Source organism: Gossypium arboreum, chromosome 11 (genome assembly GCF_025698485.1).
Source record: "Gossypium arboreum isolate Shixiya-1 chromosome 11, ASM2569848v2, whole genome shotgun sequence".
NCBI classification, from domain to species: domain Eukaryota; kingdom Viridiplantae; phylum Streptophyta; class Magnoliopsida; order Malvales; family Malvaceae; genus Gossypium; species Gossypium arboreum.
The window spans coordinates 3432102-3563687 of NC_069080.1; the positions used below are offsets into that span (position 1 = coordinate 3432102).

At 32.1% G+C, this 131586-nt stretch overlaps 18 protein-coding genes and 2 long non-coding RNA genes across 23 annotated transcripts; 8 read left to right on the forward strand and 12 right to left on the reverse strand.

The window, feature by feature from the left end:
• Window positions 1–11028: 11028 nt before the first annotated feature.
• On the forward strand, window positions 11029–14040 carry LOC108478827 (protein SIEVE ELEMENT OCCLUSION B-like). Its single transcript, XM_017781284.2, has 7 exons — window positions 11029–11281; window positions 11372–11476; window positions 11766–12214; window positions 12311–12420; window positions 12485–12627; window positions 12707–13186; window positions 13267–14040. Exons 1-7 carry the CDS (start codon window positions 11078–11080, stop codon window positions 13876–13878), a joined length of 2103 nt encoding a protein of 700 aa, XP_017636773.1. The 5' UTR covers window positions 11029–11077; the 3' UTR covers window positions 13879–14040.
• A 1066-nt stretch (window positions 14041–15106) lies between these two features.
• On the forward strand, window positions 15107–19699 carry LOC108479911 (zinc finger CCCH domain-containing protein 67-like). The gene is made up of 6 exons (XM_017782760.2): window positions 15107–15790; window positions 16054–16119; window positions 16405–16524; window positions 16691–16972; window positions 18267–18539; window positions 19058–19699. The coding sequence occupies exons 1-6, from the start codon at window positions 15284–15286 to the stop codon at window positions 19262–19264; spliced, it is 1455 nt and encodes a 484-aa protein (XP_017638249.1). The 5' UTR covers window positions 15107–15283; the 3' UTR covers window positions 19265–19699.
• A 1319-nt stretch (window positions 19700–21018) lies between these two features.
• Window positions 21019–22022, reverse strand: LOC108478975 (dehydrodolichyl diphosphate synthase CPT3-like). Its single transcript, XM_017781422.2, has one exon. It carries the CDS (start codon window positions 21985–21987, stop codon window positions 21139–21141), a length of 849 nt encoding a protein of 282 aa, XP_017636911.2. The 5' UTR covers window positions 21988–22022; the 3' UTR covers window positions 21019–21138.
• Window positions 22023–22977: 955 nt separating this feature from the next.
• On the reverse strand, window positions 22978–27484 carry LOC108476749 (elongator complex protein 3-like). The gene is made up of 9 exons (XM_017779053.2): window positions 26801–27484; window positions 25913–25982; window positions 25620–25792; window positions 25012–25186; window positions 24503–24669; window positions 24166–24385; window positions 23965–24069; window positions 23545–23697; window positions 22978–23418 (listed from the first exon to the last, which is right to left on the reverse strand). Exons 1-9 carry the CDS (start codon window positions 27379–27381, stop codon window positions 23260–23262), a joined length of 1803 nt encoding a protein of 600 aa, XP_017634542.2. The 5' UTR covers window positions 27382–27484; the 3' UTR covers window positions 22978–23259.
• Window positions 27485–31895: 4411 nt separating this feature from the next.
• Window positions 31896–35056, forward strand: LOC108479997 (glyceraldehyde-3-phosphate dehydrogenase, cytosolic-like). Its single transcript, XM_017782884.2, has 12 exons — window positions 31896–32043; window positions 32147–32170; window positions 32275–32375; window positions 32507–32622; window positions 32736–32835; window positions 33011–33157; window positions 33238–33298; window positions 33374–33471; window positions 33754–33896; window positions 34131–34214; window positions 34537–34626; window positions 34733–35056. Exons 1-12 carry the CDS (start codon window positions 32040–32042, stop codon window positions 34785–34787), a joined length of 1023 nt encoding a protein of 340 aa, XP_017638373.1. The 5' UTR covers window positions 31896–32039; the 3' UTR covers window positions 34788–35056.
• A 405-nt stretch (window positions 35057–35461) lies between these two features.
• Window positions 35462–40721, forward strand: LOC108479899 (uncharacterized). Its single transcript, XM_017782749.2, has 8 exons — window positions 35462–36768; window positions 37750–37914; window positions 38110–38208; window positions 38302–38406; window positions 38504–38623; window positions 39354–39488; window positions 39608–39898; window positions 40237–40721. Exons 1-8 carry the CDS (start codon window positions 36283–36285, stop codon window positions 40534–40536), a joined length of 1701 nt encoding a protein of 566 aa, XP_017638238.1. The 5' UTR covers window positions 35462–36282; the 3' UTR covers window positions 40537–40721.
• A 1527-nt stretch (window positions 40722–42248) lies between these two features.
• Window positions 42249–45510, forward strand: LOC108479901 (lysine histidine transporter 2-like). The gene is made up of 7 exons (XM_017782751.2): window positions 42249–42743; window positions 43408–43791; window positions 43990–44383; window positions 44470–44575; window positions 44679–44770; window positions 44880–44948; window positions 45043–45510. Exons 1-7 carry the CDS (start codon window positions 42565–42567, stop codon window positions 45139–45141), a joined length of 1323 nt encoding a protein of 440 aa, XP_017638240.1. The 5' UTR covers window positions 42249–42564; the 3' UTR covers window positions 45142–45510.
• Window positions 45511–46095: 585 nt separating this feature from the next.
• On the reverse strand, window positions 46096–49471 carry LOC108479900 (4-coumarate--CoA ligase-like 9). The gene is made up of 6 exons (XM_017782750.2): window positions 48313–49471; window positions 47345–47534; window positions 46991–47136; window positions 46834–46901; window positions 46553–46655; window positions 46096–46469 (listed from the first exon to the last, which is right to left on the reverse strand). Exons 1-6 carry the CDS (start codon window positions 49336–49338, stop codon window positions 46350–46352), a joined length of 1653 nt encoding a protein of 550 aa, XP_017638239.1. The 5' UTR covers window positions 49339–49471; the 3' UTR covers window positions 46096–46349.
• A 1095-nt stretch (window positions 49472–50566) lies between these two features.
• Window positions 50567–53601, reverse strand: LOC108479833 (nucleolar protein 56-like). Its single transcript, XM_017782648.2, has 8 exons — window positions 53182–53601; window positions 52632–52846; window positions 52383–52540; window positions 52097–52284; window positions 51758–52010; window positions 51415–51563; window positions 51207–51341; window positions 50567–51078 (listed from the first exon to the last, which is right to left on the reverse strand). The coding sequence occupies exons 1-8, from the start codon at window positions 53384–53386 to the stop codon at window positions 50774–50776; spliced, it is 1608 nt and encodes a 535-aa protein (XP_017638137.1). The 5' UTR covers window positions 53387–53601; the 3' UTR covers window positions 50567–50773.
• Window positions 53602–55466: 1865 nt separating this feature from the next.
• LOC128283614 (uncharacterized) lies at window positions 55467–58642 on the reverse strand. Its single transcript, XR_008274002.1, has 2 exons — window positions 58511–58642; window positions 55467–55717 (listed from the first exon to the last, which is right to left on the reverse strand). It is a non-coding gene; the product is annotated as an uncharacterized LOC128283614 (long non-coding RNA).
• A 1767-nt stretch (window positions 58643–60409) lies between these two features.
• LOC108478958 (putative calcium-binding protein CML19) lies at window positions 60410–61230 on the forward strand. The gene has a single exon (XM_017781408.2). It carries the CDS (start codon window positions 60691–60693, stop codon window positions 61111–61113), a length of 423 nt encoding a protein of 140 aa, XP_017636897.1. The 5' UTR covers window positions 60410–60690; the 3' UTR covers window positions 61114–61230.
• Window positions 61231–64355: 3125 nt separating this feature from the next.
• On the reverse strand, window positions 64356–66101 carry LOC108477615 (cytochrome P450 94B3). Its single transcript, XM_017780135.2, has one exon. The coding sequence runs from the start codon at window positions 66051–66053 to the stop codon at window positions 64506–64508; it is 1548 nt and encodes a 515-aa protein (XP_017635624.1). The 5' UTR covers window positions 66054–66101; the 3' UTR covers window positions 64356–64505.
• Window positions 66102–76395: 10294 nt separating this feature from the next.
• On the reverse strand, window positions 76396–81082 carry LOC108476752 (uncharacterized). Of its 2 annotated transcripts, XM_053022348.1 has the most exons (7): window positions 80797–81082; window positions 79285–79330; window positions 78208–78328; window positions 77669–77724; window positions 77227–77322; window positions 76889–76989; window positions 76396–76771 (listed from the first exon to the last, which is right to left on the reverse strand). In XM_053022348.1, the coding sequence occupies exons 1-7, from the start codon at window positions 80914–80916 to the stop codon at window positions 76715–76717; spliced, it is 597 nt and encodes a 198-aa protein (XP_052878308.1). In that variant the 5' UTR covers window positions 80917–81082; the 3' UTR covers window positions 76396–76714. The 2 variants fall into 2 exon arrangements, with proteins under 2 accessions (XP_052878308.1, XP_017634545.1); XM_017779056.2 differs by lacking the exon at window positions 77227–77322 and having other exon boundaries at window positions 80797–81077.
• A 2966-nt stretch (window positions 81083–84048) lies between these two features.
• LOC108479548 (SNF1-related protein kinase regulatory subunit gamma-1-like) lies at window positions 84049–86826 on the forward strand. 2 transcript variants are annotated; one of them, XM_017782223.2, is made up of 7 exons: window positions 84049–84334; window positions 84480–84680; window positions 84884–85056; window positions 85233–85409; window positions 85507–85782; window positions 86075–86238; window positions 86322–86826. In XM_017782223.2, exons 2-7 carry the CDS (start codon window positions 84491–84493, stop codon window positions 86617–86619), a joined length of 1278 nt encoding a protein of 425 aa, XP_017637712.1. In that variant the 5' UTR covers window positions 84049–84334; window positions 84480–84490; the 3' UTR covers window positions 86620–86826. The 2 variants fall into 2 exon arrangements, with proteins under 2 accessions (XP_017637712.1, XP_017637713.1); XM_017782224.2 differs by having other exon boundaries at window positions 84049–84291.
• Window positions 86827–87063: 237 nt separating this feature from the next.
• Window positions 87064–88050, reverse strand: LOC108479550 (glucuronoxylan 4-O-methyltransferase 1-like). The gene has a single exon (XM_017782226.2). The coding sequence runs from the start codon at window positions 88048–88050 to the stop codon at window positions 87064–87066; it is 987 nt and encodes a 328-aa protein (XP_017637715.1).
• Window positions 88051–88367: 317 nt separating this feature from the next.
• On the reverse strand, window positions 88368–89630 carry LOC108479551 (thylakoid lumenal 17.9 kDa protein, chloroplastic). Its single transcript, XM_053021731.1, has 4 exons — window positions 89230–89630; window positions 88978–89092; window positions 88824–88893; window positions 88368–88731 (listed from the first exon to the last, which is right to left on the reverse strand). Exons 1-4 carry the CDS (start codon window positions 89514–89516, stop codon window positions 88511–88513), a joined length of 693 nt encoding a protein of 230 aa, XP_052877691.1. The 5' UTR covers window positions 89517–89630; the 3' UTR covers window positions 88368–88510.
• Window positions 89631–105096: 15466 nt separating this feature from the next.
• On the reverse strand, window positions 105097–106347 carry LOC108477616 (uncharacterized). The gene is made up of 2 exons (XM_017780136.1): window positions 105630–106347; window positions 105097–105542 (listed from the first exon to the last, which is right to left on the reverse strand). Exons 1-2 carry the CDS (start codon window positions 106345–106347, stop codon window positions 105097–105099), a joined length of 1164 nt encoding a protein of 387 aa, XP_017635625.1.
• Window positions 106348–109283: 2936 nt separating this feature from the next.
• LOC108479829 (uncharacterized) lies at window positions 109284–111691 on the forward strand. Its single transcript, XR_001870502.2, has 3 exons — window positions 109284–109642; window positions 109767–109879; window positions 110520–111691. It is a non-coding gene; the product is annotated as an uncharacterized LOC108479829 (long non-coding RNA).
• LOC108479828 (non-specific phospholipase C6-like) lies at window positions 111159–113539 on the reverse strand. Its single transcript, XM_017782641.2, has 3 exons — window positions 112095–113539; window positions 111849–112025; window positions 111159–111727 (listed from the first exon to the last, which is right to left on the reverse strand). The coding sequence occupies exons 1-3, from the start codon at window positions 113182–113184 to the stop codon at window positions 111426–111428; spliced, it is 1569 nt and encodes a 522-aa protein (XP_017638130.1). The 5' UTR covers window positions 113185–113539; the 3' UTR covers window positions 111159–111425.
• A 2227-nt stretch (window positions 113540–115766) lies between these two features.
• LOC108477399 (CBS domain-containing protein CBSCBSPB5-like) lies at window positions 115767–121207 on the reverse strand. 2 transcript variants are annotated; one of them, XM_053021877.1, is made up of 15 exons: window positions 120752–121207; window positions 120519–120655; window positions 119326–119494; window positions 118993–119122; window positions 118736–118906; window positions 118512–118590; window positions 118271–118384; window positions 118054–118120; window positions 117812–117917; window positions 117668–117726; window positions 117352–117461; window positions 117141–117265; window positions 116629–116714; window positions 116440–116529; window positions 115767–116290 (listed from the first exon to the last, which is right to left on the reverse strand). In XM_053021877.1, the coding sequence occupies exons 2-15, from the start codon at window positions 120644–120646 to the stop codon at window positions 116111–116113; spliced, it is 1614 nt and encodes a 537-aa protein (XP_052877837.1). In that variant the 5' UTR covers window positions 120647–120655; window positions 120752–121207; the 3' UTR covers window positions 115767–116110. The 2 variants fall into 2 exon arrangements, with proteins under 2 accessions (XP_052877837.1, XP_052877838.1); XM_053021878.1 differs by lacking the exon at window positions 120752–121207 and having other exon boundaries at window positions 120519–120741.
• Between the last annotated feature and the right edge of the window lie 10379 nt (window positions 121208–131586).

Here is a 131586-nt window from a genome sequence, read left to right on the forward strand (position 1 = left end):
TTTTTAATGGCAGCTTACAATCATGTACGAGTTTAAGACAAAACATTGACAGAAGCATGGCCTAATCTATGATGCGACTCTTGAGTGGACGCTTGAATACAATGTATACATTTTTTAGTATGAACAATAGAAGTAAGAGAAGAGTCAACAGCAATAGTACTAGCATCATAAGCTACTCTAGTATTAATCGAAGCATCTCTAGAAACATCAACAGTATCGCAAACTTATACATTGTCTCTGGATTACAATTAACGACGAATTCGTCTATTGCCTGGACAATCTTCTCCACCATTTCCTGCCCTCTCTGATAGTACCCGGTTGCCCAACTTATTAAATAAATCGAACCGGGTCGATCCAACTTATAAACTGTGTCGCCATTGCTGGAGAAGAACTGAGAATGTGAGGTCTGGCATTTGTCGTACTCCACCAATACCGAGTCTTTCTTGTACCTAAAATCAGAACACCAGTTCGAGAATCGTGTGAATATCAGGCAAGTACATGTTATATCCCGATACTTGCATATGAATATGTATTGATGGAAAACAACGAAAAATCGAAGCAAGTAAATTACAACTATATGGATGATCAAATCTACTTACGGAGAGTGTCATTAACGAAGCACATGTTGGTGGATGCCCAGTTGTTGTAGGTTTGATAGTCATGCTTTGGTACAATCCAGCCATTATCACAAATAACAGTGTAAAAGTGGGTGATGAGGAAAGAGAAAAAAGAAAATATTGATGAAAGGGGACGCCATTGTTAATTTAGCAATTATGGGGATTGTTTCAGAAACTATGGCTGAAGAAGGGTTGTAGTGGCAAGGCTAAAATGGAAGTGAATTTTTTTTTAATTTATAGTAGTGGATTTTGGGAGATAAGCTTTGACCTGGTAAGCACAATTACTCAATAACCATTTTTCAAGTAAAAACTTAAAAAATCTTTGTTTTAGATATAGTATTCTTATTTGGTAATTATAATTATCGAAATGGGTTGTAATTTATTTTGTTTTTGTTTTCTTTTCAGACTTTTTTTATATATTTAATTACTTAAGCCCACATTATTGCTCATTTAATTTTAGAAATATTAATATATATTGTAATTAAAATTAAATAAAATTATTTTTGAATTATTAAATAGCCTTTGGACGAGGTGCGTAAATTTGTTGAGATAATTTCTTAAATTGAATTCATTGGATAGTGAATTTTTAATAAGAGAAATTAAAACAAATAATTAGTATGTTTCAATTTTTTTAAAGTTATATAGTTATAAATACTGGTTCAGAGAATTATAAAGTAAAATTTGTTATTCAACTAATATAAATTATAATGAATAAAGAATTGAAAGAATCCATCCATAACATGCAGATATTAACACTAATGATTCACACATTATAATTACGTACGGTAAGTTTCTAACATTGACCCGATTCTATTATTGAAACTTCAAATATGATAGTTCAATATGGGCAAATTAGGTTTAACTTCATTTTTTCATATAACCTTCTTAGGTCAATTTCTTTTTAATGCTTTATTAGTAGGGACGAAGTCTGAAATTTTTTTGGGGCGAAATTAAATTATATATTTTACTACCATAAAAATATAATTTCATCATTTTAATAGCTTACATCTTTATGATTGTTAGAGAATTAAATAAAATTTTACCATTTTAAGAATCAAAATATAATTTTACCATTACTAATTAAAAATTTTATAAATTATAAACTCGCTTTCCATTTTAAAATGCTGAGGCACACCTGCCACCTCGGCTCTCCACTGTGTTTATATTTTGTAAATATATATATTTTCATTTATAAAATTTAAAGTCTTTCCAAAAATATTTAGATACTTAATTTATTTTTCAATTTTTTTCTTCATTTATATGCAACCAAGTAGTAACATTAGGCCTGAATAAAGGCCAGATATGAGCAATTTATCTACCCATAAGACAAATGTTAAAAAGAATGGAATGGAATTGGAATAAGTTGATTGAATTATTTAAACCGGTTGAATAGGTTTATTTAATTATATTTTTATTTTTTTATATCTAAAAATTAATTTAATGTAAAATAAATTATTAAATATAATTGACAATTAATAAAGTTAGCCACCCTCTTTTTCTTTTTCTTCGAAATTAGCCGCCTTCTTATAATTTTAGTTCTCTAAGTAATTTTCAGTAAATATCAATCAAGTCAAATACACATGCAGTAATGCTTTCTAAACCAGTTTGGTAGTCAAATCACTAATTTGTGAATCTAATTGGTAAATTTTAATTAAAAATTTATTAAAAATTCAGTTTTACGAGTTTAATAGATTTTTAACTGATTCAAGTAGTTCATATCAATTCTTGATTAACTGATTCAAAATTACTCTTCAACCCAATACATCTATCAATTTCTAACCTTATACTATTCAAACAACATTTATATGCAGCAGAGGAAATTGTGCAACATCTATCAATTTCTAACCTTATACTATTCAAACAACATTTATATGCAGCAGAGGAAATTGTGCAACATCTAAAATCACAAATTGTCTTTTTTTTTAATGAATTTTTTATGCAGTGTGATAGAATCTGAGTTAAGCCTGGAGTGCACAGGCGAGATAACAAGCTTTTTTTATGTTGATTGAATAATATTGTGAGGAATTTGTGCAACATTTTTCTTGTATTTTGTTGTTTCTTGGACATCTTCTTTTGATATTTGTTGTTTCGAGCTCGTTACTTGCTGATTTCTTGATTGATCTGTTGATTGTATTTCTACAAAGAACGGAATAGTTCTTGTAATTACAATGATGCAGTGAATGGTAGGATATGGGTTTTGTGGAAGAAAAATGTTTCTTTGGAGCCTCTTGTCAACACAGAACAAAGCCTTACTTGCAAATTTGTTTTTAATAGAATATCTGGTTTTTTTTTACTGCTGTTTATGGTAGAAATGATGGTGCCGAAAGGAAGAATTTATGGAAGCATTCGATGGAAATTCAGAAAATTGTTATTGCGGGGCCATGACTTATTGCAGGAGACTTCAATGTTTTGTTTGACTCTTCAGAACGTTCAGATTTTACTGGAGATAAGAGTTTATCCAATGATATTAAAGACTTCAGAAACTGTGTTGGGGAGTTGGATGTGCATGATCACTCTTATAATGGTTCATTTTTCACATGGTATAATCATCAAGCGGATAATCCATTGGCAAGGAAGCTTGATCCAGCATTGGCATGTAGCACTTGGCATTTGTTTTTTTTCCACATTCTATGGTGGAGTTTGTCTCTCCACATGTTTCAGATCACTGTCCAATACCGATTAACTTAGGCTTGAATTTTCACCTCCAAAGCCTTTAAAGTTTTTCATTTCTTGGGCAAAACATCCTAACTTCTTGACTATTGTGGAGGACTCATGGAATGAAGATGTAGGGTTGATCCTATGATTATTCTGTTTCAGAAATTGAAAAGAGTTAAGAAGGTACTTGGAAAGATGAATTTGGAGTGTTATAGTGCTATCTCGCGAAGAGGGTCCAAGTAAAAAAAAAAGGAACTTGAAAGAGTTCAGCTAGAAACTCTTAACGCTCCTAATGATATTGATTAGTTGGAAAAAGAAGGATATTGTACAAGGAGTATAGAAGTTTGCTTGAAGCTGAAGAATGTCATTTCAGACAGAAATCTAGAGTTCTTTGGTTAAAAGAAGCGGATTCAAGCACTATGTTTTTCATAGAGTAGTAAGGATAAAGAATAATAGAAATCCTATAAAGGTTTTGGTTAATGATGCAAGGAGGATTAGAATGTGCAGACTCCTTCAGTTGAGTTTTTAAGGGAGATCTCATTCCCTTGGAGTGCTAATTCTAGGCAGATTACAGCAAATGAAGTTAAGATTGCAATGTTTGCTTAGAATGGGGATAAGGCTCCAGGGCCAGATGGTTTCACTTCAACATTTTTTAAAGTTGCTTGGGATATTGTTGGTGCAGATGTGACAAAGGCCATTCTTAATTTATTTCTTTCGGACAAGGAAACTTCTGCCGGCATTCAATTGCTCTTCTTCCAATGGTAATCAGGTTAAGCATTACAGGCCGATATCTTGCTGCTCTACTGTGTATAAGTGCGTGACTAGGATCATAATGAACAGGCTGACTAGTTACCTTCCGCTTATAATTTCTAAGAATCAATCAGCTTTTGTCCAAATGAGAAACATTTCAGACAATATTCTTTTAGCTCAAGAACTGGTTTGTGTTTATGGTAGGGAATTTTTGTCACTAAGGTGTGCCATAAAAGTGGATCTTCAAAAGGCTTTTGACTCGCTGCATTGGGGTTTTTTGCTTACTGTATTGAAAGGCTACTTCAAAGGAGCAAGAGGTGTTAGGCAAGGGTATAAAAAGAGTAGGATTACCATCCCATACACTATCAATGGGGTAAAAAATTAAGTCTGGATTTACGCGATTTGTTTTTAGAGTATAATAAAATAATAATTAAATATTTGCTAGACTCCAAGGTAAAAGTATAATAAAATATTAAAAATATAAATATTTAAAATGGTAATTTTAAAGTTAATTATGGAATAAAAAATACACTGTAAATGTATTAAATATTAACTCTTATTTTGCATAATTAATTAAAATTATACTTTTATAACGACTTAATATATCATTTGTTACTTCAGTTTAACTTTTTTTTAGTACCTATGTTTTATTTTTCATAAAACATAATGTATCAGAAATAATTACTTTAGATACATTATTATAATTTGTTTGCAATTTTATAAATTATTATTTTCTAAATTATCATAAATTTAATTTTAACAATTAAAAAATATAATATATTAATAGTCATATTATTAATCTATACAGAATTTGTTTGCAATTTAAAAATATAAAATAGTTCTTTTATAAGATTATTTAGAGTTTCGTTAAAATTTAACCCGTTTGTGAAGAAATCTTTTAATTATTTTAAAATTTACTTATAAATCGATTTAATATATGTAATCGATAAAAATTAATTTTAATTAAAAATAGAATATTATTCCAACTTAAAGATTAAGTAAATAATTACTTAGACTAATAAAAATTAATTTAATGTTAATTATTTAATTAAATAAATTGTAAATCTCCTCCGTTAACGCTAGATCTTATAAGAAAAAGAAGACATGGTTTGTTTATAATTTAAAAATAGCATTGAGAAATTTAAGCTCAATTATTCCAAATATTTTCCCATTTTTTAATATTAATATAGTAAATACATGTCACGTGCTAATCTACGAGTATTATTATAAACCGTAGTGCCTTTGTATAATATAACAGATTAATCCGCAAAATACTTTTCTATGGTATTTAGAGCGTACGGAAACGAGCTAGAGGACGAACATGCAGAGGGGACTTCCTATAAACTGCTGTACCTTAGGGTTCAGTCATATCCAAGTTGTCGGCAGTATCACCATCAGCCAACTTCCAATCAAAGCAATAAACAATGTTGGCAATCATATACTCAACTCAAGCAACTCCGAACTGCAAGCCAGGACAGCTTCTTCTTCCCACACCGAATGGGATGAACTGAAAATCTTCGCCATGAAATTAATGGGGTTGTTCTCGAATCTCTCTGGGATGAATTCTTCTGTTTTTTTCCCACCATTTGGGTTCTCTCTGAATTGCCCATGCATTGATCAACACTGTAGTATTGGAAGGAATATTGTAGCCTCCCACTTTAACAGTTGCAGATGTGTGCAGAGGAAGAAGAAGGGAAGCAACTGGATGTAATCTTAAAGTTTCTTTAAATACACATTTTAAGCAACTCATTTTGTTGATATCCTCCATTTCCACCTTTGGTTTATTCCCCACCACATTTCTCACCTCTTCTTGAAGCTTTTTCATGGCTGTTGGATGCTTTAAAATTTCAGCCATTGTCCATTCTACTGTCGATGCTGAGGAATCAATTCCAGCTAGAAACATATCCTGAGGTTTTCAAAATTAAACGCTTGAGATCTATAATTAATGGCACAAAAAAAATTATCGAAATATAAATTTAATAGTGATGATCATAACCAGTAAAATTGCTTTGATGTTGTCTTGAGTGAGGTCCATGTCAAGCATGCCATGCATCCTTTTGGAGTTGGAAAATAATGGAAATGAAGTCCTTTTTATTGCTTTTCAAAGCTCTATGCTCTTCAATTATCTCATCAAGAAATGTATCTATTTCTCTAGATAATGCTTTCAAACTTGGAATCAATCCGGTAATCATATCAAGCCACCCCAAGTAAGGGAACATGTCGCCGAAGCAGAAACTCGTGAAACGAGAACGACCAGAACTTGCTGCACTTGCCGTCGTCGCCTTCTTCACTTTTCTGACTAAGAACACATCGAGAAATTATGCTATTTGAAACCAACGCAAGCGTCTCCGTGAGATTAATGGACCCTCCATTAAGACAAACATTGCGGATTTTGTCAATAACAACTTCAACTTCTTCCCTCTAACGAACTGGAATGATTGCACATGGCTCAAAAGCTCGACAACACTGATTTTCTTAATTTGTTTCCAGTACTCACCGTAGCGTGCAAAGCCGAGATCCTTGCATCCGTAAAGCTAGATATCTGCTACCGTTTTCTTTGATCTGTTGGAGAAAACAACGTCATGGCTTTTGACGATTTCTTTAACCATGTCAGCCGATCAAACCATTCTTTGATCATATCCATTTTTTTGGCTAATATTTGCATCTCATATTATTTACTATAGAACGGATTTCGAGGATATTACATATATTTTTTTAATGTTTTCCTGGGAAGTATTTAATGTGTTATATTTTTTAAATTTATTTTTATATAAAAATTTTATTACAGGTGGGTTGAGTTGAGCTTGAGTAAAATTTTAATCTCATTTTTTGGGCTGGGTCAACTCGTAACGTAAACTTTTCACTTGGCCCAATCCAACCTATGGACAACTCTTGCTAAAGTAGAAGAAAGTAAAAATTAAATAAATTTTTATGTACCTTTTAGTTGAAAGCATAGACGACGAATATGAAATTGAATATTAACGAAAGTATGAGAAATTTAAAAATGAGTAATTAAAACTTTTAGTTGATTTTTTTTAGCTTCAATCAAATATTTATTTATTTATGACTTCCATGGGGAAATCCTTTTCAATTTTCGAAGGTTTTGTAAAATAGGGAAGAAAGGCTTGTAAAAAAGATGACGGTTTTTGGGTTTTAACCCGAACTTTGATAAAAATATTTAAGATTTTTGAATTTTTATTTAGATTTTTACATATATATTTAGAATATTTATTTTTAAAAATATTTTAACAGTTTTTTTATGTTTTTATAGTGTTTTAGAATTATTTTTAAGAATTTAAAAAAATCAAAATGATATTTTAGCTATAGTTTAAGGGTCAAATTAGTAATTAAATATTTAAATTAATATTCCACATCATCATTTAATAGATAAAATTTAATGGAGGAATTAATTTACATGTTTTGAAATGTATAAAAGCTAAATTTTCACTAGATGAATCAAAATGCAATCCGCCCCTAAATATAAGGGGCTTTTTTAGTACTTTTACCTTAATTTCTTGTAGTTACATTTTAGGTTGTACGAATTGAGACAAGCAGGTTATTATTTTTTTTAAGCAAGAATAGTGATGGATCGTCCAAATTTCAGAGTGGTCCATATAGCCCAAATTTGTGAGTACCTTCAATTGAAAGTTCTTGGGTAAATTCATATAATGTCTCTCTTTATTTATAGCATACTTTGTTATTTTTAGATTCTTTGAAATCATGAAAGGTCAACTCTCTTAAGAAAAGTTTTCGAAATGTGTCGTTCGTATTGGTTTCATAATAATTGAAAGTATTATTCTTTGGTGGGAGTTATCTTACATACTCTATTAAAAACTTATATATTATGAGTAAGCTGCATGATAGACTTAATTTACATAGCTCAAATGGTACTATAATTGCAGTTAAGTGGCATATAGGCTTCATGTTGGTATTTCAACTCTTTACATGTCTTGATAAGCTCCATAATTATTACACACCCCATATTAACACATCTGTTTTTGAGTCTTATAATCTTCACCAACTAAAATGCTACTTATTTCGTGAACCAAGCCTATCCACAGCTGCTTATGGTATGCCGACTTTTTATAAAATACAAGACAAATATTTTCATGCATGCTGTGTTGGTTGCTATAATTAGTGATTACGATTCCTACGAAGTTTATGACTTCTGTTATTATGCTACAACCGTTTAATACCCAAAGTTTTACTGCCACTACCATTAACGTTGAGCCTTTCTCTTCTTTTTTTTTTTAAGCATTTCCCCTTTGTGAATATATCTATACAGACTATAGTATACATTATTGGGACTGAAGGTATTCAAAAATCCTAAAACGAAATTTTAATTTTTTAAATTTGTAATTAACAAAGAAAAAATTGGAACCATATAGCAAGCCCAAAAACTAACCATCCTAAAAATCTTAAAACCAAGCCCCCCCACAATATTTATTAACACAAAATAATTTAAATTTCTTGTAATAACATATTAACTCTTCCCCATCACACACATATAAAAGGAGGAACTCAGAATTTTCTTATAAAGACGGAATTAAATTATATATTTTTATGATAATAAAAATATAATTTTATAATTTTAATAGCATTTTATAAATTTTAAAAATTTAATTCAATTTTAAAAGATTAAAATATAATTTTATGTTATTAATTTAAAAATTTTATAAATTATAAAAGGAGTTAAATGAATTTTGGAGAACCGGTCCCTACTAGCTTCATTATATATACTTCCTTCGTGACAAACAAGATTTAATTTAAAGATACATGATTTTTGTAATAAACATATAATACCAACAATAATGCCAAACAAATCTTAGATGTATGAGTCTTTTCAGTGTTTCCCTCTTTAGTAATCTCTTCTTCTTCTTCTTCTTTTAAGATTGAATTTGTTTTTCGCAATTTTTATATGGAAATTTTATATTATTACTGGTATCGGAAATTGCAATGCACAAATTTAAAATTTAAAAAAAAAAAAGTTAAAAGAGAAACCAGAATTAGATGCCATAGTGGGACACTACTATTGACAATATTTTCTTTTAATGGTATTCTTTTGAATAATATAACACCGTTTTAGATCACATGGCATTAATGATGCCAAAAGCTTTAATGTTATTATATATAAATAACAACAATAACTTATATTAGAATGATGCTAAAAATTAAAGATTTTAGGTACTAATAAAATTTTATTATATCATCAAATTTTAAAGACACAAAATTATTATTATACACTTATTCATAGAAAATTTATTTTATGGATCCTTCCCATACACATTATTCATGGTCATTTCAATTATTTAATAACATTTTAATGATTTTTACATGTAATTAACACATAATATTGATATTTTTTTACCTGAACCTTAAACCCGAAATCATGAACCGAACCCTAAATCTAGAATCTCAAACCCTTAACTCAAAACCTTAAACCCAAAATCCTAAACTTGAACACCAAACTTGTAACCTCAAACCCTTAAGCCCTAAACTAAAACATGAACCTTGGCCTATAACCTTAAACCCTTGAACCCTGAACCTGAATTTTGAACCCTGATCCAAAAACTTGAATCTGAACCTTGAACATTAAATCTCGAACCCAAATCTAATTATCAAAATTATGTGTTAATGACGTGAAAAAATTGCACAAAAAAGACTAATTGTTTTTTAAAAATTGGTTGCAAAAAGATACAAAAAAAATTTAACTTATGGAAAGAAAAACAAAATGAATAAAATTTGTAAAAGAAGAAAGCGGTGTTTGTTTATAATTTAAAATTAATTATTTTTAAATAATATAATTAAAGTTAAATTAAGTTAGAGAAGATTTTAATATAGATGAGTGTGTAATATTATTTTATTATCTTTAAAATTTAATGACGTGGTATTATTTTATTGATGTTTAAAATAATCATTTTAATATAATTTATTTCTATAAATAATACTTTCACTTAAAATAAGAAATAAAGTTATCAAATAGTTATCCATAAGAGTATCATATAAAATATATTATTTTCGTTAAAAAATGATGTTAGGATTGTCGTTCATACACGACACCATGCAATTAATTAATGAAATCATCAATCATTCTCCATCAACTTTTTGCTGCAGGGATTATATTAAATTACAAAAGTTTATCTTTAGCTTTAATCCGAAATAAGAAACTGTTTGAGCCTTGAGGATTAAGATTTTGTAGAGTAAGACACATATAGTTGTGGAGGTGTTCATAGGCTAACGAGTAGCTTGGCTTTATGTAAGTTTAAAATATATATATATATATATATATATGGTTAAAATAAATATTATATAATTAAATTTTAATAAAAATATTTTATTATTAAATTTTAATTTGGACAGACTTATAAGAATTGAGTCTATTAAATCATTAAGTAATATCTAACTCGAGAAGAAATTAAATGTTACTCGTTTTACTATTTATATTTAGAGTTCATGAATATTTATGAGAATGTCTAAAATTATTTATAATCTCTACTAAACCCATGGCTACAAAAGGCACTCCAACCTACATTCTCTTGTATAACTCTTAATTGTAATCAAAATTTATTTTAAATTAATATTTAAAACTTTCAATTTATTATACTCGAGAACAAATAATTAAATTTAAAATTCAGCATCCAGCTATCTGTTAATAGAATAAACATATGGAACTCAAATAAATTCCAAATCTCTAATTTCAGTTTTAGCTCAAACCCATCTGGATTTGATTACACTCCTATTATTCACAAACGTTGATGCCTTTTGACTGGAAAGAGCAGGGTAGATCCCCATGCCACTGCCGCCGGTCTCTTTTATCTTTAGGCAGTGTTAGGGAACAATCATGGCTACTATACTGGCTAACATTTTCATTTTAAAAACAGAAGCCCTTTAGCTTTATCTAGAACTCGTCTCGCAAGCAAAGCAAGATACGCCAATTCAATGGGGCCTTTATTCCATTACCCCCATCACTATATAACCCCAGCAAATGCTCCTTAAACAAACCACAAAAACAACTAACAAAATCACATTTAAAAAAAAAACCCATCCCTCCAAAGATGGCAACCCAAAGCTCACACTCACAGCAACTGATGAGAAGTGAGCGACGGATGTTCTCAGCATCGGATGACAGTGCAATGATGAAGCAAATTCAGTCCACTCATTTACCTGATGGTCGTTTTCTCGATGTCAAGCCCATTCTCCAAGTCATTGACAACGTTTTGCGCCATCTCACTCCTACCATCGATCATCATGCCCTAAATGTATAGTCTCAAGTTTTCCCACTTTTATTCGAAGTCATTAAACGTATAGTTTTTAATTGGTATTTCAATCTCTAACATATATATATATAGGGTGGACAAGGGCACATGGATGCCATTGATGATAGCTCCGCAACTATGGATAGCAATGGCATGCTTGAAGCATTGGCTTTTCTTGTTCACAAGATCTCCTGCGAGGTAATTTGGCGTTAAAGATACTTTAAATATATGAAAAAAACTTAAAAAATATTACGCCAACTCTAAATTCTAAAAGTATCGACCTTTATTATATGTTCATTACAGTGCTCTTTTATGCAGTAATAAACATATACCTTCGCTGATTGTGACTTGTATCCTTTTATGGCACTTTCTTTTCTTTTTCAAGGGTGATAAAACTTTCTTTTTTCATTACATCTAAATTCCCGATACCGTCGAATGTTTACCGAGGGATAATATTATATAATTGTATTGTAAATGTGTTTTGCAGATATCATGCAAGTGCTCGGGCGGAGGCGACGCTCATGCGACAACAATGGTGCTTCTCAACACGCTTTCAAGCTATTCATGGGACGCGAAAGTGGTGCTAACGTTAGCCGCTTTCGCCGTGAATTTCGGGGAATGTTGGCTGGTTCTTCAACTCTGCACTACGAACTCACTCGCCAAATCCGTGGCGCTACTTAAACAACTGCCGGACATCTTAGAGTATTCCCACACACTGAAACCCCAGTTCGATGCACTTCACAAACTCATCAAGGCGATGATGGAAGTAACCAAGTGCATCGTCGAGTTCACCGAGTTACCTTCTCAGTACATATCCAGCGACGTGCCGCCGATGTCGATCGCAGTGGCTCATATCCCCACAGCTGCTTACTGGACTATCCGAAGCGTTGTGGCTTGTGCTGCGCAGATTACGAGCCTTGTTGGCACGAGATATGAGTGAGTTACACTCCATCTGGTTGTGTTTTCTCCATGTATATATCAGCCCAAAGCGATGAACTTACCTGTAATTGATTTTTTTCCGGTGACTTTAAGGTTCGTTACATCGACGTCGGAGGCATGGGAACTATCAAGCTTGGCTCATAAAGTCTGCAGCATCCATGAACACCTTCAAAAGATTTTGCAACTTTGTCATCAGCATATTGGTCAGTCCTTTGCTTACTGAACTTACTGTGAGGAATGGTTTACAAAGATCATTTAATATTGCAGATGAGAAGAAGCAAACAGAAGCATATGAAGGCCTAAAGCACAGTTTCGGAACTCCTCAACTCGACAACTCCAAGATTCTCCTCAAAATTTTCTCACTCAGCAAGGAAGATCCTCACTCTCTCTTGGGTCCGGAGAAGACCAAGGTTCGTTTTCAAACACCCCCATTTCATTATTTTCCACCCATCAAATCGGATATTTATATTAACAGTATCAATCAAACAGGTTCATGTCGAGGTACTGAGAAGAAAGCATGTTTTGCTGCTGATTTCAGATCTCGATATCACCCACGAAGAGATTCAGGTTCTCGAATCCCTTTATAAATACGACCGAGTCACTTCTGAGGTTAACTATGAGATCGTATGGCTCCCGATTGTAGACAGATCGGCTTGGAATGATAGCTATCAGCAAAAGTTTTTGAGTCTGCAATCGATGATGCCGTGGTATACTGTGAACCATCCTTCCATTATCGAACCCGCTGTTGTTAAGTACACCAGGGAAGTATGGAATTTCGTCAAGAAGCCGATTGTGGTAACGTTGGATCCACTAGGGAAAATGACATGCCCCAATGCACTCAACATGTTGTGGATATGGGGAAATACCGCCTTCCCTTTCACCACCGACAGAGAAGCAAGTCTTTGGAAAGCTGAGGCTTGGACTGTTGAATTGCTTGTCGATGGGCTTGAACCAAACTTATCTAACTGGGTACACATCCTCACCTATAATTATTATGTAAATGAGTTTATTTTTATAAATGACTAATCTAAACTCATTTGATTTTTCAGGTACGACAAGAGAAAGTGATTTGTTTGTATGGTGGAGAAGAGATGGAATGGATCGAAAGCTTCACTTCTGCAACAAAAAACGTTGCACAGTTTCTCGGCATTGGGTTAGAGATGGTTTATGTCGGAAAGAGCAACGCCAAGGAACGGGTGAAAAAGATTACCGGTTTAATCAACGAAAGGCAGCTTAGTCACGCTTGGCAAGATGCCAATGTTTGGTTCTTCTGGAAACGATTGGAAAGCATGTTGTTCTCGAAAACACAACACGGCAAGACCAACGAAATCGATGTTATAAAGCAAGAAGTGATGACCTTACTTGGATACGACGGCAGCGAACAAGGGTGGGCAGTGTTTTTTTCAGGGGCCGATATGGTGAGAGCCAAAGGAGACAAAGTTTTAAACGCCATTCAAAGCTTCGAGCAATGGGAAGACATGGCTCGAGTATCGGGTTTCGTCTCGGCAATCCGTGGGCACTTGGAAGGGATCGCCGACGAGCATCACTGCACTCGGCTTATCCTTCCGGGAATCAGTGGGGGAATTGCGGAGACAGTGGTGTGTGCTGAGTGTGGACGTACCATGGAGATGTATTTCATGTACCGCTGCTGTGTTGAATGAAAGCCGTTGGATTAAAATTGCGTAGAAAATCAGAATAAACAATTACTTTTGGGTTAATTTTACTTACTTTATGATTGGTATTTGTTGTTGAAGAGTCTTAGATTGCCGGTTTGATGTGTGCTTTTGGTTACTTCCATACATTTGTAACATTTACTTCGCTAAAAATAATGAATATATTCCAAGTTTGTGTTCCCATTAAGTTTTTCGTTTTCCAGGTAACGTTGAAAAGGATTGTATCAAAAAGAAATATCACTTCATCTCGTATTTTTTATTAATTATTTAATTTTTTAAATGTTTTTTTCTATATTATTTTAATATTTTTTTTAAATTAATCCTGCAACCCTTGTATATTTAATCTTAAACTTTAGACTCAATTAATTGTATCGATAATCTCTCATTTTCACCGTCGAGAGACTGAAATAACTATAGCATGCCAGAAACGGGGAGTTGAGATGGTTACCCCGAAATGCTGCTCCCAGCATAGAAGCCTATGGTAATGTTGTTAATCGAATCGATGTAAGAAATTAATTCGATACTAACTCGTAATTAATGACAACACCATGATAAATAATTGTAATACATTTAGTATTGTTAATATGATGTATTTATATATTTTAGTTTTATTTTACTCACAATTTAATTCAATTTTTTATTTTAATATCGTACATAATTTAATTCAATTTTTATTTTAATATCGTATATACTTCATGTGTTATTATGATTAATTAATTTTAAATCATACGTTTCAATATTTATTATCTTTTATTTTTAAATACATATTTATATTTTAAAATCGTAATTTGACACAAATACATGCATGGTAGGATTTCTAGTATTTATAATTATTTTTGTGACTATTATAATTTTAATACTTTTTACTTTTTATTTGAAATTCGTTTCACTTTTATAACACCAACCTCCATTAAAAGGTTTTTGGTGTTAAACAAATAGACTCTCTTTTTGTATTTTTACTCATATTTAAAGGTGTTTTTATTGTATTTATTGCATTTATTTTATATTTATTAAAACATATCATATTAACGGTTTCTTAAAAAAATTGAAAAAGAAGAAGTTAAAAGTAGTCCCTAGGACATAAAAAGTGTGTCGAGTTTCAGACAGAATTACAGTTAAAAAGTACTTTTACAGAAAGGCGAAAAAAGTATACGTTACATACGACGGTCATTTACGTATGTTATAAAAACGTACGAATACGAGAGATAAATAAATTATTATTTTTAATTTTAATTTCTTTATTTTTCTTTCTTCTCTTCTTTGCCTTTTTGTTCACACTCTCTTTTTACTTCCATTTCCCGATAACAAAGCTTTGATCTTTTTAGTTCTTTCTCTCTTTCTTTTTTACTCATTTTCTTCTGCTGAAATTAGGGTTTTGAAATGTGGATTTACAATGTCACAATCTGAAGAAGCTCCGATCTCCGATACGACTGCTCCCGCCGATTCCGCCCTTAACACTTTAGGGCATCGCTCTCCCGATTCGGATCCGACTCCGAATCCCGACGCCTCACCGACACCGTCTGATCTTAATCGCGCGGCTGAGGAAACCGGGCACGACGAAAGCAATCTCGAGCAGCAGTTGCAGGACCTCGATTTGAAGGAGGAGGAAGAGGAGGAGGTGGCGGCGGCGGCTGCAGCTGCTGAGACGAAAGATGATGGGGAGAGAAAAGGCGACAATGATTACAACGAAGCTGATGCTGGCGCTGCCGGGGACAAAGAAGATGAGGAGGAGAAAAACGAGAACGAAAATGATGGTGAAAACGGGAAGAGGTTTGAAGGAGTGAGGTCGCATTATCCGGTGAGACCGGACGCCGAGAATTGCGCCTATTATATGAAAACTGGACTTTGCAAATTTGGATCTAATTGCAAGTTCAATCACCCTGTTCGAAGGAAGAACCAGGTCTTTATTCTTACCTTATTATAACTTTCATTTTATTTTTACATGTTCTAAGAACGTTCTTCCTTTAGCTGGATAGGAGCTTTTTTGGCTTACTGTTGATTTCTTTTTATATTTGTTGCTATATTACTATGATGTTTGTTAAATAAATATATTTATATTTCTTCTTCTCGGTTTAAGATTGGCTTGTTTGCTACAGACGTGTACGTATTGATTTTGTGCTGACTTATTTAATTCTGGGTATTTGGGATTTATGATGTTTGAAGGGCGTTCAGGAAAAATTAAAGGAAAATGATGAATCAACAGAGAAACCAGGCCAGACAGAATGCAAGGTCAGTATTCTTTCGATGACTGAATTTGTGTAATTTTATAATTCTTTCAATGAAGCTTAGTATTCTTCTAGCATTTCAAGTTCTATATTTTGACATCTATTATCGCTGCTTTAATACGTCTTGTTTTTAGGACTGGTTTACTTTTCTATGGCCCATTACATATCAATTAGTGTATTTTCAGTTGCTTCTGAAAATCATCTATATCTATTTTATGTCTATAGGAGATGTGCATGGGCTGATAGTAACATTTCTTTGGTGTTACAATTTTTCTCGAGATTTTTGCAGTACTACCTAAGAACTGGTGGATGTAAGTTTGGTAAGGCCTGTAGATACAACCACTCAAGGGCAAAATCTTCAACAGATCCGATTTTAGAACTTAACTTTCTGGGGCTGCCGATCCGACAGGTACCACTTCGTTAACTGTATTACTTGAGTTTAGCAAGACTCCTTAATTCGTTAACTGGTGGATGCTCATTTGCATTTGTACTACACTCAACCAAACCCTACGAGTTCTTTTCAGTGATTATTTGGAGTAGTCATTCTGGAAAGTTTCAAAGTTTTAATTCTACAGGGAGAGAAAGAGTGCCCCTATTACATGCGTAATGGGTCCTGCAAGTATGGAGCCAACTGCAGGTTTAATCATCCTGATCCTACAACTACTGGAGCTTGTGACCCACCTGCTGCATATGGTAATGGTGGATCTGTTTCATCACAAGCTGCATCACAAGTGAATATGGCATCCTGGTCATCGCCAAGGGCGTTAAATGAGACTGCTACTGCTACTTTTATGCCAATTATGTTTTCACCAACTCCAGGTGTTCCACCTCCAAATCCTGAATGGAATGGGTATCAGGTACTATAATTGCTTGAATGCGATTTATGTTAGTATAATCTATAGCATCTATTAAGTTTATCTTAGGATACTATAGTGCATAGCATCTATCTAGTTTATCTTAGGATTACATGGTCCTCACCTTCCTCATTCCTCAATCCTCCACTTCACATTTTAATATTTTTCCTAGAATTTTCATCTTTCCATACCTTGAAGTTTCCAGGGTGTATATCCACTTGCATATTCTTGAAGATGTAAAGATGCTTGTGGATCTTGAACATTTAATTGCATGTAACAAAATGGATATTTGGTTTATGATGTCATGATTGCGTTGAGAAACAATAATAGTAATTTTCAATTCTTACTGGATACCACTGAAGACAACCACATTCAGATCATTAATGGAATATTTTCAATTCTTAAGATCAGATGGTTAAAACGTAGTTTCCTTAGTATACTAACTTTTTTTTGAAAGCTACGGGTTTTATTAACAAGCACCCTAATTAGGAAGGTTATTATTTGAAATAATTTATTTTCGACTGCATTGGAATTCACAACATTAACAGTCAGGTACTGCACTTAATACAAAAGTAATACTATAAATAGTATTTTAACTAACTTTAAGAAGTGGCTATTCAGCACTCCTTAGCTAAACTCATTATATATGGCCGGCTTCAGAAGTTTTTGTTGAAACTTATGCCGCCTTTCCACCTTTCTCTAGATGAAGCTAGGTTACTTTGTGTCTCTAGATCCGAAATGCTTGAACGTGTAGGCAGAGTCACATACAAGCTATGTATAAGGAACGACATGGGCACAAGTTGAAAAAGATTCCAGTCTCATGCTAATTCACCTTAAAGATACTGTTATGTTCATTCTTTGGCTGAGTCGAGAATGTTGAGACTTGCACTAAACAAAACTAAGTAGAATTGTGATGTTGGATGATAGATTCCTTTATGTGGCTTTATCTAATGATGCTTTTCCATGGAGAAGCGTTGAAAGGTAGTAGATGGATAAGATATACTAATTTCTCTGACAATCTATAGTGTTAATAGATGCCTGAAAATGGAGAACCAGATGTTTTCCACATAATACTTTCTTTTTATGCTCCGTCCAATACATGTTTATTGCTTGGATCACTATTTTACCTTACATTTATTTCACCGCATCAAATCATAAAGAAGCTCATGTTTAAAATGCCTGATAGGTATAAAAACCAGTTCTGCATATAATTTTCTCCCAGAAATTAGCTTGTGTATTGATAAATTATAACCAATATGTTTCTGCACAATGACTTAATCTTGTTTGCCTTATCAAGGCCACTATTTATCCCCCACCAGAAAGGATTTTGCATCCAACCCCAGCATATGTCATGAGCAATCCCTCAACTGAAACCACTGTCTATACTCAAAATCAGCCACAGATGGTAGTTGATGAATTCCCAGTACGGCCTGGCCAACCCGAGTGCAGTTACTTCCTGAAAACTGGGGACTGTAAGTTCAAATCAAATTGCAAATATCATCATCCAAAAAATCGATTTGCAAAGCCTGCCCCATGTGCTCTCAGCGACAAGGGCTTGCCACTGAGACCTGTAAGTTTTTTGCTCCTTTAGGCTATGGTTTTTATCAAATATATATGAACCTGGTAGATGATTAAAGTTCTCTTATGCACACAGAAAATGAAAACAAAAGTAATTCATGCAAAAGAAGACGGTCCACAATTGTTCTTGCTCTTCATTTCTTTTTTCCCCCTTAGATAGTGAAATGACTCCTTATCTTCTCGTATATCTTGAAACTTGTTTATAGAAAATCAATAGAAAATTGCATGTCATAGAGATTGGTACTTGATTATTCAACTGGAAGCAATAAAAACCGGTGGTTCTATTAGGCAAATGATTTCTATAGAAATATAACATCTGGGTTAGGTTCTGTTAGGCAAATAATTAAGACCAGAGTTTCTGTTTTCTTCGTCGGACTTGGATTAAACCTGACAATACAGTTCACTCTTTAATCATGTAGTTCTTGTTAATGGTTTTCTTTTTCAATGATAATATATTAAATTCTTGGAGTTGTGTCATCATCATGATAAACATTTGTTTTCGAAATCCAGGATCAAAGCATCTGCTTACACTACAGTCGCTACGGCATTTGCAAGTTTGGGCCAGCCTGTAAATTTGACCATTCAATGCAGGCAGCTCCTTCGACAGCTGTATCTGAACTAGAGCAGCCTCCATCATTCAGCCATTCTGCACCATTAGAGCAAACCGGAATTGCCGGAAGTAATGGTACCGATACTGCAGTTCAGCAGCCCGTGTAAAATTATTTTTCAGGAAAAAAGGCCACCCTAGCTCTTAGATCTCTCACATCAGTAAGAATTCTAAAATTTCCTTCTTTAAACTTGAAGACTAGTCAACTTTTCTTCACTTGTTCCATTGCCACAAGAGTTTTTAGGGGATGGTATTATATATACATATCACATATATGATATGGGTTGTGTTAGCAGGTGCTACAAAGCTCAAATTGAAATCAGGATATGTAAATTATCTCAGTTTCAAGTCATTTTAGGAACTAATACTAGTAAAATTTGGGATGTTGTTGTACTTCTTCCCCTCGAATATTGCACCTCGGGTCTGGTTGATTTCTTACATAGGTATCATCGGGTTCGGGTTTGGTTTATTTCTGTCTTGAACCTGACCTGATTTGGTCATAAACTAAATCCAATTCTGATCTGGCCTGACCAATTTTAGATTTATTTTTATAGTCCGATCTCGATCTAAATTACACACGTGCTAGATTCTTCTGGATTGGCTGAATTAATTACTAGGAGAGTTGGTATGTTTAGGTCCATCTCGCTCGTCTCTTAAGCCTGCCCAGAGGAACATGGATTATTAATTAAAAGAAAAACATAACGTAGGACAGAAGAATAAAACAAGACAATAAATTTGTAGGAGGGACCATTCTATTCCAATTTGGCCCCTTTTTACTTTTTCATAGGCTATCAGCTATTGCCATTATCAACCATCTCATGCGCCTCCAAATTTAGATTAATGTATTGGAAGAAATATTTAATATCTTAACTCTATGATTATAAAATATTAGTACGTTACACTCCAACACACCAAAATTTAGGTTAATGTATTGGATGAAATATTTAGTATCTTTAATTCTAAGATTATAAAATGTCAAAGTATATCACATTTTAACACGTCTTTAATTTTTAAATATTGATATTTTGTAAATAAATAAATTTTAATAATATTAAAAAATTCAAATTACAATTAAAACATTTGTATTGTATTTTTAACATACTGTATAATTTTATTTCATGCAATCATTATTTAATACTAAAAAATTACCATTATTAAAGCATTTGTACGAATCATAAAAATTCATATATGTAAAATTATTCAATTTTTATTTTTATTTTCTTAATAGTTGATAGATTAACCATAATAATTTTAATAGTATGTAATAAAAATATAAAGTAAAAATAAAAAAATATCTTAAAAACTTTTTTCAATGGTTATAATTGTAAAAATATTTTACCTCAACTTCTACTAACTTTTTATCTCAACTCATACTCCAATTATAATTATTTTAACTAATTTTTAACAAATTATTATAAATTAAATTATAATTAATATAATTGTTTTTAAATGTATAATAATGATCACAAATTTTATTTTACATAAAAATTATTTAATAATTCTAAATTAAATATTATAATTAATTTTTAAATGTTATTTTAGAATTATGATGAAAAATAAAAGGTATTTAGATTGATGCAAAAGTTTTTAAACCCGTGTTCGGTTATATATATATAGAAATAATAAGAAATCAAGAAAAGAAAATATATATATAGGGAGTAATCCACTCAACGAAAGTAATTTTGCAACATTTTGTATATTTTTACATGATAAATATTTTAATGATTCAATTGTTGAATTTATGATATAATTATACTTATCATGTATGTAAAATTTCAAACCGAGCTAATTCCTTTATCTTATCGATCTAAAATATTAAATACTAACATTTATTGAATGGTTGAAAATTATGTAAAACAAATAGTTAGAAATTACGAAATATTAGTTTTACGCTGGGTGGATTCTCCTCCCTCATATGATATTACTTTAATTAAACTTGTTTAACCATGAAATATTGTAACAATTAATTCGCATTGTTTCCAAATTACAGTTCTTTTTCTTTCTTCTTCATCTCCAAGCAGTAGGTTTTATTCCTCTGAAAATTCAAGATTGCAAACACCAAATTCCATACACCAATCTCCGGCCAAAGTACCCACATGGAATGTAAATGACTCCAACAACTCTGCCACAACAAGAAATTGCTTAGCCGGTTCTCCCCTCCGGTCCGTATTATAATGTCGGGATCCGGTGCAACCGCCATATACATGTTCTTCTCAACCTTCATCAACTTTATCTCATTGTCGTCGTCGTTACGGAATTCCAGATCAATGCGTTTTTGCTCACAAGATTCTCGAACGGCATGCAAGATTTCGTCTCTAGAAGTGTAGGCAATACAAATCGTAAGCACCGATTTCGAATACGCAGCCGTAGCTTCCGTAAGTTCCATGGCGGAAGCCCTAAGCTCATTGCTCAAGAGCTCCAAATTCCCAGCGAAATGGACCCTAACGGCCAAAAGTTTGACGAGGATATCCAAGAGATGGAATTTCTCTAACATGGAAGTCATAAGTGATTCAACTTCTTCTGGTTTCCGCTTGAAATTGTCGATGCTGAAGGCATAGGCGGTGATATATTTCACCCCAAGCTCTTGGCAGTTCAATAACATAACCATGAGAGCCCAAAAGCCAGCATCATAACGAACGCCGCCCCCGGCGGCTCCATCGTGTGAGAGCTTCTGCTTTTTAGCATATCGTCGATTTCCGTCCATGATTAAAGCAATGTGATTGAGGATTGGACCAACTCTAAGAACACCAAAGATGCATTTTCTGATAAAACTGCTGGCACTGCATAATATATTTCCTGCCATTTTCAAACTACTCATCACCTCTTTCTCCATTTACTTCCTATTGGAAAGACAGATATCAACCCTTAACTTATAATATGAATCTATATCTATATCTATATATAGAGGAGTACATTTATATACATAAATTAAAAAAAAATTATATATTGGGAAAACTGCATCCAAGGTCACTAAACTATTAGTAAATTTACATTTTAGTTACTTAACTTCAAAAAGTTATAAAATAATTATTAAATTATTCAAATATATTCATTTAAGTCACTAGATCGTTATTTTTAAAATAAAAAATAGGTTAACAAGCTCCAAACGAAGATTCAATGATCGATATGGTAAATTTTACATGTTAACGAGCAACATAACATATCTTCGATCCAAGTTGATTTGACGATCAATGTCAAAGATAGAAAAAAAACTAAGATTCATAATATTTAATGTTGTTTCATTAAAAAAATTAAACTGTAGAGAAACGGAAGAAGAGTTTTCAATTGGTGTAGGCAATACGAATAAATACGGCCATAAAATAATAATTTTAACATTCTAATTATTTAAATAAAAACTTTCAAATAATTCAATTATTATTTGAAAGTTGAGTCACTGTATCGTAAACTTACTTATATAGACTTTCGAGTAAAATAGGTAGAGTAGACCAATAATGAGTTGAAGACAGATAAAGTTAAAGCCACGCATTTTTTATGCCAAGGTTTATAAAATTCTTTCTTTTATGTCTTTATATTTCAATATTCGAAAATCTAAATTCTCCGCATTTTGGCAATAAATTAAGTCCGCGAAAGCTGAAAGCTGAAAGCTGAAAGCTGAAACCTGAAACCTGAAACGGCTTTGCTTGTGATGTTGTGTGCTATGAATTTAACTGCCAATTTCTCAATAAAGCAGTAAGTGGAAGGAGAGTTTATTTATAGGTAATGATGCCTCTCCATCCACATAAACCATGTGATTTGTTTGCTTAATTTGTGTATGTCTCCCCAAGATGTACTGTATAATATAAAATATATACTACACAACATATTTAATAAACACGAATAAAAGTAGTTTTTTTTTTTTTAAAAAACACTCCTTTCAAAGGAATTGGATGTACAACTCGGACCGAATTTATATGACATGACCGATCAATAGGAAATATACGACCCTCCACATACCATATTCTTTGAAAATCTGTAGAAATCTCCAACATCTTAAAAAAAATTGAAATAGAGCATACAAATATGGCTTCCTGCAGGCCAACAAATTGATGATTTATATATGTCGCAAGAATTTTACACTAATTCTTTAATCACAAAACTAGGCTCGTTAAACAAGATATTTCACCATGTAAGGCCCTTCAAGCTCATACCCTAACTTCCTATAGTAATGCCGCGTTCCTACCCCGGATATAACAGCTATTTTTGTTGATCTATGCTCTCTGCTCGCAATCCGCTCTGCTTCTTCCATCAAGAGTGTACCATAACCCTGCAAAGACAGAAAAGCGCACGTGTGCAGGGGGCGGGTGCAGAGTTAGCCAATGGTTGCTTGATGACCTGGATAAAGATGAGCCTGGACATTTTTCTGTTTGAATACTAAAGATTTTATCATTACCTGGTGTTGGAGTTTGTCAGCATCCCTGCCATGAACCGGAACAGCAGTTCCATACACGTGAAGTTCACGGACAATAGAACATTTCCCCATTAGTTCAGGGCAAGTAGTGTTCCGGCCACATTTTCGCAGCCGCAACAACCCAACCAGAATATCCTGTGTTCAAATCAAGAAGGCATATTAGGTTTTAGCACAGAACCAGCTATGGTACAAGACATTGTATCAAGATGCATATGCATTATTGAGATCGATGGAGACAGTTTAAAGTTAGATATATGACATAAATTTTCTACAATAACACGGGAATGACCCTGCAATTTGGCCAGTGACAAGAGGACATGAAATGGTTATTCACATGTGACAGACAGCTGTAGACAGAGTGACCGCCCACACCCCAATACAAAGAAAGGGTACTTGCAGTACCTGGCGCGTATCTTCATACGACAAAAATGTTTCCCAACCTTCATTTGCAGTATAATCACGTCGAACAAGCTCAACTTCTTCAGGTCTAATTTTATGGTGAATGTCCTGTATCCAAATAAACACATACATTACATTTTTCAAAAGGTTAATGTGCTTTTCAGCATTAACAGTTTCCTGAGGCGCAACATTGTGTCTTCTCACCTGGATACCAGCTTCACGTGTTCGAACATCTCGACACTTCAAGCCCAAGTCATCCATACGCGCTAAGGCTAGTTCACGAAGATTTCCTTTCTCAACCCCTGAAGTAACCAGAGGCATAGGAATATCACGCTGAACCCTATAAACACGTGTCCAAGGAGGTACCATGGCCAAGATCCTCGCCACAATGTCAACAAGCTGCTCAGGTGGGTAGTTTCTATACCTGAAAAAGTAAATTACTACAGTTACAGCTTCCTGCTAAACCAGAAAAGGAGCCGGATATCCAAAGAAAAATAATGGCCAATAGAATTCTCTAACAATAAATTACAGAGAGCTATACCTGCCAGTTTTCCAGAGCTCATAGAGGCCAGTTCCACGAATTACAAGGGTGGGATAAATTTTAAGTCCATCGGCTCGAAATAAAGGGCTCTCAAAGAACTCCTTAAAACTTTCCAAGTCTCTCTCAACACCAACATTAGGAAGATCAGGCATCATATGAGCAACAACCTCCAGAAAAGAAATGGAAAAGTTCATCAAGAAGTGGATAAAATCAAAAGAACCTAAATATATAAAATGCAAAAACTGATAATTAAGCTGCATAATCCATTGCATGAAAAATGATTTCAGTCAATTTGGCATACGGCTAGTGCTAGACAACACTGTTCAGCATTCAACAAATCTTTTGGTAATGGCTGAACTACATGTTGAAAGGCAAAAGACAGGAGAGAGGACAATGAAGACCAAGTGGAGAAAAGGGGATTCATTTGTACTATATAGAGATAAATAGAGGAAAGGTATTTGTCTTCTTAAACTAAGAGAATAGTATGTACGGTTTGGTGTTTAAGATACCTTAAAACCAGCATCTTTCGCCAAGCAAAAACAATCAGCTACTGCAGCAACAGTGTGTCCTCTATTAGTGTCACGAGCGACATCCTCATATGTGCTTTGAACTCCAATCTCCAATCGTGTACAACCATAAGAAAGCATTTGGCGCAAATGAGGGCCGAGACAATAGTCTGGCCTACTGCAGATTGGAATCAGAAGAAGTCAACCTTTTTCTTTTTTTTTTTTGAAGAAGTAAACCTTAAATTAATCATGAAAGGTGTATTATGACAAAGGAGATAAGTCAAAATCAAACAAATTTATATTACATGTTTCTGAAATAGAAAACTGCAGTAAAAGCATATTTTCAACTAGCGTGCTATTATTACATGACTTCTTTCATCCCTGCCTGGTTTTATGCAACAGCATAGCAAGTGATGTCATACCTAGCAACCCCATTTCTTGAAATTCTTTTTTTCTTTTAAGAAAATAAATGCATGAATACTGATAAATGCCGATATTCATTTTTGAGTCCTAATCACTAGAAAATAAATTAAAACTGACAATTCTTTAAATATTAATTCCAGTAATAGCATGGGAAAAACACATGCGTAGGCAACTGCATGATAACCTACGTTTCAATTGTCATTCCAATGCACTTCACTGCACTATGTTCAGAGTAGGCAACCGCCTCTTCAACATTGGCAGAAGTGTGTCCGGATAAAGCATCATGAAGATTCCTAATAAAATAATCTCGGTAATCTGCAGGCAGTGACATGAAAGTACCACCCATCAAGATGAATTCAACCTGCAACTCGCATAACCTTACTGTTAAGAGCACCAAAGGTCAACTTCTAAGTTCTAATTATTTGATAGAATTCAAAGCCATAAAACAAAAGCAAATACTTTATATAGAGAAGATACAAACCTTGTCGACACTGTGACCCAATCGCTTCAGCTGATCTATACGGCTTCTTGCCTGGACATATGGATTATACCTGGAATCATTATAGATCACGTTTTCCTCAGAATTTAATCCAACAGAACTGAACAAATGCAAGACTCTCTTCTCTCTCTCTCACCAATGATCATGAAGCATAACTACTGCAAATTTTGGCATGACATTTGGATTCTCAAAAGCCGGTTCACGCAAAAACCAAAATGCCAGAATAATTTGAGGTAAAATAAATGAGTGCTTTTTCACCCCTAGGGGTGTAAACAAGACACTTATAATTGCAAGTTATTCGGGTTTGATCTAAAATAACTCAAACTTGGGCTCAACCCTCATCAAGTTGAGCTCAAGCAGCTCGATCTATCAAGTGAGCTGAATTGAGTATCTTAGTGCTTGATTGAAGTAATTTACAAGCCTCATCAAGCTTCTTATTTCTAATTAGCATTGAAAATTTTCAATTGGAGCTCAAACACAAATAATCAAGCTTAAAGTCAAGCATAGAATTGAGTTCATTTTACTAGGTAAACAGCTTAATCAAGAAAGCTCAAGCTTTAAAACTAAAACTTGAACAAGCATGAGTCAAGCTCCAAGCTTTGAATTTCAAGTGGAGCTTGAAGCTTCTCACAGCTTGATCTCAACTCGGTTCGATTACACCCGCATTCACCCTAACATTCCAACACAATCTAAAGCTAATAGACAGCTCCTATTGATTTCAATGAACAAAAATGAGTTCACAAAGTTCAAAATTTAACTAAAAAGTCATATTTGAAAAGTTCCTCTATCAAAACAGAAGCAACGAGTTCAAAACATCAAAATAAGCTAATTAATTACTCCAAAAAGGAAAAAGCAAGGGAAAAAGGTTACCTGGCTCGAATTGCTCGCAGGCTAGTTGGCTCATATCCAGTATACGACTGAGTACTATACTCAAAATCCGAATCTGGTCCACCGGGGCAATATACACAAATGTTACCCGTAGTGGCAATATGCGGGCACCGATGCGGCTTCGACATAACCGCCACGATTGCGATTCCGGAAGCGGTTCGGACTGGTTTGGCTCGGAGTTTTGGAAGAAGGGACTCACGGTCTGACTCAGGAAGTGCCGCGATCATCTCCACAAGCTTCGGCGCACGTGCGAGCCCGTATTTTCGACATGCGGCGGATTTGATCGCGTTGAGGTCCACCGTTTGGTTCTTCCGTGACAGTTCCACCATGGAGTTCACAATTTCGGCGATAGCTCGAACCCGGGCCTCTTCTTCCGTTAATCCATGAGCTTGAAACCCGCCCCGACCCGGGCGCGGGAGCTTTTTCGGGTCCGGAGCTAAGACGGCGGTCGCCATTGCACTGTAGATAGAGAAAAAAAGAAAGTTGCCAATACAACGCGAAGTAGAGGAAGGGATAGAAGTAACTCTAATACACACTAAGACGACGTCGCAGCTAATAGCCATTCTAAAACGTTGTTGTGTATAAAATGTGAGTTCCGTTCAGTTTTCTTTTCTTTCTTTTTTTTTGTTCGAAGTTCAGTTCAGTTCGAAAGCCCATTTGGCAAACCCGCTAAACCCTCGTACTACCCTAATACTTGAAAAAAATGAAAAATCAAATTTATTATTATTTCAAAGTAGAAGTCTGTTTATCTCTATTCTTTTCATCCGGTTTTTGCTATTGGAGAAAAGATAAAGTTGGTGTTTTATACAAAACAGATTGCCTATTTTCTACATATATGGATTTTGATACTTTTTTCTAATAACATGGGTTAAAAGAAAAAATACATAATCCTATATTTTTATTAATAATATCCACTTATTTATTAAATGTAATGGTAATGTAAATTGCATTCCTGTAAATTTAATTTTTAAAATAATATTATTATAAAGATAATCACAAATCTTTAACATAAATCGTAATTTACTCGAAGATAACTCTGAATTACATGTCAAATTTGTGAAATTTCTAAAGGCAAATTCAGAATATGTAGCTGATTTTCATATTTGAATTTCCAACTTACAATATATCATATTGGATTGCATGACCTGATTGGGTTTAGCTTTAGGTTAATATTTGCCTCCACATTGTTATTATTTTCCTACTGTTTTTATTATCTCATGTCGTAAATTAAATTCTGAATTAAACTTCTTGCGTCTATTTTCTTTAATCTTATTTTATATATAACTTATTATTTATTTATACTTCTCATCTAAAAATCTGACGATGTTAAAAATTTAGTGGCATATTCAATCGATGAGACCACGTCAAATGATATTCTTTTATACATGAAATTGATGATGTGTCGTCCATTAAAATTATAAAAATAAAGATATTTATATAAAATATCTAACAAATATGTGTACAAAATTATAAACATTTATTAAATTCAAATATTTCAAAAAAAATTAGATAAACTATATAAAATAATCACCTCTGTAAACGACTCCACATGTTACCCTGAACATCACACTATTAAATTTACCTCCATCACGAATTATCTTCGTTAAAGATACTTATTGTCTCACAATTATGATATGATTGATTGCTAATCCATCATATAATGTCCCGTCACTAAATTACAATATCATATTACCACATCTATTAATGGCCAAGATGATATTGTCACCAACACAATGCTTACACATGGTGTTCCCAACACTTGATGTATAAACCCTCACACCTGAATAGTAAGACAATAACACAACCTTTACTCTCTCACTAAACTAACCAACTCTGGTCTTTTTCTCTCATATTCCGAAGTTTTATTCTCTTCCACCTTATCCTAATGACTCCCACCCTTCAAGGTTGAATCTTCAAGGGTGAATTGCCACCTCTCTTCGTCTATATTCTTCTCTTGTTGATTCTCACAATCAACAACAATTATAAAAACATTATATAAACTATAAAATATTCAAAATATATATTCAAAAACATAAAAGATTCAAAAATTTTGTGAAAATTATATAAAATATAAAAACTTTATTCAAAATATGAAATATACAAATTCAAAAAATATATAATAGTTATAAAATTAATAAATTAAAATTTTCAATTTTTATAATATATCAATTGTAAAATAATTTTAAAAATATCAAATAAAACATTATATAAAACATAAAAACAATAGAATTAAAAATATATAAAATTTGGTGAATTTAAAAAATTATAACATATCAATTACATAAATTAAATAATTATAAAACATTATATAAAACAAAAATATCTCCAAAAAGATTCTAAAGTTTAAAAATAAATATTAAAAGGTGAATGCAATAAATTACATTAAATTAATAAAATTTATTTTAAGTAGCTTTATTGTTTAATTTAATCAATTTGGATTCAATTACACTAAATTAAAATTTAAAATAATATTTTAATTTTGTTGATATTATTGTTATTGCAACATCCCAAAACTAAATTTATTTTATGTAGCAATATTTCATTATTAGGTTAACAATAATTTATTTTATTGTCTTGTTTAATTATTAAAAGGTATAATTATTTTTGGTCTTTCAACTTTATAAAAAAATTATTTTAGTTCTTTATTTAAATTTTTATTTTTTAGTATTTGAACTTATATTTTTTGTCAAATCACCCAAAATAGATGAAAAAGTTAATATTTGTTAACTTTGGTGACATGTCATACACGTGAATTGCCATGTAGATGACATGTCAACATCTAATTATTTTTATTTAATTTTTAGATTTTTGATAATTTTAATAGTTTTTATTTTAAAAATTTTAAAATTAATTAAGTGTTTATATATCATCCACATGTATACTATGTCAACAAAGTTAAAAATGTTAAACTTTTTTTATCATTTTAAGCTGATTTGATAAAAAACACAAATTTAAAAACTAAAAACGAAAAATTAAATAGAAAGCTAAAATAAATTTTTATAACATTGAACGATTAAATAAATCATAATATTTTAATAAAAAATTAACAATTACGTTAAATTAAAATTTTAAAATTGTATTATTGTTTGCGCAACCTTCTTAACTATATCCTAATAAAAACATTCTGAAATATAAAATTATAAAATTAAAATTACGAATATAAATCTAATAAGAACTTAGCTATACCACAAATTTCATCCCGAAGTACAACCATTTAGTTTGCTCTATTTTATGCCACTTATTCTCTCTTTTGTATCCATACAATGTCTTTAGTCAACCCCGTTACTACATATAAAAAGTCCACCCCATTATTACATATAATGATGACTTTTATATATCAAATAAAATATTTTCAATGTATTAAAAATAAAATCGTCATTTGATTATATTAAATTTTATTTAATATAAAATATTTAATGAAAAGTGTTTAACAGGATAAGTAAAGAAGAACTTACATTTCTTTACCGAGGAATTTGAGTAGAAAAATAAAAAGGAAAAAAATATTTTCTTCATTCAATTTAGAAGAATTTATTTCCTTTTCACTTTTCAAGCACAAGTGGGCTAAAAGTGGGCTATTTAGCCTTAATTCGAACTCTGGTCCACCGACCCACCCAAAAGAAAATTCCACTAGAGAAAGAAGAGGTGAACACGTGTCGGTCATATAACCAGCGTGTCCTAAAACATGACGTGGGATGCAAATAGCCACCGAAACGTATTTTTCCAGACTTTCCTATATTAAAATGCGATTCGATAATCGACAACGATCCCTCGCCCCACGTTATCATGATCCCTTTTTGCCTTTCCCGATGCCTTTAATCAACGGTTCTGATATCACTACGCGTCACCTCCCATTACCGGGTCATCGAATCAAACAACGTTACAATCAGCGCATCAAATTTTTTTCCACAGAAACAATTGGAAGTGTCTGGTTTAAGATAGTGATTATTATTTTATTAAAAGTAACATTGAATAAAAATTATATAATCTTTGGCCCTCAATTTCTCAACTGGTTTTACTTTGATATTTCTATTTTATTTATTTATTTTGATACTTGATGTTATCAATTAAATTCAATTCTATCTTAAATTTTGATTTTAAAAAATTTAATAGCATGAATAATATTCTAGGAATATGATTAGATTGGTTTATAGGATCAATTGAATCGAAAATTAATTAGTAAATTAATTTAAATAAAAGGGTTAAAGTGATTAAACTAAAATTAATCAAATCTGTAAGAATAAAAAAATTATTATTGATCTAATAGTTAAACCATCAAATTGATTGAATTGAAAACTATATGTTTAATCGATTCAACTTTAGATCCGATTATTAAAATATTGTATGTGATTGAATCATCATATGAAATTTATATAATTTTTATTTTTAAATGATGACATGACATAATTTTAAAGTACCATATTATCAAAATATTGTAATTTTTAAATTTATCGACATAAATAAATATAATTGCTAAATTTAAGTACCAGAATAAATAAAAAATATAATCAGTTATTAAATTGAATGGCTAAAATATATTGTCCTAAAAATTTAAGAGATATAATTAGTTTCTTTTTGCTTCAATTCGTGTGATGTGTAATATTGCCGGCTATTTGATTTCCGCTTAATTCCATCTGGAAGAGGAAAGTGGTAGACTAATCACCTTTAATGTCTATAGCTTTATTAAACTGGTTATTATTTTTTAAGTTAAATTTGATATTCAATAAAGGTAAATTTAATTATTAATTTAAAAAAGATTAAAATGATTTTTAAATAAAAATATTATTTAAAATGTTAAAATTTAAACATGATAATTTACATAACAATTTAATGTATTCTATATTTTTTTATATTATATATTTTATAATTTTTAAATTATTTATTGACATAAAATATAAAAAATAATATTATATTAATATATTGTGCATATTAATTAATATATGAATTGTCATGCGGTTAAAAGTTATTGATTTTTGTCGTTTTTATTAAAAAATAATTTTGAAGGATGAAGTGTTTAATTTAATTCAAAAGATATTAAAAGCTAAATTAAAAAAATATAAAACTACAATTTATTATTATGCATAATCTTTAAACTAAACTATTAACTAAACTAGACTCTTCGTCTAATTTAAAAATCGTCTACGCCATTTCTGTATTCCACTGCTCTGCTCACTCAGCCTTTGAACAACACTCCTCTCTCTCTGTTCTATCCCTCTCTATACACATGGGTAATTATTATAGCCTTTTTTCCTCTACTTTTAGAATTTTTATCTAGTATTCATCGTTTAGTAATCTCTTTCTCTTTTTTTTTCCCTTTGATTTTTTTTTCAGCAAAGGTGAAGATCGGTATCAACGGTACGTCGTTCTACGATACGAACGATTTTATTTGTTTCGATTTTGATCTTTTTCAAATATGATGATCTAATCCATTTTTTATTATTATAAATGAATAAAACTAGGATTCGGTAGGATCGGTAGGTTGGTGGCTCGAGTTGCTTTACAAAGAGACGATGTTGAACTCGTCGCTGTTAACGATCCTTTTATCACTACTGATTACATGGTATTGCTCTTGTTTGATTTATTTCTCTCTTTTTCTTTCAAATTTTCTTTTTCGAATAAGCTCTGGTTTTTTATAGTGGATTAATATTATTTGCTTTGTCTTTTGTTTTTTCTGGTTATCTGTTTTGTTAGACATATATGTTCAAGTACGACAGTGTTCACGGGCAATGGAAGCATCATGAACTCAAAGTCAAGGATTCGAAGACCCTTCTGTTTGGCGAGAAGCCAGTCACTGTTTTCGGTATTAGGTATTTGTATTGGCTCTTTATTTTCGGAATTTTTTAATATTAATCTTTGTTTGTGCACTATAGATGAGTCACCGACTCACCGCTGAGTGAATTGTGTTTTTATGTAACTTTAGGAACCCAGAGGAGATTCCATGGGGCGAGACCGGAGCTGAATACATTGTTGAATCAACTGGAGTGTTCACTGACAAAGACAAGGCAGCTGCCCACTTGAAGGTATTCTATGATTTATTTGTTCTTCGTGTTGGATTCTATATTGTTTGAATTATGAATACCTCGATCCGTTTATGAATGCTTTACGTTGAATTGTAAGTTTTTTTGCTTTTGATTTATGTTGTATTAAAATTACACGCTGATTTTCTCACGTGATGTTTGGTTGATTGCTTATCAGGGTGGTGCTAAGAAAGTAATTATATCTGCCCCAAGCAAGGATGCTCCCATGTTTGTCATGGGTGTTAATGAGAAGGATTACAAGCCGGAATATGACATTATTTCCAATGCTAGCTGCACTACCAACTGTCTTGCTCCCCTTGCTAAGGTTTATCTTTGAATGTTATTCTTGATTGTCTTGATCCTTACGCTTGACATTATATTGATTAATCTTGCCTTGAGTTACAGGTTATTCATGACAAATTCGGCATCATTGAGGGACTTATGACAACGGTTCATTCTATTACGGGTAAGCTTGGAAACAGATTTCTCACTGTTAAAGTAACATAGTATGTTCTGTTTATCTTATTTTACTCCTACTCAGCTACTCAAAAAACTGTGGATGGTCCATCAATGAAGGACTGGAGAGGAGGAAGAGCTGCTTCGTTCAACATCATTCCTAGCAGTACTGGAGCTGCTAAGGTTAGAATTGTGTCTAGATTGTAGCTTTAGAGAGTTGATACGAACTCTGACTCGTACTTCATAATTATTGTTCTTATATTTTCTAGAGGTTCATTTTTTATAAGATCTTTTCATTACAAAATAGAAAGATAACCAGTTTGATAAATTTCCCTTTCCAATAGTAAGCATACAGGACCTTGATTTGCAGTGGGTGAGGTTGCTTTTCCTTGGTATCTCTCTCCATGTATACATCCAATGCAGCAATGCTAATACATTTTTGCGATGAATTCTGGTTGTGACCAGGCTGTTGGAAAAGTGCTTCCTGCCTTGAATGGAAAATTAACTGGAATGGCTTTCCGTGTTCCCACCGTTGATGTTTCAGTGGTTGACCTCACAGTAAGACTAGAGAAAGCAGCCTCTTATGATGAAATCAAAGCTGCTATTAAGTAAGGAATATATTCTATCTTTTAGTTTAAAGGGTTCCATTTTTGAGCTATTTCTATAATATCTAGGGTATAGATGTCTATTCCTGTATGTTGTTGGCAAATTCAATACTTTGGTAATGGCTAACATTATCTTATTAACTAAACAGTGGTGGAGTTCCTTTTCCAAGTCTTTTCATTCCCTTCTTTATTTACTTGTAAATTCTAATACACCGTTTCTACTTTGTATTGTTATAGGGCGGCGTCCGAGGGAGAATTAAAGGGAATCTTGGGTTACACTGATGAAGATTTGGTTTCCACTGACTTCGTCGGTGACAGCAGGTAAAGATAAATGGACATCTACAATAACATTAGGGATTAACTCCTGTACTTCGTGCCAAACATATTTTAGCAGTATTGATATATGACTCCAAGTACATAAATTGTCAAGGGTGTGACTCTATGATGCATATATAAAAGATCATGTTATTATTTAGGTTGAAAGACTCACATATGATACACAGACCCCAAGTGCATAAATAATCAAGGGCGAGTCATCATTTTCTTTGGTTTTAGTTTCTGGGTTCGAGTTAGTTTAATGGTTTAGGTGGTCTGATAAATACAAGTTAAACTAAATTGATAATATGTGTGCTCGGTTATCCAGGTCGAGTATCTTTGATGCAAAAGCCGGAATAGCTCTGAATAAAAATTTTGCCAAGCTTGTCTCTTGGTACGACAATGAATGGGGCTACAGGTAATATATCCTGCAGCGGCTTTAATACATCATTTAAGTGCAGACAAACAACCTTTTATACCCTGATCGAACCAATTGGAAATTTATTTTGTATTCTGTTTCGCAGCACCCGTGTTGTTGACCTTATCATTCACGTGGATGCTGTTTTGAAAGCTAAGTAAGTTGGTCGGCTGGATTGTCTCGGCAGCTGTATGTAATTTCACGGATCGATCCTTACCTTGTTCCGTATCTATGGTGGAGGCCATGAGTTTAAAGAAATAAGCCTTGTTTAGAGTCTTATGTCAATAGTTTTTACCTCTTTATCTGTTTAAATGAAACGATATCTGAGTTTCTCCTACGTTTAATCCTTCCGTTGTCGAGGAAATTTACTCTATAATTCTCCAGGTATAATCTTGCTATACTAGTTTGAATAATATTTTTCCTTTTGAAACTCCAAAGTTATTAGCGATGAGATGGTCAGCAAATTGAGTGACCCGACCCAAATCCGAAACAAACTTACGTATAATTTTGCACGTGGAGAGAGAATCTACATCAAAGGATCTAAGAAAATTTGCAACTTGCATTTGGCAAGAGTCTTGTGATCATGTAGGTTCGAATTAGTTATCTTTATATAAAGACACAAAATTAGTAGAAAGGGGAGATCGATGTTTGTATATCATGAGAGTGGAATATGTGAAATTATGACTCAAAAAATTTTATATTTTCTATTTGTTTGAATGAAGCTTGGATTGGCTGGTTATGATTAATGCAAATTTAAGTGTCTGTCTTTGTTCGGTGATAATTATTATAAAAGAAAGTAAAAAAAAAACAGAGATTTTAAAAACTTAAAATATAGTATGAGATTTAGTTGTTTTAAAATTTAAATCTAATAATCAGTATTATTAAAATTATTTTATTAAATTCAATTTTATTATTATATGCAATAAATTTAATATTAATAATTAAATCACTCCTAAAACTAAAAAGTATATTGATTAAAATTTAAATTTATGAAAATTACAGGGACTGATGAGATATTTAACTACTGAAATGACAGGAAAGCCGCGAATGAATAGGAAAAGCGCAGGAAAAAAACTTTGATTCATTTTTGTATAAATTCTTTAGATTTCCAAGAATTATTATTTTGTAATAAATATTACAGTGGTGCGTGATTGCGAGTCATTAGTTTCAGTATTAAGTAGGTTTTAATTTAGATTATTATTATTTGGACGAATATTTTAGATTATTTTGAATTGAACTAATTGTATTTACATACTTGTAAATGTTTTAAAAAGTAATTTAATTTTTTTAAATATTAGCTTTGAAGGGGACCAAAATTTGAACCCGGTATCAGTTAAAACAGTTCCATATTTTGAATTTCCCCTTTAATTTCTACCTCTCCGCCAAATTTTTTTTTTTTTTTGCAAAGAATTGTTACTTCCTGTTTTCACTGCGTTAGCTACCTTCGTCATTGTTGAGTTGTACTTTCTCTATCTCTTTTCTTCTTACTGGTTTTTTCCCCCCTTTTTAGGGTACGTTCTTTTGATTTCGTGATTCGGAATTAAATGTCTCAAAATGATACCCTCTTTAAATCCCCTATAAATTCCATATTCCAACATTTTTCTACATTGTTCATTTCAATTTCGTTGTTTCTGCTCTCTGTTTGTTGTTCTTTCAATGGCAACTTCTGCTTTCAAATCGACTTCCAAGAGATCTTCACTCGGTGACTCAGCCGATGTATCTTCTTCCAACCGCGCTTCCGTTCACCGCCGCGCTAGGAGTCTCAGCAGATTTTCGCGCCGTCTTGCTGACGACGACGACGACGACGAGACTACTCCAGCTCCAAAGACCAGAGGGAGAACCGTCAATACCGCCAGGGGATCGGGGTTACCGGAGATTAGTCTCGACGATCTCGCCATTGAGCTCTTTGACTCCTCCCTCAGAGGACGGTCGGCTTCGTGGAATGCTAACGTCAGCCCTCGTAATGGCGAAGGAGGAGTAGTAGAGAATGTGGTTCAGAGAAGAGGACGATCGGTGTCCAGGCGACGAACCAGTGGCAGTTCTGTAAATAGTGGTAGTGGAGGAAGGTTAACTTCGGACACTGCTAACTCCAGGAGAAGGAGATCGGTCTCGGTTGCTCGATATCAAATTAGTGATTCTGAGGTACTATTCTCGCCATTAGTATTTCTTTTGGTCGATTCTCTGTGCTCATTATTTAGAAGAATTCGTTGCCATATTAGAATGTTTAGCTGTATTAGGCTTAACGGTCTATTATAATTGTCTAAATCGGATGTTCTAATGATACATTATCCAGAGATTGAACTTCGCTATCTGTTTGCTTGTTCTGTGGGTGACTTTTGTTTAACTTAGACGCAAAAATCAATTTACGTGGACAAGCCAACTAAACTTTTATCACCCCGGGGCATGCGCTTTTAACATCTCTCCTTAATGACATTCCATGATTCAAGTGTTGCAAGCGCCATTGTTAAAGTTTACCGTCCGAATCTAGATTAAGTTCATTCATTGCATTCTTTTGAGGATTTCCATTATTTTGACGACAAATATTTTCTCTACTTAAACAGTTGATGATCTTTGCTCAACCTTAGTAGTTTTGCATTGCATCTGAAGAAAGTAAATGAAGGATGCACTTGTAACATCTCCTTAATGACATTCCGTGGTTGAAGTTTAAAACTTAAAATGCACCAGCCAAAATGAGAATAAAAGTCAGATTATTAAGTAGGGACTTATTGCCTCCTTTTCAAGTATTTCAAGTGTGTTGCTAAGTTTATGTCCTGAATCTAGACAAGTTCCTTCTTTGTTGTTTCTTTTGAGAATTTCCATGATTTAGATGACAAATATTCCCCCCTAGTTAAGTGTATAATCTTTGAAGTTCGATCAGCTTACGTAGTTCTGCATTGCATTTGAAGAAAGTAAATGAGGATTTCTGAACTTTCCCAAAATTAGTCAAATAATTTTCTTTCACCTATATTAAGGATGAAGTATCATTGATTGTAGACAGTAACGTACCGGACTTGGTCAAGTTGAATAGTGTGGTTTGCTTTAAATAAGCACGGTGGTTTTTCCAATTGTACTGGGAACAATAATATGCTAATTTTATGCATTTCTTCTTCCTAAAAATGGCAGAGTGATCTAGATCATCCTCAGAACTCAAGCAACCGCGCTAGTATGAGAAGTTCCATTGGTGAAAACTATCAGATATCCTCGACTCATAAACCAACAGCTTCAAATAGACAAGGACTGAGAAGGTCTCTTAGCCAAAAGGACTTAAAATATCATGACGGTTACTCAGTAAGCTTTGTCTTTTACCTGGAAACAGGTTGTTCTAACTTTTATTTTTCACCAAGTAGTTAAGTGGTATTTTATCTAAGGATGCTGTTTAGTGGTAGGGTTAATCACTGTACTTGGATCTGTTAGCATCTTTGGAAACTCATTCTAGTCAAATTTGTTTCATAAGCTTAATGAAATTTATGTCTATGGAATCAGAACCACACTTCTGCTATAACTGATGATGATAGGGGGGATGCTCTTTCTAATAAAAGTGGGATGGAGAGGATAATACGAGCGGTTTATGCACAGAAAAAGGTTGGATACCTATTTTAGAAAATCATGATTTTTATAACTACAACTAGGAAGATGTTTGCTAATGCTCTGACTCTTGTATTTCCTACCTGTTAGGGAGAGGCACACCCCACTGGTGATAATGTGAATGGTGCGTTGTACGCTGCAATGCGGAAAGAGCTTAGACATGCCGTGGAAGAGATCAAGACACAACTTGAACAAGTTTGTAATTCTTCGATCTCCTGTTTTTTCCCTAAGCTGAATTTGCTGCATTGATTTTATCTGCTAAACTTGTTGGATGGCCTCATGGTTTATGCAGGCAATGGTGAAAACAAAAATGTCCAACATAGCAAGTGATGGAAGTTTGCATCTTGACAATTCTGATTTTCTTCAAGCTGTGTCTACAATTAGAAGGAAGTGCATAACAAAATTGGAAAAGGTGCAATATTTACCATATATGTGATGTATGGTTATTTATATGACATACCTAGGAAAGGGTGTTTTAATTAAGTAATAAATACTTAAAATCCTTTTTTTTTTTCCTATGTGTACAGCAGGGTTGCTAGTTGCACCTGCGTGTGGCTTCTTGAGTCTTAAACTAGTTAGGCAGTGCACTTAGTAGAATACATTCATGTTGTTGGAGATGTATTAGTTCCACTCAGAGACTTAAGGGTCTGTTTAGTATTGTTTCTAAGAAGCACTTTTGGGATAAAAAGCATCCCTAAACAAGCTGCTTTTTGAGAGAAAAAGTGCTTCTCCCAAGACAAAAATTGGCCCAAAAGCACTTTTTTCGGAAGCTGAAAATTTTAGCTTCTCCCCAAAAGTGCTTTTTTCCCCAAAAAGCACTTTTGAAAAGCATTCCTAAACTAGGCCTTAATCTTGTAGGTTCATGATTACCCCAGCCAAACTGATGTCTCTGCCAGATTTTTACTTTATAACCAAAAATAAGGTTGCAATGCAGTGCTTTAGACGAAGAAATCATAATGTTCTGTAGTACTTTTGATGCATACTAACATGGTTTTTTATGTATTCTTCATTAGCAGGCAACAGTTACCCTAAATTAACTATTACTTTTAACCTTGGATGCATTTTATTTCCTTAATTGAGGCTCTGTCCCTCAATCTGGAGTACATAGATAATTGATTTTATTATTATTTTTGAATTGACAGACAGAGAAGCGTAGACAAGATTTATCAGCGGAGATTCTGTTGGAGAAACATGGCAGAGAGCTCTCTAAAATTGTCAAAGAATTGCTTTCCGAACCAAAGAACTCCATTGTAGAGAAATCATTTCGAGCTAGAAAGGTACAACTGCCCCTCACACTCCCTGCAACAATGCATTATATTCTGATGTTCTTTGATCTAAAAAAGGGGATTGATAGTTCTTTTGATCGTTTCATCAATATACTAATTATTTCCCGCAGAAGAGCCATGATCAAAATACAATGTCGAAGCAATTAACCAAGGAGGCCGAAAGGTATATTGAAGATTTCATTTCAAATGTTGAAGACACAGATATTTCATCATTAGATGGGGACAGGAGTGATACTAATTCAAGTATATGGGGGATAACAAAGACACCAAATTTCCAGGGTCCAGCAGTGTTTAAATCCGTCCCTGTCGAAATGGATGGTGTAATACTTCCTTGGTTACAGTGGGAGACTTCTAATGATGCTTCTCCATCATTGTTTGAGAATAAACCCGATCTTTCTCAGGTAATCTTGACATGCACATATGCTAATTGCCATTAGATATGTCAACATTTGGGTCGCCTCGCTTCAGGTCTAGGTTCTATATTGAAGTTCCGTCATAGTTTCAGTTTAGGATGGAAATTCTGATTCTCATGCAAGTCTAATTGTAACATTTACTAACTATTACTTAGCAACTTTTGCATGTTGTTTTTATCTATGTTGCTTGGTTTCGAAGTTTCGTAATACATAGCTTTAAAGAAAAATTAAAAATCACATATTAACAACGAAGGCAAACTTTTGTTGGTTATGTAAATCATCTTGACTCGTTGTCTGTCTTTTTTCTTTTTAAATGTAAATAATAGGAAGCACCCAGTATTCAAGATCTGAGCAACCAATTTAGGAGCAGCAATGGGAGTTGGAGCCCAGCATTTAGCGATTGCCCTTCAGTAAGTATTGGAGAAGATAGAGGAACTAAATTTGGAGAACAAGGAAGGTACCATAACCAGACCCAATCCTCTTCAATTGGAGCCAAAACGTCGCAGTTCGATGTGAGTGACTATCTAAACACCAAAGGCAACGAGGCATTTTTGCATGAAATTTGGTGCCAAAGACGTAGAATTAGTTCGGGTGGTCTTCTTCTTTGTAACCATATTATGTTTTAGCTACAAATCCTCCTTTTATATTTATATAAACCATAGTAATTATCCTGTACAGACTACAGTCAATTAAATTTTCAGTCTCGATTGCTGTGCGCTCGAATAATAGAAAGAAAGTGTAATTATTAAAATAATAATTATATTTTTGTAATCACAGAAAAATATAATTTGTTAGATGTATTTTGTTGATAGTGATTTTTCTTAAATTATTTTATTATAGGTTTTGATCTCGTCTTTTTATACACGTAATAATATTTATTTATATATATTTGATAGTATAAATTATAATTATATAATTTTATAATAAAGAAAACAAATATGACTTAATCATATTTATTTATTATTTATAATTTATTATTTGACATTAATATTATTGCTAATAATAAGGGACATGTGTTTGAAATGATATTAGTTACACTTCTATCTAAAATCATGCCACGTAGCTTATAGTTAGAACTATTTCAAAGCGTATTTTTTGGAATAATCTACTTCGTACCTTTATTTACAAAAATATTCTATCCCTATTATTATTTTTAAAATCAGGATAAAATAGAGATTATACCATTTATTGTCAATCAGATTTTGATTAAATATGTAATTGTCTAATTAAGTAATATATTCACAAATCAAGTTTGTTTTAAAAGCTGTTATCCATTGAAGATATAATTTACTTACGTTTCTCTGATTATATATATTCTTCCTTATTATTTTCCTCATTGAATAATATACTTAGTCAAGGTTACTACCACTATTATTAAATTAAATATTAACAACTAACATATAAATACATTCTAAAAATAAATTTAATTTTTAAAATTGAAAAACAATATTTCTAATTGAATACTTGATAAATGTGTAGTCGAATATTTGATAATGTGTCTCGAAAAAATCTACTTCGTCAAAATTAATTTAATTTTAATTAAGATTCATGACTGAATTTCAAGAAAATTTAATTAAAAAATAGATTCAGAATTTCGAATTAAAATTAACTTGATGAGTTTTTATTTTGATTACTCACTATCAAATAGACCTGTTTATGAGTCGGGTCACCCGAAAAGTGGGAGGGTTTGAGTAAAAATATAGGTTTGAAAAATGAGCTTCGGTAAAAAATAATATCCGTTTAGAAAATGGGTCAAGCTTCGGGTAATGTTTTTTTTACTCGAGCTTAGCCAGAATATGCAACCAAAAAAAAAAACAACAAATTTTTTTACTGTTTTGTTGCTATTTTCTTCTTGTTCTTTTTACTATTTTGCTAACATTTCACTATTTTGTTGTTATTTTTTTATATTGTATAACTCTTATTTTATTGTTAATTTTGTTACAATTTTAGAGACATTTGCTTGTTAAGTTACACCTATTTTAGTTTTTTTTAAATTTATGGTTGGGAAGTATTTTTAAAAATATAAATAAAAAAATTAATACTGGGAGGCTGAGCCCAAATTGTAGCATCTTTATCTGGGCTAGAGTTGGACAAAATTTTAAGCTCATTTTTCAGGCCGAGTCAAGTCTAACAAATGGGTCTAAAATTTTGGTTGGACACGGTCCATGGACACCGCTACTATCAAACTTGGAGTAAATTTAAAATTATTTATAAATTAAAATTAATTAACAAACAATAATTCAATCAAAAACGAAAAATAGAAATCACAATTCAAATACAATTCAATTGGATTTTTTAATAGTAAACTACAATACATGTTAACATAGTCGTGGAGGAATTGTTAATCAAGTTTGCAAATTTTATTATATTTTTGTAGATGATAAGTTTGAAACAACTTTAGTTACAATAGGAAACAAACTTTCAGAGATTTTCGGTTATGAGAATCATACTCAACTTTGAATTTCGTAAATGCTAAGTATCCCTCTATAAATACATTATCTTCCCCACTTTGCTCTTCCCAATTATCTTTGGTTTGCTTTATTTAGTGAAAAATCAGAGGATTGTTTTCAACTCAAAATCAGTCATAGGTCAGTGGAAGTCAGTGAAATCAGTATCAAACGAAGATCAGAAACCAAACCCAAGTTAAAAAAGAGATGGAGATTCAACCTGAGAAGCGTGATTCAGCACCATCAAATGATGATTTTTTGAACGATTGGCTTCCCATTACTAAATCCAGAAACGCTAAATGGTGGTACTCTGCTTTTCACAATGTCACCGCCATGGTTGGAGCTGGTGTTTTGGGTCTCCCTTATGCTTGTTCTTTACTTGGATGGTTCGTCTCCAATTCTTCTCTTTTCTTCATTGTTTCCTCCAAAACAATTAAAGAAATCGTTTAAAATTGAAGAAAAAAAGATTAAATTCATGTTATTCGAATTTTTTATATACAAGTATGATAATTTAAAGTTGAAATTGATTTATTTTCGATATGAAAGTATGATAATCTGAACTTAAATGGTAGTTCCTGAGAAATTGTTATTGAAATTATTCAAGATTGGAAAAACATATCTTGGGGTTGGGGTTTATGTTAGCTGATTTATTTTATTCAATCTTATATAGTATTTTATTTTCCATAACTATATTTGATACATGTTGATACAGAGTTGTAATGCCCTATGCCGGACTGAAATCCGGATATGTACAGGTAAGTAACTTAGTGTGTAGTAATAATAATTCATATGTTTGTGCCTTTTTAGTGTTTTAAGATATGATTATTCCATTGAGACATACACATGTAATGCTTGAATTAGTTCATAGTACGTATATTCTTTAAGTTACGATTAATGATACGTATATCTTTGACATCCGACATCCAATGTTATATGCATGTAGAATGCTGGAATGAGTCAAATGTTTATATATGTATGTATGTATGTATGTATGTATATTTGGTATAATGATGTTAGCTCTAATTTACTTGGAAAAATTTCAATATATAGGGGACCTGGAGTTGCTATAATGGTATTGTCATGGGTTATCACTTTATATACACTATGGCAAATGGTTGAGATGCATGAAATGGTTCCTGGAAAGCGTTTTGACCGGTATCATGAGTTGGGCCAGCATGCGTTCGGAGAAAAGCTTGGGCTTTGGGTTGTGGTGCCCTTGCAACTGATGTGTGAAGTCGGTGTTGACATCGTTTATGTTGTTACCGGGGGGACATCGATAAAGAAGATTTACAACACGTTGTACCCTGATGGCAAAGAGATTCGATCAACATGGTTTTACGTGGCGTTCGGAGCGCTTCACATTTTCCTCTCCCATCTCCCCAGTTTCAATTCCATCACTGCCATCTCCTTTTTTGCTTCTTTGATGTCTCTAAGGTATATGATTCTGCAACATTATATGTTATCAGTCGGCCTTTGTTCATCGGCACTAACTGGCAATCTAGCACTGAGGCCCTGTGGTTGCGTGTTTGATTTCTTAGAAGTTTATGTACTTTGGATTATCACATTATCTTCTACTAGGAACTTTCTACCATTCATATTCATAAGCTAACAATTTTTGTTTGCATAAACCAGCTATTCAACCATTGCTTGGGTAGCTTCAGTTCGAAAAGGGGTTCAGCCAACCGTGAGTTATGGTCCGAGGAGTGCTACACCAAAGGCCCAACTGTTTGATTTCTTCAGTGGATTGGGAGATGTAGCTTTTGCTTTTGCCGGTCATAATGTGGTGTTGGAGATACAAGCAACGATCCCATCGACACCCGGAAAGCCATCCAAAGGACCAATGTGGAAAGGGGTAGTTATAGCTTATCTCGTTGTCGCAGCATGTTATTTTCCGGTTGCCTTTTGCGGTTACTTGGTGTTTGGAAACCAAGTCGAGGACAACGTCCTAGTTTCGCTAGAAAAACCGGCTTACCTCATTGTAGCAGCCAATGCATTCGTTCTCGTTCATGTCATTGGAAGTTACCAAGTAAAGCCCTTTCACCTGTCCAGTAAAACATTATTTTATACCTTAATTCACAAAATAATTGTCTTATTCGTTGATGAATTTCATAGGTCTTTGCGATGCCAGTTTTTGACATGATGGAATCATTTCTGGTGAAACAAATGCATTTCAAGCCAAGTTTGATGCTTCGGACCATTACAAGAACTTCTTACGTTTGTAAGTACTTCAAAACTATTTTATTTACACCCAATTTTGTAATCAAGAATACAAAAAATATTATCCGAAAATATATGTTGAAATTTGAGTTATTTTAATGCAGTATTTACAATGCTCGTAGCAATAACGTTACCTTTCTTTGGTGGGTTACTAAGTTTCCTTGGAGGATTTTCTTTTGCCCCAACATCTTACTACGTAAGCCACGATTTGTATTTTTTTTTTAGTGTCAATATGGTATTTTATATATATTAAGTTATTTCTTTTATATCATGTATTTATTTTAGTATTTTATTTATTGATGCAGATCCCTTGCATCATATGGCTTATTATCTATAAACCAAAGAGATTCAGCTTGTCATGGTTCGCAAACTATGTATGTGGATTGTGTATTTTTTATTTTTTTATATTATTTAACCAATATTTTCGAAACAATATTTACATATATATATATATATATATATTTGCAGATTTGCATTGGTATTGGGGTGATTTTGACGATTTTGGGACCAATAGGAGGAATGATTTCTCTCATTCATTCATCGCAGACCTTCAAATTTTTCTCTTAGATTATGTTTGTTACCTTCATATTGTACACTTAGATTATGTTTGTTTGGTCGTTGGGTTTTTCTTTTTACATTCAAACCCTTCCCTTTCTTTTTTTTTTCTTTTTTTTCTTTTTTAATATTATTGCTACAGACCTTTGTTTAGGAATTTTTATGCATAAATAAAACTGGTTTTCTTTTTATATTGTGTTTATTTATTATATTTTATTGTGTACCAAAATATATATTATGTTCTCTATCAAAGTTTTGATTATGTTTGAGGCTTTACAGGTGTTTAAAATAATAGTTTAACAATTTTACTAAAATTCTACTAAATATTTAAGGTTTCTAGAGATAATTTTATGGGATAATGAACTTTGTAATAAAAGAAGTTTTAATCATTTCAAAATGATAAATTTGTAATACTAATTTAATTAAAACTTAAATAAAAATCTTATTGATAATTCAGACTGAATTCAATATTTTTATTCCATTTTATCAACTAGTTGGTTGGGAAGCAATTTTGATCATTCTTGTATTTATTTATGCTGTATTTGTATATTTTCACCCATTATCAATTTAATTAAAATAAATTTAATCATGTTTTTTTTTATCATATTCATGTACTACTAGTTTAGTCGAATCTAGAGACCATTTTAATGGTTGAAATTTGAAAATGAAAAGCTTCCGTGTTTGGGTTTTGGAGGCTTTGAAACTGACCTACCAAACTGCCAAGGCAAAGGAACTCAAAGCTCACCTAAAGTAACCTATTTTTCGCTTTGGTCCTGACATTGAGGTTTTGAAATTCAATATGGTCCCATCTGCATCTGGAATTAAAATTGAATAATGATTTTTTTTAATTTAAATTTGATTACAATATATATATATATATAACAATAGAATGACTCAGCCGGCTAGATCTTATACGAACTTGGGGTCTTAATTCTTTTTAAATAGAATTAAAAATGGGCAACATAATTACATAATCAAAATCTCATATTATCAAGATTTATAATTATAGTTGTAACTTCAAAATTTGCAATATGTCCTAAAAAATACACGAGATACAACACGCATACACGAGCAGCCATTGTATAAAAAGTGGGAAAAAGATGCCATGTTTCAATAGAACGTGAACTGTAATTTAAGCGGACATACCTGGAAAGTTACCATGTTCTCACTGCAGGTATTCCTCTGCCAAAATCCACGACCGTATCGTTCCAACATCTGGTTTACAATCTAGACAAACCACCAGTATGATTAACCAGCTCCCTCCTCAAGATCTTTCCTGCTGGATTTTTCGGAATGGAATCGATAAATGCAACACGACGAATCTTCTTGTACGGTGCAACCTGCAAGAAGAAAAACCGATTCAGCATCAGAAATTTAAATTGCATATCGCTAAGAAACATGTAAGTAACAATTAGAAGGATACCTGTTTTGCAATAAAATCCATGGTTTGAGCCGCAGTGAGGCTACTTCCAGGGTTTCTCACTATATAAGCCATTGGAATCTGCCCTGCTTCTTCGTCGGGATACCTGATAACAAATTTTCATGAGAATAATATAGGAAACCGCCATTCTTTCCAATATATGTTCCCCTGTGAGATGTCCTCTCTTATGTTTTCACTCAGAAAAATGTCAAAGCAAAAAGTACAATATTCAGCCCATATACCATTTAACGGAGAAAAAAAAAAAGGAGAAACAAAAGACATACGGAATCACAGCTGCATCAGCAATTTCAGGATGGGAATGAAGTAAATGCTCCAATTCAGCTGGAGGTACCTGTCATTTGGTTTGTATACAAAGAGATTATTTCTGTCCCGAAAATCTATATTTATACTAAGTGAACACTGCCAACAACTCAATATCACCTGATATGCCTTGTATTTGATCAATTCCTTCAATCTATCTACAATGTAAAGGAACCCCTCTGTGTCAAAATAGCAAATATCACCAGTTTTTAACCACCCTTCTGAATCCAAGGTTTCCGCTGTTGCCTTCTCATCACCTAGATAACCTGAATTTGACACAATCATATAAGTGCTTCAACTTTGTGAAATATAAAAGAAAAAATTTTTATATGATATTATGCAGTCCTCCCATATTTTTAGTTTTACAGAATGAGAACCTTTTCTTTTTTTTTTTTCTTTATTCAACCCATCTGTCTTGCAACAGCATTTTACTCATTTAGACACGAAACAGTAAAAGGCAAAAAGAGTATGTACCCTTCATTACTGTTGGGCCCCGCAACCATAGTTCCCCTCTCTGCCCGGGTGGCAGCGACTCTCCAGTTTCAGGATCAACAATCTTGGCTTCCATATTTTCGGCAAGGCGGCCGACAGTCCCATACCGAGCAGCCTCCTCAGGCCCTAACACATTAGTTGCTCCTCCTCCAGTCTCAGTCAGCCCATACCCCTTAATAAAAATGAATACCAACCCAAAACATTAGGTTAAATTTCTCCCTAAGAAAGTACCAACTTGATATCTTTTGAGAGATTTTTATTTTCCCTTTACTCGAACACTAGTTATCGAACTTGATTTGACCATTTGATGTCTTAATGTTTTCTTCCCTAATGAAGTTATGTTTATTTCGTACAAGAAAACAAGTTAGATATCTTTTGAACTCGTTATGTTCTTTTCCAATTAAAGAAAAACCCATTTAAATATGCTTAATATACCTTGAGCCCCGTATAAAAGGCATTAAAAGTATTATGAAGATTACTATATTAAAATTTAAATTGTATTTGGAGATAAATTAGTTATTATATTTAGATCAAAAAGTAAATTAATCTTTTTTTGTTAAAGATTCGTTCATTTGTAACGTTAAAAGCTAGCGTAATTGATTGAAATAACTATAACATGTAACGTGCCAATATCTTACAGTAAAAATTAATAAAACTTTTAACAAAAAGATCATTTACATTTTGATCTAATTTAAAGAAACTAATTTATTTATTTTTTAATAGAAAAACAAAATATAATTTCATTAAAAACCTAAATTTTTATAAATTAATACTAGTATTATTTTATTAATTCTTTATGTTGTTAGTAGCAACTAGCAAGTTGGCATTTTCAATATTTTAGATTTTTAAAATTTATATTAACTATCAATTATTGTAGTAAACTTTATAATATGATTATTTCTCAATTAAATTATTCTAGAAAACATCAATAAATAAATTAAATAAAATACCTGTAGCAATAACACATTGGGGAACTTCTCGTTGAACAGCTGAGCTACCTCCCGACCAAGCGGCGCGCCACCGCAGCCAAGCATTTGAAGTGAGCTCAAGTCGAACTTTTTAGTCAAATTCGATTTGACAAACGCCAGCACAAGCGGCGGCGATACCGGCATGAAAGTAATCTTGTACTTCTCGATGGCTCTCAGCATCTCGGCAAATTCAAACCTCTCCGTCAAAACTACGGTATCAGCCGACAAAACCGCCCCTAACAGCATAAAGAAACCGAATACGTGGAACAGTGGCACGGTGAAGAATGTCACCGATCGCGGTGGATTGTCGCTACCTTCAGCTTCGATTGTGTTGTAGTGATGAATCCCCGCCATCATTGCGATTAAGTTGCGGTGAGACATCATCACACCCTTTACCCGCCCAGTGGTTCCGGAAGAATATAAAATGGCTGCCGAATCGGACTGATTTACCTTGATTCGTTTAATGATGTTACCATCGATATTGGACTGAGTTAAGAAATATAGAAACTCGGGCGAGTCCAAGAGGATAGTTCCGTGTTTGAGAGATGGAATTTTATGAGAGGTTCGTGAAGTAGCAAAGGCAATAACCGGTTTACTGAGCTGGACCTGGTGAGCGATTTCCGAGTTGGAACCAAGCGGGTTAGCGGGAGAGACGATGATTCCCAACGACATGAGAGCAAAGAAAAGCACAGGGATATGAAGAGAAGTAGGGGAGAGGACGAAAGCGACATCGTTTTGGGACAGAGAGTAGCGTTTTTTGAGACAGTAAGCAAGGGAACGGACCTGAGAAACGAATTCAGAGTAACTCAGCGTTTGGCCGGTGGTTGCATTGACGGCGAAAGGGGTGGCGCCGCTGGTGGAAATGGAAGAGAAGATGGAGAGACAATATTCCGCGACGGAAAGAGGTTGATCAGCTGGCGGGAGAGGGACGGGCTGCCTTAAGCTACTGTAAATTCTCGTTTCGTAACAGAATCCGGCGTTTGAACGGCTTGGATTTCTTTCCGCCATGGAAATGGAGATTGAAGTGAAGCTGGTCGGTAATTCAAAAACGTTAGGAATTAAATTAAATTACGTCTCAAATTTGGTTTTGGCGAAGCTTTATTTAATTAAATTAAACATATAGACAATGATTGATTTGAGGTACATAAAGTTTGGACTTTTCTTATTATTGTTTTCGGTGGTCTACTTAATTCGAAGTCTATGTTTGACTTTTATGTAAGAAACATTAAATGTATTAAGTTAAATTTTGCACTTATAAATATATATAAAATTCGATCAAATTATTAAAATAATTATTTTTGTTTACTTTATATTATATTTTAATTATTTTATTTGAAATGTTATGTTTTAATCACTTATGTTAATATATTTTAATATTTTAATCACTAAATCGTTGATTAAAATTAATGATGTAATATATTAAATCATATTTTAAATTTTAATGTAACTAATTTTAACAAATAGGAAATATAGAAAATATATTTAAAAAGTAAAAGAAAGGAAGAAGATAGAAGAAGAAGCAAGAAAAAAAAAAAAAAGGAGTTCAGTCATAATGGCAGCATTACCTACTAAGCAACCTTTGTTTTGCACTAATGGCACGTCATTGCCCAACTTAGTCTAAATGAACTCTTTACCATTGATCTCCAAATAGCCTAACTTCCTGAAAACATTAACCCCTGCTTTTAAAGAAAGTTGAGTAAACTATCCACACCACCATTATCTAAAGCAAAATTACATGTACTTTCACTCGATAGTGCCTAATACAAATAACTAACGCGAAAGCAGTTGAAAAAAAAAACCATAGCGAGAAAAAAAAATAAAAAAATTTCCCCAGCACAAGATATAAAATTTTACCCCAAATCTTAATCCTGTTAAAAAAGTTTGTATTAGACTGATGCCATCATTAATATTTACTTTTTAATTACCCACGTAATTTGACTGTTCACTGAAAATTGTCCCTCAAATGGAATTGGAATTGCTCACGTCACGTGGGCCTTGAGGAAATTCTGGAGTAGTCTGAACTCTGAATTGTACAACTATAGTTCCAACAACATTAATGCATGAACCCTTAAATTTTTTATAATTATAAATTTCATCTATGGGTATTATTGTAGTTAAAAAAATCTATAAAGTAAAAAAAAAGGATATATTAAAAATTCAAAGCAATTATAGCTGGCTGTACCCCTTGAAAAGACTCAATTATTATCTTAAGCTTCAAACTAACCAACTCATTAAATTTAATCTCAAATTAAACTCTTTCCCATTCAAAAATAACTTTCAAATACCAAAAAAAAAAAACAAATTTCACAACAAAATAGATTTCCAAAAATCCAGAACAAAGTTTAAACCGAAAAGGAAGCTAACCATTTTCTACAACTAAAATACTTGAAACACTATTAGGCTTTTTTTCATTTGCTGAAATTTAGCAATTAGTGATTAAATTTCACTCTTGGCTCTTCTTCTTCTTCTTCTTCTTTGTAGTTTCATTTGTAGCTGCTTCATCTTTACTCTTCTTTTTCTTTTTCTTGGCTGTCCCATCCTGCTCGTTTACGCCATTTGTTTTCCCATCTTCTTCATCCGCCTCTTGCTCCTTCTTTCGTTTCTCTTTCTTCTTTTTCTTCTCCGATTTACCATCCTCCGATGCATCTCCATTTGTAGCAGCAGCTGGAGCATCTTCGGTTTTTGACTTCTTTTTCTTGCTTTTCTTTGCGGAAGCTTCTTCAGGTTCTACTTCTTCCATTTCAGTATCTGTATAAGACACAGGGATCGAGAAACAATTATAAAAACTAGGTAAAATAATCGATAACAATATCAAAACATCAGCCGCGAGGTGAAACCAAATAACTATGAAAGAAAAGACGTACAACTTTTTGTACCTTTGTTCTGAGTACTTTCAATTGCAGATTTCATTACATCGATGTTTTTACGAGGTGCAACACCTTTGTCATAGAATTCAAGTCGTTCCTCCACTTGTTCCCGCAGTTTCTCCCCAAAAACAGTGGAACCCCTCTCTGAAAACATGAGTTGAATGGAATATTATAGGTGAAAACATACAGTGTACAGGGAAAGAAGAATCACGATTACCTGAAAAACAATCTATACGAGATGCAATGGAACACTTGTTTGCAAGATAGCGTGCCATTCGGCCCTTGTTCTTTGAAGATGCTCGACCAATGAAAGAGGAATGGAAAATTAGACCATACTTGGGTGTATTTCCGCGAGTTTTCAGTGCCCTGAAGCCAGTAAACAATGAGTGAAATCAATCCATAAAACCACAGATGAGAAAAAAATCAACATAAAAAATGCAATAATACACTTGGATTAGTGCTCAAGATCTTGAGCAATACACAAATCAAGCTTCCACTCAAAGAGGGCCTAAATTTTAGCAAGAGGTCCGCGTCTCGATACATTTTACAAGTAAAAATACCTGAAAAGAGCCTTCTCTGCTCCAAGAATCTGAAGAGTGGAAGAGGGGCACTTGGCCAAATTCGTGAGACTACCAGCATGAGAGATCAACCGGGCCCCAACAACTTCCCCGATCAATGATGCCAAATTTGGTGCAATGTCATTCATCTTAGTCACTAAATAATCATAAAGATTCTTTCTGTACTCAGCAAGATCCATTACCCTCTGAGCAAATAGCTGAACATTAATCAAATCAACAGGGGTCAAATCCTGTCCTGCAAAACGAGAAAAGAAAAAGAACCAGTAAATAAGTGTATGCAAAAATAAGATCAAATCGTGACATAAAATACAAGAGATCTACCCATTGATGCTTTGCCAGCTTCTACGACTTCTTTTGCTTTGTCCTCATCCCCGAGTATCTCAGTTAACGCGGGTACATGTTCTTCAGACAACTTTGACTTATCCTCAATAAGCTTAGCAACCCTAGCATAGAGATAGTTATCGTTGACAATCTTTACCAACTCGGGGAAATGCCAAGAGTACCACTCCCTGCAGGAAGTAAACAACATGAGGATGACTGTTAAATGAAATCCATGCCACAGATTAAGCTAAAAAGACACCAGTTTCAGGGATAATTGAAAACAAACCTCACTCTCATGGAAAAGGAATTGATATCCTTGTCAAGAGTGTCAAGTAGGAAAATTGCTTGAATAACCATATTGTCAACTCGGTTGACATTGAACTTAACCTTTGCTCTACTGTAACTGTGCGCCAGACCGAGCTGAGCTTTCTCTAAGTCCCCAGACTACCAAGTTTAAGAACAGACACGAAACCAAATGAGGAAAACACACACTTGTAGCCGTTAGCATAGTTAGAACATAAAGAAATACGCAAACCTTTAGGTCCTTGATAAACTTATCAAAATGCAACCGCACACCACGAAGAAGCTCGAGCACAAACTCCCCACTCTGACATGCAATTTTTGTTGTCTCGGAGATGTGGGAACCAAGCTTAGGCTCTGCAACACCCAGGCTGAACTTTGACTTCTTGCCTTCCTTCACTTTTGGGAGATTCAGCTCCAAAAAACTCCTCAACTCATCGGTCATAAGCCCTGACAAATGAAACCAAACATAACGCAATAGGTAAACCCAACTGAACAGTAAGCACTCATATTCAAATGAATTATCCAGAATCAATATTTCTTCTTTCAGTCATTAGTTAGAAGAGCTTCTTAAGCATAAAACTTCAAGATTAACCTATGCTAATTAGATATAGCTAACATTGCCGAGTAAACACAATAACTTACATAAAAGAACTAGTAAAACTTTACAAAGTAGTAGTAAAAGATACTATTATATATCCAGAAAATAAATTATTAGAATATAACTAATGAAAACAAGGAAAAACAAAACGATTTTAGGAAAAAAGGGTAAAATCATACAATACCTTCAGAAACAGAATTGCATTGATTGAGACCATCAATAGCGGACTCAAAAGGCTGAAAAGCAGTGAGTTGGACCACTTTACCGAACCGATTTAGATCCGCCACCGAGTTCCTGACGGCCTCAGTATTCTGACCGATTTCATCGAGCCCCTGAGCGTGGAACAACGCGTACCCAGAAGATGACTCGAACAACAAGTAAAGAGCCATTGAAAAAAAAGGCTCAAAATAACCCACCCCACAGTGAGAAGAAAGAGCTGGGTGTGTTTTTGCTGTGGGTTTGAATTGTCCGGTGGTGACTAGGGTTTGGGAAATGGAGGACTAAGGGAGGATATGCAACTAGGGTTTAAGGCTTTCAAGCTTTTATACCGCTGCCTGCAATTCTTTAAAATCTTGGAATTAGTCCTTATTTTTTGTTTTTCCATTCAATGGAGTCCTTGATTAAACATCAAAGTCAGGGATTTATATATTTATTTTGGGCTGTTTATTAGAATTTACTTATTGTTTGGGCTTTACTGTTTTATGGGTTTTCATTTGGGTTTCACCTTTGAGTTTCTATTGCAAGGTGATGATATGAAAAAAAATTTACGAATAATATTTTAAGAAAAGAACAAAAGTTAAGTTGATTATTTGTCGAATATTAATATTTTTAGATAATTAAAAATTATGCGATTTTGAAACAATATTTTTAATGGGAATCTAGTTTTTCTTCTGTTATTCACTTGAAATTCTATATTAGATCTTTCGAAAGATTGGATAAATATTTTTGTAAATTACGTCAATAAGCATCGAATTGTTATTTTATTAAATTATTTTTATCAATTAAAATATTTTAAAATTTTAATATTAAATAAACAGTAAATTTAAACTTTCCAATAAGACCGAAAACAATTTTAGGCAAGAAAACTGAACATATGCCCTGTAGTTCAGCCCAGTTAGGTGAGGATTAACTACGGGCTTTAGCTGGCCCATATTGCATGCCAAAGATTTAAAATATACCATCATTTTAGAAGTTCGATTGAATTTTACCTTAATTAGTATCGGCGTTATTGCTAATGTAAGAAGATATAAGTTTTAAGTATGTTATAGATAATTCTAGACATTATATCAAAAAGAACAAATATGAATAGTGATTCAGCACATTTTATTTATTATTATTGTTTTTTTATATTTACTGAATCATATATTTTGCCAATGAGGCATTAATTGTTTTGGGTCTACGATTGTCGAGACCACCGGGTAGGGAAGAGGAGGGGCACCTCCTCTTTGCCAACCATGAACTAGCCGGTTCAACCAAGGTGAAGAACAGGACCTCGGTTGAAGCTTTGGATGTGGAGACATGTTCATGGAGATTGATGCTGTTGTTTTGTGCAGCCTTTGGAGGGAAGATGGTCCTCAGGTCCAGTATTAAATTCGCGGTATCTATTCCCACTACTCTGAATTGTCTTTTAGGCTCCATGTCCATGAGTTAGGGACAGTACCACTTCCTTATCAGCGTTTGCATTTTACGGATAGTTTCCTTCACGTGCAATCTTATGGTTGCTTTAATTGGATTTTTACCTTCAACTTCAGGTTTATTTTCAGGGGTAACTAGGGCGTTCGCAGGCCCGTAATTTTTTTATTTAATTCTTTTAAATTTTTAAAATTTTAAATTAATAAAAATAAAATTACATTTTGTTTTCTTTTAAAATTGATAAAATTTGATTTAATCTTTTAAAAATTATAAAGATATAGACTATTAAAATGATAAAATTACATTTTTACTATAGTAAAATTTATTATTTAATTTTGGCCCCAGAAAAAAATTCTGGCTTCGCCTTTCATACTTTTATTTTTTTGTTTATTTTATATATATATATATAAAAGTTTAATAATGTGAAACTCTAAATTTGTGCCACATCATCACTTAAAAATTAAAAAATTTATATAGATTTTAAAGTGATGATGTAATACTATCTCAAGGTGTTACATTTAGTATTTTAATAATCGGATCGATGGTTGAATAAGTCGGACCACCCAATTTTTAATTCGACTAATTCAACCGGTTTGACTGTCGAACCAATAATAATTAATTAATCAATTAATTAAAAAATTACAAAAATCTAAAAAAATGTAGAATATTATTAAACTAGTTTAATTTTTTCAACTATTGGTTTTTATCAATTTAATCCGTCTTATTCGATCATGTTCCAACTTGTCATGTAACACCCCTATCCCGTAGCCGTCGCCGGAATAGGACGAGGCGTTACCAGAAATTAGGAATCGGATCAGAACAGTAAAATTTTGAGCCTTTTCTTAAATAAAAGATCATTTATATATATAACTAATAGATACAAACAAAGATCGAATTTAAAACTTATAAAAGTAAACTTCTATAAGATGCCATATTCGCATGGCTTATATACAATAGTCAAAATATCATTCTACTTATAGTCTAACCTATACATGCCATAAGCTAAGTCCAAAACACATGATAACCACAATAGTAGATAGTGTGACGAAGTGCTGACGATCCCCGTGCTAATAGTAAGAGTCAACGATCTACAAAAATAAACAGAGAAACATAACATTCAAAGTAAGCTTTCATAAGCTTAGTAAGTCTTAAGCAATTTAAACAGTTGAACTTAAAAACAAACCAAATGTTCGAAATCACATAACACTTTCTAAGTACAATACCATTTGGCCGATTATGCACAAACACATATCATTTTACTCCGTTTATACTCAAACTCATATAAACATAGTATTTACAAGCTTCCGAATTAACTTTTCTTTCAAATTTCACTAGTGTATCATTTCTTACCCACATTTACTTTCAACATTCATAGTTAAATGGCATATCGAAAACTATCTTATAACTTTGCATAATAAATGCACACATATACAAATATACATATGAATTTACCACATCTTTTCATATGCTTCTCATTACACATTCTTTATTCTCGTCAGATCAATCTCACATAAATAATATATATTCTCGTCAGATCAATCTCACATAAATAATATATATATCACATACCGAATCACTTAATGTGTATCGAGTTCAATTCATCATCTTAGCATAGGATCTCGTAGTCATATGCTTTATCGAATTCACTAGCATTTGGCCTGTGAGGTATAAAACGAACATAACACCAAAGACAAAGCCTACGGGACTTTAAACCCGGATACAATCTCGGCACAATTTATTTTATATACTTTTTACTAACTTTGGCCTCATCAAATATCTAATAATACCCACATTTGATAATTGGTTATTCGCCACATTATATACACATAAACATATGTACATTTCACACTTGCCCATTCGCCACACCACATACACAAGCACATATATAAGATAATGCTTTTATCATTACTTGCTAATACATCATATACTTTGCTTTCATTTAAATAACCACTCAGCCATATTACATTTCTAAGTAACCATTCGGCCTCACTATACAAATAAGATAGCACACATTTTCATAAAGGCCCTTCAGATAACTTGCACACATTTAATATTAGCCATTTCGGCCTCACCACATATACATATCTTGTACATCAATTTCATCATATCAAAACCACTTATATATCATTTCCTAACATCACAATTCAAAATTCACATATGGTTCTAATCAATATCTTATAAGCAACTCAAACAGTTTTATCAATGTTTACAACATATTCTCAAGTTTACGACAAGTCGTCTTCCTGCACAACAGTCACTAAATTATTTATATCTGGAGCTACGAAACTCCGAATTAAGTTCCATAAATTTTCCCTAAAATTAGACTCATTTATCTTTCTTCCATAAAATTTTTAAAATTTTTGGTCGAGCCATTTAGTACAGTTTATTAGTTAAAGTATTCAATGTTTCAGGGTATGACTACTCTGACCCCTGTACACTACGAACCGAATTTCTCCCTGTACAGAATTCCAATGACCATGCTGTTTGTTTCCCGTAAAAATAGACTCAATAAGGAATCCATTCATGTAAGGTATGACTCTTAATAATTTTTGTACAATTTATCGTGAATTTATAAAATCAGAACAGGGGATCTCGAATTCATTCAGACCCTGTTTTACAAGAATTCAAATATCACACAATATAGAATTCTTTTTCTTCCCCTGTTTCTTTCATGTGAAAATAGACTCATTAAGATTTAATCCCATATTTTGTTTTGCCTCTAACTTATTTTCCACTATTTTTAGTGTATTTTCAAAGTTACACTACTACAGTAACTCAAATCTGTCAAGGCTAAGTTACTCATTCATGATCATTGTTCACAAAATTAATACAACATCATTTCATCCATCATGGTAAGAACACATATTATGCATCATAGATCATCACATATCAAGGCATTCTCATAGGCTTAGTATACATACTTGCACAACTCGTAACATAACTCAAGTGCATACTCACCAATGACTTACCTCATTGGGACCATCATCAACTCTTTCCCTGGATTACCCGTTAAACACTTGGAATACTAATTGGATACTCGGAAAAGCCTTTGCACATAAGTGCCTCAATTGTAGCTAAAGCTACCTCATATCTCATGACATTTCAATGCTCACTCTCGAGCTAGTCATCTAGACTCATAATTCCTAGTGACATGTCACTCGTATCCTATTCTATTCCAAATGTTCAAACGGGATTTTTCCTCGTCTATTAAGGCTTTGTCTTATCATATTTCTATTAATCACATACATATTAATATTTGTACAATTCATGTAATGATAACATTTAAATACATGTATAACATGGTATTGTTTACATACGAACTTACCTCAATACCACAAAGGTAAAAAAAAAGACGTAATTATCCCTTAATCAATTTCTTTCCGTTCTAGGTCCAAATCCCGATTTCATCATCTAAAACATCACATTCAACTTATTAAAACAATGTACTGATCAAATTAGTCCATTGACACACTTGGGCTATTTTTATAATTTTGCCCCTATATTTTACCAAAATTACCAATTACCCCTAGGCTCGTAAAATAATTTTTATCACATTTCTTTACTCCTTGAGTCTAGATGAACCATTTTCATAACTATAGCAACTCATAATTTTAACTATTTCACACATTTACAACTCATTTTACAACTTAACAATCTAGCCATTTTTAAGGTGTTTTCATGCAATTTCTTTCACAAAAGTTGTTTATTAGACAACTAGAACTCATAATCTTCCATAAAAACACAACAAATAACACATTTACTCTTATGGAAAAACCCTAGACTCTTCATCATTTTGCACAATAGTCCCCTCTTATGAAAGCTCATGCTTTAGGGGTTACAAAAATATAAAAATCTTCAAGAAAGACATTAAAATCACTTACTTGCTAAGCCTCAAAGTTGCTGAAAATATGAAGCTTTCAAAACCCATTTCTTGACTGGAAAAATCGGTGGAGAGAAGATGAAAAAGGGATGATATCATCCTATTTTTATTTTATTACCTATTTGGTCAAAAGTCACCTAATATCCCATAAATGTTGCCCTTTTTAAATTTTTTGTCTCCCCTTGGCCGGCCACACACTTAAAAAGGGTCCAATTGCCCTTTAAAGGCCTCCAATTTTAGTTCTCTAGTCTATTAACACCTTTAGGCACTAAAATACAATTTTTACCTTTTACGCGATTTAGTCTTTTTTCTAAATTGGACTAGAAATCGCTAAAATTAACTTACCAAAATTTACATGCACTTATAAAATTATATTATAACACATAAAATAATACTAAAATAATTTTCTCTGGCCTCGGAATAGTGGTCCCGAAACCACTGTTCCAACTAGGCCCAAAATCGGGATGTTACATGTCACATCATCAAATATTGACAAAACTCATATTTAAGGACCAAAATAAATAAATAAGACATACAAGTATCAAAGAATACATAATTAAAAAAATATGATCTCTTTTTAATTTACAAGTCATACTTGACGTTTATTCCTTTCAATAAGTAAATCTAAACACACATCGGATTATTATTCCTTTCATTAAACAAGTCTAAGTCTCATCTGGCTTATGTGCCTAACTATAATATAGATTTATAAGTAGGCTTAATGGTGTAAAAAGACTTTAAACTTTTTCAAAAAGAAAAAGAAAAGAAATTAAGTCCCTGCTATTTTTTTATTTAATTAGATACTTAAATTTTTAAAATGCATAAAAAACAGTCAAATTTTTTCAAAAAAAGCAATTAAGCTATTTTTTTACTCAATTGGGTACTTAAACTTTCAAAATGCATAAAAAAAAAGGCCTTCAAATTGCTTAATTGCGTGAAAAAGAAAAACAAAGGCTTAATTAAGTTTTTTGAAAAAATTTGAGGGTCTTTTGATGCATTCTAAAATTTTAAGTACTCAACTAAGTGAAAAAGAAAATTTTAAATTGAAGGGTTTTTTTATGCTTTTTGAAAATTTAAATATTTAATTAAATAAAAAATAAAACTTTTTTCTTTGAAATTTTTTTAGAGCTTTTTAAACAGTAAAGCCTTATAAGTATGAATCTTCTTGCAGGCCTACGTAGGAATGGAGGTTTTTTCATCTTAAATAAATAAAAATAAGAAGGCATGGATAAGGGCGTACCACGGCCCACCGGTCGCCTCCTTTTCGTTTTTTACATTAATTCATTATTATAGGCTGGATCAGGCTGGTATGGTATCCCATAATACAAGTGCAAAACGTGGCAAACATGTGTAAACGATTTTTCATTAGCCATAACAAGTAATACATACCTCTTAGCTTACGTCATCATCATATGCATTATTATAATCAAATTTGACTTCAATCACTCTCATATTAAGAAAAATAAAATAAAATTATTTCATATTTTTCCAGCCCAGAAAATTAATTTGATAATCAGACTATATATAAATATATGTGCACATTTTCGTCTTCTATTATTTTAGTGCTAAATTTGGGAATCATTTTTCCTTCCTAGAAATTTACGTTCTTTCCACTCCTTAAAAAAAAAAAATTTATTTGTTTTATTTTAATTGGTAATTTCTTTTTAAAATAAAATAAGCATATTCATTAACTAAATCCGACCAGTTGCAGCTCCTTTTGTTTAAACAAATATTATTATTTATATAATTAAATTTTATGTTAACAAAAGAAGGGAGTTTTTAAACAAATTTTTTAAAATTAACATTTAACAAACTATTTTCTTTTTTGTTTAGAAACAAAAGACAATTCTCGTTTTGACCGTTAAACGGATTCAATTAACTCGTTTTTAAAGTTCCCTATTTCGTCCTCGTTTCCCTCTAAGATTCTATTTATATTTGAAAATCTCTGAGAAAATAAATAATTCAACGAAAGTCCCATCTCCTTTATTTTCCTTCTTCTTTATCTCCTTTCTCGCTTTGAACACTAAATTTCGAGAATTCCCAGCACTTTCTTCTTCATCTATATATAAACTCGATTTCGGTTACCCATTTCTGCCAATCCAACTCAGCTTTCAATTATTTCATCTTTAGCTCGTTAAAGTTTCTTTCTTTTTCTTGTCTTTTAAATTTCTTCGTGAAAATATGATAAAAAACGAACAATACGAACGTGTTCTTAGTTACTTCGATATAGACGGCGATGGGAAGGTTTCAGCATCGGAGTTGAGCCATAGATTGGGCTTAATGGGCGGGGAACTGAAGTTAAACGAAGCCCAAGTGGCAATCGAAGCGTTGGACTCAAACGGCGACGGGTTATTAGATTTGGAGGATTTCATTGGGTTATTGGAAGAAGGAGGTGAAGCAGAGAAGACGAAGGATTTGAAAGAAGCTTTCCAGATGTACGATACTGATGGAAACGGATTCATTACGCCTAAAGACTTGAAGAAAATGTTAAGCAAGCTTGGGGAGTTCAAGTCCATTGATGAATGTAAGGTTATGATCAAGCGATTTGATCTTAATGGTGATGGTGTCATCAGCTTCGAGGAGTTTAAATTGATGATGCAATGATGCATTCATGGCTGTCTTTTCTTTTTTCCTTTCTTTATCCATTGTTTCTGTATCTATATGAGCCGTTTGTTCTTGTAAGTAATTTTTATGAATCATTTCATCTCTTATATGTATAAACTACACTCTTTTAATTTTATTTATTATTAATATTAATGATTAAATACTTAAATCCGAATCCAAATAATGGGTTGATGAATTTATGTTGAGTAACTTATTTTTGAATAAGTTTCTGGTTAAAAAGCGGGAACAACGCGGGGGAGAAGAAGGAGACCAAGTTAGAAAGAAAGTCGATCTGGTCTCCCGCGTTTCCATCTTCAAATTCAACGCAAGTAGGTCATACAGGGTCAATATAACATTTGATACATGATTTTGGTTTTAATATTCAATTTAGTACCTAAGATTTGTTGGATACCAATTTAAACATCGAAGCTAAACTCATTGCTAAATAGTCTATGTTTCGTTTTGATCAAAATTTTAGTAATTTTCAACCATTTTAGTGTGATACAGTCCATTTCGATTAATATCGACTGAGACTGATTGGTATAAAATTTTAATATCTTAAACCAATTTTTAATTTTTATTTTATTTTAACCATTTTAATTTATCTATAATTACGAAATAATTATTAAATTTAATTAATAATTTTAAAACTTATATTTACATATAAATATATTTTTATGAATGTAATTGAAATATTTATATATATAATATCTATAAATTACTAAGAATCTAAAAGTTAAACTATAAATAGATATGTGAAAATTATTTAAATCGATATATAATTTATCAAAATAATTAAAGACTAGACTATAAATATATATATATATATATATATGAATAATATTTAAAATATCTCTAAACCTAAAAGTCCAAAACAGTGCATCGAAAATATTAATATCGATATGTATCGGTGTAAAAAAATGATACAATTATCGATACAATATTGACTATCTTAATTTTGACCTTGTTATATATATATATATATATATATATATGTCAACATTCTTGTTAAGAAAAATAAACTACTTTTTTATTAAAAATCAAACTAAAAATTAAATAGTTATTAAATTCATTTTGTTAAAGAAATTTTGTAGCTCAATATATGGCTCCAAGTATAGAAATGGGAAAGTGTAAAACCAGATCATTCGTAGAGGCAAAAAAACCATCAATAAAACACATATATTATATTTTTCATTAGGCTGATGACCTATAAATGCCGCAGCATTATCTACTAGAAGCTAAAGATTACGCGTAAATGTGTTGTTTCAAATGGACCAATGACACAACATCGTCAGTGCAGGTCAAAAATCTTAAATCTCGAAGCTTTCAATGTCGACATGTTCGTACTTGGTCAGCATGATTGGACGATGGTGTTGCTTTTACTAAGGAATGTTGGATATATAATATTTTTTCGTGTTTTATTGATAAGAATGTTGAAGTATTTCTATATACAGTTACAAGTACTATTAACAGTTCATAGCAGTGTCCCACTATTCTGTACTGACATTCTCTATCATTAATAGTGACTTTCTCTATAAACACCAGGCCTACTGGATATGTGTCTATAGAATACGCGGTCCATTCTGTTCCTAAGATTGATATTTTGAATGGACTTCGTATCTATTGAGCACGTATTTGGGTGGCTTGCGGGGCATGCGGTCTTTTCTGCGCACTCCTTGAGTGCATACGAGCTGAGACTATGGCCTTCTTTGGATTCCTGCGAGCTCGATCTACAACCCATGCTCGTGGACCCCTTTAGTGAGTCGTGTTTGTGAACTCTCCTTGCGAGTTATATCTGCAAATCCATTTCATTGTCCTCTCGGGATTCTCTTTACACTTAGTCTTCAAATGGGATATATCCCGATCATGGGTCGAAAAGTACTCAGATCCTTTCTAGAACTTGAGTCGTGGCTACTTATGTATAACAAGGAACAATCTTCTACTATATGGTTTTTGCATGCTTTCGTCGTAAATATAAGTAAGGCATGTCATAATTTTTTTATTAATTTTATTCATATATTTATACAATCAATTTCAACGAGTTAAAAATTTGAGTCGATTTTCAGTTTAACAAAACCAGAAGTATAAAATCATAAAAAATATTCATTTGGGTTAAAAATTTTAAATTGGCAAGGTTTTGCAATGGCATCAAAGATTATTGAAGTGACCCAGAGGGGACACCTGAAAAGTAGGTGAACTGGCAGTTTTATATGTGTGTTGGAGATGAGGGATAGTTTCAGCTACCAGGATTACTCATGGTGACTGACATGGGCTGCCTTGGTGGAAGCTTTGATATTCGGATTTGGATGTGTCAGGGATGTCGGCACGAAATCAAGAGATAGGCAGTTAACCCTAAACTTTTGCAAATTTATCTCCATCTCCTCACTCGTATGCATCTAATGCGGTGTTTGGAGAGTGGTCGGGCATTCAATTCTCATCAACCACAATATTATTTACCTCTCGTGATCAAAATATTAATCACCATTATTATAAGATATGTGTATTTTATTTTTTAAGGTAAATTATTAAAATAGTTATTTTTGTTTGTTTTAAGTTACATTTTAATTATTTATATTTAAAATTTTATGTTTTAATCACTTATGGTATCGTATTGTAACATTTTAGTCCGTTAATTGCAGTTAACAGTATAACAAGAAGTTGATGTGTTAAATCATCATTTTAAACAAAATTCTAGACTAATTTATACAAATTGGTCTCTATATTTTTGTTTTGAGCAATTTATTTTTTTCTCTTTTATGTTTTTAAAATTTCTTTATTTTTATTCTCTTCTCTTCTCCTTCCATTTTCCCTATTATCTATTTTTTAACATAATTTTTTATGTTTTAACAAATGAAAAATATAGAAAAACTACATTAAAAGAAATAAAAAGAAATGAAGAAGCGAAAGAGAATAGAGGAGAAGCATAAGAGAATGAAAAATAAAATAAAAAATTAAATTGTTCAAAATGAAAAATATATGAATCAATTGTAAAATTTAACTTGAAATTTTGTTTGAAATGATTATTTAAAAGTGTCATGTCAACTTATCATTAATAGCAACTAACGATTTAGTAACTAAAATATTACAACATGATAATATAAGTGACTAAAACATAATATTTTATAATGACTAAAATAAAAGTAACTATTTTAATTGTTTAAGTTGTTTTATAATAATTTTCTAGGGATTGCTTTCTCGAAGCAGTACTCGATAAGCTTTCACTAGTGAGTTGTATGGAAAGGTTTAAATTAATAAATATTTTTATAGTAATTGCTTTATAAAATATATTTAATTATTCTGTACTCAATCTGAGTTGGTCCAACTGGATTGAGGTTTTACAATAGTACAAGTCGTCATCTTCCATTGATCTAAAGTTGGAGGCAATCGTCTCACTATTTCTGTTCCCTTCTCTTCACCAAGACATTCAAACCACCAGCCATATGGCCGGTCAATAGAGGAACAAAAACCGGTTGTTCCCGGTTCACCGGTCTGATCTCGAACTTCTTCAGTATCGAAGCCACCACATACTTCATCTGAATAAACGCCATTTCTTTCCCAAGGCAAACTCTTGGACCGGCTTGAAAAACCGGGAACTTGAAAGGGCTGACAGGCTTTAGCAGCCCATTCTCTGCACCCGGTTCTTGGAACCACCGGTCCGGTTTGAAATCGAACCAATCCTTTCCCCATAACGCCTCCATCCTCCCCATCCCGTAAGGGAAATACGTTACTCTATCTCCTTTCCCGACGAAAGTCCCATCGGGTAAAACGTCATCGTCTAAGGCGTGTTTTGAGTCCCATGACACCGGCGGGTAAAGCCTCATTGACTCACAAATGCAGGCTTTCACGCAATTCATTTCCTTTAACGTTTCGAAATCCAGTCCATTTCCGCCATTACAGAGCATCGATTCCACTTCTTTCACCATCATTTTCTCCGCATTTTCATGCTTCGAAAGCAGCCAAAACAGCCACGTCATCGCTGAGGAGGTGGTGTCTCTTCCAGCCATTATGAAGCTAATCACCATATCTCTCACGACATCACGGTCGTGTCCATCTGATAACAGCCTCGACAGTAAGTCTTCGCCGCCTCTGGCGGCTGCGCTTTTGGCCTTCGCTTCTTCGAGAGCCTTCTTTTTGTTCCGAATAATCTCCAATACGCAGCCGTGAACGAGATCGATCGCTTCCTTCAGTTTCTTTTCCGACCCGACGTTAAGGGCTCTCTTCAGTTTCCACACCACGAACATGGGCGCCATTCCCCGCATGGCGGATATCTCCGATGCGGTATCGAACGCTTTAACGAGCGGCGGCACTGGTTTCGAAAGATCCAAGCAACAAGGGTCGTAACCCAATGATACTTTACACACGGTGTCGAATGCGAATCTTCTTAACACGTCTTGCAAATCAAGGACTTCCTCGGCCTCCATCGCCGCTTCAAGCAACGGTACCAGCCGATCATCCACCACTTCTTGGAGGGTTTTCACCACGAATTCTCTCAATGACTTTGTACTAAACTCATGGCTGGCGAGCTTCCGTTGAGTACTCCACAGCTCCCCATCGACGTTAAATATCCCACAACCGAGAAGATCGCCCAGGATTTCAGTGAAAGGTCTGCCTTTAGGGAAATTATTGAAGTTGGTCTTAAGTATATACTCGATATTAGCAGGATTCGCAGTGACGACCGTACGACGTGCACCGAGACGGCTCACCACGATGGTCTGGCAAGGCGACTCCGACAAAAGATCAGTGTACCAATCCAAGAGACGGCTGCGATTCTTGTAAAAAGAGATGAGACAGCCGAGAAACGGATACGAAGGCTGCCCATTGGAATCCGAAAACGTTTTCTTGGCCGAAAAAGAGTGTATAAATTCGTGCATGAAAGATGAAACGACACTAGAGAATATGAAAAACCCAAATAAAAAACCCAAGAAGAAAGAGGTAACCATTCTTGCAGATTACTACACAAGAGGAGCGATTAGGGTTGTTTTGGGTGCACGTAATGAAGATGAAGAGAAAGGGTTATTTATATAGAGGGTGAAAAACCGACCAATAAAGCTAATGTCAGTTGATTGAGTAAGATTACGGCTTGAAAGTAAAAAGAGACAAATCATATTGGTCTTGTCAAAATGGTTTTTTTCGGAAGTCGGCCAATTCCTTCTTACATCAAAGAAAACATGCATGTTTTGAATTGAAATTATTTGAATTTAGAATTTTTTTAATATATATTACACATAGTAATAAATTCAGTTTTAATATTTATTTTATTTGTTATTTAATTTTAATATTGTTTACAGATTACATTGGTTCTCAATATTTAAATTTTGTTCAATTTTTAAAATAAATTTTAATTGAATTAATGTTGTACTCCATGACGAGAATAAAATTTTAAATTTTAAATACTTCTTTTAAAAGAAATTTTGAATTTTTAAAATAACTTTATATATTTTAATTTTTATGAAGTATTGACTAATTGTTTTGTAGGCTACCACATGACAAAGTGATGAAAAAGAATTAGGATCAAAGTGATAATGGGTAAGCATTAAAAGCTAAATTTATTATTATGCCAAAATTTAATGATTAGGTTAGTTTTTCGTTTAAGAAAAAAAATTTGACTGAATTTTAAAGGTTTAAGGACCAAATTGATTTAAAAAAAATTAAAACCAATCTGATAAAAGAGATAGATGTTAAAACCTAAATTTTTCATTAAACCTACGTATTATTTGAATAAAATGACTTAACAAAAGAAGTCGTACTCTTGCAAATGCTATAATTTAAAAAGCAAACTCGAATAATGTTGGGTGATCACTCTATAGGCCCTCAACAGAGATATTGTTTCGAGATGTCTATGTTTGGTTTAGCTCCAAGTTTTGTGTCCTATTCCAAAGAGAATTCAAAGGATTCATAGAGTTTAGTGGGAGCACCTAATCCACCTAGACAAATATTTATAGCATTTATTGCCTTAACTAATATAGCCAATACTTTCCATTGAGGGTCTGAAATCAACTTCCACTCACCAAATATTATATTTATTTTAATAAAATAAACTAATTAATTGAATATTTATATTTTTTAACTTTTTAAAAATAATTTATGTATTAGTGAAGTAGAAACAATGTCGGAATGTCATATATTTATAGTATTCCTTTCGAGAGAGATAAAAAATTAAAATTCAAAACTACTTCAAAAGCCAACAAAAATATTAAAAAGGTCAAAAATTTTGGGAATGCTAAAAATGTAACAGCAGCTTTAGCTTTGATCATAATGGAATGGAAAAAGAAGAAAAACATCACGTTTTAATCATGATCTTTCTCCAAAGGCATTGATGTCGATCAAGCGATCCCTTACTAACTAAAAGTCCTTTCAACTTTTTCATTTTTTGTCTCTTCTTAGACATGGCATTAGGATTTACACAATCTTGAATTGATGTGTACTTTTTTTCTGTTTTCTAGTGCATATATATATAATATATATATATATAAACTTTTTTTACCTAAATAATTTAAAAAAATTAATTATTTATAAAAATGACCCAAGTCAAAACTTATGTATGTAAATGATCTGTTTTTTATAGTGACCGACGACACCAGTATGTATTTTTTAAAATACTCGTTAATAATGCAGGTATTTAGGGAGGAAAAAAAATTTAATATGTGTCGTCGGTCTGTCAAGCGACAACGGAGAAATTATAATAAAAAAAATTTTGGGTGCTGCCTGACATTAAAATCTTTCAAAAAATATATTTTCTAGGTGTCATCGTTGTGTCAAGCAGCACCAGTGATATTAAAAAAAAACATTGTAGAAAAAGTAGCTTGAAGTTTTGGTCATTGTTTTAGAAGATTTGGAGTCAGCTACTGGCAGATCTGAACCGTAGAAGTCAATGAGAAAGAGGAAACCTCTTCTTTAGTGTCGAAATCGGCACAAAATGCCACCATAAACAGTGGCATCAGTGACTATTGAGTACGACGACTAGGGTTTTCAATTGAGAAAAAATAAAGGAAAGAAATAAAATAAAATAAAATAAAAACAAAAAGTAAAATTGAGTATGGTGACTATGGTTTTCAATTGAGAATAATAAGTGAAATTTGAATGGAAAAGGAAGAGAGAGTATATGGAAAATAGAAAATCAAATATGTAAAAGGAACGAGAATAACATATATAAAAATAGAAATATAAATATGTAAAGGAACGAGAATAACATATATGGAAAATAGAGATATGAAAGGAAATTTAATATTTTATGAAAAATACATCTCTATTTTCCATACCTGTTAGTCTCTTTCCTTTTCATGTTCGATTCTCTATTTTTCATAAATTATTCAATTCCTTCTGTATCTCTATTTTACATATTTGTTATTCTTTTTTCCTTTTTTTATATTTGACTCTCCTTCTCTCGTCTCTCTATCATTCTCCATATCTCTTTCTTACTCACTCTCATTTCATCTAAGATTATTTTTTTGAAATAATATTTCATCCACTGATGGTGGCATTGACTACTCAATAAGATAATAACTACAAATGAACAAGCATTGGTAATGGGATTCCCCTTTTATTTTTATTTTTTAAATTTTTTTCTATTTCGATTGTTTCTTTTAAGCTTTTTTTTTTCACTTATTTTTTGAAAATTTCCCTAGTGTTGCCTGATAGACCAGCAGCCCCATTAAAAAATATTCGTATTTTTAACGGGTATTTTGAAATATATATACTGGTGTTAACAACACAGTGGCGACACCCAAAATTTTATTTAAAGAAAAAAAGACAATGATTGGCTAATGACGAGGGGGGCAGTGCCATTGGTATATTAAGCAACACGGACGGTTACTATGGAGAACGGATCATTTACATACACAAGTTTTAACTTAGGTCATTTTTATAAATAATTAATTATCTTAGATCAATTACGTAAAGAAATTATATTTATTGGTCCCAACATGAAAACTAAAGGAACCCAATTATTTATATTGTTGAAATTACACTCGTTGAATTGGTAACGATCAATATATCAATTTAGAGAAAAATTTTGAATTTATTTATAAGTGAATTAGTTTAATCCATTTAACTATAAAAAAATAGTTAAAACAGTCATTGAATCAAAATATATATTTTTAAAATAATTTATCAATTAAAACCAAACAAGTTGTATAAAATTTTTATGGTATAACAAGTTAGATCACTAATCTAATTTTTAAAATCATCGTATATACCTTAATCATTATAGGTTTAAATTTAAATTTTTGTTTTTTTACCAAAATAATGATTTAACATGTTAATGTATAATAAAAAATTATTTTAAAATTAGTATGTTATTAACAATCCGTGTTAAATGAACATTATTTAATCATTAAAATCACATCAAAATTTTCTTTTATATATTAACTTTTAGGTAACGTGATTTCCTATATTATGATTTTAATGGAATGTAATTCCTTAGAATGTAATTGTTGGAAATGTAATTGTTGAGAAATTTACTTTACTTAACGTAGGAAGATATTGACTAAAATATCAAGAAAGTTACATTGTCACGTTTAATTCACTAAATACTTTTTTAAAATATAATATAATTTATGAATTTACTCTTATTAAATAAAATATAATACTTATATATTTAATTTTTATAATAAATATAGTCTTAACAAATATTTAGATTAAATATTTAACAATAAATTTTAACTTATAGTTGTTAAATATTTTTTAATTTATAATTTTAATTGAAACCAAAATTGATTTAAATTTGTCCTACATATATTTTGCAAATATAATAATGCATATATAAAATTAAATAATAGAGAAAATCAAGTAAAAGGAAAGAAGCAATAATTTTTTCTTTTTATGTTTATTAATAGACTAATACCTAAATCAATTTAAAATACCGTTAATTTTATCATGAAAAATAACTTTCTCACATTTTATCATAAGAATCATACTATCATATTCATGAGAAAATAATTCTTAAGGAAAATTAAATTCTAAGAAAAGTAATTGCTTTGCTTCGTACCAGACGCAACCTCGTTGTAAAACCTAAAATTATATATCATAACTAGAGTGGTATTTGAAAATTCAAAACCTTATTATATTAATGATTTTGACCACATTCAATAAAAATATGATTAACATTTGATGCATCGAATGTTTATAGGTCTTATATACTATCAATTAGTAATAAAATAACACATCAACATTGGTGTAAAAAAATATATATATATTGAAGGTCTTGAAAATAAATAATATTAACTTTATTAAATAAAATTAAATATTATTTGTAATTATTTTATTTTTCTTTTGTGTTAATAAAATTATTTATATATTTCTTAAACCTTTTAATGTTTTTTTAAATAAGTGAGATGTGTCATTTTATTATTAAGCGATGGTGCATGAGATCTATACATGGATGATAGATTAAATATTCTCTCATAAAATATACATTTAAAGTTATTATTATATAATAATATATTCACATTTTATAAAAAATATATTTACTAAGTGCTTTAAATAACAGATGAGGTTATTAATTATCATTTACTATTATAATATCAGTGTAACAATATATCATAAAAATATTCAATAAGTATTAGTTAACTTTTCTTTGTATAAGCAAGTAAGCTAGAACAATTTATTAGGGGTCGAATGAAATTTTAATTTTTATAGTCTATATCTTCATAATTTTTAAAGTATTAAATTAAATTTTAATATAATTTTAGTTTTACTAATTTAAAATTTTAAAAAATTTAGAGAATTTAAATAATAATTTTTAATTTTAGGAGCCTGCCCATGCCAGCCCTCTAAAATCATCTCTCTGTATAAAATAATAAATATGAAAAAATCTTAATGAAAATAATAACTATGAAGAAAATGCCTGGTAAGTTAACAGAGATTTTTGTGGTCGGATATTTGTAATGTATAGGTAGTATTATTAGTCAATACGTGCTAATTATCGAGCCGGGATTGGAGAACTGCACGTGGGAATTAAAAAGCACGTGTTTTTTAAAAATTTCCAAACAGTGGGGGACTCCAGCAGTTTTGAATTTATGACACTGGCGGATTTGTGTTGTCCTTATATAGAATCCCGACATCACTCATTCAATCATCTAATTACTGCTGCGCCCTTCTTTTTATCCACGCGTGTTAAATGTTTGGAATTGATTGAATTGCCTGTGGATGATTAAAAATGATTTAATTATTAACTTTAAATAATTCCGATTTGAAGTATTGGTTTTATGATTTAGGGAGAAAAAATGATTTTATTTAATTTTAAAATTTAATATTTAATTTTTCACAAAAAATTAATTTTTAATTTTAACACATACATTTTTCTCTTTATTATTCATGCAATATAAAATATCAATTCATGTTTAATGATGTTGATTAAAGAATCACGGTTAATTTACCTAAATAATAATATAATAAAAATTCTGAAATAAACTGCCAACACGATTATTTTTGTTTTTTGGGTAGAACTTTTGTCATAGGCGCCACCACCTTTTTTTTTATAATAATTTTTTTATTTTTTAAATATTATTTTATTTGTGGTGCCTTTCTTATCGGCGGCACCACATGTATTTTTTTTCGAGTACAATACATGACTTGCGTATATGTACGAATATGATATGAGACGGGTGGTGCCTATCTAGTAGGCGCCATTGGTAACTCCTATCTGATAGGTGTTACTAGTGACTTCTACCTGATAGGTACCACTGATGACTCCTGTCTGTTGGTTTACCTACAATAAAAAAAATTTATGTTAGTTTACAATAATAATATAATTGAAATAAATATAAACTATCTAAACATAAAAATATACTAATTAAAAAATAAAAATAGAAATAGAAACATATATGATTAGTTTCTTTCAAACAACCTATAAAATTATATAACAACAAATTTAATCAATATTTAATAAATCAATTAAAATTGTCAAATAAATAAAAATCAAATAAAATTACATTAAAAAATCATAAAACACTAAACTAAACACTAACAAATTATATAATCTATTCATAAATTACTAACAAAATACTATAAAATTATTTTTTAAATACATTACTAAAAGATCACAAAACACTAAACTAAACACTAACAATTTGTATAATCTAATCATAAATCACTAGCAAAATAACTATAAAATATATATTTTTAAAATCACATTACTAAAAAATCACAAAACCCTAAACTTAACACTAACAATTTATAACCTAATCCCATAAATTACAAACAAAATAAATAACTATAACAATTTTTTAAAAGGAATTACATTACTAAAAGACAACAAAACACAAAACACTAATAAATTATAACCTAATCATAAACTACTAACAGCTAGGAGTCACCAGTGACACCTATCAGGTAGGAGTCACCACTGGCACCTACCAGATAGGCACCACCTATCCCATACCATATTCGTACATATACGCGGGTCATATATTGTACTCAAAAAAAATAGTACAAGTGGTGTCACCTATGAGAAAGACACCACTAATAAAATAATATTAAAAAATAAAAAAAATATAAATAAGGTGGTGGGACCTATAGAAAGGCTTCACCCCAAAAAAATACTAAATTAGTAAATAATCTTACTCACAACCTATTTCAGTATTTAATTTTTTTATATTATTTAGGTAAATTAACCAAGAATCACATTTATAAAATTATATAATTAGTGAAATAAAAATAATATATTTATTAATACTAATGTTCAATAAGGGATAAGAGGGCGATAGAGGTAATGAGGTAGTTCACTTGAGTCAGCCGGACCATCGAAATAAGTTGAGGATGAAGAAGAAGATGAGGTTGTAGTGTGCTAGGCTATAAAGCTTGAGAGAGTTGAGAGTTCAGGGAAAATATCCTTTCTTCATCATGCCATAGGGAGAAGGTTTCCGTGCCTAGTAGTGTCAGACAACATGGGTGGTGGCTTGCTTGTGTGTAAGGCTAGAGCCAAGGGGGGCTAGTAGGGCCACAGTCCTCTTAAAATGGAAAATTTTATTTTGTTATTTTATAATTTTAAAAAATTTAAAATAGTATATAGTAAAATTACACTTTAGCCCTCAAAAAATGAGAAAAAATTGATCTAATCCTTTAAAAATTATAAAGATATAAACTATTCAAATGGTGAAGTTTCACTTTTGCTCTCATAAAAATATACAACTTTATTCCAGTTCCCCTCAAAAAAATTTTCTAGCTTCACCCCTGCTCGCGTGGTCGGCCAAGTGACAAGTTTGTTACATGTTGGTTGTTGTTAAAAGCGATATTGTTTTGACATTCCCTTTGCTAAAGTAGTACGATATTGTTATGCCTCAACGGTCCCCTCTTGAGATAAGCGTGCACTCGCTAATAACGGGTGACTAGATTAATGATGAACACCGGGTGGCGCAAGACAGAAGGCCATTCGTGGGTGCTTCTCCGGTCGCTTCTTGCATTGCCACATGTCCAAGTTGAGTAGAGATAAAACAATTTTAAATGAAAAAACTACCATTGATTGAAAAAAATTTAGAAGAAATATTATAATTGAAAGTCGAGCTTATCAAAATCAAGTCGGCCAATTCGATCAATTGGACAAAAATTAATCAATTTACAAATTAAAAATCCATCAGCTATCGGATTTTAAAAAAGGTTGCTGGCAGGTAGTTTTTGCATTGTCGGCCACTACAACAATACTGCAAACTGAAAATGGGTTTGTTCTTCTTTCCTTTTGACATTTATATTACTAGATTTTATGCAATATGTGATTTACTACTAAAATCTTAATAACAATAAAAAAAGTCAAACCAATTTCTTTAATAGTTAAGATTTTAGGTAGATTTCTGTGATATTTAAGAAAATAAGTCGATTTTAGAGAGAAGATAAAAACGTGTTCAACAAGATGCGTTTTCTGTTTATATGGTTGAAAACGTGTGTTGTAAGATGTGTTTTCACTGCCGCGTCAGATGAAAATGTGTAATATTTATTTTCAATCCATATCATGAGTGTAGTAAATTTTAGTAGTATGTGTATTTGAAATATTTCACATCTAAACATAATGATATTCAAAATAATTAATTGAAATATTTCACCTATAAAAATACTTGAAATATCATAATGTAGATGGAAAAACAATGATATTTGAAATATTTTACATATAAAAATAATAATGATATTTGAAATAATTATTTCATTTTATAATATTAGAAATCACCATACCCATAATATAGGTGGAGAAAATAAATATTTGGCATATAAATATTATATATAAAAAATTATATCTAAAAAATTAGTGGATATTTTTAAAAATAAAATATATTTATCATTAAAAATATTTTATTATTATTTAATTTTACAAATAAAAGAGTTATTAATATAAAAACTTGAAAATAATATATTATTAATTAAAAAAATTGAAGCAATGTGAAATAAAAAATATAAATGTGTTTAAAAGAAGGATCAAAGCTAAGACTCAATGATAAAATCACTATTATTTAATTATCTAACCAAATGAGCTAATGTATTAAAACAATAATTTAAAATAGAAAAAATACTTGAAACAATATGAAATAAAAATGCAAATGTGAGTATGAGAAGAGGAATCACTAGCATTTAACCATTGACTAAAAGAACTGATGTATTAAAAAGTCAAAAAATGTACCCTATAAGACACATTTTTATTTTCTCTCTTCAAAATCGATCTATTTCCATAAATATTTCAGAAAATAACCCATTTCTTTTTTTTTTCATTTTAAACAAATTTAGCCAATTTTTTTAATTCTACAAATAATATAAAATATATTAACACTTGACTTTTATTTACAAATATGAATTTAAATTTTAAAACGATTTTATTTAATCAGCAGCGGAAAATGATTAGTGTAGGTGTACCTTGTTTTATAGAAGAATTGAAATGTGGGTCATTATGAGTACCGAAAACGAATTGCATGGGATGGCATCTGAAATTGAAAGAAGCAGCGCTGTAATTTTGCAGCCGAAATAATAATAGTGGAATTAGGCGGACAGACGATTTGATGATGTTGATGTGACCTTGCACCGACCACTTACTCATTTAGGCCCACATTTGCCATTCCTCCTATCATAGTCAGATCAACCTAACTTCAAACCTTCATATCAATGGGGTATGGACAAGCTTTGCCGCTTCCCACTTTTTGACACTCTCTACTCTGTATCTCCTACTTTAGAACTCTTTATTTTCAATTCAAATCCATCCAAGTGGTTTAATTAAGGATAGATAATTTATATAGTTAAATACATGTTTAAAAGTAATATGAAAAATTTGGAGGAGCATTATCTATTTAGTTAAATACATATTCGAATAAAATACTGTGATTGACGATTAGAGAAAATTCAAATAAAATTTAAATATGATATATATGATGAAACTGAAGACTTATGTCATACTTACATGCAATGAGACTCGAATATGAAATTTAAATTTGGAACCTCCCCCTTAAACAACAATGCCGCAACCTCATTCTTGTATTTATATGTACTTATACTACATTTAAAAAGCTTATTGAGTTATTGTTACTCTTTAACCGAGTCTCAACTTAATTGAGAAGTTATCAAAAACCATTCCTTTTATAAAATAATAAATATTATTACGAGAAATATTTTGTCATTTCAAATAATATAAAATCTAAGAAATGTATGAGATTCAAACCCAAAATACTATAATTTTCAATGTCTTTATTATTTCAACTAATGCTTTATTTGATCATCAAATCAAATTTTTATATATTCATTTTTTTCATAATTTTTCAAGTATACCATAATCTAATATATGATTAAATCACTTTGATTTTCAAGTCACTAAAAACAATTTAACCGGATAATAATTAGCAAAAGTAAATAAAAATCTGAAAATTTAAACTCCTTTCAAAAGATATTATTCCAAGATAAAATCCTCTAGATTTACATTAAATTTTGTACCCTTTAATTGAATACATATTTTTACTTAAAATTTGTTATAACTCTATATATTTATAATATAAAATTCCACCCACCTGATTGATATCTAAAAATCTCACCGATTTGACCTTTTTATTCCGTTTATTAAAAATGCTCGTCAATTGACAAAACTTCAACATTATTTGGATCCAAGGAAAATGATTTCATGTTTGTGTAGATTCATTTGGCTAATAAACTCCATTTGGTAGGCTCGGTTTGTCAGGATTTGTACAGGAAATCCATTTGGTGGGGATCAGTTTGATTGTGTTAAAGATTTGTAGTAGACGATTGCGGGTTAATTATGACATGTAACATGTCAACTCAAAATTATCAAATGTTAAATTAATAACATCACAATCATCATCATTATTATTTTTCTTTAATTAATTTACTTTAATTAAAAGATTAATAATGAAAATCATATTATCTTTTAAGGGAAGATGGCAACTAAATAAAAAAAACAAAAGCAAAACTAAAAAGAAAAAAAAGGACTTGAAAGTGAACACAAATACTAACCCCAAAACGCAAAGGTTCTAGAATTTCTCTTACTCATTATTTTCAGGAAACACTAAGTTTTAAGTAATTCTTCCATTTTGGTGTCACTTTCCTAAGTTACGCAAAAGACAACATGATCGCCTACTTCTCTTTTACCTCTGCCAACGTATACATTGATAGAGCTGCGGCGTCACTCTGACTTCTGTGACGAACCATTTACACATTTCAAGCGAGCAATCAGTTCATCCTGAACAGCAGTAGTGTACAACGGATCATTAAATGCGTCCCGAATATAATACTATTTAGCTAAACATTTAAGGGAGACTAAAGATGGCATCCAAGAAAGCTTTACTAGAGAACATGCCTTCTTTCCCTTGGGAGAAAGTCCTCTTTCCTTAAGAAGGGCACGAAGCCTCTCTACGGTTAAACTATGGTAGTCCTTCTCAGCACGACTGCTTGATCCCTCTGCAAGTTTCTAAGTCATTAGCGGAATTCAAGATGATTACTCTCTGAATAATAAAACCATGAATAATGATTTGAGACAATTTTAACAAGAAAAATCATACACACTCATGCTGAATGACGTGGTTAGATGAAAATGGAATGGCTTCATTCACATTGCATACTGATTTACTAACAAAAACGTGGAAACTCACTAGAAATCAATCAGATAAAAAGATATTTTAAATCTACAAAGCTAACCAGCAATTGTAATCCCGCATTCGTGCTTTGCTACTTTTCCCAAGTGAAGAAACGTCTCAGTATCATAAGCAACACGAATAAGCAAAAGAATCCTGACTTCCAAATTGTGATCAACCAACATAGTGAGATGATAAAAGTTTTGAATCAAGTCAAGAGCATAAAGGACCGACAGATGGGCCAAGACAGACATAAAATACAGAATCTAGTCACTTCTAAAATATTGCATCAATATTAATTACGATTCCATGCAACAACTGCTATTCAAGGTTGAGACTGCATTGAAAAATAAAATCGTTGAATATGTAAAACAAAATACCAACTATGAACTCCGGCAGTGACATTATAGTTTCTTGACAATGTTGACCCATATATTGAACCATGCACATGAATACACACGAGTACCAGTACAAAACATTTATTAACTGACCAGGTTGAGAACTACCTTGTGTATTGGCTTTCTTTGCTGAAGCCTTACTATCCATGACTCTTTCAGCAGCCCTGCAGGAAAAAGAACGGCAGGCATCAAACAATCTACCCTAGTCATCGAGCATGATTGCATGCAATAAGATGCAAGTGCAATAATAGCACATCATGCAATCCATGTGATCCGCTACAAACAGCAGGCTGAACAAAGTTACAAAAAGATGGTTACATCTTGATGTTACACATGACTAAATGAGGGTTAACACTGAATCTAAGACAATTAACATACACACACAAGCTGGTTGAGTCTTAACTCGATTGACATCGCATTGTTGCTAGTGCAGGAGGACATGGATTTGAGTGCATTGAAGCACATTATCCTCCTATTTAAGGGTTGGGGAGAGGCTATGGGTAGTTCTAGGAATTGTATCAAAAAAAGCAAATATGATAAAATCCTATAATGAAATTAATGTTAAAAAAAAAAAAAAGACGTACACACACAATAAATAGTAACAAGACATCTAAACATCATTCACCCAAGAAAGAAGAACTCATTACCTCTTTCTAGGACCCTCAGCTGCAGCTTTCACATCCTTTGAACTGGAATCACCATTCTTGTCATTAAGCATGAGCGATCTAATAAGTATGTTCTGTTGGTTTGTCTTTATGTGCTGGCTCTCTGGACATACAAGAGAAAGAAGATTATCTAGCTTATCAATAAGAACAAATCTCACAACTATTTCTTGTACTAGTGCAGCTCTTCTCGGGAATGAACAAGATAACCAACAGAAAAATGTGCATATTAATATTATAAACAAGACGATTATAGCATAGGTTTCAGACGTTTGCTCTACTTCCTTACATTTATCAAGTATAAAACATGAACTGGTAACAGATAAATAAAAATAGAAACAAAATAGCAATTTAACTACCACTCAACACTGATCATATGTCCATATAATTAATAGATACGCGAGTAAGTTGAAGTTCAGAATAAAGATTTAGGCCGTCAAAATCATATCCTTAAAATACATTATATTATCTTGCACATGCTTCAAATTAGGAAAATTTTAGGCTCCCAAACTGTTGCAATGAGTTCTATAGCTTAAATTTTGCAGTGAATTTTTAAATCACTTTCCTGTTAATTATTTTCAGAAAATAGGTGAGCTTCAAGAATACATGTTGATTATAACTTAATTCAGTAAAACAAGAGTAACCCATTAAAAAATGGCAGAAACGATGGCAGCATAGGTAGCTGGCACAAAAGTTCAATTAATAGTATGCCTTACAAATTGTTTTTTCAATAACAATATCTGATTAAGCCTCTCTTACAGAAACTAGAATGCACGTTGGCAGAAGGCTGCCTAGAGCTTCCCCAAAAGCAGGTGTTGCACAAATAAATTTTTAAGACCTTTAGTGAATCAAAAGTCCCAATTTTAAGGGCAATTTTAATTAGAGATATATACACTTAAGACCCTGAACATTAAGATGGAAGTAAAGCATTAACAACAGTAAGTAATGATTCTCAAGTCGAACAAGAAGACATTGATGGGACGGTCATGCATAAGTTTAAAATAAATAAAATTTAATTTCAAAAGTATTGGAAGTCCCTAATAAGTTTAAGTCTACAGCCACCTGGTGGAGAAGTGTTGTGCTCGCAAATATAAACTCGCATCCCCCCCTGCAGAATTTTGCAATATAAGCGACATTTTTGTACAAAATGACATGCTCTTCATGCATTGACAGGGCTAAAAAATTATCAGTTCAAAATAAATAAATAAATAAATAAGCAGAAAAAAGAATTATGCCGAGAAATAAAACAATCAAATGAAAAAGACTATACTAGTTAAAAAGATCCAAAGATGCATTACACATCAAAGAAGCTTATCAGCAGCAATATAGGTGACTGCAATAATTTGGCTAAACAACCCAACCAGTTTCCCTCTAACTAAGTTGACTCGTTCTTTAACCAAATGAGAAACTCTTCTGAGCTTGTTTCCTGATAAGAAAGGTGCAGTATATGAATGTAATTGAATAACAGATTGTACTTTCTTTTTTTCAGGGAGACTCCTTGAAAGAAATAGCATGGAGTAATTAGAAAGTTACAAGAAAGGGAGCTGCTGAATAGGCTGGCTCATAAATCAGATGCTTGCTTAAATATGCAAACAAAAGCAGGTAGAAAGAAACAGGCCAAATGGGTACAAACTTCCAGCATCCTGGCCATGCGAAACAAATTGGTATAATGATATAGACAGACTACAGAAGGCTATTATTTGAGAAGTGACTTGACCCCATTGAAATACAGACACAAGGGGAAACTGCTCTAGTTTGAAGAGTAGCAAAGGCAAAACAAAGACCATAACATGTCCACAATCCTAGAACCATCGAAGAGAAACCCCATGGTGAAACCGGCCATATCCTATGCCTTCGTTACTTAACACATGCCATGAACAATTTAAGTGAAGGAATAAAGGTTATGCTATATAAAATGCATATATGCAAATGGAAACATGCTTACAAGGGAATGCTAAGCAGGTAACATAACGTTATGTTTGGTCAGTAAATTCAAGAGTTTGGTAGCCTAAAAATACTGGAAATTATTCCAAGATGAAAATAAGGCCCCTAAAATATTTACTAAGGACAGTCCAAAATGGTTAATCCCAAATAGATCAGACTTTAATGACATCTCTATAAACAAACCCTGGTTCTGTATCAAAACCGTGTGTTTTACTAATAAAGCATCTTCGTTAACTCAAATAACAGTTTTCTCTCTACTTTCCAAGTAAATTTTCTCACTGTAAAACCCTAGTAAACCATTCATCAGACAAAAACATACAAATGCGGATGTATTCTAAAAGAAACACATTAATTAGATATCCTAAAACCTCGAATTTGAACCCTAAAATGTTTTTTTTTTCTTTTTCATTGTTGCTAAAATTAAACGATCCAAAGTGAATCATAACTATTTCCTTCACTCCGGATTCAGTAAAACTACTTTACTTCAACAAGCAGTTCTACACTTCTTTGACTTGTCACAATTATGCGCGACGAAGCACAGAAAACAACATATAATGGCACGAACAAAGATTAAAATTAAACGGAATGAAATGAAATTAATTAAAGAAAAAAGAGAACAAAAAATGCCACCAGATTGGAGGAGATGACGGTGGAGGAGAGGTGGCCGCGAGACGGAAGGTTGAAGAGGAACTTGGAAGCGCCGGAAGACTTTTGATCATCATCAAATAGCTGAGAAGAGGAGCCCTCCATTGGCCTTTACAAAAACCCTCACCCCAATTACTTTTTTTTTCTTTTCGAGTGATAAAAGGAAAATTAAAAATAAAATAAGACGGGGAAGAAATAAGTAGAAGAAGAAGGAATATGAAAAGTCGGAAAAGCCCAGCCACTACTTTCTTTTCCCGCTATATATCGGGATTTTTCCCTCTAATAATGTGATTTGTGTACGAGGAGTTTTAGTTTAAAGGATAAGCTCTATTCATTATAATTAAATTATGAGTTAATTTAAAAAAATTATAGATAGTCAAAAATTTTATTTAACCTATTAAACCTATTAGGTTATTAAAATTATTATTGTATGGCTTTATCTATTTACACCACTTTTTTTAATTGAAAACTCTCTATATATCCCTCGTCTCCTATAGAAACAACTTTTAAAATTATGAATTTGCAAACTAAAATCTAAACAATTTTCTTTTTCGATCTTCAACATTGATTGTCACATCGACTTGGATCTAATGTACGTTTTTCTACTAGTCGACGGGTATTAATCTATTATATCGATCGTCGAATTGTCATTTAGAGCTCACTAGCTGGGCATTTTAAAAAAAAAAACTTAACAGCCTAGTAGTTTAAATAAAAAAATTTAAATTGTTTAGCGACTTAAATAAAAATTTTTAAATTGTTCAACGATAATTTTGTAACTTTTAAAAATTAAATTACCAAGAACGTAATCATATTAATAATTTAGTGACATTAAATATATTTTACTCTAGTCTAAATTTTGTTCTAGATTTAAGTCTTATTGCATGTGAGTTTCATATTTATATATTTTAATTATCAATTTGTAAGTTTGTAGTTTGTAATAATTTAATTTTAATTATCTGAAATTGTAATGCGTATCGATTATGATACGTAATTGTATTTTTTTTAAAAAGTCATAAGTTCTTTGAATTCACTAAATTTTTTAATTTAATTTGATCTTCTCGAGTTAAAATCAATTAGAGTTAAAATTAATTAGTTTAAGTTATTGTGTAAGTCGAACTTTATTTGTTTGGATTATTTAAGTAAGCTAAACTTTCGCACACTTTATGTTTAATTTATGTGACTCATTTTTTTAACACAATGTTTAAAACTATTTATAGTCCCTTCCAATCTATAAATAGGAGAATAATGCGTTTCAGTGCACTTGAATCCACGTTCTCTTACATTGACAACAATATCCATGACAATCGAACTAAAACTCAATCAACATGTTCCTCGTATTTTTAGTATAATATATATGCTTTTAATTAGTATTAAAAATCTCAATTTAGAGTCAAATTCGAACTTCATCATGAAAAACTTTAATCTTTTAGAAAATTTTAATCCAGCCTTAAATTTTGGAAATTTTCATTAAGATTCTCAAACTTTTTGGAGACCCTTATTAAGCCCATTAAAGATTTTAAAATTTTTAATTGGGACTTCAAAATTTTAAGATTTCTCATAAAACTCCTTAGAAGTTCTAAAATTTTAATAAAACCTAAAAAAGTTTGAAAATTATAATTAAACTCTTAAACTTAGTGTCTGTCTAGATCCCCCTTATTTAAAGTTGTTCACAACAATTGGGATTATTTTTGTTTGGTTATTTTGTACCGTTTTGATTTATGTTCAATTTATTAATTTTAAAGTCCAATAAATATAATTTGAATCATAAGAAGTACTTTAGTAAGAAAGGAGGATGGAGTTTTAACTCTACCTTATATTATTTGTTACCCATTAAATCTTGATGAGTAATTTTATCTCGTACCTCATCAACAGGAGCATTTGAGTATTTATATTAACAATTCACAATCTGATCCCACTATTTTGTCTTGATTCCGTTGTTTTTAGAACTAACATTTTGTGCGGGCTCCAGGCTTACTAGACACATGTTTCGTCCTGGGCTGCTTGCAGTGTATGCGGTCCTCTTTATTCTTAGGACTGAAGCCCGCTTGACATGTGTTTTACTTTGGGTTACTTGCAAAACACATGGTCTCCCTTCTATGAGCACCTAGGGTATATGCGGACTAGGGCCGCGATCCTCACTCGATTCTTGCGAATTAGATTCTTGAGCTCGCCTTGCGAGCTAGATTAGCAAACTCCCCTATTGTCCGCTCATGGTACTCCTTTGCCATCCTCTGGTGGTTCGCCTCATACTTAATCATTTGGTGGGACCTATTCAATTCACGGGTAGTTGACCCAAATTTTATCTAGGACTCGAATTGATGACCACTGATGTATAATAAATCCCATATGTTCATCAACTATTTCTTCTACCATCCCTACAATCTTCAAAACCTCAGCGCATGTCTATCACATAAAAAACAATAAATTAATATATATCTTATAACAAATTCTAAAAAGTTTAGAAATTAACTCTTATTTAACCCCTGTACTTTTCATGTACTTGAAGAAAAAAAGTATGTCAAATTGGTACTTCAATTTTCTGTAGTCCACGCTTTAACCAAAAGAAACTAACCTCTAATAATTTTCATTTGAGATTTCATGGACCGGACTGAATCTGGCCCATAAACGACTAAATTAAAGTATCAAGGAGTATAAGCTAGTCTACTTATAATAAAGTAGCGTCACATAGTGTTATATAATGCTATGTTAGGAATGGATAGACATGATACAAAACTAGGAATAATTGAGCAAAGATCCAATAAAATCTACTAATCTGTTGATATATTAAAATTTCATTCCATATTTAAGGTTGTAAATGAACAGCATTCAATAAATATAAATATTTATATAAACTTATGCCTTAACAAGTACATCCAGAATAAAAATATCATAAAAAATTGTACTAGATTTTTTTTCTTTTACTTAAAAATAAATAAATAAATTATTATACATTTGATTAAAGGTTAAGTTTAAAATTTTATTATTTTATACTTTTACAAAAGAATATGATTAATAGAATAATTTGAAAATGACACTTAAGATACCATATATATACATATATATATATCATATTGATATATAAAAATTAATTTACTTTTTAATTTACAATTATTAATTAATTTATTTATTTTAAAATAAAAATAAAATGCAATCATTGAGACTAACTTCATAATAATTTTAGATAAGAGTCAGAGTCGCCATCAAAAATATGTCAGCAAATTCAGGTATCCTTATCAGCAAAACCAGGTGTCGTCAAAACCCGAGTGCGCAAATTACTCCTGGGCTCACACTAGAGTGGCCGCCATTAAAAACCGGATGGATAAGACCGCCTATTCCGGTTTCTTCCTTACAATAAAACCAACAATACAAAAGTAAAGTTTGTCTTGACCAGACAACATTTTCAGTTTATCACCTCTCAATTACACCACATCACTCACCGTCCACGTGCCCCGACAACTTTGTCAAAAACCCTAGTTAACGGTCTGATCAAATCATTGTTCCATCCATTACACAGTACTTAAAAGTAAACCCTGTTTGTTTTGTCTTCAGTTATTTATGTCCAATTGTTGAATGATTCAAGTTATCGGCTTTCTGAACTTTTAGTTACATATAGAAACAAGGGTCGCAAAGAGAGAAAGACAGTGAAGTTTCTTTTTGTGTTTTTTCAGTATCGTTGAAGATGGCGAGTTTGCAATTGAGGCGAGAGAGTAGCATGGATCAGCAAGAGAGTCCGAGGAGTCCAGAGGCAAAGCTTGGAATGAAAGTGGAGGATCTATGGGGTGTTCAAGAACCAAAGCTTAGTCCTAATGAAAAGCTCAACGCTTGCTTTGAGAGCATTCCTGTCTCTGCTTTCCCTCTTGCTCCTCAAGGTCTGTTTTGATTGTCTCGATGCCTTTGATCATGCTATTTTCGTTTTGGGTTATGTTTGTCTGCTTCGGTTGGCTGCCAGATTTTGTTAATTTTCCCCCTATTTTGCGGTGTGGGGTTGATGAGTATATGTTATGGTATTAACTTTGTAATGTTTAAGGTTGATCTTAGTTTTGGTTAAGACGAAGTGAGATTCTGTTTGCAGGGATTGAGATAAAATCGGATGCTAGTTTAGCAGAGGCTGTTCAAATACTGGCTCAAAACAAGATTCTTAGCGCACCAGTTGTTGATGTTAATGCCCCTGAGGATGCAACCTGGATTGACAGATACATTGGCATTGTAGAGTTCGCTGGAATTGCTATATGGATTTTGCAACAGGTCGAAAAATCAAACCCAATATATATGATCTGTTTGTTTTTTTCTGCCCAAGAGGATAATTGCTAATGGACATCTTTTGTTGTTAGGTTGTAGTAGTTTATGTTAATGTAACTTGGGTGTGAGTGTAGATTAAGGGTATGCGTTTGACATGAGTAAAAATTTCCACCATTTTTCAGTCAGAACCACCTTCACCTAGAAGCCCTTCATCTCCCAGTGGAACTTATTTCGCGGTATCTATTAATGGAATGACCTCTGCTGTGGGACTCGGAACTTTAGGCCCCGAAGATGCTTCGATTACTTCGGGAGACTTTTTCGAGGCTCTAACGTCCTCCAAGTTTTACAAGAACACTAAGGTGGTATTTCTAAATCTCTATTAGAGAACAGCTTCCTACATCTTGAATTCTCTCTTTCTTAGACGTACCGGTGTTGTTAACTGGTGATAGCATACAGGTTCGCGATATCTCGGGGACGTTCCGTTGGGCACCATTCCTTGCTTTGCAAAAATCGAACTCATTTTTGACTATGTTGTTACTGCTTTCTAAATATAAAATGAAGAGTGTTCCAGTAGTTGATCTCGGTGATGGAAAGATCAATAACATCATCACGCAGTCAGCTGTCATTCACATGTTAGCTGAATGCACCGGGTTTCACTGGTTTGAAAGCTGGGGAACTAAGAAACTTTCAGAGATCGGTCTTCCCACAATGTCACCTAAGGAAATTATCAAAGTGAGTAGCTGTTATCTGTTTAAGTTTTTCGTTTTCATCGATTCGAGGCTTTTCATTTCCATTGCCATGACTCTTGCGATGCTTTATCGAATGTCTTAATGAAATTGCACACCTTATACATTGCAAATTAAGGCTCATAATTATGTTGCTCAAACTTGAGTGTGAGTGCCGAATCTGGGCTTTGTCCAGTAGCAATTGCCTTGCATTTCTAGCAATCTTCCTCATAGCTTGCCTTCAACTAAACCTACTCTTTAGCAAGCGATATGTTAGTGAATCCCTCTTTGTATATCAGGTACACGAGGATCAACCGGTTCTTCAAGCATTTAAGTTAATGAGGAAAAATAGAATCGGAGGCGTACCGGTAGTTGAAAGTGGAGGAAAAAAAGCTATCGGTAACATAAGCCTTAGAGATGTACAGTTCCTTCTAACTGCACCAGAGATCTACCGCGATTACAGGTTTATGATGATTGATTTGAAAGCTTCAATTTCATATCAGATATATATTTTGTGTTCTGAATTAAGTCCTCTTGATTGCATAGATCTATCACGGCGAAGAACTTCTTGATAGCAGTTAAAAACTACTTGGAGAAACACGACAAGAGATCGCCGATGTTAAGCGGCACGGTTACTTGCAAGAGAGATAAAACCATCAAGGAATTGATCCAGACGCTCGACTCAGAAAAGATCCATCGTATGTATGTAGTGGACGATGACGGGAATTTGGAAGGAGTAATAACACTTAGAGACATCATATCGAGGTTAGTGCACGAACCTCACGGGTACTTTGGTGATTTCTTCGACGGTGTGTTGCCTTTACCGGAGAACTGTCGGGTTTAAAAGTAATCAAAAACGCTAGATGCCTTCCATTTTTCTTTGTGGTTCTGCTTTTCGGATTTCTGACGTCGAGACTAATCGGAGATGCAGATTGTAACACAGGCGAGAAAGCCTGTTGTACTTAATCAGGCTTGACATGTTCCCATTTCTGTAAATTTTTGGTGTATTAATGAAACTCAAAAGCTTGAACTTTCTCTGTTGCAATCTTAATACGTGCCCATCTAGTTTTCTTCTTGAAATGAAATTGTAAAGCAAAAACAAGTAGAAAAAAAGAATATTATATTTGGTAAAATTGCAGGTATAGGTCTTAAGTCCACCTGAATTTAATTTAAGTATAAGCGTTGAATATGAGTTTGAATTAACCGAAAACATTTCAGTAACCCGAGATTAGATCATGTTTTCTAACAAAGAAGACATCTCAAAAACAGACAATAAAAAAACATATCATTAGATGGATCCGCCATTAACAACTGTCTCAGAAGAGCAAAAGCTTGTAGAATTCGATTGATGGACAGGTATTCTAAAAACCCAGAGTTTCCCTTTAGCAGAGACCAAGTTTTGTTCGCAGAAGAATTCCCAAGAAAACCATTTTTCAATCGTCCGATGAACATCGTGAACTACAACGTCAGTCGTCGTCTTCTTCCCAATCCCATCAGTTCTTGCCAACATGCCGGCAGTGTAGATAGTTGGCATCCTCCCTGGTGCTTCCGGCGTGTCCCCGATCGGCCCGTCCACAACCACAACATCCCATTTAAGCTTATAAACGTCTTCTGGTAAGTTTCTCAATGCCAATTTGCAATTCGATTGATTCAACAGATTTGTGGTGGGAGAACAAGCAGGATTTTTCCTTGCATGTTTGAGCAAATTGTATGCTTTTTTAGCTGGTATCTGATACTTGACGTTATAAATTCGAGTTCCATTAAAATCAGCTTTGATTTCATTTATCTTCAAAGGATCATCCTCGAGAAAAACAGTGATTCCTCCTGCGTTTATTGATGAAAGATTGTAATACTGTGATTGAAGACCGAAAACAAGGAGATTACAAGGCGCTTTACGTGTAACAAGTTTCGAAAGAACCATGAATTCCTTTGGGGTGAGAAGGGTTGCATTGGCAGTGGTGGCAGCAGGGGTGGGTTCATGTCGGCCACCAGACTCGGAATCCACCACTGGAGTTGCATTTGATAGAAAATTACTGCATTCCGATGAACACTCCGGAGATGAAGAATGTGAAGCAATCATTGCTATTTTAAGAAGTCTGAGAATTGAAAGACATGAAAGGACGAGAACAAGCAAAGGCAGTAGTTTTTTCCCATGGAATTTCATCCTTCTAGCTGTTCCGCCATGTTTGGGGCTTGAACCTGAGCCTCCGCCATTACATAACAGAACCGAAGGGCCAATCTGAAAGGCACCATCATGAGAGACTTGTGGAGGCATTTTCTTCTTTTTTTTCTCAGCACCTTACAGGCGATACTATCACATTTCCTTGCCAGGATAATTATGGGGTTTTAGAAAAATTCACAATCAAACACTTTTACGTGGGCTACATTGATTTATTGTTATGGAACCAATCATGTTGAGTGAAGAAGAAGAAATGTTCTTTTGCTTTTGTTTCAAGCAGTGTCACCTAATTGCTGCGGTTCAAACGTTGATGTTTTAGCAACTAAAAAGCAATACTCAATCTGTATAAAACAAAGAAAAAAACCTAAGGGTTTGGTGCTCTTTTTAATCATTTTTGAAGAAACAGGCAAAGCTTAGGGAATTTGTTTGATTGGATCATGATTGTAGTTTTAACTGTTTACAGTTTGTTGCTTCATCACTTTCAACCTAAGAAAAATATTACCACTATGAAGATACAGAGAAAAATATTACACATTCAAAAAGCAATGAATATGGGCTATTCCATGGAATCAAAACTTGGAACATACCAGCCTAACTGGTCAACGATCTTCTTCAACCTCTCAAGCTGTCCCTTTGAATCACCAATTGCTGTTGTGAAAGGGTAAATATAGGTCACTTTCATGGCCATTGACCTGTAAGTAACAACATCCCCTTTCACTAAAAACTCCATTACATCAGGACCAAACCCTCCATCTACCTCAGCTTGTATATATTTCCCTGAATTTGTTTCAGTTTCATATCATATCAGTCTAAACCCTAAACGAAGATATGAACAGCAACCCCCCAAATGCCAATTTATGTCTACTTACCATTTGGGGTATCTTCAACAACCTCAATCTTGGCATTCTTCTGAGTTTTTAAAATCGCTTCTTGCAGTTCCTGCAAATGAAGCAATGCTCTCAAAAGCCAAACCAAACATGAAATTACTTTCACATTACAAAAACATAATTGTTTTCTCGAAACCTGAACTGCATTCTCTTTAGAAGTCTCAGGAACAACCCATGGAAAGGCAAAAGATGATGACTTTGCATTGGTTGAAACACAACCTGGATTTGTTGAAGGGCAAGGCCTAATTTTCCTGTCATCACTCATCACCATCAAGAAAACAATTAAAACATTAACCAACCACACACACACACACACACACACGTACGTACGTACATTAGCTTAATTCAAACCAAATAAACAAAAAAGGGAGGGTTTTTTAAAACAGACCCATCTTCAAGTCCAAGTTGCAAGAACTTGGACTGAGTAAAAGGGGTGGTGGTGAGAGGAGCTTGAGGGGAAGATTGAGAGGTGAGAGATGGAATGGCTAATGAAGGAAGTGGGGAGTTTAAGGTTAAAGTGAGAGCTAGAGAGAGGAATTTAGAGAAAAGAATGGGTTTGGGTTTTGGGTTAGGGTTGTTGGGGATTTGAATTTGAGGTTGAGAGATCGATGATTGTTTGGAAGGGGAAGGGAATGGAGGAACAAGATGAAGCTGAGCAATTAGAGTATTTGTCATGGCTTAAGCCCCCACCTCCTTTTTTTTTTCTGTTATCCTTTGTTCTCTCCCTCGCTCACATATTCAAGCTTCTGTCTCTGGCTCTCCTTCTCTCATTACACCTTATAAAAACGCACCGTTTTGACTTCTTTCAATGTTTCATTAAAAAGGAAATAAAAAGAAAAATATATATGATGAGTTTAAAATTTTACTGGAATCAATAGTTTTAAATAAGTTGTTATCGATAATTATTGATAGAGTTGAAAAATATTAAATTATATAAAAATTACTAACGAATTAATTGAAGTGACATATCTATCGATATAATTAGATGTACATTGAATTAATATAATATAAATAATATTTGATGATTGTTAATGTATAAGTGTCTTCTATTATTTTTATGTTTTATTCAATAATGTGTACACTTATATTACATCAAATATTTTGCTAATAAAAAACACTTATAAAATTTTAAACTCTTCTATAGAATTTAATATTTTAATAAATTAATTAAAATTTTAAATTCTACATAATTTTGAGAGCTTCATTTTAGTACATTGAGAATAGGATAATTTCATTTTAAAACAGAGATTATCACATATATGCCTTAATGAATTCAAGTTATCACACGGGCATAATTAAAGGGGTTGGTAGGGCCTTGGTCCCCTAAAATGAAAAATTATTTATTTTGAATCTCTTAAAATTATAAAATTTTAATTTATTCCTTCAAAATAATAAATATATAAGTTATTAAAATTACAATTTAATTTTACCTCGTCTAAAAATCTTTTTATCTTCACTCTTATTATCACACTAACCACACTTAAAATTGTCAATAATTCAACAAACAATATATGAGGTAAGTTTAGGTGTACACCTCTAATACAGTTTAATTGTAAAAAAAAACGTAAAATTTCAATAATCAAAAGGAAAAGAAATAAACATTTTATGTAAGAATTAGATAAAATTTGTTCTAAAATAATAAATTTATTAGGCTTTTTATAAAATTAACCCTAAAAATAAATTAATTATCAAAATAACCTACCCTTTTAATTATGTACAAAAAGTAACCTATTTTCTATAGTAAAAAGTGGTGGAGCCATATGATATGGCGCCACCACTTTGCCACGTCAGTCAGGGTATTAAAAAATTTATTTTTTAGTGAAGCCATGTTGAATGGCGGTATAAAATATTAGGGAAATACTAAAAAAATCTGAAAAAATGAGGGACTTAAAAAAAATTTTATTTTTGGGTGGAGCCATTCTAAATGGCGCCACCACTTTTCTGATTTGTCAGGTTTTTATATTTTTTTTACTTTTTTTACTTTTTACTTTTTTCTTATATTTTGTCTCTTTCTTGGATTTTTTCTTTTTAAGTTTTATATTATTTTCCTAATTTATTTTGTTTATTTAATTTATATTATTAATTTTAAAAATTTGTAATATATATTTAAAATGTTTTATAATATTTTTTAAAATTTTAATTATTATTTTAAAAATATTTTTAAATTTATATATATATTTGTGAAATTAATTTTTATAAATTTTAAAATGCATTTTCAAATTAATTTTGAAATTATTAGTTTTATAATATTTGAAATGTATGTTTAATATTTTATTAATTTACATACAATTTTAAATATTATTTTAAATTCTTTTTATCATTAGGTATATATATTTAAATTTTAAAGTTTAAATTAAAATATATATATATTTATTATAACTAATCACATCATGTCATTGATGTGACTATTAATAAATTTAAATATAAATATATATTTTTGACTTTTTTATTGTTTTGTTTTTTCTTTTATGTTTAATTATTATTATTAACTTTAAAAATTTGAAATATTTTATTAATATATATATTTGTAAATTTTAGATATGTATTTTGAGATTATTTTTTAAATTTTAAATACAATTTTAAATACATTTAAAAATTATAATTTTTAATAATATAAGAAATCATAATATTTTAAATATTTTTTAAAATTTTGTCTTTTTCCTATTTTTTTACTTTTTGAAATTTTATGTTTTTTCTTATTTTATTTTGTTTATTTATTTTATTATTAATTTTAAAAATTTTGTAATGTATATTTAAAATGTTTTATAATATATTTTTACAATTTTAAATATTATTTTTAAATTCTTTTTTAACATTAGATATATGTATTTAAATTTTAAAGTTTAAATTAAAATATATATATTTATTATAACTTGTCACATCATGTCAGTAATGTAACTATTAATAAATTTAAATATAAATATAAATTTTAAAAATATATATTAAATATATATTTTTATTTTGACTCTTTTTTGTTTTGTTTTTTAAAAAAATTTGTTATATATATGGGTGGGGCTTGATCCTTGTATAGATGAAGAAGTTGAGTGAGGAAAAAAAAAGTACGTTTGTTAAAATTTTATTTTTTATTTTTATATTTTATAGTTAATGTAATATAATAAATAATTGTATTGTATGTTTTTTTTTATATTATACTGATTTGAAGATGTTTTCGGAGCAAATACGGATCACACTTCATCGATGATCGATTTAAACAGTAAAATTTATTATAAATTAAAAAAATTTGGTTTAGTTTCCTAATTTTTTTTGCTAATCGCTACTCTGTTGAATATGTTTTGACCGCTTTAAAATACTTATCTCTAATTAGTTGTTATTTAACTTCATTGAACATTTTAGATTATTAATTTGATTATACTTTGTAATACTTTATTTTTGTTATAATTGATTTAGATATACATTATTTGTAATTGTATTAGTATACTTTTAAAAAAAGTTAGTAGCACTCACCTCCAAACATCTAATTTAATCACACAAATTATAATAGAATAGATATATTATAAAAATAAATTAGGATATTTTCATTTTTTTAAATAACTACCCTTAAAATTGACTTACTTAAAACTTTACTCTATTTTTACTAATTTCATACTTAATTTATTAGACGGTGTGTAGGGATTAATACATAAAACTATTACTTGACGAGCTCGATTTATGAAAAAAATTCTTTTAATTTTAATATATATATATATATATATATATATTATTAAAACAATAAGAATAAAAGTGAATATATTTGATTATTTACTAGTTAATTTATAAATAACTAGAAAACATAAGTATTTGTTTAAAAATACTTTATGTTTTTAAATTTTATCATATAAAAAATATTAGTATTCCTTGAAAAATAATTTTTCGCTATTATTCACTTTAAAATTTGAATAAGATATCATAAAATTTTAAAATTAGAAATATATACGTATTGTAGCCATTGGTGTCAAATTGAACTTGCTTGAACCAATCATTTTCTCTTGGGTTGCTGTAATACCCCTACCCGTATTCATTGCCGGAATAGGGTACGAGGCATTACCGGAGTTTACGAATTAATTTTTTTTATATTCAATATAGCCCCTTTATAAATATCTAACATTCCCTGCAATATTAAATCGAGACCAATCCACATCAACCAAATCAATTCAACATATTTTCAAGATAAATTCATGCATATTTATAAGATAACGTCATCACATATCTAAAACCAGGTTTGTTAACCATACTAATGGCTAACTTTACATTCATTTCACGTTAACATTTACTTTGTTAGCTTATACATGCCATTGATTTCCAAAATAAAGTTTCTTTATATACCGAAATCCTGAGGTTGACAGTGTGATGTGTCTCCACCAAATCCGACCTCCGAGCTCTTAACACTACAAAAGCAGGGAAAAGGAACGGGTAAGCACTTCGTGCTTAGTAAGCTCATGTAACAAGAATTATACATACCTAATATTTTCAATACAATATAATAAACATCCATATATCCATTCAATGCATTATTACCCTAATATGCACAAACTCAACATTCAAGTTAGTACAATAATTTCCATGTACCAATAATATATACCATGATTGATGAGCTCATCAATATCATAATTTCCATTTCCTTGTTATTTTTTTATACTTATCCGTTGAATTTATCGAATTTCGATGGATTTTCAGAGGTACACTTTTAGCGTACAATTCGGGTCCGTCAATTCATATTCATGCGCACATTTCCATTTCAGAGAGCACACTCCATGAACCTCAACCTTGCAATGGGATTACCGGTCGAGCTAAATCCTCGCAATATAAACTCATAGAGTATTGTCGGGATTACTAGTCCGGGCTAAATCTGCAACGACAATTACTCTAATGAGCTTGGATCTGAATTACCATCGAGCTAAATTCAGACCTAATTCGGATTACCCGTCGGGCTAAATCCATTTTACACATATTCTTCTGGAGGGCTATATCGGGATAGGATCACTGTCCGGCTAGATCCTTTTACCGTCAATTCCTTTTCAGATATCCATCGAATTTTCCTTTCATTCAACCGGATATCTTCCCATTTTATCAAATATATCAATGTTTCATTAATTTTCATACAATGAACACTCAAATCATATTCACATCAATAACATACAATCTCAAGCATTTAAGAATATAATTCAAGTTACGAACTTACCTTGATACTTGTTTGTAAACAATAAAATCTACTAATCCCGAACTTTTTCCTTTCCTCGATCTAGCTTCATATTTGAATCTTCCGGATCTAAATAAATAAATTTAATTATCAATTTAATACATTTCATGTTCATATGCAACATTCTCTATAATTCAACTATTATTTATAGTTCATTCAAAGCTGTCTACTTGAGTTATAGTCACTAAATTATTTATAACTTGAGCTACGGAACTCAAAATTAAGATCCGTTAATTTTATCTGAAACTATACTCATGTATATTTTTACCATAAAATTTTAAGAATTTTTGGTTTATCCACTAAGTACAGTTTATTCTTTAAAGTCACCCCTGTTCTGCTGTCGACAGTTCTGACCCTTCTTCACTAAAAATTAATTATCTCTTCATTCAGAATTCAAATAATGTTCTCGTTTGTTTATCTTAAAAATATACTCATTAAAGATTCTAGACATATAAATTTAAGCCCATAATTGTTTTTCTTCAATTTTTTATGATTTTTCAGAGTCAGAACAGGGGAACCCGAATTTATTCTGAACTTGTCTCACAAAATTCATTATATCTCAAAATTTAAAAATTCATTACTTATACTATTTCTTCTATGAGAAACTAGACTCAATAAGCTTTAATTACATATTTTTTTCATCTTCTAATTCGATTTCTACAATTTATGGTGATTTTTCAAAGTTAGTCTACTGCTTCTGTCCAAACTGTTTTTGTGCAAGCTGTTTATTACCATTTTTCACCTAAGCTTTTAATAAATGATAATTTCGTCCCTACTCAATTAGCCTTTATTCTATCACCTTAAACTAGTTTACAACCTTTAGGAATCAGAATTTCAGCAATAGACTTTAATTCCAAGCATTTTCACAATTAGGTCCTAAAAATCAATTTCTATTGAAATTACCTAATAAAATCATCTCATAAACAAATTAAAGCTTTAATTTCATTCTATTTCATCATAAACTTATAGCACTTAACCATGATGACTTTCAATTTCATCCATGAAATAAAAAACTAATGAATTTAATAGTAAAAGTCTTAGAAACACAAAAATTACAAGAAAAAGGCAAGGATTAACTCACTTGGTGCAAAAATTATGAAATACCAGCTTAGAGAACCCTCCTATGGCATTTTTAGCTACTGGAATTGAAGAGAAATGAAGAGAAATCTAGATATTTCCTATTTAGTCCTAGTTTTATTTAGTTAATTTTGCAATATTCCAATTTTACCTTTAATTTATCAATTTTTTTTGCTGATTTCATACCCTTGCCTTCCAGCCCAAATAAATTTTGGGTCTAATTTCCTTTTAAATCCTTTCTCATTAGACTTTTAAGCTATTTAATCATTTTAGCAACTTTTACACCTATTACAATTTAGTCCTTTTCATTTAATTGACTACCCAAACATTAAAATTTCCTAACGAAATTTTAATACCACATTAATAACATTTCATAAATATTTATAAAATTATTTTTGACTCAGTTTTACGAGATAGAGGTCTCGATACCTTGTTTTTACCCAATTTCTTCAATAATTTCTTTTTCTATCTAATCACTAAATCGGTAAAATTTTTCTATCTATATTTTCATACGATTTTCCTATCATATCAATTTTCATGCAAAAATATTGAAATAAATTTATTTATAAATCGGATTTGTGGTTACGAAACCACTGTTCCGATAATTTTGAATTTAGGCCATTATAACTCTCCCCCCTTTAAGGATTTTCGTCCTCGAAAATCTTACCAGTAAAGAGATTTGGGTATTGTTTCCTCATTGCCTCCTCCGGTTCCCATGTCACTTCCTCAATCCCATGCTTTTGCCACAATACTTTCACCAAATTTATCTTTTTGTTTCTAAGCTCTTTTGTCTCTCGTGCCAATATCTTGACCAATTCTTCACTGTAAGTCATATCCGGTTGAATCTCCACTTCTGTCGGAGAAATAACATGTGAAGGATCTGATCGATATCGTCATAACATAGATACATGAAAAACATTATGGATTCTATCAAGTTCCGATGATAATGCCAATCGATAAGCGACCGGTCCAATTCTTTCTATGATTTCATATGGCCCGATAAATCTTGGACTCAGTTTACCCTTTCGACCAAATCGGAGGACTTTCTTCCAAGGAGACACTTTCAGGAATACCTTGTCACCGACTTGAAATTTAATCTCTTTTCGTTTAAGGTTGGCATATGATTTTTGACGATCGGAAGCTGCTTTTAGACTATCTCGAATAACCTTTACTTTTTCTTCTGTTTCCCGGATCAAATCAATCCCATGTATCTTCCTTTTACTAAGCTCTATCCAATATAACGGTGTTCTACATTTTCTACCATACAAAGCTTCATAAGGAGCTATTTTATCTTGGATCGATAATCATTATTGTAAGCAAATTCAATCAAAGGTAGATACCTCTCCCAATTACCTTCAAACTCTAGTATACAACATTGGAGCATATCTTCCAATACTTGAATTACACTTTCAGATTGACCATCATGCGAGGATGAAATGCGATCTTGAAATACAACCGAGTATCTAAGGCTTCTTGCAATTTGTCCCGAAAGCGAGGCGTAAATCGGGATCTCTATCTCGATATAATGGAGACAGGCACTCCATGTAGCCCGACAATCTCGGATATGTACAGATTCAACTAGTTTATCTAAAGAATAATCCATACGTCTCGGCATAAAGTGAGTGACTTTGTCAATCGGTCTACAATCACCCAAATAGCATCTTTTTCCTCGGAGACAAAGGTAACCCGATACAAAATCCATAGTGATTTTTTCCCATTTCCATTCGGTATAGTAATTGGTCAAGTAACCCGAAGGTACACGATGTTCAACTTTAACTTGTCGACATATTAAACACCTTGATACAAACTCGGAGATATCACGTTTTATTTCGACCACTAGTACATCTTTTGAGATCATTATACATTTTATTACTCCCGGATGTACGAGACATAATCTTCTTGTGAGCCTCGTGTAGAATCTTTTGTATGAACTCGAATTACGAGGTACACATACCCTACCTCGAATAATAAACAACCATCGAACCAATCGAAATTCGAATCATTACGACTCACACTTGTGCCCGTTTAACTTGCAACTTCTCATCATTCTTTCGAGCTTCACATTTTCTGTAAAATGTCGGTTTAGCTCTTAATTCGCTAGATTGAACCATCATCAGTCAATGATAACCGGGTATTCATAGCTCAGTAAAAGCAAGAGATTTCCATTTCAAAGCATCGGCTACAACATTAGCCTTACCGGATGGTAATCAATAATCAAATCATAGTCCTTTATCGATTCAAGCCACCACTGCTGTCTCAAATTCAAATTTTTCGTGTCATCAAATATTTCAAGCTTTTATAATCAGTATAAATATGACATTTCTCACCGCATAAGTAATACCGCCATATCTTCAAAGACAAATACAATAATGACTAATTTAAGATCATGTATTGGGTAATTTCTTTCATGTGGTTTAAGTTGTCTTGAAGCATAGGCTATTACTTTACCTTATTGCATCAAAACACAACCTAAACCATTTAATGAGGCATCACTTGTAAATAACAAATTCCTTACGAGTTCATTTGCACTAATACAGTGCTTTCGTTAATAGGTCTTTCAATCGGTTGAAACTTTGTTGACATTCATCAGTCTACTCGAACTTTACATTTTTCTGCAATAATCGAGTCATTGGAGAAGCTATCATAGAGAATCCCTATACAAATCTCCGATAATAACCGGCTAAACCCAAGAAACTTCTAACTTCAGATACATTCTTGGTGGACTTCAATTGACAATAGTGAGATTTTACTTGGATCTACCTTGATGCCTTGGCGAGATACAATATGTCCTAGAAAACCCACTTCTCGAAGCCAAAATTCACATTCTTGAATTTAGCATATAATCGCTTCTCGCAGAATTTGCAACACAATTCTCACATGTTCGCATGTTCTTCTTCATTCCGAGAATAAACCAAAATATCATCAATGAATACTACTACAAATCTGTCTAAGCACGGTGCGAATATCCGGTTCATCAAATCCATGAATCTGCGGTGCATTAGTTAGCCCAAACGGCATAACTAAAAACTCATAATGCCCGTACACGGTTCTAAAAGTTGTTTTTGGCACATCGACTCCTTTACCAGAATCGATAATAACCCGATCGAAGATCAATCTTTGAAAACTGATAGCACCTTTCGGTGATCAAATAAATCATCAATTCGGTAACGGTACTTATTCTTTATGGTTACTTTATCAAGCTACCGGTAGTCGATACACAATCTCAAAGACCCATATTTCTTTTTCACAAACAGAACCGGAGCACCCCAAGGTGAATGACTCGGTCAGACAAAACCCCTGTCAACAAGTTCTTGCAACTGTGTCTTTAACTCCTTTAATTCTGTAGGAGCCATACGATATGAAGCTATGGAGATCGGAGTAGTTCCCGGAATCAAATCTATAGAAAATTCCACTTCTCTTTCTGGTGGCAATCCTGGTAATTCCTCTGGAAACACATCGGAAAATTCACATACCACTAGAACTGCCTGTATCTTTGACTCGATACCTTGGTGTGGAGTACATAAGCCAAGTAAGCATCATACCTTTTTTTGACATACCTTTGTGCTGCCATTACTGAAATCACATCAGATAACCCCTCTGTCTGATCAGATTTAACCCGGAGCAACTCACCATTCTAACATTTTAGCACAATATATTTTTGTCTACAATTTACTACCGCATCATGCTGGGTTAACCAATCCATGCCCAATATCACGTCAAATTCATCAAATGGAAGTAACATCAAATCAGCCGGGAAACAATAACCTCTTACCATTAGTGGATAATTTTTACAAATTTTATCCACCAACACAGACTACCTAGGGGGTTCGAGACTTTAATCACAAATTCAGTAGGTTCAACAGGTAAATTTTTAACAATTGCAAGTTTAACACATATATATGAATGCGTAGAACCGGGATCAATTAATGCGAGAATATCGATTATCAAGTAAAGAAAATGTACCGATAATAATATCGGTCTTGAGGCATCTTCTCCGCACGAATGACATATGTCCTAGCGGTGCTCGTGCTTCGGACACACCGCAATATCTTTCGTAGCTCTCGGCTACCACCGACATTACCGGATGGTCGAGGTGGTCTACCTCTCGAAACTGGATTACTCGGCTTCGATATCTATTCAGCTTCTTTTTCACCTCTTTCTGGACAATCTATGAGGAAATGCTCAAAAGAACCACATCGGTAACAAGCCCTGTTCTTTAATCGACATTCACCAAAATGAGCTTTATTACAGTACTGGCATCTCGGCTTAGGAGTGCCAACACTACCAACACTGGTCACTGATGGAGTAGAAGGTCTTGGATTAGTGCGTTGAGAACCTCGCTCTCTGCCCGAATACCCAATGGCTGAAGTAGAACGATCTTGATACTTCTTCAATTTCTTTGAAGCAGAAAACTGGGATTTTCCCATCGGTCTTTTACTAAAAATTTGAGCTTCCCTCTCAGCCTGTTTCTTTTCTTTGCTCAATTTTTCTGCTTTATAAGCTCTCTCTACCAATGTAGCAAACTCTCGAATTTCAAAAATTCCGATCAGTAGTTTAATGTCTTCATTTAACCCTTCTTCGAATAGTTTGCACATTTCACTACGATGTACCCATTCTCGAGCATATTTACTCAATCGAACAAATTCTCTTTCATATTCGAATCTTGATCATTACCTGTTTCAACTCAAGAAATTCTTTTCTTTTCTGATCGAGAAACCTCTGGCTGATATATTTTTTTCTGAATTCAGTCTGAAAGAATTCCCATGTAATTTATTCTTTCGGAACAATGAAGCTTTAGTATTCCACCAATGGTAAGCTGTGTCTTTTAGCAGTGAGACGGCACATTTCAGACATTCTTCTAGTGTACAAAATAATTATTCCAGAACCCGAGTAGTATTTTCTAACGAGATTCACCCGCTCGAATTATCATCAATCTTCTTGCTCAAATTCTTGACCCCATATTTTGAATTTTATCTCTGGAGCTTTTCCTTTCGATGATTCAAGACTGCACCTGTGGGATCTCGGGAACCGGTGAAGGAGTAGGAGGGGGAGCTTGAACTTGCTGTACTACAGGGTTAGTTCTTAAATATTGATTAAACCATTCATTCATCATTTGAAATAAGGCTGTTTTTGCTTCCTCCCCTCGACCCTCTGTCTCGGGCCTTCTACTGCTAGTTTATTCTCTTTGTACTGAAGCCGGAGTATGACTCCCAGCTTTCTCAGATTGAGCTCGGTTGGATGACATTACTATAAGAAAAACACATTTTAAATGGTCAGGAGATATCACACTATCAATAATAATTTAAATTACATGTATAGCTAATCCCGTATTTGCTACATCGGTCTTAGAACCGGCTAAACCGTAGCTCTGATACCAATAAATGTAATACCCCTACCCGTATTCATTGCCGGAATAGGGTACGAGGCATTACTAGGAGTTCTGAATTAATTTTTTTTATATTCAATATAGCCCTTTATAAATATCTAACATTCCCTGCAATATTAAATCGAGACCAATCCACATCAACCAAATCAATTCAACATATTTTCAAGATAAATTCATGCATATTTATAAGATAACGTCATCACATATCTAAAACCAGGTTTGTTAACCATACTAATGGCTAACTTTACATTCATTTCACGTTAACATTTACTTTGTTAGCTTATACATGCCATTGATTTCCAAAATAAAGTTTCTTTATATACCGAAATCACGAGGTTGATAGTGTGATGTGTCTCCACCAAATCCGACCTCCGAGCTCTTAACACTACAAAGCAGGGAAAAAGGAAGCGGGTAAGCACTTCGTGCTTAGTAAGCTCATGTAACAAGAATTATACTTACCTAATATTTTCAATACAATACAATAAACATCCATATATCCATTCAATGCATTATTACCCTAATATGCACAAACTCAACATTCAAGTTAATACAATAATTTTCATGTACCAATAATATATACCATGATTGATGAGCTCATCAATATCATAATTTCCATTTCCTTGTTATTTTTTTATACTTATCCCGTTGAATTTATCAGAATTTCGATAGATTTTCAGAGGTACACTTTTAGTGTACAATTTCGGGTCCGTCAATTCATATTCATGTGCGCACATTTCCATTTCAGAGAGCACACTCATGAATCTCAACCTTGCGGCGGGATTACGGTCGAGCTAAATCCATCGCAATGACAATTACTCTAATGAGCTTGGATCTGAATTACCGGTCGAGCTAAATTGAGACCTAATTCGGATTACCCATCCGGCTAAATCCATTTTACACATATTCTTCGGAGGGCTATATCGGGATAGGATCACCCGTCCGTGCTAGATCCTTTTTACCGTCAATTCCTTTTAGAGATCCATCGAATTTTCCTTTCATTCAACCGGATTTCTTCCCATTTTATCAAATATATCAATGTTTCATTAATTTTCATACAATGAACACTCAAATCATATTCACATCAATAACATACAATCTCAAGCATTTAAGAATATAATTCAAGTTACGAACTTACCTTGATACTTGTTTGTAAACAATAAAATCTACTAATCCCGAACTTTTCCTTTCCTCGATCTAGCTTCGTATTTGAATCTTTCGGATCTAAATAAATAAATTTAATTATCAATTTAATACATTTCATGTTCATATGCAACATTCTCTATAATTCAACTATTATTTATAGTTCATTCAAAGCTGTCTACTTGAGTCATAGTCACTAAATTATTTATAACTTGAGATACGGAACTCCAAATTAAGATCCGTTAATTTTCCCTGAAACTAGACTCATATATCTTTTTACCATAAAAGTTTCAGAATTTTTGGTTTATCCAATAAGTACAGTTTATTCTTTAAAGTCACCCCTGTTCTGCTGTCGACAGTTCTGACCCTTCTTCACTAAAAATTAATTATCTCTTCATACAGAATTCAAATAATGTTTTCGTTTGTTTCTCTTAAAAATAGACTCATTTAGGATTCTAGACATATAAATTTAAGCCCATAATTGTTTTTATTAAATTTTTATGATTTTTCAAAGTCAGAACAGGGGAACCCGAATTCATTCTAACCTTGTCTCACAAAATTTATTATATCTCAAAAGTTACAAATCCATTGCTTACACTATTTCTTCTATGAGAAACTAGACTCAGTAAGCTTTAATTTCGTATTTTTTTCATCTTCTAATTAGATTTCTAAAATTTATGGTGATTTTTCAAAGATAGTCTACTGCTGTTGTCCAAACTGTTTTTGTGCAAGCTGTTTATTACCATTTTTATGTTTTTGTGACTTTTACAATTAGGTCCAAGTGTTTAATTCATTAGTTTTTGATTTTATGAACAAAATTAAAAGCTATCATTGATAAGTGTTGGCTGTTTATGATGAAATAAAATGAATTTGAAGCTTTGATTTTGTTTTTTTGATGATTTTATCAAGTAATTTCAATAGAAATTAATTTTATGACCTAATTGTGAAAAAAGTTGTGAATTAAGGTCTAGTGTTAAAATTATGATTTTCAAAGGTTGTGTAATAGTTTAGAATGATGGAAAAAAATTTTAATTGAGAAAAATTAACTTAATAGATGGGCTAATTGCGCAAGGACTGAATTGTATGACCTGTGAAATTTAGAGAAAAAATGGTAATAAACATCTTGAACTAAAACAGTTTTGGACAGCAGCTGTAGGTTGACTTTGAAAAATCACCATAAATTATAAAAATCGAATTAGAGGATGAATAATATATGAAATTAAAGCTTATTGAGTCTATTTTCTCATAGAAGAAACGATATAAGCAATTGAAGTGTAAATTATGAGATATAATGAATTTTGTGAGACAAGGTTAGAATGAATTTGGGTTCCCCTATTTTGACTTTGGAAAATCACCAAAAATTGGATAAAATTAATTATAGGCTTAAATTTATATTCTTAGAATCCTTAATGAATTTATTTTCAATAGAAATCAACGGGAACATTATCCAAGTTTTGTACTGTGATATAATTAATTTTTAGTGAAGAGAGGTCAGAACTGTCGGATAGTGAAATAGAGGAAATTTAAATGAATAAACTGTACTAATTGACTATACCAAAAATTATGAAAATTTTATGGTGGAATGATATGTGAGTCTAGTTTCAGGAAAAATTTACAGATCTCAATTTGGATCTCTGTAACTCGAATTATAAATAATTGAGTGAGTATGACTCGTGTGAACAGTTTGATGTGAGCATTAATAAGTAAATTGTGAAATTGTACTCACAAGAATGTTATATACATTAAGAATGTGGAATGGAGAGGAGGAGGAGGAAAACAAATGATATATGTTTATAAGAAAACAGTATGAGAATGATACATATCATGACATGTATATATATGACTAGTTTCAATATGATGCTTGTTGGGTATGAAGTTGGATTGAAATGTCTAAGGCAAGTATTTTATTCTGCGCATCTGAAATGTGGTATTTTATAAAGATATGATCTAGCTTTAAATATAAATGCTTGATGATTAAGCTGAAAATATTTGGTAAGATGATAATCATGGTATAAAAGTATAAGTGGTACCATAATAGACAAGGTAAAATGAGTATGAGAGACACATGTATGATGACATACAAATGTTATGTTTGTAGTTTAATCGATAATGTTTAATCATTAAATGAATACCATGTTATATGCTTTTGATTTTGTATAAGTGTGTAAGAGATTAAGATTGACCAAGGCTTGGAAATAGCTTAGATATTAACCACACAGGCAGAGACATGGCCGTGTGTCTTAGCCGTATATGGAACACGACTTTAGGACACGGGCGTGCGATGTGGCCGTGTGCCCCTAAATTGATGATGATGTCATAAACAGAAAGCTCCACGGATAAGGGACACGGGCGTGTCCCAAGCTACACGGGCGTGTGGAATCCACACGGGCGTGTGGGTATTGTTCACAAGTAAAAAATTTTTAAAAAAAATTAAGCGAAAAATTTTATGAGAAATCAGTTGAGCTCCGACTTGATTTTAATGTTCATGTTGGGCTTCGAGGGCCCAAATAAAGGTCGTTATATATATATGATATCAGAAAGTGAATAGTAATGTTTCGATTAATCTGTAAATGTTCTGTATGTACTGGTAACACTCTGTAACCCTGTTTCGACGACGAATACGGGTTAGGGGTGTTACAAGCAACCATCGACATCAGTTGATATGTTTGGTAATAACATGTACTCCACCCCACCTCAGGCCACGATCGAACTAGTTGCCAATCCTTCAGATGTGTACAATACACCTCAACGTCCACCCCGTCAACGAAGGCCCGTAAACCGTTATACCCCGAACGATGATACCACTCCTGGTTCTTTCCAATTTTAAGTTATGTAAATTTCAAGTATTATGTGATGTTTGTTGTATTGGTTTAAGGTTTCACAACTTATATATTAGTGTTTTTTTATTTAATTTATTATAAAATCTTTTAAAGTATTAAAAGTTGCAATTATTAATTTTAAATATAATTTTAACACTAAATAATACAAACTTTATTTCTAAAAGATCATAATATAGATGGACCTCGTTACAACATTTAATTTCTTTCGAATAGTGAAGATTGGCGGTGTAGAGCGTTTCCATGGGGACATTTGCTCCGATTGTGGCCAACTGTTTTACATATGGTGCAACGCTTTGGATCGACTTGTTCTCTTACATCCATGTCGTTTCGAATCCTCGTTATTATCGGTCTACCTTTGACTCTCCTACATAGTGACCGATCAGGTAACATCTCGAATGCAGACGATTGCACTTCCCATGTCGATATATCCTTTAATACAGGGAACTAGTTACCCCAAATATGCAACGTACGTTCAAGTGTGTATACATCATCGATATATTGTTTGACATTCAAACTATAGATAGCACAAGCTGCAACCACATGCGCACACGGGTACCGTAGTGCTTGGAACATCCCGCACTCACACTGCCTATTTCGGAGATCAACTCCATAGGATCATGGCGGGATCCCTGACCGACGATTGATATACTCTGTCACTCGAAAAGTTTCCAAATTTCGAGAATATAGTTCTACATTCATCAACCTAGCTCTTTGAGTGTTATCTTTCATGGCATTTCTGATTTTTTCGACGTACACGTGTCCTGCCTCTAACTGTTTTGCTTGTTTCAACCCAATTTTTGGCATTAAGGTTGCTAACCTATAAAATGTGGCTGAAAAAACAGCTGAAATTAGCAAGTGACGCGTACGCCTTAAGACGGAGTTAACGGCCTCAACAAGGTTAGTTGTCATGTGGCCATAACGGTACCCGTCCTCAAAACATTGAGCCCATTGCCACGGCTCCATGCTACTCAACCACTGTGTAAGAGAAGGTTTGTAGCCCGCCATATCAGTCTCTAACCTCACCAACTTATGTCTAAATCGGTGTGGTTCCAGCTCATACCCTATGTATATATTCTGATAAAATACGTTAAAATTAGGAAATGGATTAGAAATAATTACAAATACGAATTTAAATACGATATTTTTACCCATGTTGACAATTCGTTTGCGCCAGTCTCTGTTCTTATACTCATTGTGGAAGTTCACAGCGATGTAACGAATACAATAGACAGACCTCCACGGAACCTCCGATTGCCGAATTGCAGCAACAAGACCTTTCGATCTATCAGATATAATGCAAATGTTATCTTGCCTGACAACATGTCTCCGTAAGTTTCGAATGAAATATGCCCATGATTCAGAGTTCTCTAACTCTACGATGACAAAAGCGATTGGTAGTACATTTCTATTACCGTCTTGTACAACAGCAATCAGAAGTATCTGCGTGTATTTTCCATAAAGCCATGTTCCATCAACTTGCACTACCGGTTTGCAGTGGGAGAAGGCCCTAACACATGGATCGAAAGTCCAGAACAGTCGACGAAACACTATTTTTCCCAGTTCTAATTCTCCATTAGGGCCTCTATAAGGCAACGTTTGCAAGTCCACGACAGTTCTTGGGACATACTCTACCATTGCTGAAATCCAACTCTGAAGTTCATTGTATGACTCATCCCAGTCGCCGTACAATTGTTGGATGGCCATTTGTTTCGCCCACCACACTTTCCTGTATGACACTCTGTACTGAAATCGAGCTTGCATGTCTGCAATCAATGTCGACACAGGAATGATTGGGCTATCTTTCACCAGTGGCATGATGCAATTGCAAATACTTTTGGCATCCAATTTTCGGTGGTCTTGAGACATGCGTGCGACAGTACATGTATGACGCCCTTCTAATTTTCGTATTTGCCACTGTTGATTCCTCTGTATAAATACAGCACGAACTCGCCGACCACACCCATCGTCGGCTCTCCAATATTCCCCAACTTATAATGTCGGTGTAGATTTGGCAACCTTGTAATCAATCGACAACTTCATGTTGTATTGTTTGATGGCAAACACACAATCCGCCTTGTTCTCGAACTGTTGCCCGAAGAACAACTCGTCGAATCGTGAATTTGACGCCAATCTATGAGCAGTACTATATCGCATACTTTCGGGGAACTTCGGATGCATGCGTTGCATCGGATCTACGTTCAACATGTTGCCCCTGTGTTTATTTCAGTAAAATAATACCATGACTCAAGTTCGAATGAAGGCCGTGAACATCTTCAACCTCCTTCGGGCCTTCATCATTGATATCGTCCGGAACCTCATCAACATCGGGGTCACTAAAATCTTCAACGTCTTGATCAGAATCTTCACCATTATTGGTCATTTCTCTGACATTTGTCTCAGTGCTTATTATCACCTCCGGATGTATTTGTAGACGGGGACCGAGGGTTGGGTTGTTGTACGAACTCCCACCATAATCAGGAATTTTGGGTATCTGCGACGTTCCACCGCATTCTAATTGGCCTGTCCATCCAACATTAAGATCAAAATCAAATTCGCGATGTTGACTTATTGGGCTAACATTCTCAACAGGCTCTAAGTCTGCTAACTCAGCAAATAATTCAACTGGTTGGGGGTTCACACTCCCAGTGGACCACCATATTTCCATCGTAGTGCCCAAGTCATCATCGTCTAACAGTTGCATCGCACAAAATTTGAACGGATCTGTAGAGATTGGAAACTTGTAAAATAATTTGGACATCGCCCTTCCACAACAGATAACTATTTTCGCACTGATCTTTCTTTTCATTTCTGCTAGCTTTACATTTTTTTTAAATCGCAAACCTACTCTTTGCCGGCCTTGAAATACACAGCTGATATCACCTTCTACAATTTCACCATAAAAAACAACATACACCAAAAACACATCATTATTCATTTTTAACAATTTTTTTGAACTTTTCCACTTAACACAACAACTACACCACTATATATATAGAAGAGAACCAAGAGGTGAAGCCATAAAGAATGGCTCCACCAAAATACTGTGATTTTTTAGAGTATAGGGGGCCCCGTAGCAATTTTGCCATTTCCTGGTGGAGCCAAATAATTTGGCGCCATCAGTTTTCAAGTCTAACAGCCAACTTATTTGTTTCAACCTTTTTTTTTTTAAAGTTTTGACTTTCTTTTTCTTTTTAAGTCCTTATTTATTTTATTTATTTCAAAAACTTGAAATGTATTTTTAAAAATATTTTATAATATATTTTTATAAATATTAAAATATATTTTCAAATTATTTTTAAATATTAAATATATTTTAATATTATAAAACATTTAAAATGATTTAAAATATTTTTAATATTTTAAATGATTTTAAATATTTTTAAATTTTACATAGAATTTTTAAAATTATAATTTTATTTTTTTAAAATATTTAACATTTTAAAATTTTTATACAAATTTTATTTAAAAATTTAAATGTTTAAATGTTTTATATTATTAAAAAAACAAATAATAAATTTGAAAGATCATATCTTTAAATTATTTTAATATTTTATATTATTAAAAATATGGTTAATATTTAAAAATAATATTTATAATTTTCAAAAATTAATTTGAGAAATATACATTTAAAATTTAAAAAAAATCTAAAACTGATATTTAAAATTTTAACAAATATATATTATAGAACATTTCAAATATACATTACAAACTTTTAAAATTAATAATAAGAAATAAATAAATTAAATAAACTAAAATAAAATGACAAAAAATTATAAAATCTTAATTTAAAAATTCTATGTAAAATTAATAATATATTAAACATACATTTCAAATATTATAAAAGTAATAAACAAAATACAATAAGAAAATAATATAAAACTTAAAAAAGAAAAAAATTAAAGAAAAGACAAAATCTATGAAAAACTAATCTAAAATTTAATTTGAAATGTATAATAAAAATAAATAAAATAGATAAACAAAATAAAAAAAATTAGACTTCAAAAACAAAAAAAGAAAAAATAATTATTTTTTAAAATTTTAAAAATTAATTTGAAAATACATTTTAAAATTTATAAATAATTAATTTCACAAATATATATATAAAGTTAAAAATATTTTTAAAAATAATAATTAAAATTTTAAAAAATATTATAAAATATTTTAAATATATATTACAAATTTTTAAAATTAATAATATAAATTAAATAAGTAAAATAAATCAAGAAAATAATATAAAACTTAAAAAAGAAAAAAATCTAAGAAAGAGACAAAATATAAGAAAAAAAGTAAAAAAGTTAAAAAAGTAAAAAAAAATATAAGAACCTGACAAATCAGAAAAGTGGTGGCGCCATTTAGAATGGCTCCACCCAAAAATGGAAATTTTTTTTAATTCCACCGTTTTTCTAGATTTTTTAGTATTTTCCTAGTATTTTATACTGGTGGCGCTATTCAACATGGCTCCACTAAAAAATAATTTTTTAATACCCCTGGCTGACGTGGCAACGTGGTGGCGTCATATCATATGGCTCCACCACTTTTTACTATAGAAAATGGGTTATTTTTGTACATAATTAAAAAGGTGGGTTATTTTGATAATTAATTTATTTTTTAGGGTTACTTTTATAAAAAAGCCAATTTATTATAAAATATTAAAAAAAAAAATTAGATAATGGGCAATTAGTTATCAATCAAATTTATGCTTTATACAGAAAGCATGCTTCACAGCCTTGTTGATATGTCCGAGTGGTTAAGGAGACAGACCAGAAATCTGTTATGCACTGCCCCCGCAGGTTCGAACCCTGCTGTCGACGTTTTTGTTTTTAGTACTTTTATTTCATTATTTATTTTTCCTTTTTCCATTTTCTACATTAAAGACGAAGTCCTTGTTGAGAAAATTGGAAGAAAATCCCACAGCTCTGCAATCCTGCCTTGTGGTCCACCAATCCTACAACCCCTTCTACTAATTACATTAACGGTCCTTCTCTATCCAACAATTCTGTTTTAGGCAATGGTGATTCGACACCCGATGGTGGCCATCACCTGGAAATGAGTGGAACTGGAAGTAGCGGCAATTGTGCCCTCGATGAGGCTCGCTTGAGGTTATAAGAACTTCGTAGCTTCTCTTCGCGCTCTTCTCGCCGCCGTTCCCAATTCTCAAAAGGTACTAAAAAGCCTGATTTCATTATTTAAATTGGTCAATCTCTGCAATTATTAATCAGGAACTATGGGTTTAGTAGAAAATTCCGAAATTGTTCAATCATTTTTCGTTCTTATGAATTTTGAAGGCATTTCAATTAGCTCAAGGAATAAGGAATCTTTTCTGCTCTTTTCTTTTTAATCTCTGCTTCATCTGCTGGAGATTGAGAAATTGGAACAGCTAGCCTCGAATCTCGGAAAGGTATTTTGCAGTGTAGTAATGTTCATAGTTTGAGAGTCTTCAGGTTTATCCATTTCACACTCCTTCGAACAGTAGTGGCAATGCCATCCACTTTTAGATGGGTACTGGATTTGGATAAGTGCTGGGGGTCAAATTCAGAACACGGCCTTACATGAATTCACCCCCAGGTTGAGCTTGATGAACTATTTGAGCTAAACTTCGGGTTTGGCTGTTTTTACCTGTAATTTTATCTCGTTTAGAAGGCATAGAAATATGGAATGGTATCTTATTTCATGGTAGTGTTAACATGAGGCTTTTAGCCGATCGTTTTCTTTCCTATGCTGTGTAATTTCGAATCTTAGTCCATGAAGGAAACACCTTTTAATGTTCATAGTTTTATAGTCTTTTAGGTTATGCATTTCATATTACTTTGAACAGTAGTGTTAATGTCCATTCTTTAAGTAAGCCAAAGCCTAGGGAGGGAAAAGGGTTTTTGCAACTGCAGAGGATCGAGATTTAGACTAGTTAGTTGGACTAATTATGAAGCCTTTAGCCGATTATTTTCTTTCCCGTTGTGGTTTAATTTTGAACCTTTATCCATGAAGAAAACACCATTTAACATCTGGAAAAAAGGAACCTAATCTCGTGGTTATGTTTATAGGATCTTGAAATCGAGAACCAATATATCAAGCTTTTCATGGACATATCTACTTGGGGGAGTCCATGTTCCGTATAAGGTTAGTTCGATTCTTTTGGTTGCTGAAAATGGTGCCTTAAGCTAGGAATATAAACCAAGATGCCTACATACTGTCTTCAAATCACGAATTTTATCGAATTTTATCGAATTTCATTCATTGACATTGATCTGCACTTTGTAACTTTGGAGGATTCAAAAATGGTGTTATCAAATGCCAAAAAGAAAAAAAAGGATAACTCGAAGTCCTTTTGTAACTTTCTCTTATAACTTGTTGAGTATCAAAAGACTAGTTTGAAGCAAACATTATGTACAAAGAGGTTTGGTTCATTGTAATGATTACTTGTTTCAAGCATAGATATGTGAAAATTTTTATTTGCATTTTATCATTGTTATGTCTATCTTTACTAACCATTGATTCATGTTAACAAGATTCTTTATAACTTGTTGAGTATCAAAAGACTAGTTTGAAGCAAACATTATGTACAAAGAGGTTTGGTTCATTGTAATGATTACTTGTTTCAAGCATAGATATGTGAAAATTTTTATTTGCATTTTATCATTATTATGTCTATCTTTACTAACCATTGATTCATGTTAACAAGATTCTTTAATTTAAAAAAAAATCCGTTAAATACACAAATTTATGTATACAAACGATTACAATACGTAAAAATAGAGGAACACTACAAAAATATACGGATTGTCAAAGACCATCAAGACCAAGTTCTACAAAGAGGGGCAACTATATTTATACAGTAGGATTTTGACACTGTTAATTTTCATCACATTCATGATTCAGAGACAATTCTTTCACAAAAAGTTAGTTTTAGTACATATTACAAGACATTTGTAAAACCTGTAATAGATAAACTAGTTGTGGATCGAAGAAGATCGAGTTGTAAGCGATGATCTCATATCAACAATGGCAGATTCATCGGCTCCCAACTTTATGGCCTCTTTGCTTGCTCTTATAAACCTTGAAACTGCGCCTTTCACGTACTCATGAGCTCCTTTTACGCTCATCTTTGTGTGCATCTCCTCGGCAAAGCCGCTCAAGAAGTGGTCACCATTAAGCACACTGGCTAGTTGAACTACCTCGCTCTGAAATTCAGAGAGACCAGCGTCTTCGTTTGCTGCTGTTGTCCTCAGTGGTGCTGCCTCCGGTAACTTCTCTGCAATTATTTCAAATGAAACTAATTATTGGTATAATTGAGTCTTTACCATATCAAACACGTACTCGTATATGTCATTCATTCAAAAGTCCTTGCAACATAAAATTGAAGAAAAATATACCTGGGCAATCAGTTCTAGGAGAGGATAGCTCTCCGACAACGCGTTCGAAAGTGCCGGCCCAAGCATCTCTATGAGTCAAGAAGTTGGAAGATAGATTGAACATTTTCTTTACCGTTGCAGGGATCGATGAGTGCTCGAATTCAGAGTTCGGGAAAGGACCCTTCGGACCACTAATCACTGCAACAGAGCCACCCCAATATTAGCAGAGCAATCGCATGCATCTAAAGGCATCAACATTTAACTTACCAGTGCCTTTCTTGATCCAAGGAGAGACCATGATCGTCGGCACTCGAACACCGAGCCTATCGAACTTGAAGAAAGAAGGAGCCGGACCGGTGTTCCCATCTGGGCTTGGGACATTGATGTATGGGGTGTGGACATGGTCATAGAATCCACCGTGTTCATCGTAAGTAATCACCAAAAGTGTCTGGTTCCATTGAGGGCTTGCCCTCAATATCTCGTACACCTCTTTAACAAGCTTTTGGCCATTAGCAACATCATGGGATGGATGATCATCATTTGCAGGCAATCCTTTAAGATCGAAATACCTCGGTTCGATCACCGTCAAGCTAGGAAGCTTACCTTTCCTAGCATCTTTCTTGAACTTCAAATCGAACTGATGGAACTTGAAAACATACTTCAATTTCCTAAGGTTTCTATAGAACAAAGTTGTGGGTATGTTTTGGAAATAAACCCCAAAATCCTTATCATTCTCATGGAGAGAGTCAAAGATTGTTTTTTGTGGGTAGCCATGGGCTAACTGTTTCTTAACATGGCTGGTTGAACCATGGGAAGTGGCTGAATAAACGAAGAGTCTATTGGGTTGGGTTGGACCGGGGATTGAAGAGAACCACCGGTCGAAAACTGCAAATTCCTTCACGAGAGCAGCGTAAACCGGGACTGACTCGGGTCTAAACCCTTTCATTACAGTCTCAGACAGGTTCTTGGACATTGACAATGCTTGTTCCACAAAACCAGACATGGAAGGAATGGTGGAAGAACCAAACACCTGTTGTTCAACAGCTTCAAAAGAGTGACCTGGATCCGGATCCACAAACTCAGCATCGTCGGTGAAGCATATGGATTCCGGGTTCGGGTTTTTTGTTGAAACCGGGTTGCATTCATCTCCAGTTACTCCATTGATTGAAGGGTTGACGTGTTGCTTCATCCACCCAAGCATGTGGTCAAAGGATCTGTTTTCCATCACCAACACCACTATGGTCTTGATGGGTGACTGCTGTTGAGCTCCCAATGGTGTAAAGAGGCATGCAACAGTGAGAAACAGTGAGAAAATGAAGGAAAATGAAGGTGGTGGACTGGCTTTGGATTCCCCCATTGAAGCCTGCTGAAAAAAGATGGGATTTTTTTACTCAATGGAAGCTTTTTAAAGCTGGAACCTCTAAAACTTGAACAAAATCAATCATTAAAAAAAAAAAAAAGGTGAAAACTTGATTGAGAATTCAAAGAAGACAGACCCACAGAGAAGGAAAAGATAAAGGAAGTGAATGTTTTGCTTTTCTTTTTTTTTCTTTTTCTTAAAGAGCAAAAGCAATAAAGAGACAAAGAAATTGACATTTGTATGAAGTTTTCATGTCCATTTTCAAGGATTGCATTTGGATTGCATTTGGATTATTTCTGGGTTTTTTTATAAGTTAATTAGAAGGGTTAAGTAGGTAAATAAATTGGGTTTGTAGTTACATTTAGTGTTATGATATAAATTCATAAAGATTCTTTCCTTTTTTTCCTTCACTCACTCTCCAACTCATATATTAGTTTCCTCCACGAGAGCTGCTTTATTTTCCTCAAAGTTCCAACACCTGAATAGTGAAATACAATGAAACAAGAGCAAAAAAACATAAAAGGATTAAATCTGCCAAACCTCCATGTATTCTAGTAAGATTTAAAATATAATATCTGTATTTTAATTTTATAATATTGAGTTCTTGTAAAAATTTAATAATGTTTCATCTAGATTTGCATTTTGCACATTTACCCTGATAACTAAAAAAAAAAAGAACTACTTTTTAATACTTATAGTTTATAGTTTTTGTCAAATTAATCTTTACCAAAATTTTTAAATTTTTTAATTTTTAATATATTTTTAAATTTACAAGAGTTTGAGCGAAATTAACAAAAACTAAAAAGTTGAGAGCTAACAAAGTCTCATTATGCTCCTTTTTATTGCCATGTACCATAAATAACTAAAATCAAATTTTTAAAATTAAAATACAAGAACTGAATTTTAAATTTTACTAAAGTATAAGCAATTTTGATAAAATTAAACCAATTTTATAAAATAAATATTACACTCACAAATACAAATACATATTCAAATAACTACAACATAAAATCAACACATAATATAATAGACAAAAATTCATAATCTACGCATATTTTAAAATTGAAAATTCGAGTTTCATTATATACTTAAAAGTAAAATGGATTTCTAAAATAAAATTAACAAGAGAAGAACCGTTATTGAGGGTATATTCAAAGGCAAAATAAATTATGTTGTAAACTATAAATTAAAAGAAATTGTAATATCACTAAATACAAACCAAACACTTTAATTTAATCCAAATTGATTACATAAATTATAAAGAAAAGTAGAGTAGATTGGACAAAGACTTCCAACTTTTTTCTTCCACTAACAGAACGTGAAATAATGGGCCAAGTTTCGGTGGGTACTATTAATTTAATCAATAATTGAGATAATTAGGGTTTAGAACAGAGTAAATGTAATGCACGTGATGCATTTTATAATCTTCCAACCATGCTTTGCTGTGGAATAATTTCAGATTTTATGTAACCCATATTCCATCACTCAATTAGATGTGTCTCAAAGTAAGTAATACTGTTACGTATTTTTTTAATATTTAAAAATTATTTTTATTAAGCGCTAAATAGTATATTTATCAACTTTTAAATTCTACTCATAGAAAATTTCATCGAATAATTTTCCTTCAAATAACTGTGAATTACTGTTTTAATAAAAATATTTTTGTTTAAATTAATTTATGATAAATATATAAATAGCGATAATATTTATTAAAATGGACCATAATGAAATTTTTTGGTTTTTTTTTTTTTTTTTACAAAGGTAAACACGCTTTGATGGCGATCTCAAATGCTAAAGCAAAGCAAAGACGAATCATGTCCTCCATAAATTATGCTCTGTTCTTCGATACTTCGCTTAGAGAATAAGGAACCTGGGAATTACTGTATATTGCTCTTGTTTTTGTTCCCAAGAAAACGACTCAAGGGAACTGTTTATGTATACATATATGTATAAGATTATGGCACGTAAAAAAATTACCGTAATAAATATATATTTACAATTTATTTTATTTTATCTTTATTTAATTAAGTTAATATCCAATTGTATCGTGATAGCAATGAAATGCTTAATACATTATATATATATTCAACCACATACCCAAAATCAGGCTTTTCAGAGCCGAGCCAACCACCAGCCGACAACTTTTGAAGAATTGGGCATTTTAGGCTTTGGGACCTTTTGAGCTTCTTAGCACAGTGAAGCATGCGGATTCAGATATTCAGAATTTACATAATATTTTATTTCCATCATTTTTATAATCATATGCATTGAATTTAAAGCGAACCCAGGGATTTAATATAGAATTCATTTTACTTTCTAGTATTTAAATTTTTATTTCACATCTATTTTAATTTTAGATATTTAAATTTATTTTATTTTTGCAAATAACAGAATTAGATATCCAAATTGAAATCAATAATATATTTTACTTTGCAAAATGCATATATTTATCAAATTCATCTATTCAACAGATAATGTAGATAGTAATATGATAAGCGGATTTGGACATAGGTATGATAAAAATTTGGATTATACTTAAAAAGAACAAAAAGAAGTTACAACAACAAAGTTGGGAGCTGTTTCTCGAAAATCAGAAACTACATTTCATGAAATGCTACAATTTATTTTGTTTATACAATGTGATTATTCCACCCTTTAACCCTTAAATAAGTTGCAAAAAAAAATTTCAGTGATAAACAATGGAGACAACCACAGTTTAGTTCAAATTGTATGCTATGCAGGTAGCAAAGAAGAACCAACCCACAAAGCAATGAAAAAAAGAACAAATGAATTTCTTCATTTCCATGCCAATGAGAGTGTTGACCTAATAAATCAGGGAAGAAATCTAGCACAAGAAATGCCTCAAAGCCAAGTTGACCTTTCAGTAATTTATAAATGAGGATTTTTCTTTTTCTCAGCAGTGCTAATTACCGGCTTTTCTCAAGTATGCTAATAAGCTCAGCCCAGCAACAACTGCAGCCCCGGCTGCAACCGCACTGTATGCAGCAGCCCATGCATCTGATTGAGCATAATCCAAACTTCCAGAACCTGAACCCCTTCGTCGATTTTGTTTTCCTGAATAATCTAGATGCAATTTCAAACCCTGCAAATTCATATTACAGAACTCTCAATGTGTTTCCAATCCAATTTGAAATGTCAAATCGTAATCATACATGCGTATATTATCATTTGAGAGTAACGGTGAATTCTACTGTAATGCTCTATCCATAAAAAGACAGTTTAGTTATATACCTTCCAACCAAGCAATTTTGCATGCTCCACAGCTGCTGCAAGATCATTGTCTGATGCCAGTACAACTTTGTCATGGTCTTCATCTTCATACTGCATAATATGCCGGCCAATTAGCATAAGATATATGTTAGATACCCATCATCTTCATCTTCTTCATAAACTAATAAATCTTTATTCCTAAATGCCTACCAGAATCTGAGGCACCCTGTTCCTGTCTATGTCATCCTCCAGCCTCTGAAGGATAGCAGTTATTACATCTGTCATACTTCGTGTATCTGTATTGCGGAGCAATAAGCAAAATGCCCATTAAAATACAATTTTTCTGGACCTAATAATAAGAAAACATGCAGGGTGTCGATGAAGAATTAGAACCCTCCTATAATATCTACTGAACATAATGCTCAAAAAATGTGGAAAAAGGCCTGCATGTCCACTAGAATAATGATCTCGATGAAGCACCACTAACCACATGTTAATCACACATAGATATTAAACATATGATTAGAACTTGGACCAAAAAAAAAAATCGAATGATCAAATCTTGGAGCTAGTTCATTTATAGGTGAACTTGTCAAGTTTTGGTTAGGCTGCACAAATTTTACAAGTTAATAGACAACAAAAGATTTGCACCTGTGCTGCATGCAAAATAAAGCACCATATTTCACGGAATTACTAGCTCATGAGCCGAAACAGTAGCATACCACAAATAAATCTATGCATTCGACCCCTTCTATCTTGTATTTTGAAACCAAACGTATTTGGCAAATAGGATGAAGGATAGGGAAGACATCTCCCTGTCTCAGAAGCCAGCTTCAAAGAACTTTCACTGAAACATCATCCAATCAATAAGTTAGTAAACAGAAACAGCAAAAATCACAACTATATAATCAGAGAAACATCAATATAGGAAACCTTCGAGCCTCATCATCATCTTCATTGGGTGGTAAAGCAATTGCAGAATCCCAAAACCTTTGCATCATTGTTGTGGTAGCCTCATTATTGATTCCAGAAGTGCTCCCAACCTGGTTATTGAAGAAAATAATAAGACCATTTCGCCAAGCAGAAGAAAAAAATAATTATATTCTTCTCAGAATTTTCAAATCCATTTACAAAAATATTTAAAAAAGTTTGTTAAGTGCTTTGGAATAAATATTCATACACTACAGCATTTATCCTGTAAGATTACTTCAAGAACATCATAACCTTGAAAGATATTGACTTGACTTACTGTGGCAATAGCGGCATGAGTTATGTGGATTACATCAACAATAGCAACAATCTCTCCATCTGCATACAACCATAGAATATTATTAAGAAGTAGTTTGATCTACATGCAACAATATATTCTTTGGAAGGTAGTAACTCATATCACCTCTATTTAGCACAGGAAGGTGTAAAAATTTCCCAACATGCATCTGATGCAAAGCATCAACAATTGATGTGTCCACTGTTGCACATTCTGGGTTAGGAGTCATGACCTATGCATCACATTAAGGGCAAAATGACTATAACTCAAGAATGCGAATAAGCTGCTACTAAAGCATATACGGTCAAGTCATAAGGATAAAATGCTGCTGACATAAGAACATAAAACAAGATCAAGGAAAAATTTACCTTCTCAACTGGGGTAGTCTCTGGAGGCAGATTTTGTGCTATTACCCGCATCAATATATCCTTTGAACTGTCAGAAACTCAAAGGCATAACTAACAATATATGCCAATGACACTATAACAATTATACGTAATAAAAACAGATTATAATACTCCTTACTTCCCTCCCTTGGCCACATAACAAACAATGGTGAATTGCAATTTGATTTAAAATACTCACGTTAAAATTCCTTGTGGTTTGTTATCAACTGTCACAACTGCAGAGCTTAATTGAGATTCAAGCATCTTTTTTGCAGCCACTAAAACTGTGTCATCAGGTGAAACTGTTACAATCCTGACAGATAGGCGTCATGTTAACCAATGCTACTCATAGTATGAAGTATGAACAGAATATCATTAACAGATACTGGATAAAGGACCAAAGGACCATATATATATATATATATATATGTATTACCTACTTTGGATTGTCTGTGATAATTGTAGACAGTGACGGCCTGAACATACGCTCACGAAGTGTCTCAATGAATGTATTCTGACCTGCATATCATCCAAAAGATTGCACAGATTTAAACTCGTTTGCTGATACCAAAACTAAATACACCATATGAATACCCAATGACCAAAAGCAAAAAAAGTACAAAAGCCACTCCATCAAAGACAAAAGAAAACATTATCCGCTAACCAGATATAGAAGTTCCCCAATTTTTTTCTACACCCTCAACAGCTGCAACAATGGCTTTTCCCTTTTCAGCTGCCCTTTCCATTCGAGCAATAGCATCGTACAAGCACTTAGCTATATCTAGTAAGGCAATAACTTCCCCATTCTGTACAACAGGCAAGTGTCTAAATTTTCCTGTTTATAATAAAATAAGAACATTAGATGGTAAAAGATGAAAAAATGTATCACATAAAGGTGGTTGCTCATCACAAAAGGCCAACCTTGCACCATCTTCTGGAGCGCCTCCACAGCAAGAGAGTCAGAAAGAACAAATACAGGATTCTTGGTCATCACTTTGGAAACGGGTGTCTCCAAATTAAGCTCCCGAGCAATCACTCTTGCTGTTATGTCCTTCAGACATTAAAAAATAAAAACTCCATAAATAAGAGATGTCGTAGTTATAGATTGGCAAAGGCCACTTGTCAAGCTCCTTAGATAGAATGGTCTAAGATATTCTATTCGAGTAAAGAAATTAAATCTTGTAGCTGCCTCAAATTGTTTGAAGATTTTGGTGTAAAGGAATTTGTTACAGTCCACAAGGATATAAGTCAAACCTTGTCTGTGAGGATTCCGCAAAGTAATGCATTAGAGTCAGTAAGCAGTAAAGCATCAACCTTACGAGCAGCCATCCTACGGCAAGCCTCATAAATGCTTGTACTATCAGGTACTGTCAAAGCCTTTGACAGCCGCAACCTCTTCACAGTACGCTCTCCAGAAAGTGACCTTTCAACATGCAATTTAAAACAAAAAGTTCCGTTACTACTTCTTTGAAGATAATATTTTATATTAGTTATCTGTACCAACTTTCATCAATAATTTGACAGAATGTATACATTTAAAACATGAATTTCCAAATATTTTCTTCAATGAACAAGACTAACAGAAAAAAATTACATGTCCACTGTTTTTGCAAGTTGCTACTCATTAGTAGCTTCTACTCTTGTAGAATTAAAATTTCAAAATAAAGAAGCCAAACATATTTCAAAGCAAAGAAAGGAAGGTTTGCGTTTAAAGAAGCAGAACTAGAAGAGAAACATATTGCTCCAACCCTTTCAACTTTGCCAAAGTACTTGTGTTAGACACATATTCTAAACCTCAAAGTGTGCACATCCTTATCAAGATAAGAGTATGAACCTCCAAAAAATAGGGAAATATTGAATGCTCCTATTTAGGATGTATTGCCAAGCAACATAAACAAAACATCCAAGGTAAAGAGGAAAAAGAAGATCATAGTTGCTCATGTTTTTTTAGCTCAAACCCTACTTAGTATACCACTCCACAGTCGATACGCTCTTCCTTTGCAAAAGACAACCTCCTAAAATATGTATACAATTCAGGCTTTCGAGGTAATATTCTAGAGCTAACCTCACGTTAGAAAAGAATAAACTCCGGAAACATTAGTATAGCATCATCCAGAACCAGAAGCGACCCACAAATTTTCCAACCAGGTATTCCTCGAAATATTTAAAGATTATGCAAGCAGTAGCAATTAAAGTAAAGATCCCTTAAAAAACTACTAGAAGAATATATTTTAAATGATTTACAGTCCTCCTTCAATCCACTCAAATTCAATAATCCCTTTTCTTAACAAAACTCCAACAAACTCAACTGTGCCTTTCACACATCATAGCCTAAAATTTTCCTTATCAAAAGCTTCAACAATTCGTCGAAATTCAGTTCAACTATTACTTTTCGTAAGGATAAATGAAACACAAGATTCGAAATGAAAAAAAAAAAAAAAGCTTACATAGAATGGGAAGATGGTACGAGTTTTCGGAAAGAGTCGGAACCTCCATTCTCCAACATTTTTTTCCTCCCTGATGAGACACTTACAATTGATAAACTTCGCCTCGACGAACCGCTTTGACTTTTCATCGCTAATACCTGCCAAATGCATAGCGTTTCCAGTTCGTAACATATGAAAGAAAAACGAATAGAAACAAGCTTTTTTTTTTTTTAAGTAATTAATTAACCACTTACCAAAATTAGAAACTTATTTGATTTCTACGTCGAAACAGGGGATTCCAATTAAAACGCTAAAACCTATCAAAATTGCAGCTCTAGTTTTGATTATAAACAAATTGAGCAGAGGTGAGGAGGGAAAATGAAGTAATAATAATAATAATAATAATAACAAACTGAAGACTCTTGGCTTCAAAAAAGAGCGGGGCAGTTCTTCGAGTTTCGTGAGTTTGACGATGAAAATGGAATAATCTTCGGTCGGAAATCCTTTTGGGAAAAAACTCGCCGGAAATTTTACCGACCGGAAAGTGGAGATAGAAGAGAGAACAGAGCCACGAAAACCCTAAGAAATGGGAATGGTTTGAAATTTGGGGGGAAGGAGAGCCAAACAGATTCTTCCACGTAGGCTATTGTTAAACTGAAATTGATCAAATTTGACGGGATTTTGTGAGGTTTCAAATTTTCGCGATTCTGCCCTTCAAAATTTTTTTCACGAATTTGCGAATATAATTACAGCACTTAAATCTTATTACGTAGCAGTAACAAAAGTTAACGACGGTAATACCATACAGACTAGCAGGTTATTATTACACTAATAACCAAAGGAGCTATTATATTATATTGTTTTTTTTTTGTTTTTTACTTTGTGTATTAAGTTAATATTTTATAAAGAAAAAAAGAGCAAAGGTTAGATTATGACAAGTGTCTATTGAATTATATTTAAAATTTAATAAATAAATAAATCTAACACATATAATTATCTTAATCATAATTGTGTTTTTTTCCACTGATAACGTGCTTAATAATAACTCCATTATTACAAATAAATTCACAATCATTTAAATTAATGACTTAATATATCATTTAATTTCGAGTTTGACACTTTTTCAAGTACACTTTAATATCTGTAATTTGACAAATGTTACATATTTTAGTACTTAAAGGTAATAGTTTTAACTTTTAGTGTTAATTATGAATTTTATCAGATCAACTCTAATTGAATTAAACACTAAAAAGTTAATTTGTTACCTTACCAAAATGTTTAATTTTGTCAAATAAAATACCACATTAGACCAAAAATAATACATGTACTACATAAAATATCAAACTTAGTACTAAATTATATATTAAGCCTAAATTAATCATTTTTAGTTTTATGATATTTATTTATATTTAACCTTCTAACTTTCACAGCATACTTTTTATATTCAAAAAAATTAATAGCAAAAACATAAAATTAAAATTTCAAATTTTAATATTAAATTTAACAAATAATTTATTTATATTTAGTACTTGATTTTCAGCAACAGACCAAACAATTTTTATAATTCAATTTTAATCCTATTAAATTCAACACTTAAAATTTCAAATTTTAAATGAATTGAACAACCTCTTTATAACAATTTATTTGTATGTCAAAATTTTTGATGTTATAAAGAGGTGGCTCTTATTCGTTTATAATAGCATTCGAGACATGTATAACAACATTTGAGATTTAGATTTTATTTGCGTTTTTAAATTTTTAAATTAAAAAGTAAATTACAATAATATTATTAATTATTAAGTTTTAGATTGTATCTTTAATGGAATTTGTAAATGTAATTTGATTTAATTAAATTATTTACATTTAATAAAATATGATTAACATGTTTTTATATGAAATTTAAAATTTATTGAAACAATATCATAACTAAAATTTATTCTTATTCACTTAGGAATAAAATTAATTTTACTAAATTTTAGGACAAAAAAAGTGTATTCCATACTTTACTGTTGTTGTTATAAATAAAAGTTGTTATGGAAGGTAAAATAGAATATAAAAAATAATTTTAAAATAAATTTAGTTATATAATAAAATGCTATTATAGAAAATAATTGTTATAAAGAGAGTTGATTGTACAGAAAAATTAACATCTATTTAAATTTTGTTTATAGGCGTTTGAAATTTGAAAATATTTTCATAGATTAGGTAAGATAAATGAATTTGACATAATTAATATAATTAATTTCATCCAAACAAGCTAAAACAATTCTAACTTGCTATTTGATACCGGCTTAAAATCAAAATTTAAAATGTATTACCAGTTGATATGTATCATTTTAATTTTAAGCCAATATCAAATAGTCTAAATTTTGTTCTGATTAAAATTTTTGGTACGTTCCGATCACTCTTATATGTTTTGATCCATTTCAATTAATGTCAACTTGTACCATTGCTTATTGGTCCATATATACTAGATGATGCGAAAATTTGACATTTTAAACCAATTTTTTTAGATTATCCTTCTCAGCAAGTTTAATCTTGAATTCCTTTTTATAGGAGTGCAATGTGCTCAGTTTATTTTAAAAATTAAAAAAATAGACGATAAATATATATGGGAAAATATTAAAAACATAAATTAATTTGAAATAATATATCAAAATAAAAATGAAGATAAGCTTTTCAAAACTAGATCGGTGGTCGAATCGATTAGTTCACCAGTCCAATTTATTTGACTGATCTAGATTGTTCGATTAAATAAATCATTAAAAAGTAATAAAAATTAAAAAATTAAAAATCAGCTTAACTGCTAATTCAACCGATTTTTTAGCCCAGTTAAACCAATCCATATCGATTCCTAGCTTAACCAGTTCAAAGCTTTTCTCCAGATCAATATCCCAACCGATCCACTGTAGAGGTGCTAAGGGGCTAGGCTGGGCCCATGCAAGGCATATAGATTAATTTTTTAAGCGTGAGCCAACTCTGACCTGAAAAATGAGTTTACTTTTTACCCAATCCCGACCCAATTTAAGAAAGATAAACCTAGGCCTGACTCAGCCCGCCCATATTAATTTGATTATTTTTAGATTAGTTTTTTATTTGAAAATATTTTTATAAAAAATAAAATACACTAAATCCACTAATAAAATTAATGTTCTCTAACACATTTAAAAGACATTTTAAAAATATTTATATTAAAAAAGCACTACCATAAATATAGGGTCTGTTTGTTTGCTTGTATTTGATTTTCCGGAAAATGTTTTCCACATTTTACGCTGTTTGGAAGCCTGAAAATAATTTACATTTGGAAAATATTTTCCAAAACATGGGTAAAATCTTCTCTATTTTACGGAAAATGTCTTATAGATTAGGGTCTGTTTGTTTGCCAGTAAAATGTTTTCCGGAAAATGATTTCTGGAAAATGATTTACTTTTCTGGAAAATGATTTCTTGAAAATATTTTCGGTGTTTGGATGAAGTCATGTAAAATATTTTACATTGTTTGTGATTTTCGAAAATATTTTCCGTAAAAGTTGTTTTTATTACATATATTAATAAATTTATATACATATTAATAAATTTTATATTTTAAATTGTTTTTACATATATTGCAATGATTTATTTATAAATAAATAAATTAAATTAAATATATAATAATACACAATTATTAAGCTACAATATTAACCTTCATAAATTGAAAACAACCAAATTCAAATAAATTATTTGTAATTGTGTTAAAAAATAAAAACAAGGATTAAATAATTATAAATTAGCTTCCAAACCACAATTAATACTAGAAATTAATAATATTATCCAAATGCATAATTATAGTAGTACACCATATAATAACAACATTGTCCAAGTGCAAAACTAAATATTACACCACATAAAAGTATCAATATCTTCAACCTTGGGAAAATTTTTGAAGCCAAATTTTTTTATGCTTCTTATTTTTAACTAAAAAAGCTTTGGCCTCGGATTCATAACTCACTAGATAATCAAACACAGAACACAAGAAGTCATCATGAAATCCTTCTTCCTCCATCGACATCACTTGTTAAGTAAAGTCGTGGTGTCTTATCCATGATAAATTGTTCCAAAGCATTAGCAATTTCGCCAAGTTGTTCACCCATAAATTTAACTTGTTCATCAACGACACTTTCTTGAACATTTTTTCTTTTACGTTTGGATGTGTCAGATGAAAATACATTTGTTCTTACCTCTTCATCCTCTTCATTGTAGCAGTCTAGAGGCACTGAATCTTGGTTACCATCATCCAAATCTATGTCAGTAAATGTTCTGGCAAAACTCCCTGTTGTCATATCTTTGCCAACAACCAAAGCCATTTCATCATAATGATCAATACTTTTATTCAAAAATAGTTCATACTTCTGTTGGATATTATACACAATTAGAATAACAAGTATAAAATAATTGAAATATACTTAACATATATATACATAGATTACCATCACTGCTGCATCATATGTCGCTCTATCACATGTGATCATTTTCATGTTATCATCCCATCCAAAACCACTTTCACCTCAAATTTTGCATATAATTTGCCATTGGTTTTTTACAGTCCTCAAATGATTTTCCACATGCTTTGCATCGCATTGGACTTGGAATCTTTCAGAAATAGCTTCGACAACTCGTATAATAGAAACTGTTTTGAAAGTATTAGAAGGCTTATTTTCTTTCTGGGCCTCATCTGCTAGAATTTCAAGAAAAACATGTTCCATCGGTTTTGTCCACCTGAATTGCTTGGAGGTCCCTTCTTTGTTGCCCTTACCCATTCTACATTAATAATTGTCATTGTCAATCATTTCGATATCCAACAAGCTTAAAACATAATAAATTCAATATCTAACAAGCTTAACATAATCAATATCTAACAAATTCAAGACATAATAATTTCAAAATCCAACAAACTAAAATTTTAATATCATTATCCAACAAACATTAACAAAAAAAGAACAATTTTAATACTAAAACATACATAACATAGAAACAACAAACCTAAGACCTAAACCTACCTAATATTTCTAGCCATATAATCAGTCCACATAGTTTGTGCAATTTCGTCTCTCTTAGCAGTCCATTCTCTTGCTTCTTCTCTTTCTTCTCGCTCCGTAAGAGTTGGTATTATCAAATCAGACTCAGACTCCTCGTATAATCCTTGATTAAATAAATCATTAGGACCAACTCCCATGATATGATTATGAATGATACAACAAACCAAAACTATATCTACTTGAGTTTGAAAATTCCAAAATGGTTCAGCATCTAATACACGAAACCGTTTCTTCAAAATCCCAAAAACACGTTCAATAGTGATTCGCAATGACGAATGTCGAAGATTAAAGAGTTCCTTTGCATTTTCAGGCCCCTGAGCACTAAACTCTTTTAAATGATATCAGACACCACGATATGGGGTAATAAATCCATTTCGGATGCCATATCCAGCATCAGCAAGATAATATTTGTAACACCCCTAGCCCGAGTCCGATCGCCGGTTTAGGCTATAAGGTATTACCGAGCCAAACAATTAATTTTTTTTTCTTTTTTTTTGTCCATATAATCAATCAACAAAGACAGAAATTAAGCTGAGTAGATCTTTAAGTTATATAAATGTCATTTTCATATGGCTAAAATATTTACAATACAAAACATAACCGTCACCGGCCTAACCTATACATGCCATACCAAGGCCAAAATATAACTGTACCAAAAAGATTGATAGTATGATGAACTGCTGATGATCCCCGAGTCGGTGGCCAAAATTGACAATTTATAAAAAATAAAATAAAATAAAACAGAGTAAGCTTTCGAGGCTTAGTAAGTTTTAAGTGTTTCAAATAATTAAAACGTATCATTTAAAATCTAACATTAAGTATCACAAGAACCCAAATTTAATTTGTAAATTACTTGGCCAAAAACTCACAAGTACATTAATTATAACCTATTGGCCGAATATATATATATATACATGAATACACAAGAAAATTCTCAGTACATATTTCACTATACTATATGGTTCATAAAATTTCTTTAAGACACATGCTTTTACAATGACATACATTGACCAAATAAGTCATTCTCTTATTCTTAAATACGGTATTCATTCACATACATATACACACACACACACACATATATATATATATATATATACCATTCTTTGATACTAATAATTCGTTTTGAAGTCAATTCACTTATGAGTACGTGTCGTACCTTAGCAAGTATAACATATATAATACTTACTCATACGGATATTCAATGTCATAATCATACTTAACTTATCGACACCGGTCCTGTCAAGTCTTAGGACTCGAAACACATATCTAGCACAGCCTGCAGATTTTTAACCCGGATGTCATTCCAGCACGAAGCCTGCTGGTCTTTAAGCCCGGATACAATTCCAGCATGAAGCCTGCGGGTCTTTAAGCCCGGATACAATTCCACATCAAATAACATGTCTTTTGTTTTTTTTTTATCGTATTCTAACACATTTTATAGAACATTTCACATTATTAGTAGCCAGTGGCTACATTCGGACATGAGCTTCTTATGAACACCATTATTTCATTTCAGCTTAAAATCATGCATGAATATCACACGTACCTTTCATCAATCAAGCTTAACCCTAATTTACCATTCAACTATAGGTCATACACTTAGATTCTTTACCATTCAACTTAATTCAAATAGAACCAAAAAGATCAAAATTCATGTAGTATATATATGTCAAGGCATTATAAATTTTATACTAAAGGCGATTACTCAAAACTTACCTTGTATCTTTCTGAACAAATTTCGGGTTGGCTATTCATGACTTTAGCTTTTCCCTTATCCGAGGTTGCCCATCTATGCTCTTGAGCTTTAATTCAATAAATTTTAAACTAATCATTAATCAATTATTCAAGTATTACTTTCAGAATATAATACATATATATTCGACTTTCACACATATAGATTATAGTAAACTTATAAGAAATCAATAAGCAATTCATTAGCAAATTTTTTTTATCAATGTTTACTATATAATCTAATTTCACTATAAGCTGAATTCTAAGCAACAGTCATTAAATTACTTATAACTGGAGCTACGAAACTCCAAATCAATTGCTGTAAATTTTCCTTGAAAATAGACTCATTTATCTTTTATCCATAAAATTTTCATAATTTTTAGTCTAGCCAATCAATACCAGATTTTTCCTAAAGTTTCCCTTGTTTCACTGTTTGACAAATCTGACCATTCTTCACTACGAAATAAATTTCTCATTGTACAGAAATCAAAATATGTTGTCGTTTATTTCATTTGAAACTAGACTCACTAAGGAGTTTAAGCATATAAAATTTATTCTATGACCATTTTTATACATTTTATAATGATTTTATAAAAACAGAATAGGGGATCTAGAAGTCATTTTGACTCTGTCCCACATTACTTCAAATTTTTCATGATCGGTAATTCTTTTACTTTTATGGTTTCTATTATAGAAAACTAGACTCATCAAGCTTTAATTACATAATTTATTCAGCTTCTAATTCAACTCCTACAATTTATGGTGATTTTCGAAAATCACCTTACTGTTGCTGTCCCAAGTAGATTATTACCAATTCACTCTTTCACACATTCTTTGCATACATATTATTTAAGCATGTATCTCACCAATCAATTTCATCATATATATATCTATAAATTTACTTATACATAATATCAATACCATATTGTGCTCAAATCATTTTTCAAGTTCAATTTCACCAAGCTTCAACCTAACTTAAACTATAATAGTTCATAACACATTTAAAGCACATACCTTACTAAATTTTATCATAGTCCACAATCAGCCATAGTACATTCGCCATGGCATAGACACAATTACATTTAACTTGATTTCTTCATGAAAATTAAGGCTATAACCGAATAGTCTTTAACCATTTAAACTACAAAACACAATTTATAACTTCAATTTTACAAGCTTATATCATAAGAGTTTCTTCATTAAAATTTTCAATGTATATTCGGCTATAACACAAACACTTAATCTTTACAATTACAAATTCAAAAACTTAACATACTTTTATAATCTCAACCAAATAGAGTACTTTTATTGATTCACAACAAAACATCAACATAACATTTCTAAATGAAAAATCCTCTCATGACCGATTGCTCCTATAGCTACCAAAATGAAAATTTGCACATAGGTTATGGAGGAATTAAGAAACTATCCTAAAACACACAAGAAATTTCTATCAAAACACTTCAAACATACATTAATCAAGGCTAGGAAGGGTAGCAATGTTTGTTTTCCCCTTCTCTTCTTGAAATTTTCGCCAAAGAAATCAAAGGATGAACCAACTTTGGTTTCTCCTCCCCACTAAGCCATTATTCTTTTATTTTTATTCTTTAATTCATTTAGTTTAAATTAATGTTAATATAATATACATATAATATATATGAATCAACTACATGGCGGCCACTAAAGAAAAATGGATAATTTGACATGCAAGTCCATTTTTTTTTAACATGCATTAGTAGACCATATTTAAAATTACCTATCACATTTCACAATTGTCTCACATAAGTCCTATTTAATAAATTTTACATACAATTGACAAAATTAAAGCAAGAAACTTTCACACATGCAGGTTCACATACAATAAGCATAAGATATAACGGTTAATTATTTTTGTGACTCGGTTTTGTGGTCCCAAAACCACTTTCCGACTAGGGTCAAAAATAGGGCTGTCACAATATTTGCTTACAATTTTACAAAACATAATTAATACTAATAAATTATGAGCTTGTTAGAACTATTTGGTATTTAATGATAATTATTACCTTCTAGAATTCTTAATCCTCTTGGGCATGAAAGTGCATCACTTAAAATACGAGAATCATGTGCACTACCTTCCCAACCAGCTAGAACATAGAAAAATTTCAAATCAAATGTAATGGCAGCCAATACATTTTGTGTCGTCCCCCCTTTACGGCTACGAAATCTTCCTTCAATGCTAGGTGGAACGGATGCACGAACATGAGTTCCATCTAATGCTCCAATACAATCTTTAAAATAAGGATAAAACCTTCGATTGTTTCTGATTTCACTAGGAGTTGACTCATCAGGTGATCTAATAACTAGTTTATACAATTTCAAAATAGTTCTCAATACAATCCTAAAGTAATGGTGAACTGTTTCAGTTGATCTATAATATCTAGATCCAATTACTCGAAACCTTACATTATGACCAATTATATGTAAAAATATCACTACTTGCTCCCTAATATTCACAGATTTTGTTGATTGTAATAAACTATTCCTACTAAGAATATCACACAAATTAAAAAAGGCAATCAGTCTCATCCTTATCATATTAATACAATGTTGGTCACCACTATGTAAAATACTATTAATATAATTTTCTCTTTCATAATCTCGATTCACACGAGGGTGAGAAGTAATTTCCTTCCTAATTTTTAATTTTTTAATCCAAAGAGCCCCAAAAGCTAAAACTGAAGCCACGACTGCAGCAATTACATTTTGATGTTGACTACGATCCATCTACACAAAACAATGCCACACAAATATTTGATCACTACAAAAAAGGTGCAAGCTTTTCATAAGATCACATATATGAATAAAGCTACCATGACTAAAGTGCATACATACATATATGAAAATTGATATCTAATACACTAGTAGCTCATGAAGATATCCAAAAGTCAAGACTTTAAAGATATATATTTATTAAAATAATTATAACGACTGAAATTATTTTTATTAATTAAAACAGTTGAAAAAAACCTTTAATAATGTCGAATTTTTATTAAATCTATGTTAGTATAGATTATTTTAGGTTAAATTATAGTTCTTGTTTATTTATTATATTTAAATTTATGAATTAAGAATTAATATTTATATTTTAATTTGATATTATTTTATTATTTTATTTTTATAATATCATTAATTCATGCTAAATGTTATTTTATTTTATTATTTTCATCTAATACTAATACAACTAGAATTCATGCTGCCCCAATAGAGAACTAGAAATCAGCTAGCATACACCCAATATCAGTCTCTGATCAATACACGAGAGTTCTCAATACCATAGTGAATATGAAAATCTCGACACAAAAAAATCAAAGAAAAGCTAGAAATACAAGGACAATTAGCACATATTTTCACAGCTCACACATTACATAGCTTGCACATTACACAACTCGCACATCATTGTAGCTCACACATTACACAGCTCACACATCACTATGACTCGCAAATTTAGCACATATTTTGCCAAAACAGTTTACACATACCTTATAGTAGCTTTCTACAAGACAGCCACAGATGTTGAACAAAAAAAAAAAAAAATACAAGCCAGCCACAGCCACAAGATACACGGAAGATTAAAATATGTCAGTAATTTTTATAAACTTGAAATTTACACTCTATACTTTTAATTTCAAGAATTTAATTATTCTCCTTTTTCGATTTAAAAATTCAAGTCCAATTATTAATATAGTTAAATTTATTAGTGTAACACCCCTAACCCGTATCATTTGCCGAGCAGGGTTTGAGCATTACTACCATTTGAGATCACTAAAAAAATTTAAATACTTACCGATTCAATGCATCATATAAATAAATATATTACCATTCAATCAACAGTTTGAGTTGTATAAGCATCAAACAACAACATTGTTAGTATACTTGCACATATCTCATATAAATTCAACAACGATATATCTATTTTCTCGACATATCGCACTTGAGTTTAATAATAGTCTCAATTACATAATTTCCTTGTATCAACATATCAAAGATAATTATATATGTACATGTCATGAAACATATCATGCTCTTACCGTTTCTTCATAAGCATATATCATTCATTTCATTATATCAATATTTCATGCTCCATCATTTCCATATATTTTATGTATATTTATTCGGTAATAGCTTATATCAAACTTAACATAAATTATATTTCATGTACTTATACTTATTTCGTTTATCTATCTTCATAATTATTTCATATAACCATTCGTCATCGATACATATTACACGAATATCAATTGT

Bases quoted from the DNA above. Each gene is read 5' to 3' on its own strand.
- LOC108478827 (XM_017781284.2), top strand. From the start codon at position 11,078: ATGGCAACCCAAAGCTCACACTCACAGCAACTGATGAGAAGTGAGCGA. The intron at 11,477-11,765 runs GTAATTTGGCGT...TGTGTTTTGCAG, and splicing joins TTCACAAGATCTCCTGCGAG to ATATCATGCAAGTGCTCGGG. The intron at 12,421-12,484 runs GTCAGTCCTTTG...TTAATATTGCAG, and splicing joins ACTTTGTCATCAGCATATTG to ATGAGAAGAAGCAAACAGAA.
- LOC108479911 (XM_017782760.2), top strand. From the start codon at position 15,284: ATGTCACAATCTGAAGAAGCTCCGATCTCCGATACGACTGCTCCCGCC. The intron at 16,525-16,690 runs GTACCACTTCGT...TTAATTCTACAG, and splicing joins TGGGGCTGCCGATCCGACAG to GGAGAGAAAGAGTGCCCCTA. The intron at 18,540-19,057 runs GTAAGTTTTTTG...TTCGAAATCCAG, and splicing joins AGGGCTTGCCACTGAGACCT to GATCAAAGCATCTGCTTACA.
- LOC108478975 (XM_017781422.2), bottom strand. From the start codon at position 21,987: ATGGAGAAAGAGGTGATGAGTAGTTTGAAAATGGCAGGAAATATATTA.
- LOC108476749 (XM_017779053.2), bottom strand. From the start codon at position 27,381: ATGGCTATTAGCTGCGACGTCGTCTTAGTGTGTATTAGAGTTACTTCT. The intron at 25,187-25,619 runs GTAGGTTATCAT...TCCAATCTGCAG, and splicing joins ATTGGAATGACAATTGAAAC to TAGGCCAGACTATTGTCTCG. The intron at 23,698-23,964 runs GTACTGCAAGTA...ATTTGAACACAG, and splicing joins CGTATGAAGATACGCGCCAG to GATATTCTGGTTGGGTTGTT.
- LOC108479997 (XM_017782884.2), top strand. The intron at 32,836-33,010 runs GTATTCTATGAT...ATTGCTTATCAG, and splicing joins AGGCAGCTGCCCACTTGAAG to GGTGGTGCTAAGAAAGTAAT. The intron at 33,472-33,753 runs GTTAGAATTGTG...GGTTGTGACCAG, and splicing joins GCAGTACTGGAGCTGCTAAG to GCTGTTGGAAAAGTGCTTCC.
- LOC108479899 (XM_017782749.2), top strand. From the start codon at position 36,283: ATGGCAACTTCTGCTTTCAAATCGACTTCCAAGAGATCTTCACTCGGT. The intron at 38,624-39,353 runs GTGCAATATTTA...TTGAATTGACAG, and splicing joins GCATAACAAAATTGGAAAAG to ACAGAGAAGCGTAGACAAGA. The intron at 39,899-40,236 runs GTAATCTTGACA...TGTAAATAATAG, and splicing joins ATAAACCCGATCTTTCTCAG to GAAGCACCCAGTATTCAAGA.
- LOC108479901 (XM_017782751.2), top strand. From the start codon at position 42,565: ATGGAGATTCAACCTGAGAAGCGTGATTCAGCACCATCAAATGATGAT. The intron at 44,384-44,469 runs GTAAAGCCCTTT...TGAATTTCATAG, and splicing joins ATGTCATTGGAAGTTACCAA to GTCTTTGCGATGCCAGTTTT. The intron at 44,949-45,042 runs GTATGTGGATTG...ATATATTTGCAG, and splicing joins TGTCATGGTTCGCAAACTAT to ATTTGCATTGGTATTGGGGT.
- LOC108479900 (XM_017782750.2), bottom strand. From the start codon at position 49,338: ATGGCGGAAAGAAATCCAAGCCGTTCAAACGCCGGATTCTGTTACGAA. The intron at 47,535-48,312 runs GTATTTTATTTA...ATTTTTATTAAG, and splicing joins CCAATGTGTTATTGCTACAG to GGGTATGGGCTGACTGAGAC. The intron at 46,656-46,833 runs GTATGTCTTTTG...ATTTGTTATCAG, and splicing joins GCTGATGCAGCTGTGATTCC to GTATCCCGACGAAGAAGCAG.
- LOC108479833 (XM_017782648.2), bottom strand. From the start codon at position 53,386: ATGGCTCTTTACTTGTTGTTCGAGTCATCTTCTGGGTACGCGTTGTTC. The intron at 52,285-52,382 runs GTTTGTTTTCAA...TACTTCCTGCAG, and splicing joins TCCTTTTCCATGAGAGTGAG to GGAGTGGTACTCTTGGCATT. The intron at 51,564-51,757 runs GTATTTTTACTT...TACTGGCTTCAG, and splicing joins GCAGAGAAGGCTCTTTTCAG to GGCACTGAAAACTCGCGGAA.
- LOC108478958 (XM_017781408.2), top strand. From the start codon at position 60,691: ATGATAAAAAACGAACAATACGAACGTGTTCTTAGTTACTTCGATATA.
- LOC108477615 (XM_017780135.2), bottom strand. From the start codon at position 66,053: ATGGTTACCTCTTTCTTCTTGGGTTTTTTATTTGGGTTTTTCATATTC.
- LOC108476752 (XM_053022348.1), bottom strand. From the start codon at position 80,916: ATGGAGGGCTCCTCTTCTCAGCTATTTGATGATGATCAAAAGTCTTCC. The intron at 79,331-80,796 runs GTGGCATTTTTT...AAAATTCTGCAG, and splicing joins CCGTCATCTCCTCCAATCTG to GGGGGGATGCGAGTTTATAT. The intron at 76,772-76,888 runs GCATGTTCTCTA...ACTGCTGTTCAG, and splicing joins TTTCTCCCAAGGGAAAGAAG to GATGAACTGATTGCTCGCTT.
- LOC108479548 (XM_017782223.2), top strand. From the start codon at position 84,491: ATGGCGAGTTTGCAATTGAGGCGAGAGAGTAGCATGGATCAGCAAGAG. The intron at 85,410-85,506 runs GTGGTATTTCTA...GATAGCATACAG, and splicing joins AGTTTTACAAGAACACTAAG to GTTCGCGATATCTCGGGGAC. The intron at 85,783-86,074 runs GTGAGTAGCTGT...TTTGTATATCAG, and splicing joins CACCTAAGGAAATTATCAAA to GTACACGAGGATCAACCGGT.
- LOC108479550 (XM_017782226.2), bottom strand. From the start codon at position 88,050: ATGCCTCCACAAGTCTCTCATGATGGTGCCTTTCAGATTGGCCCTTCG.
- LOC108479551 (XM_053021731.1), bottom strand. From the start codon at position 89,516: ATGACAAATACTCTAATTGCTCAGCTTCATCTTGTTCCTCCATTCCCT. The intron at 89,093-89,229 runs GTCTGTTTTAAA...GAGTGATGACAG, and splicing joins CAACTTGGACTTGAAGATGG to GAAAATTAGGCCTTGCCCTT. The intron at 88,894-88,977 runs GTTTCGAGAAAA...CTTCATTTGCAG, and splicing joins CTAAAGAGAATGCAGTTCAG to GAACTGCAAGAAGCGATTTT.
- LOC108477616 (XM_017780136.1), bottom strand. From the start codon at position 106,347: ATGTCTCAAGACCACCGAAAATTGGATGCCAAAAGTATTTGCAATTGC. The intron at 105,543-105,629 runs GTAAAAATATCG...ATATATACATAG, and splicing joins CAAACGAATTGTCAACATGG to GGTATGAGCTGGAACCACAC.
- LOC108479828 (XM_017782641.2), bottom strand. From the start codon at position 113,184: ATGGGGGAATCCAAAGCCAGTCCACCACCTTCATTTTCCTTCATTTTC. The intron at 112,026-112,094 runs GTAAGTTAAATG...GCTCTGTTGCAG, and splicing joins TTGGATCAAGAAAGGCACTG to TGATTAGTGGTCCGAAGGGT. The intron at 111,728-111,848 runs GTATATTTTTCT...AAATAATTGCAG, and splicing joins TCCTAGAACTGATTGCCCAG to AGAAGTTACCGGAGGCAGCA.
- LOC108477399 (XM_053021877.1), bottom strand. From the start codon at position 120,646: ATGAAAAGTCAAAGCGGTTCGTCGAGGCGAAGTTTATCAATTGTAAGT. The intron at 118,121-118,270 runs GTGAGTATTTTA...AGTTTCTGACAG, and splicing joins AAACCACAAGGAATTTTAAC to TTCAAAGGATATATTGATGC. The intron at 116,530-116,628 runs GTAGGCATTTAG...CATATTATGCAG, and splicing joins ACAGGGTGCCTCAGATTCTG to TATGAAGATGAAGACCATGA.